General features: G+C 40.4%; 4 protein-coding genes across 6 annotated transcripts; 1 reads left to right on the top strand and 3 right to left on the bottom strand.

Annotated features, from left to right (window-relative positions):
* The first annotated feature begins 18,681 nt into the window (after positions 1-18,681).
* Positions 18,682-67,719, top strand: LOC146552382 (uncharacterized). Of its 2 annotated transcripts, none has more exons than XM_085257813.1 (6): positions 18,682-18,819; positions 65,250-65,297; positions 66,146-66,418; positions 66,857-66,997; positions 67,109-67,136; positions 67,229-67,719. In XM_085257813.1, exons 1-6 carry the CDS (start codon positions 18,813-18,815, stop codon positions 67,341-67,343), a joined length of 612 nt encoding a protein of 203 aa, XP_085113939.1. In that variant the 5' UTR covers positions 18,682-18,812; the 3' UTR covers positions 67,344-67,719. The 2 variants fall into 2 exon arrangements, with proteins under 2 accessions (XP_085113939.1, XP_085113938.1); XM_085257812.1 differs by lacking the exon at positions 18,682-18,819 and adding an exon at positions 64,557-65,145.
* Positions 67,574-71,405, bottom strand: LOC146552381 (platelet-activating factor receptor-like). The gene is made up of 2 exons (XM_085257811.1): positions 71,282-71,405; positions 67,574-69,550 (listed from the first exon to the last, which is right to left on the bottom strand). Exon 2 carries the CDS (start codon positions 69,542-69,544, stop codon positions 68,420-68,422), a length of 1,125 nt encoding a protein of 374 aa, XP_085113937.1. The 5' UTR covers positions 69,545-69,550; positions 71,282-71,405; the 3' UTR covers positions 67,574-68,419.
* A 6,903-nt stretch (positions 71,406-78,308) lies between these two features.
* LOC146552380 (platelet-activating factor receptor-like) lies at positions 78,309-82,005 on the bottom strand. The gene is made up of 2 exons (XM_085257108.1): positions 81,950-82,005; positions 78,309-80,627 (listed from the first exon to the last, which is right to left on the bottom strand). The coding sequence occupies exons 1-2, from the start codon at positions 82,001-82,003 to the stop codon at positions 79,395-79,397; spliced, it is 1,287 nt and encodes a 428-aa protein (XP_085113234.1). The 5' UTR covers positions 82,004-82,005; the 3' UTR covers positions 78,309-79,394.
* A 7,842-nt stretch (positions 82,006-89,847) lies between these two features.
* LOC146552379 (platelet-activating factor receptor-like) lies at positions 89,848-95,697 on the bottom strand. 2 transcript variants are annotated; one of them, XM_085257083.1, is made up of 2 exons: positions 95,635-95,697; positions 89,848-92,115 (listed from the first exon to the last, which is right to left on the bottom strand). In XM_085257083.1, exon 2 carries the CDS (start codon positions 92,107-92,109, stop codon positions 90,895-90,897), a length of 1,215 nt encoding a protein of 404 aa, XP_085113209.1. In that variant the 5' UTR covers positions 92,110-92,115; positions 95,635-95,697; the 3' UTR covers positions 89,848-90,894. The 2 variants fall into 2 exon arrangements, with proteins under 2 accessions (XP_085113209.1, XP_085113211.1); XM_085257085.1 differs by having other exon boundaries at positions 89,848-93,568; positions 95,635-95,653.
* Positions 95,698-103,921: the final 8,224 nt, after the last annotated feature.

Raw genomic sequence — 103,921 nt, 5'->3', positions numbered from 1 at the left:
TAATGGCATTTTGGAGAGGTGCTGCAGAATGAGGTTATGGGTTCCCATAAAGGTGAGGAGCAGAAGTTTGAAATCATCACAATAGTCAACTGGAAGCCAATGGAGCTGCTGAAGGACAGGCGTAATGTGAATAATGGAAAGAGATCTCGTGATGCAAGCACCAAAGTTCTGGACCTGTTGAAGTTTATGTATGGACTTGAGAGCAAGACCAAAAAGAAGAGAGTTAAAGTAATCAATCAATGTGTAATCAACGTAAGATGGACAGAGGTGATTAATGTTATGAAGATGGAAGTATGAGGACCCAGTGATGTTACTGATATGCTCTTGAAAAGAGTGCACGCTGTCAAAGATGACACCTAGACTCTTGACCTGAGGGGAAGGAGAAATTGAACAGTTGTCAACTGTTACATTAATACAAGGTGCCAATGAGGACGACCTTGGTTTGATCACTGTTTAATTTGAGAAGGTTACATGAGAACCACAATTTGATTTCTTGGAGGCAAACAAAGAGGGCAGTGGGTGGTAGAGCACAGGTAGGCTTGATACACAGGTAGAGATGGGTGCCATCAGCATAATAATGAAAACTGATATTGCATTTATGGAAGATATGACCAAGAGGAAGTACATAGATGAGAAATAAAAGAGGGCTCAGTACAGATCCCTGGGGGACTCCAGTAGTAACAGGAAAAGGATGTGGATTTTACTTTTCTTTAGTTAAATTAACTCTAAAGTCTAAATTTATGTAGAAGAGTGTGCTTCTTGATCGGTAAATGTGTGCAAAACATGAGAAAGTAACTCTCAGAAATACATAAGCTACAAGGTAAGGTGGTTACAAAGAGTCAGCTCTCGTACTGACAGTACGATGTTTTTTCCTGGTAATTTTAATCAGTTTTTTTTTCTTTAATTATAAGTTTGTGGCATTAATTCCAGTCTCCCGAATAACAGTCAAACATGCAGAATGCACACCCATCCTCCATCATGACTTACCATTTGCCTTCAGACATGAAGGCTAAACTATTAGGGCAAAGTCAATGAAATTTTACAAATGATGTAAAACATGAATCATCAGCTTTGGATGTAAACTGAGTAGCTAAGTCCCTGCAGTGTTATTATTATTATTATCGGTGAGCAGAAACTAGTTTTAATAAGTTGTATGAAATCAGAAATTACCATAAAATTAAAAGTAAAAAAAGAGAAAGTGAAGTAAATCAGAACCGTTCCACACTCCAGGAGTATGAAGGCTCCTCTCTTGTGTCAGCCTTTAATTAACTATTGACCGTGCCACCAACAGAAACCAAGAAGCAGCAGACAAAAACCCCAGAAGGCTAATGGCCTGAGAACGTGATACATCCCTTAAAGGCCTTCTCTGCGCCCTGCCCATCCTCTCTCCCAGATTTAAGCAGCGTTTCAAATCCTTGCTGAGATGAGCCTGCTGCAGGCAGCACACACCATCAACAAGTTCAGTCTTCCCAAAATCTATGAATTTGTTTGATCCAAGTCTGATGGCAATTACACACCCACACAGATACTGCCAACACACTCATAAAAGCATCTGCCGACGCTGCGTGCACAGAGACATTTTCTGTTTTTGTTCGCTTGTTTTTGTGTCAGCGGATACGCTGCTCGTGTATACCTGTTTGACTGAACTGGCAGCCAAGACAAAGAAAGTCAAACAGAAGAGAGCTGCAAATGTCTGCGAATATGGGGGGATTTGCAAAGACATAACTGCAGGCAGAATTAGCAGTCGCGGCATAAGGACACAAACATACACTCACGCAAACACAGTACATACAGCGAGCCACAGGGACCCTGTTTCTGCTGCCCACAGTATGACAGGGGGCCATATGCAAAACACATACACCCACACGCAAATTATATATGCACACAGGGAAAGAAATAAAACATCCCTCCAGTTATGTGCTGCAGCACGCCAGGGTCCAGCCCCTATGGACTGAGAGCCTGAACCACCAATCTTAATCTGGTAAATCAGGTTAATCTGAAAACCAAAATCTGATGTACTGATGTATTTTGTTATTGTAAAATGCATATATTATTTATAGTACACTGAAAATAGGAGGTAATTAACAAACACAAGCAGTCAATCATTATGCTCACTCATTAGACGTAGCCACCTGATAGAAAGTAAGAGTAATTGAGGTAGAGCTACTATATTTATCTCACATGTCCATTGTTGTCTGTCAATCACTTCCATTTATGTATGAGATTAATTACCACCTGCAGCACCGATAGTGTACAGATCTCCTCCATACCTATAATTACAGAGAGATAATGCCAAGCTGAATGTATTTCCACATATTTGACAGAAGTGCCTGTTGGTGTGAGCCATCCTCCCACTGCAGCGGTACAGTATGAGCAAGCACACAAATAGTGCACCGTATGTGCAGGCGAGGCTGGAGGATGAGGCAAGATAGATAATTCAAAGGTGCTCGGAGACGACATATACTTGGTCCGCTGTTTCTCCTTGATATTGTAATGAGTCTCCACGGTCTCCAAACATGCCCATAAATTTTCATAACTGGTGGGTGGACCGTAGTTGGCACAGAAAGTGAACAAATGGCTCAGTCTCAGGCATCATGAATATCAATGAACGATGGGAAATATGACTGTCCTGACAAAGCAGGCGCTGGGCAAGCAAATCTCGGGCACTTCCAAACCATAAACTGGATCACAAAATTTCCCAAGGCTCATGATGACTTTTCCCGTTTCATTCTGCAGTGTGTCTTAATTATATTTTTCACAGTCTTTACGACAGAGCCCTAATCAAATGTGAGTTTATGGTAAGCCTAGATATAGAGAAGTAATCAGCATCCTGCTGAGATTCAGTCAAATTTAATTGTGTTATATTATATTGATTTAAATGTTCAAATGTTAAATCACTTGACTGCAGCCTGATTGTAGTATATCCTCCTTCAGAAGACAAAACAAATAATTTAGCTTTAGTAGTCTCAGTCATTGCTTAGAAGTTTGACAATGTGATCGGGAACTTTTGTTAAGGTTTTTGCTGAAAATCTGCAAATTTATTTTAAAGCAATGTGGAAAAGTGGTTGCTGTTCTTTCTTCAAGGCGAGAGCAAACTCTCTGAGAGGTTATCCCACCGGCAAATGTAGGTTAAAGTTAAAGGCTGATATGGAAAAAGAAAAGAAAAAACATCCGCTTTCTTTCATTGTTTATCCTCTATGCACAATGGAAAACCTGTCACTGAAACCTACTGTTGAATTATAAAGTTAAGCAATGTCAAATGTGAGAATATTTCAATATTTAATGTGCAGTGATCTTAACACAGGATGAAACTTACCAGTCTAGCAGACTAGGAGTAAGGAGGTACAACCAAAACTGGCTTTACCTGTGTAAAATCAGATTATTTTCCAGTATATAATATAAATTTATATGAGTTAATGTTGATGATGAACAGCACAAAGCACAAGTTATGTACTAGTTTAGACAAATATCAAATATTACCTTATCATACTTCACTATTTAAAACTTCTATCTATCTATCTATCTATCTATCTATCTATAGGTGATGGCAAGCTACATTGTAGCCACAGCTGCCCTGGGGCGCACTGACAAAGGCGAGGCTGCCGGACACTGGCGCCACCGGGCCTTCTGACCACCACCAGTAGGCAATGGGTGAAGTGTCTTGCCCAACCGCGACTGTCGGAACCAGGGCTCGAATCGGCAACCTTCCGATTACAAGCCGAACTGCCAATTCTTGAGCCACGATCGCCCTGCGATCAAACTTACCTTAAATGCAAGGCTGTAAAAAACAGACTCAAAGACAAGCAAATAGAGAGCAAAACTTCCTCCCATACATGTTTTTACATCTGGCTGAAAATCTGTCCTTCTTTAGGGCAGCTGGACATTGTTGCACTATATTACACTTCGTTTCAGTTATACTTAAAGGGTTAATATCATAAAGTAGAAACAAAACAACCAATATATTTTCGCTGAAGGACTTGCTGGGACCTGATAATGTGTGTTGTGATTTTTTTCCAATTTACCTCAAGGTGACTACACAATTTAACTATTGATTATCATAAGCTTAATTTTGCCTTGAAGATACCCTGAGGATACCTGAGTGGTTGGTTCATTCCAGCTTGAACCAACCGCTACAAGGTGTGCCAAACACAAGCTAATGACCCACAATGCACCCGTACAAGCTCAACTGTCCCTGAATCCTGCTGTAACTCAGGACAAAAGCTTCTTGTTAAGGCTGTGGATGGATTTAGAGTAGGGCTGCCACAAACGATTATTTTGATAGTCGACTAGTCACCGATTATTTTTGCGATTAGTCGACTAATCAGATCATCATCCATTGGACGTAAAACTACAGCTTATTGCACCAGCAGCATCTGCTCTTATATAACTATCATTAGCTTACAGCTTTAAGTGTTTAAGGTCTGTGCTAACTAAAAATAAAGACAAGATAGTTTATTAAATTTTAATGAAATTTGCAGATTGTTTCGGTGAAGTTTAATAAACTCCTTGCTATCTAAAATATAACAGGACACTGGAGTATATTCTGGAGCATCTCACACTTCTGATAATCAGTTGTCTGCTTGACGTTTATTCAGCTGTGTAAAAACTATAACTTTAATCTCAGACAAACTGATTTACTCAGGAACAAATAAAATACAAAAAAAAAAGCCAAACAATAACATTTTAAGTTATCTAAGTGACTCATATATATTTAACCTGAGTAGCGAAAGACGGCGGTGGGTTTGAAAACGATTTGCGGGGAGTCCGGTGTTCTCACGGCGCTAGTGAGCCTAGCCCCCGGCTCGCTAACGAGCTAGTGGGTAACAGACGTCTCCGAAAACGTTGGAGCGCTTTTGAAAATATGTGGTGTCCTGATAAACTGAGCAGATATTTGAGGTTTACACAGCTACATTCTCGCCTGAAAATATGTTAAACGTTTATTTTGTGACCCAGAAAGAATAATAAGAGTAACATTAAAACTAACTAGCTGCCGCCATTGTTGGAAACTGCGCTGGGCCGCGCTATGAATTCTGGGACACAGCTGCTTCTTCTTCTTCTTCTTCGGGGTTTAACGGTAGCTGACATCCTTGTACATGCAATGCTGCCATCTTCTGTTTCAGTCCGTTATTACACTCTTAAATCCTGCCACTTATTCCTGCGTCTTTTGTGATCTTACAAAGCTTCAAACGACGCGTCGACTATTAAATCAGTCGTCGACGATTTTGATAGTCGACGTAATCGTGACTAGTCGACAAATCGTGGCAGCCCTAATTTAGAGGCAAGAAAACATCTCTGCATGGCTGCTGTGCTGCTAGGAAAACCCAGTGAGAAAAGGAAAGACATCTGCTATTAAAAAAAGAAGCTGTAACCACAGAGCACTGTTGTAAAAGAGCTCTGTAAACTCTCACCAATATTCTAAGTAATACTTGTTAAATTATTAACACATCAAAAAGGTTCCAAAAGAGCTGTTGATGTATGCTCGATGTCGTCTCACAGTAGAAGTCAATGAGTTTGGTGGGTGAAAGTGAACCGAGCCAGGAAGAGGGATTATAATGAGCATGTGCAGAGGACCAAACAGACAGAAGGAAGCGAGACATGAGCGAGACACAGTCAGTCCTCAAAAGATGCAAGTGTGCTTCTGTTGTTTGTCCAGGAGGTCAAACAACACATTTTCCAGCTTTCAGTGAATTAAAGTTAAACTTAGATAGTAAAAACTTTGCAGTCTCACATATCATATTTTGAGTCTGTTTACCTTGCAAATCTTCTCTTCAGCCATCTAACTCTCTGGTTGGAATAAGTGAGAAACAGGAAAGCGCTTGTTACCCATTTTGCTCTAAAAAGCAGGCGAGACGACAGTTAGAGACATCAATAGGCAGTTGGCTTTTCCACTAAAATAGAATAATGAGCAGGAGGGACAGTTGAGTCATGACATCGATACTTACTTATTCATGCATCCGTTCAGAAATCAGCCAAGAAAAGTGTGATTAAGCTTGTGTGCTTCATGGGTTCACTTTTATTGACGCTCCTGCATAAAAATTATTGGAATTTGCATGTTCATGACAGACACACAATGACGCTCGTAAAGCGTAACAAAATTGTTGCAATATAACAGCTTTTGCAGTTACTATGTGTTAGCATTACCTTTGGTTATTGTTTAGCATCATCCTTTGATATTTTCTAATTTACCCTTTTATATAGATGTCTATAAATATCAGAACAGAGGTGGTCAGACTGATATCATTTCGTCTTCCTCACAGTAACACACACTCACACACACAAACTAGCGTGATGCAGACTTTCATAGTTTGCCAGGCCAAACTAGACAGCTAGTTTGCTGTGAATTTAAAGCGATAAGCTGAGGAATGGCGAGCAGAAGCTATTCCTGGACATTAGGTGCACAAAAAGCGGGCACTGCCGGAAGATTTATCTCCTCCTCTGAAATTTCATTTGGGCAAGGAATAATAAGGCATAGGAAATGAAAGTTAATCATGAATTTTCTCTCAGTCCCTCACCTCTCCTTTCTCTCTCTGACATTGGCTGTGAGAGCTTGGCTCAGGCCTGCTTTATTTAGTTGGGAACCTTTTGTCTTTTTTCCCCCCTGCAACCTTTTAAATGCTTCATAAATCAGAGACAAGGCACGCACTCGTGACGGTTTGTTGTTCCACAGATATTAATTACAATGAGAGAGCCCTTATACCAGTGAAACAAACTGGAATGAAATAGCTTGCTATCCATTAGAAAGGTGGGCCAGTAAAACAAAGGCATGACTCAAGATGTAATATGATTTTTTTCTTATACAGATACATTTTTCTCTTATTTTCACTTACATTTTATGTTTTTCTTCAAGTTAGTGTACAAGCATATCTGTTAACATTTCACACTAAGAAAAATATTAACTAAAGTAGATACATGGAACATGGAGCTCAATTATTACTAAACACCTTATTCACATTTGAAAAAGAGTGGTGCCTTTGTCTGCTCTGTCCAACATCCTTCCACCTGTTCTTTGAAAGTGTTGTGTTTCTTCCTCCGTCCTTTATCAAACTTGCTGTTTACCTTTCTTGTGTGTCCACGTGTTTTTCATCCTTCCCCTTTTTCTTTTTGGATGGTTCTTTGTCGGGAACAAAGAAAACTCCCAGACACCTTTTGTTTGCCAGCTTTTATTCACAGAAAATTTTATTAAAGTTACTTTTGTTTGCTTGAACTGAATGTCTCTTTGTCTGCATTTGTACTTCAATACAGATACAGATTCTCTCTCTCACTTCATTGTGGAAGAATTTTGGCCTTTTTCTCTTTACAGCATTGCTTCAGTTTGTTGAGGTTTCCGGGCCTTCGTTCGTGCGCAGCTCTCTGAAGGTCCTGCCACAACATTTCAATCAGGTTGAGGTCTGGACTTTGACTAGGTCACTGCAACACCTTCATTCTTTTCTTTTTCAGCGAATCTGTTGTAGAGATGCTGCTGTGTTTGTGATCATTGTCCTGTTGTATGGGTCAACATATGCTCTCACATTTTACTCTATAATACTTTGGTATACAGAGGAGTTGATGGTTGACTCAGTGACTGCCCAAGTCCTGTAGCTGCAAAACAAGCCCTAATCATCACCCCTTCACCAGTGTACTTCGACGTTAGTATAGGTGTTTACTAGAGGCTTTTATGCTGATAGGTTGTGTCTGGTGCCACTTTGCATTATGGTCAGAGACGCCCACTTTGGTCTCATCTGTCCAAAACACATTGTTTCAGAAGTCGTGTGGTTTGTTCAGATGCAACTTTGCAAACCTGAGCCATGCTAGTAATCCTTCCAAAAGACCCCTGCAGTGGTTTATCTAATTATACTGTGATGACCTTTAACATTTGGCAACCTTCTGAGATCAGAGATGTGGCTCTTGGGTTTTCTGCAGTTTCTCAGAGCATTGCACAGTCTGACTTTGGGGTGAATTCACTGGGACATAAACTATCTTGGCTATTTTCCACTTGTGAATAATGTTTCTCATTTTAGAATGATGGAGTTCAAATTGCTTAGAAATGGCTGTATATCCGTTGATGGACAACAACAGTTGCTTCTTTAAAATCATTGCAGATATCTTTGCTCTTGTTGCATTTCGTTAACACATAGCTGAATACTCCAGACCAGCAAACAGACAAAACTTCTGCTTTTACAGAGACACTCACGATTGCTGATGATTAATTAATCAAGGACAATCAAGAACAGCACCCAGCTGCTACTTACACTCCTAATTCCCGTGGAAGCAATAAAGGTGTACTCAGTTTTTCCATACGGTGCTTCTGAAATTTGAATGAGTTTTTGTTGAATAAATAATGACACAGTGTAATATGTCACGTGTTGTTCATCTAAAGTTGTATTTATCTCATTTTAAAATGATCTTATTTTGTCACGTACTTTAAAGTGATGAATTTAGCATTTAAATCTTATAAATTATTATCCATTCATCCATCTTCTTCTTCTACAATCAGTTAAAGGGCCCAGTTTCTGCTTTCTAGGCCTAAATGATCTACATTTGCTGATTTAAAAAAATATATTTTTTCGTGTTTTTATCCATTATAAGAACATGTTCCTCAGAGTGTGGCAGTCCTTGTTGGTACAAGTAAACCATTTTGCAAAATAATCCTTTCAGCACAAAGTGTAAACATGTGCATCCTGCTTGTTTGAATAGGGAGTAGATCATTGTTGTACAAGTGGAAAACATCCTCCATGATAAACAGTCATTTTGTGCTAGAATAAGTAGCTGAAATGGGTGTAATAAACTAAAACAAAGGGTTCAAATAGCACATAAAGGAATTCGGAATTGCTTTTAACCTTCTCTTATTCTGTTCTGTTATAGCCTTATGTGCAACAGACAAATGTTGGTCTGTGTTAAAAGTGCACTTAACCTGCTCTTCTGTGGTGACCACAGGTCATTCTAAAGAAGTAATGGGGCATTTCACATGTAATTGAACAAGTGCCAAGGCAGATATAGTAGATTTGTCCTGAACGCAAACAAAACAGGGAGAGAGAGAGAAAGGAAGATATAAAACAAAGGGAATAAAAAAACAATGAATCAAGGAGAAAATCAGTGAAAGGTTTTTTTTTGTTGTTTTGTTTTTTGTGTGTGTGTGCTCATGCTACTGTAGAGCTGCTGAATCGAAATAACATTTCGAAATGACCTTGGGATCAGCTACTGTTCCCCGTGTTTCCCGGTAAAACACATTAGAAACACACTTCATGCAAATAGGCAGAAAGATGCAAAAAGCCTGCAAATTAGCATAGTGAATGTGAGGCTGTTTATTGCTGTCGTTTATGGCGGGGAAGCTGGAGAGTGATTTTTATAAGGCTCAGGGATGGAAAAGCTTTGGGCTTTATGGTTGTTGAACCGCTGATAGCAAAAACCAACAGCATATTTTTCTATCCCTTATTGAGATCATGAGGCTTGGACATTTATACAGGCATACATGTGAGCAAAAACACGGATAAATACGCCACAGACACCTACTAATGTGTCAGATGGAGTGTAGTCAAAAGCTTGAATGCAACCATTAAGCAGTGGCTGATGAATCCAATTTTCCTTGAATAAAGGAAAGCTGCTGTCTGTCATTGCTCTCAGAAAGTCACTTAACCTGAATCGCTTGCGTAAACACCCTGTGGGATAAATGGGTATTATCTTAGGGGAGGCTAAGAGCTGGCAAAGCCGAGGGGTGATGGAAATAACTAGGAAAAAGCTATCGCTTCCACTTCCTGGACAATGAGAATGACTGTAATGAGTATGGGTGTTGTGTGTGTGTGCTCAAGGGAGACCAGGGGAAAGACGGAGAGAGATGGCGACTGGCAGAGTGAGGTAGAGAAGAAGGGAAAAAAAGAGAGGGGGCAGAGGGAGATCGCTGAAATTAGGTGTCTGGGATGCTGATGTGTTTTCAGAGATCCACAACGCGTACAGCTAAACAGTTCCCTGAGCAGGGTGCTTTAACACACACGCACCCTGACTGAGTGGAGATGATCCAGATTGCTTCTCAGTGATGTGACTGCAGCGAGCAGGAGTGTGATTGGCTCCTGTGTTTACTTGCCAGTTAGGGCTTGAAAACAGAAAGGCTCTTTGTTTCTCTCCATCCTTCTTTCTTTTTACACACGAAGAGCAGTTTTCTTAGAAATTGCTGAGGCTTCTGATGTAGATGGTAAAAATGGATCGCAGATGATTTGTACAAATTACAAAATTACTGCAGAAACTGCTCGGTAACATTCAACAAAAATCCCATAGGATGATATTTTATACATACATATGACTACTTTCTCTTGGTTTTCTCTTACTGCTAATTGTCCCTTGCACTTTAATTGGATACTGTTCATTTCCCATTTGAGTAAGAGGAGCTTGACTCTGGCTATAAAAATTACACAAACAATGCATCTCAAAGAACATTAAGCTGCCAACTATAAGACCCTAAAGTCATTTGCAATGATTTAAGAGCCTGACATCCTTAAAAATGTCAAGTTAATTCCATCTCCCAAATTTCAAAATGGGTTGAAAATGCAAATAAAAAGAGAATGCAATGATTTGCAAACCTCATAAACTCATATTTAATCACAATAATCTGTACATACGATGATTTTTAATCCTACAACTGTTTACAACTTGCATAGTTCCCATTTCTGTATAGCTGTATATCTCAGATTCCTATAAAGTTATTTATTTCATATTCTGTATAGTTTTTCATATTTATATCCTGTCCATATCCTGTACATAGCTTGTACTCACTACAGCCTGTACATACTTATAGTTATAGAATATTCACAACATACTTCATACCGTGTACATTATAACATAATAGACCCATTTCTGTAATATACTTACATATCTATATTATTGCTAATATATATTGTAATATATCTATATCACTAAGCACTTCTGGATGGATGCAAACTGCATTTCGTTGCCCTGTACCTGTGCATGTGCAATGACAATAAAGTTGAATTCTATTCTATTCTAATTCTAAACCACATCAATTTTATTTTATTTTATCTAATATAAATCTGGGAACTTAATAGACAGGCTGCTGGACTTTTGGGAGAGGAATGTTGTCCTATTCTTGCTTGATGTAGGATCCTGGATGCATGGACTTCTTTGTCATATTTTTTGTGTGATAATGCACCAAACGCTTTCAGTGATGGAAAGGTCTGAGCTACAGACAGGCCAGTTCAGCGCCTGGACTTCTACTATGAAGCCATGCTGTTGTAATAGACGCAGTATGTGGTTTAGCATTGTCTTGCTGAAATATGCAAGGACTTCCCTGAAAATGATCTCACCTGTTTGGGAGCATATGTTGCTCCCAAACCTGTATAACACTTTCATCGCTGATGGAACTTTTTTAAGTGCACAAGGTGCCAACTCAATAGGCGTTAATGTACCCTTGTACTATCAGAGATGCAGGCCTTTTAGGTACACACTGATAACAAGGCAGATGGTTCTTTTCCTCTCGATGTCCATGTTTTGAAAACATATTTCAAATTTGAATTTGTCTGACCACAGAACAGTTTCCCACTTTGCATCAGGACATTTTAAATGAGCTTTGGTCCGGAGAAGACAGCAGTGTTTCAGGATCACGTTCACATATGTCTTCCTGAGCCCCTGCAGGGATTTCCATGACAGAATCAAGCCTGTTTTTAATGCAGTGCTGCCTGAGGAATTAAAGTTCACAGGGGTCAAATACTGATTTTCAGCCTTGTCCCATATTGTGTCCTGTAGATGAACTATTCAAGTCTTCATAATTTTATGTTAATGACCATTATTCTGAAATTGTGCAACAAATTGTAGATGCAGTTTGTTGCAGACTGGTGAACCTCTGTCCTTATTTATTCCTGAGAAATTCTGCCCCTCTAAGATGTCAACCTGTTGCCATTTAATCTAATTAGTTGCACAATATTCTTCCAGCTGTTTCTTTTTTATTACCGCATACTTTTTAATCTGTTTGTTGCCAATGTCCCAACATTTTTGAGTTGCCACATAAAATTTTAAAATGTCTCAGTTTGAACATTTTCTCTGTCTTCCGTGTTCTACTATATATAAAATATGGTTTTATGAGATTTGCAAATCATTAAAAAGAAGCTGCTTTCGGCTGCTTCCTTACTCACAAGGTGTTGCCGCAACGGGTAGCTCTGCATGTTAGATTTGGCAGTTTGTACGCTGGATATCCTTTTCTGATGCAACCCCAAAGGGATGTGAGTTATTTCCCGGGATCAAACCAGCAATTTTTCACTTGTTAGGCAAATGTGGAAACACTGCGGAGCTACTAAATCGTTGCATTCTGTTTATATTTACATTTTACACAGCGTTCCAACTTTGGAATGGGTGTTTTATTTGTAGTATCTATTAGGTATGTTTCAGTGACATTGCCTGTTGCTCGGTGATCGATACATCTCCCTCATCATGGGCCTATCCTGTCTGCTACTGGGCAAAAACACACAATATGCACGATGCGACTGCGCTAAAACAGTGTTCGTGTTCCTTAGTGGGTATACACATCATGTGCAAGTATAGATCTGTGTGTGGGTTAAGTAGGGACGAATCTGAGGCATGCATCATTTTCCAGGCAGACAAATAAAAAAATGCACAGCAGTCCTTGCGTGACACCTCCGTCATCATCCATCCATCAATCAAGTTTACAATATACTGTATGCACACAGAGAGCGCGCACACACACACACACACACACACACACACAAAAGCACATACCGCGGGGATGCAGAAATATGCTGATTGAATGTCATGCCATTTATTATCCAATATACTGCTGAGAGATAAATTGAGAGAAACAGGTTGAGCACTGAAGAAGTGAACATGACACCTCACCAACCCTGTCTTAAAATCAGGTGGCGCCGAATCTCGCCACGGAGTACAAAACCCATTTTGTCCCTCATTTGGTCGTCACTGCATGTTTGTAGGATGTCAGATCAAATATTTGTGGATTCTGGGGGACAGGATGGCTGAAGTGAGATGCGCAGGAGGATGTAAGTGTTGGAGGAACAGTTAAAGCTGGCAGATGGAGAAATTATACCTCTAAGGTGTGTCTGGTTGGTGGCAATCTCGCGCTTGAATGAGCTGTCATTTCATTTTTCAGTAATATTTCTAACACAATCTGCCAGCCAGCTAAATTTAATTTTACCAATACATCATTACAGTGTGGGAAATTTTAATTACTAACCATATATACTAATGTCTAAAGGCTTCCCTTTCCTCTCCGGTCCCCGTATCCAGAGTGTAAATCAGAGCCTTAAGCAGGCAATATCCTCAGCTAGTTCCCTCGGCTCTCTCTTATCTCTAATTCCATATATTGCCTTTTCCATGCAGCAATTTCCCCAAACTTAGCCCACCTCTCCCCTCAAGACTTATGAAGATCACGTTTTATTGGTTGGGGGTCTACTACAAGTGGATTCAGAAAGGTACGGTTGGGGGGGGGGGGGGGGGGGGGGGGGCAGGACGGTGGACGTACAGATTTATTTGCAGGAGAAACAGAGGAGTCGGCTGTCAGTTCAACCAGTATCTTTTTCAGTTGTACACAGTAGATATCAAACTCTAGGCGGGCTGTACTGTAGAACTGTTTGGGGAAAAGGTCACGGCGCTGCCTCGCTCACTGCATGCAGTCAATTTGTTCAGCTGAAGCTAAACCAGAGCGAGAGGACAAGTGTAGCATTTGAGATGTGTCATCATGCTTCACTTACCACTTTAAAGAACAGCCATCAGTATGATTAAATGCCATATGAGAAACACAGAACATGATGCATATTGATTACATCATTACACCACATCCAATTGATTCAACTCCCTGTTTGATATTTTTCGTAATAGTGCCGCAGCTGAGTGAAATCTGGACTCTGCAGGGCTGAGATTGGAAAGGTTGTTATAAGCCAAAGGCGTGGTCATACAGATAAAATATGGTGCCGGTCGTTTTTAATATTAAATGTATTACGCGTGAATGGATCTCATTCATTTTGTGCATGTTTGAGTTTGATAACTAAATGTAAATGAACTGTATTTTCAGCCACAGTAGGAGCCCGTTGTAAATGGAACATCAAACGAACACTGTCATCTTTCTGGGAATAATGACAAAAGCAGTGGGAGAAATTATTCAGAGACTCGTCTTTATAGCTGTTTTTCATCCTAAATTGCATTGCTTGAATTGCATCTTATTATGATTGCTATTTGTAAAATATGAAGCTTTACTTTCTCAAAGTTAGAGTGGCACAATTTGCATTTCCTTAACTTGGAGGGAAGAGGAATTGTCAGAGAAACTAACCAGATTAGTGATACCTGAGAATATTCTATTAAATTCCGACTCCTTTCCTCCCCCAAGTGCGGCGGAACAGCTCGGCAAAGCCCTGCGAGAGCAGAGCAGATTCACCGTAATCTGCTGTATGATGTCGGCGTGTTATTGTTCCCCTGGTTTGAGCCATGATTAGACAACAGATTGAAGACATTTGTTATGTGCAGTCCCGCAGATTACTGAGAGAAGCGATGACAAAAAAAACACAACCAGCACAGTCAGCCATACATTCAGGACTGAGTGGGAGGCGTTGCTGCTGTCATGACAAAGAAAAACGAAATGCCCGTGTGTCACGTCATATTACACAGTCAATAGAAAGTACACAATCAGCTGCACAGTAATGTATGCTATTACACTCACTAACATGAGTGTGAACATTAAACCGTGCATACAAAAAGCAATGAAAAGACAAACGTTGACACAAGAAAGACTAAGATTAATGGATTCTGACAACTGCATCGTGAATTTGGACACAGTTAATGTGTCAATACAATTCCAAAATAAAAAATCGGTGTGATTGATATTCAAATCTATGACTTCACTAATAACACAAAAATGCATATTTAGAAGGCATTAATGCACATACACGTGAAACAGTACACTTAAGCACAGTGTGGGTGTGTGTGGTAGGCAACGACGTGTGAGTTTTCCTCCTGTCTAGCACTCTAATAGTGTGTCCCGTGGATTAAGTGATATAAATGGATAGCTCTTCCCCTTCATTCACCACCTGCAGGAAAATAGAGGCCCCCAAGGGAGACGTTTTTGCACACAGCCAAGTCTCTCTTGTAACCCCTAACCCAGCCTCTCGGGGGGAACGTTATTTCGGTGGCCAGTGTTACAGTAACTGAGGATCAGCAACAAGAGGGAAGAGACAAATGGAGGAGAAGAGGCAATCAGCAATTAAGATGAGTCACCCTGGCATAAGACGTGGGTCACAATATACATCTGAGTGATGGGAAAAAGCAGGGAGGGAATACAGAATCGTCATAAAACTAAATCAGCCTTTTTTCGGGTTTCATTTCAAGTGGAGAAACAATGCATCCTGTATTTATTTATGCATGCAAGAGGTATCTGTGCAGTCACAGACATACAGTGACTGACTGCAGCGCTACAACAGGAGAAACACAGTCTACTAGAGCTCACTTTCCCTTTAAAGTGCTTAAAAAATGTCGTTTATGTGTAAAATGGTTTTAAAAAATGTTTTCAAAGACTTCTTTCAGAGATCCAGGCGCACTAGTGATGATAATCTATGCATTTTCCAGCTTGATGGAGCAGCATGTCACAGGGCAAAAGTGATAACTAACTGACTGAGAGACCATCACATTAACATTTTAGATCCATTGCCAGCAAACTCCCCAGATCTTTATCCAATCAAGAATTTATGATCAACTGAGCGAGTGGACGAGCAAAACTCCAAGCTGAAGCTGAGCTCAGTGATCAGCTTTGAGCACCAATAAGACAGAAATGGATTGCAATCAATCAGGATTTGGCTGCAGAAGTTATGAAGAAGAATAAAAATAATAATGATAATAATGGATTGGATTTATATAGCGCTTTTCAAGGCACCCAAAGCGCTTTACAATGCCACTATTCATTCACTCTCACATTCATACACTGGTGGAAGCAAGCTACAGTTGTAGCCACAGCTGCCCTGGGGCAGACTGACAGAAGCGAGGCTGCCATATTGCGCCATCGGCCCCTCTGGCCAACACCAGTAGGCAAGTAGGGTAAAGTGTCTTGCCCAGGGACACAACGACCAGGACAGAGAGCCCAGGGATCGAACCGGCGACCTTCCGGTTACAGATGCGATTCCCAACCCCCTGAGCCACGGTCGCCCGTGAAGGGTCAACACTGTAAATACTGCCTCTCTGCATGCATTTATTTTCCAACAAAAGCCTTTGAAACTTTAAAATGCTTACAACTGTTTATCATTATATCACAGAATCATTAAAAAATATAATCCGAGTTTACCTGCAAACTTGAGTCTCTAAGTTAAAGTCGCTGCTCTCTGTGTTATTTTAGCTTCACACCTGTTTTACAGGAATATGAAAGTTACCCAGAAGTCTATTTTCAGGACCCCAACCTACATTTGAAACATGCAAAAGTTTCTAATTTGCATCACAACATCTTCACGCCATTTGCCTCCCCTCGGCTCTTCTTTGTCTTCCTCCTGTCTCCCTCCATCACCTCCACACCTTCGCTCAACTCGCTACCACACATCAGTAACAATCTCATTTGCCGCCCCATTAACTGCCAGAATCCCAGACACTGGTGAGAGAGGTATGTGTGCATGTGTTTCTGAGTGTGTGCCTGAGAGTGTGAGCTCGTATTAGTCATGTTGTGGGGACATAAATCTCTTTAAATAGTCAAAATGTGGGAACCTAGCTATCCTTTGGAGACTAAAAGAACTAAATTCTCACATTTAGCACTAAAGTTTGGTTTGATGCTTGGAATAAGGTCGAGGCTAAGATAATATCTTTGTAATCATGAGTTGTATATAGGGGTTAGTCTGCATTAACCTAAATCAATGTGTAGGTCAGTGGAATGCAGGCAAAGTAAGGGAAACAAAAATGAATGCACTCATGTGGCCAAAAGTGACGAGCATCACAAGAATCCTCTGTTGTGCCAACAGCAAAGCATTCTGAAACTATTCGTATGTAGGGCTGCTACACACCCATGCCTTACTCACAGTTCTGCCCCAGAACCCTGCCGTGTACAAAGACTGGTATAAAAAACAACCATTCAGGGCCAATAGCGGTGACAATCCGTGCATTTTCCAGGGTGAGCACCGTGTCATAAGGCAAAACTGATAACTAACTTTCTTGGAGATCGTCAAACTCCCCGGCTCTTAATCCAATCAAGAATCAGAGGTCAATCTTTAAAAAGAGGGGCGCCCACAAACTATGATCAGCTTTGAGTACTGATAAGGCAGAAATGGATCACCATCAATCAGAATTTGGCCCAGAAACCGATATCCAGCATGTCACAGAGAACTGCCGGAGTTATAAAGAAGAAGGGTCAACACTGTAAAGGCTGACTCTTTGAGTAAATTTGATTTATTTGCCAATAAAAGTTTTTGAAACTAATGAAACGCTTACAATTTCTTTTCATTGTATCATAGAGGCAGAAAAAAACATCAAAAAAAGCAATCTGAATAAAAATTGAAGCAGCAAAGTGTATAAAATCCTTTGGCCATGACTGTTCTGTAAAATCAAACCTAGTCTCATTTCATCATGGTCATACAGTATAAAAGCCCTTTATTCACAACAGAAAGCTTTTTACACCTGATCCCCCCCCAAGACCTCGTGTCTCCTCACAGTACTGAACCAAGGATCTCCTGCTTGTTAGGTAAACTTAGCAGTCACACAAAAACTCTAAATCAGCAGTTGTGAGATGTTTTCATTATGACATGTAATTGTGGTAACCATGGACGCCCAAGCATGGCAACAAAGGAAATGCAAGATAACCTTGATAACATACCGTTAACTTTGCAAACAAATCTATTTTAACCCGTTATCTTTCCTCTAACCATAGCTACATCATTAACTCTCAAATTTAAAGTCAAAAACTAAAGGAAAATAAGGGCAGAAAACATGGCCTTGTACAGGACTTGAGCTCCTTTGTTCTTGGTTGTTTATCGAGAAGTAAAACAACCCTAAAGGGGTATCACTGTGTCTCTGAAAATGACCCAAAGATGATACACACCGTGTGTTAAAATATGACAAGAAGAGGGTTTTATGTGTTTCAGGATCTCATTGCTTCCTTGGAAGGTTTGGCGGTTTATTCCAGTCTTAACCCGGAGATGCTCTGGGATGCATGAATGTTAGATAGAAAGCACTTTGACAATAAAGGTGCTTGGGTGAATTGTAATGCTTTTGGTGCTAAAGTGCTATAAGAATATACTAAATATCAGTACTCCTGATTCTGTTGAGGTGAATCTACATGGAAGCCATTATTTTTTTTCATTGATTTCCCTTATTACATCCCAATGACTCACAAAGGAGGATATGTGGATGAGGACTACATAAGACAGAACAAATTGCGGACTGATCAATATCTGACAGCTTTGGAGTTTGCTTATTTAGTTAATACTGCAGAACCGCAGGCACACAGATGTCTGTTTCATCCTCCGTCATGCCTGCATTCAAACACCTGTACAGTGTGTTTGGAGCGCAGACGTGCACTTTTCCATCACACAACTTTTCTATCTCTCTCTTCACGTATCACAAGCCAGTGACACACACAGACTGGCGAATGCACACAAAAAGTACAAAAAAAGTAAAGTGGCACATTAGCAGGGGGCTGTTAATGAAGTGAGTCCCTGCCAGCAGTAATGAGAGCGCATATTTAACCACATTAACATCCCATTCTTCTTCAGCGGTGCATAAGGTAGGGCATGACAGCGCTCACAGTCAGACATATTAGAGTTATTTGTTGCAACATTGATCCAAGCATCAGGAACCGACTGCTTTACTAGCAGAGGGGACGCAGGGGGAATTCTACTCTGATGCAGGGTAAGTTCTGTGGATTCGCTCTGAGCTTTGTTTGTATTTGTAGTAATGCTTTGAGAGGGTTTGTTGTTTGCTCTGGTGTTTTCCTTTCATGAGCATCACAGGAGAGACTGTGCTCATCCAAAAATTTGATATTTACTCCCCAAAATGAAAAACGAGGGGAAAAAACTTGCCCTAAAAGTCATCAAAACAACCACTAGAACCGTCATTATTAGCAGAATAATACCAGCTATGTTTGCTCAAAAAAAAAAGAAAAAACTTGTTTGTATGCATGCAAATGTGAGAGCGTGCTCTTTATGTGCTCGCCGTTGTGCCGCACTGCACAGTTGTAACCCCTGCATCTTTTACTGGCGCTGCTTTCGAAGTCGCACCCTGACAGTGCATCTACTTTTTCTTGCTCTCAACAGGCAGATGCCAGTTATATTCCTGATGTGCCATAACCCTAATGAGTGTCTCTGCATGCAGGGCACATCATGCGGATACTTGGCCATGAAATGAAAGCATAATTACACCAGGGAAGTGCTTTTGTCTCTTCATTTTCTCTCATCTTCGCTATTCTGTGCTCGGTTGCTCTCAGGTGGCCCCCAGTTCTTACGCGAATGCACTCAGGGGCAACCTCTCTCTGTCTCTCCATCTTCCTCGATCTTTCTCGCCCTCGCTCGCACGGGCACACATGTAGACTCCCAGCACTCTTTGTAACAATCATTGTCAGGGCAGGCCAGGAGAGAGTGAAAGAAATAGAGAGGAAAAATTTGAGTGTAGACAGGCTTGAGTCCCGGATAAAGGTCAAACAGATTGATGCTTCTGAAACACTCGGCGCAAGGACACAGGGTTATGACATCTTATATCACCACTGTCTCCGCCGCCAATGCCATCAGCGTTGTCTCCATCAGCGTGAGTTTTATATTACCAGTAAGTGGCGAGAGGTATCTGACATTCCAAGGCTTTCGCAAATTGTTCTCTCGACAGTTTGAGTTGGTATTTCTCTCCCGCGCAGGTTTTACTTGGAGATGAATAGGGATGTTTAAGTGGTGGCTGGGGATGCCGTCAAATCGTCCTTGAGTGTCATACAATAGACACAAAGCGGAGCAGAGAGGGGCGAGAATAGGAGGCGGAAAGAGATAAGAGGGAGAGGGTTAACAAAGAGGCTGTCAGAGACTGAGGCGCTTTGTCATTGTCTGGAGCATTTAATGAGCAAGAATTAAATAATGACACCCTGTAATAACCTGAGAGCAGTTTGTGTGTGTGTGTGTGTGTGTGTGTGTGGGTGGGTGTGGGTCGAGGTTTGTGTGTTTGTTTGAGCAACACTTCACCTTGTCTTTTAAGTGTTTAACTGCTATTAACAACTAAAGCCAAAGTTATGATCTGTAATGAAAGCATACTATCAGTACGTAAGCATAGAAAACAGCTGCACCAACGTGATATTTTTGTGGTTGCCTGTCAGTCTCTGCTGTCATCTGTCCAATCCAGGGGTGTCAAACATGAGGCTCGGGGGCCAGAATTGGCCCTAGAAAGACTCCAAATGAAATTAAATGGAAAATAAAATGTGAAAAAGATTAGAAATCTAAGACTTTTTATTGTGTTTTAATAAATGTTATAGCCTCGGGGATTAAATATGTATTTAATTTCTCTACACTGGCAGAAAGAGCAGTTTCACTGGTCTGGCCCACATGAGCTCAAAGTGGGCCCAACGTGGACCACAAACTAAAATGAGTTTGACATGCCTAGTACATTGAATTAATTAACTTTATTCTATAGAAACCCACAATGGGCCGCTGAAACTCATTCACGCTAGCATTGGGCTAGAGGCAGGGTTCACCATAAACAAGTATGTCACAGGACCTGGTCTCTAATGATAAGCAGTGAAATAATCTGAACAGGATAAACATCGCTGCTGTTTCGCTGAAGATCTGTGAGGTTTCACTTATGCACAGCAGTGCTTTAGGCTCCCTAACACAACTCATAATGACAATTTACTGGTTAAGTCTAAGCTAATTGCTGTTTCTGGGTTCTAACACTCAGATCCCAAAAGCAGGCAGATACCAAGAGTAAAAATTGGTGCACGTGATTTCAACTCCAACAGAGTGATCAGTGTAGCTGTTTTGCCAGGTGTTGCACTCAAGCGCAGCATCAAGGCATCTGTGACCAAGAGGATTACAAGGTTCAACAGAGTTAGATGTTAGCAGTAAAGCTATATAGAGGAAGATGAAAATGCTATAATTTAAATGATGCAGCAAATATTTGGGGGGGTTTGGAGAGTTAGTAAACACACAGATCTGGCAATGGTTCCTAGAAGCTTTAGCGTGGAGGTGAAATTAATTTCAATAAAGGTCCCAGTTGGCATATGGCCAATTAAAAAATCAACAACTGTTTATGCCTTGCATTTAAGCAACGATTTTCAACTGTACAGAGGACTGTAGATTTCTGCAGAAATTCAGGTTAAGTAATATTCATAGAAAACTTCCAGGAAATCAAATCAAATCAAATCAAATCACTTTTATTGTCACATCACATGTGCAGGCACACTGGTACAGCACATGCGAGTGAAATTCTTGTGTGCGAGCCCCACAAGCAACAGAGATGTGCAAACACAACAACACAAACGAGCAAAATACAAGAATGGCCAACCTGAAACTAATAAATATATGTACAATATATAATAGTGTATGCATTTCTGGATGTGTATACTAAATATTTTCCTACGTGTGTGTGTGTGTGTGTGTGTGTGTGTGTGTGTGTGTACACATTTTTACAAATTAAATAGTAAAAATAATAATAATAATAATAATAATAATAATAATAATAATAATAATAATAATAATAATAATAATAATATATATAAAATATACAGAGTTGAATATGTGCAAATGAAATGATGGGTAGTGAAGTAGAATTTGAATTTCTGGCAGTTTTACAAGCCTGGCAGAAACTACAATACCTTTGTGTGACTCCAGTCACCCCAGCCATAAACTGTTCAGACTGCTTCCATCAGGAAGGAGGTTCTGCAGCATCCGGTCCCGTACCAGCAGACTGAGAGACAGCTTTTTCCATCAGGCCATCAGACTGCTGAACACGTCATAGACACCTCAGCTTCACTACTGGAACTTCAACATTATGCACTCCACACTGTATATAAATGCCACTTGTTTTGCACATATTCAACTCTGTATATTTTATATATTTTATTATTATTATTATTGTTATTATTATTATTATTATTATTATTACTATTTAATTTGTAAAAATGTGTATACACACACACACACACACACGTAGGAAAATATTTAGTATACACATCGAGAAATGCATACACTATTATATATTGTACATATATTTATTAGTTTTAGGTTGGCCATTCTTGTATTTTGCTCATTTGTGTTGTTGTGTTTGCACATCTCTGTTGCTTGTGGGGCTCGCACACAAGAATTTCACTCGCATGTGCTGTGCCAGTGTGCCTGCACATGTGATGTGACAATAAAAGTGATTTGATTTGATTTGATTTGCAGTTTGATTTTATGTTTTCTTTTTTTAAAAAAAGAGAGAAGCAACAAATACAAGCGCAACCAAACGAGTGTTTGAGATAATACCATCCACAACAGGGACAAGGCACTGCAGCGTGTTCAAAAACCTCAGCCAAGGCTTGGATCCAGAAGCTATTCTTGTAGGGTCAATATGTTTGTTACGTCTGCAGGTTGGTGTAGGGGTAAAGAGAATAACACAGTACTAGATGGGGAAAACCAGGAGACTGTTTGGGTCAGTTTGAAATAGTTTATTGCCAGGATATTGAAAAAGGAAGAATAAATTAGCTTCAGGGAGAGCTAAGGCCAACATTACAAAAAAAAACCCAGCTGCGACTTAAAACAAAAACCCTTCAGCTGACTAACTTACTCAAAAGAAAAGTTATAATTTTACACATCAACTCACAAACCACAGAAAACAAGGGGAGGAAAAAAATGGCAGCTCATCTACAAGCTTCCTCTCGAAATGTAATAGGTGATTAAAACTATGGTGTAGGCACGCAAACACCTACATCATAACCTGATACGCGCGTCCCTGCAGCTGTAACTGCACATAGCATCGACTGTTGTGATCGACCTGTTCAGTGCGGTCGATTTCTCCGGCGTATTTTAAGCTTCTTTTTCGCTGTAGTTTTTTCATTTATCGGTAAGAGAATAGTAACTATAGTAACCATTACAACAAAGTTAGGAATAATAATCTTAGTCTCAGTATAAAGACTCACAAATGTCAGGGAATTCTTGGAATTCTTGTGAGATTGCCGAAGCTACCGAGTGTTATTTTAATTATTCTAGTCATACCTGAGAAGATAATTTATTAAATAAATGTATTTTTGTGCCTCTTAGTTTATTTTTACATAAATTATCAGACTCTTTCTGGCTTCAAATGGTAGGTAGGTAGGGTAGGCCTTGAAAATGAAAATTTTTTTAACAAGATGACTGCTTCATTTCCATCTGAAAAATCCAGATTTTTTTCCAGAAATCTCCTGTTATTTATGTTTTTGTAGTGTTGTCAAATTAGCTCTATTCAGCATGAAAGCTAAACTTTTGCAACTAAGAGTTTTAGGTTAAAAGGATTCTACATGCTTTATTTTACAGTTTTACAGCAGTTCACCTACATGCTATCCAAAAATCATCACTAGTTGTCTTTGGCAGTTTGCCGTTTTGGTTAATATGCGCTCAAAATTTTCAGGAGCATTGGACTATTATTTATATTTTTTAACCAGCCAATACTTAATGAATGCGTCCCAAATTACAGACACTGAATCATTTTGATGGTAAAAAAGTTCAGTTTAACTTTCAAACTTTTATCTTTGATAGTTTCTGAGATACAGTATTGAAATATTGCCAGATTTAAAAAAAAAGAAAAAGACCTGAAAGTGGGTCACTGGTCCATTTTTCAAAAACATATCTTGAAAAGTATTTGATATGTGAAGTAGGGCTGCCACAAACGATTATTTTGATAGTCGACTAGTCACCGATTATTTTTGCGATTAGTCGACTAATCAGATCATCATCCATTGGAGGTACAGCGTACAGCTTATTGCACCAGCAGCATCTGCTCTTATATAACTATCATTAGCTTACAGCTTGAAGTGTTTGTGCTAACTAAAAATAAAGACAAGATGGTAGTTTATTAATTTTTAATGAAATTTGCAGATTGTTTCGGTGAAGTTTAATAAACTCCTTGCTTTCTAAAATATAACAGGACACCGGAGTATATTCTCCAGCGTCTCACACTTCTGATAATCAGCTGTCTGCTTGACAGTTTTAGCTGTGCAAAAACTATAACTTTAATCTCAGACAAACCGATTTACTCAGGAACAAATAAAATACTAAAGAAAGCCAAACAATAACATTTTAAGTTATCTAAGTGACTTATATATATGTTTAACCTGACTAGCGAAAGACGGCGGTGGGTTTGAAAACGATTTGCCGGGAGTCCGGTGTTCTCACGGCTCTAGTTAGCCTTGCCCCCGCCTAGCTAACGAGCTAGTGGGTAACAGACGTCTCCGAAAACGTCGGAGCGCTTTTGAAAATACGTGGTGTCCTGATAAACTGAGCAGATATTTGAGGCTTACACAGCTACATTCTCGCCTGAAAATATGTTAAATGTTTATTTTGTGACCCAGAAAGAATAATAAGAGTAAAGTTAAAACTAACTAGCTGCCGCCATTGTTGACAACTGCGCTGGGCTGCGCTATGAATTCTGGGACACAGCTTCTTCTTCTTCGGGGTTTAACGGCAGCTGGCATCCTTGTACATGCAGTGCTGCCATCTTCTGTTTGTCCGTTATTACACTCTTAAATCCTACTACTCATTCCTGCGTCCTTTGTGATCTTACAAAGCTTCAAACGATGCGTCGGCTATTAAATTAGTCGTCGACGATTTTAATAGTCGACATAATCGTGACTAGTCGACTAATCGTGGCAGCCCTAATGTGAAGCAAAAGTAATCATTTTGGATGTTCACATTTTTTGCGGTCGAGGAGAACGCTTGGTTGATTTGAGACTGCAAGGTGAATATTAACTCTTTATATACAGTTTACAGTCTTTTACAGGATTGTAAGTCTTATATTTTGACAAGCACATGATAACATAATCTTAGTTTTAGCATATTTGCATGTTGATTAGCACTACAAAGATGATTGGACAAGATGATTGGTCATAAGTCCGCTGAGCAAATTAAAAGTAGGCTTCTTGTAGAGAGTTAATAAACCACCAAAGACATTAGAATTCATCCTGCAAGGAAGAACAACAGTAAATGTTATGCCTATATGTCCAAAATTTGTGGAGACATTTCTCTATAAACCAAAAAAATGTCAGTGAAGGAAAATCCTGTGATAGCACAAATCAAATTTATTGTCCAGGGACAATGAATGTGTACAAAATGTCATGGCAATTCACCCAATAGTTGTATTCAGATTTTTTTGACCTGGACCAAAATAATGGACCAACCAGCCAATATTGCCTCTCAGTGGAGCCACTCTGCTAAACACAACATTAAATTGAAGAGATAAGATGTTCCAAAGCAGCTCATCTACTGGCACTGGTACGTGGAGTAGTTTAAGGCAAGCAAGGCAAGGCAAGTTTATTTATATAGCACAATTCAACAACAAGGTGATTCAAAGTGCTTTACAGAGACATTAAAAAACAAAAAACAAATAAAAAGCATGATTTAAAATTGATAAAAAATAAATAAATAAAAAACAGTAGATAAAATCAGTAGTTAAAATATAAGTTTGGAAATTTAAGCTTAAAAGTGTGGATTTGGTGTTTTATTCAAATGCAGCTGAAAACAGGTGAGTCTTCAACCTGGATTTTAAATAAATCAGAATCAGAATCAGAATCAGAATCAGAATGGGTTTATTGCCAGATGTTGAGGTTTACAACATTAGGAAATTGCTGCGGTGCTTCAGTGCAGACAATAAGAATTAAAGTGCTATGTAGAAAGAAAGATATGTGCATGAGATATACATGAGATATATACATGAGAATAAGAATTAAGAGTGCTACGTAGATAGATATATACATGAGTGCAGGTGGTGATCAGTGCCAAACATGAAATGATGCAGTGACACAGCGTAGGGTCATGTGTTAGTGGCGGAGACAGTCATGTGGTTATTGTTCATGTGTCCAACAGCAGAGGGGAAGAAACTGTTCTTGTGGCGAGAGGTTCTGGTGCGAATGGACCGGAGCCTCCTGCCTGAGGGGAGCAGGTCAAACAGACTGTGTCCAGGGTGAGAAGGGTCAGCTGAGATCCGGGCTGCACGCCGCAGTGTCCTGGAGGTGTACAGGTCCTGCAGAGATGGGAGTCTGCAGCCAATCACCTTCTCAGCAGAGCGCACAACACGCTGCAGTCTCTGTTTGTCCCTGATAGTGGCTCCAGCGTACCACACGGTGATGGAGGAGGTGAGGATGGACTCGATGATTGCAGTGTAGAATTGCATCATCGTCCGTGTTGGCAGGTTGAATTTCTTCAGCTGCCTCAGGAAGTACATCCTCTGCTGGGCTTTCTTAATGACGGAGGTGATGGTGGGCTCCCACTTCAGGTCCTGGGTGATGGTGGTACCCAGGAAGCGGAATGAGTCCACAGAGGTGATGGGGGTGTCAGTCAGGATGATGGGGGGGAGTGGGGCTGTGTGCTTCCTGAAGTCCACAATAATCTCCACTGTCTTCTGGGCATTCAGCACCAGGTTGTTGTGGCTGCACCAAGACACCAGACGTTCAACCTCCCTCCTGTAGGCAGACTCGTCCCCGTCCGAGATGAGCCCAATGACGGTGGTGTCATCTGCGAACTTGATTAGCTTGACAGACTGGTGGGTGGAGGTGCAGCAGTTGGTGTACAGGGAGAAGAGCAGAGGAGAAAGAACACAGCCCTGAGGGGAGCCGGTGCTGATGGTCCGGGAGTCCGAGACATTCTTTCCCAGCCTCACGTGCTGCTTCCTGTCCGTCAGGAAGTCAGTGATCCACCGGCAGATGGGATCAGGCACATTCATCTGGGAAAGCTTGCCTCGGAGATGGTCTGGAAGGATGGTGTTGAAGGCAGAGCTGAAGTCCACAAACAGGATCCTGGCGTAGGTTCCTGGGGAGTCCAGATGCTGCAGGATGAAGTGTAGGGCCATGTTGATGGCGTCGTCTACAGACCTGTTGGCTCTATATGCAAACTGCAGGGGGTCCAGGAGGGGGGCCGTGAGGGTCTTGAGATGGGAGAGAACTAGGCGCTCAAATGACTTCATGACCACAGATGTCAGAGCCACGGGTCTGTAGTCATTTAGTCCAGTGATCCTAGGTTTCTTGGGGACAGGGATTATGGTAGAGGACTTGAAGCAGGCAGGCACATGACATGCCTGCAGTGAGGAGTTGAAGATGCCAGAAAACACTGGGGCCAGCTCGTTTGCACAGTGTCTGAGGGTGGCAGGAGACACACCGTCTGGGCCGGGAGCTTTCTGAGCATTCAGACTCCTAAACTCCTAACTCCTAAACTGAGTGTTTCAGCTGATCTGAGGCTTTCTGGGAGTTTGTTCCAGATATAAGGAGCATAAAAGCTGAATGCAGCTTCTCCGTGTCTGGTTCTGACTCTGGGAACTGATAAAAGACCAGATCCAGATGACCTGAGGGATCTGGAAGGTTCATACTGGGTCAGGAGGTCACTGATGTATTTTGGTCCTAAACCATTCAGAGCTTTATAGATCAGCATCAGAACTTTAAAGTCTATCCTCTGACGGACAGGCAGCCAGTGTAAAGACCTCAGAGCTGGACTGATGTGGTCCACTTTTTTGGTCTTAGTGAGGACTCGAGCAGCAGAGTTCTGAATGAGCTGTAGTTGTCTGACTTAACCAAAAGAGTTCATGCTGGGGAGGAGACACACACACACACAGTATAAACAGTTGTTTGATTTATTGTTCTATTATATTGACATTAAAATCGAAGCTAATAGCATTTTGCACAAAGCAATGGTGAAAAGACTGCACGACCCTGTAAAAACAAAACCAGCTGACAATCATCTGTGACTTGGCCCATTTTTATTCGTTATTTTATTTATATTTAGTCGTTGCTGCTGTGTGTAGTAACGAAACAACTTACATGCTTTCTCTACATGTTTTATGAATCAGTGCTCTTTTTTAACACAAATACAATAGAAGGGAAAAAAAGAGGGTTTACGCTGTGATTTAGGCATTGCAACACCTACTGTAGGATTGCAATGCAACGTTCACACTGAACAGAACCAGAAAAGGCCGCCCACATCTGCTAAAAAAGCTTCCTTTGTAATTGTTTAAAGGAGCAGCAAACAAGGACTCGTGTATTTACTCATTTTGATTGCAGAGGGACCCACGCTGAAGCCAGTAAACTATACAGGAAGTTAGCTGGAACATTTTTAGAGGTACAAAATGCAACAAAGGCCCATAGAATGACAATCCACTGATAATTCAAATGTTTAATGCTGGAAAAATGTAGTTTTGGGAACAATTTTCAATTATTAGGTGAAATAATGAGGTCAAGTAACTTGTGCAACCATGAATGATGCACATGCAAATTCCCAGAAAACTCCCCACTTGCCTCATCTGTCTTGACAAACACACACACACTTTCACACAAAATAAATTGAGCACTAGAGTGTTTTAATGAGCATAATCCTCCATGTTTGAATCTAACAGCCTAGTAAAAGGTTTGGCCACCCAGTTTCTCTGCTTTCCAGCTGATTCCAATTAGATGCTCCCATTAAATAATATTGTAATGCAGTGGTTTACTGAAAAGAGACCAGGAGCGAGAGGAACAGAGCGCATTAAGAAAGCTTCTCATCTCCAGAGGTTAATCTTCCATTTTCAGCCTAATTTACAGAGCACCGGGAAACATGCATGCAGCGAGAATGCGAAAGAGGGGGAGAAAAACCTAGAGGTAGTGCGATCTCAGAGGGGAAAGCAACAATACAGCAAAAGAGAAGACGAAGAGCAAGAAACTATACAGATATTCGCTGTATTTACAGAGGAAAATAAGGGAAGGGCCTCTGTGCCTACTGGATCCTAACCATGCACAGCACTGCATGTAGCAGAGACATTTCATTTGCTCTCTATTTGAGTGGAAAATGATTGGTTGTGATCCAATCAGACTGCCTGTCACTGCAACGTCTGAGTGAGCGAGGGAATATGAGGAAACATACACGGACCAGCCTACCCTGCTGCAAGCATCAATCTCCACTCTCAGATTAAACACACTGAAATGAATCCAGACCAACTGGTCGATATGCAGATCACACTGCTGTATGTAAATGATGGAGCGGCTGCCTCAAAGGTGGATGGGAAATCTGGCATTTGCTTATGACCTAAACGGCTATCGATAACTGGTACCGTTTGGATATATATGCCTCGGTTGTTATGTCACGGGATCAGATGTTTATTTCTTGTAAGACAAAGAGGATTTGCAGGGTGAAGGCATCATAGAAATGTAAAACGAGTCAACAGTAACATTGTGAATATGCTGAAATGGGTCAAGCTGAATGCGGCTGATCTGAGGTCTTCACGCAGCGTGTTGAATCGCAGCCATGAGGAGACATCGTCTGCTTCAGACACACCAACCAGGATGAGGCTTTGTTTCTGGATACACAGCACCCCCTAGAGGATAATCCAACTAAGGCCCACCCCTTCCCAATCCTCCAACCCCCCTTTTGTGTATGCAAGCGTGTGTGAGACAGATTGAAAAAGGGAAAGCAAGAGTGAGGAGATTTGTGTGTCTGTGTGTGGACGCTAAGCGTTAGACTAGGCTGAGCTGAGAGGGAGACTCGGTGACTTTATACTCCTGATAATCTGGATTAAAACCCTCTGGGACAGCATTAAACACTGCCGGCTGGGCATTACATGCACACAGACACACAGTTACACACACATGCTATATCCCTGTGTGTGTTTTAAGTCCACACTATTTCTCTCCTGCATTTATGTGAATTAAAATGAAACATATTGTGACTCTACATATGCCGTTTGATCTGAGTCTTGTAGTATTGAACCTTCACTCCCATTTCATCCAAACACCTCAAATAAAAAGATGTTATTTTACAGAGCAAAACATTTCCTCAAAAGCTTTTTGACATGGGCGCTACACCCTCCAGTGCCAAATACGTAAATCCTTTCATACACTTACACCGCTTTGACGAGGAGATTCCACCTCTCAGAAGTGCCGAGCGATGTTGGTGTTTGATGAAGCTGATGGGGGGGATGGCGGGTGGGTGGCTCTTGCTTGGCCCAGTGGGAGTATTAGGTTTGATTGGATTGGGGTTGGGGATTTGTGTATTAGACTGAGATTACCATGTGATCCAGTATTTCGCAGGGAAATTCACACAACAGCGGGAGACAGAGCTTGCGGCGGGAGTCGGCTGACCTCCTCTAGGCCGCCTGATTCCATTTCTTCTGCCCTGCCCTGCCCTGCCGGGCTCTGGCTTTGTTTAGTGTTTACTTATTCTTAACATTTATTTATTCTGTCCTTGGCTTTCTGTTTTCTTCTGTGGCATCCCTGTTTGTATATTTCAGTCCATTTCGCTTTGCTCCGTTTTAATCCGCTGTATGGCGATCCGTTCTGCTCGACAACATACTGTTTTGGTCCTTCCCTTTTGATTCTGCTCTCCTGCCTCTATCCACTCCAGTCTGTTCCATTTCATTATGCTCAGTTTAGTTCAGTTCTGGTCACTTCTCTTCTGTTATATTACATTTTCATTCCATTAATCAGAAAACCAAACGCAATTCAGCCTGATCCAGTTGGTTCGGAAAGTCATGGCCTTTAAAGCCTTCAAAATGATTACAAATCAGCGCTGCAGAAAAAGAGGGAAATGCATTTATTTGCTTTGTGGCAGTGAGTTATTTGATAAGAATGATACCCTCCCGCTCACTTAACTTAGCACAAAGACTGGAAAGTGGCATGTAAGCCCTGCAAAGATGGCAAACAGCAGTCCAGACCTTTATGCTCAGATATGAAAGCGTATAATGAGTTTCTCATGTGACGCCTTACAAGAATGCCAAAATCCATGTTTTTTTTTTTGGTTTTTTTTTTTAAATAGCTCGGACATGTCCTTTGAGGTTTAGTGAGAGCATCATAGTTACAGGAAAAACTTCAGGGAGGAAAAATCCAACAAGCATCACAATCTCCGATGTCAGTGCGACATTTGTTCACCCGTCCGGCCACCATGAAGTGTTTCTCTGTGAACTGTCTTGGCTCTGCAACAAAGCCACTACTCTGCCTGTCCTTACTGCAGATAAGCCTTATCATTTCAGGCTTTGTGAACTGCATGTAAAAATGTGATAATTTTAAGAGGCCTTTCTTAAAACAAGTAACGATGTTTCGACCAGTTTCAAACACAGCAGGGAATTCTTATTACAGCTGAGATTCAGAGACATTTCATCTCACATATGCATACTGTATTCAGCACATATTAGCAATGCGATGTACACTCACTAGCCACTTCATTACCAGTACCTGGCTGGACTTCCTTTTGCCTTCTGAACTGCTTCAGCTGGGGAGAGTGCCACCTGCTATGGTCTTCTGCTGCTATAACCCATCTGCTTCAGAGTACTTGTATTAAGAGATGCACTTCTGCATACTTTATTTGTAATGATTGGTCAGCTGGGTTACCAATGCCTTCTTGAGCTCAAAGCAGTTTGGCTATTCTCCTCAGAAACTGTCATCAACACAGCTTTCTCACTCAGAGAACTGTCGTTTGGATCTGGATATTTTCTCTTTTTCAGTCCGTCCCCTAAAAGTGTAGAGATGGTTGTGTGAGAAAGCCACAGCAGGTTCTGAAGTACTCACACCAGCAGCAACAACCATGCCACATTCAAAGTCACATAACTCATCTTTCTTCCCCATGCTGATGCTCTGTTTGAGCTTGTTTTGTCTCCATACCTAAATGCATTGTGTTGCTGCTGTGATTGACTGATTAGATATTTAATAAAGTGTCCAGTGATTGTGAGTCAATACATGTACAGAGGCTCTCCCCACTCGGGTTAAGATATCCCCTATTGTGTGTTTTTTTTCCTTTTCCCCTTTGTTCTGTATAGCCAATTTTGCTGTCGAATCATATTACTTTTGCTGCTGTACCCAACTAATTCCCCCATAGGGATCATTAAAATTTCATTTTATCTTATCTTAAAATTCTAATTTAACTTTGAGTCCTCACACCTTCACTGCAGATTTTCACACAGCTCCCACGTGCCTTGTCTCAGACTCAGCAAGAACCACAGTTGACTGCCAGAATGCAGACAAGACAGTACACAATCTGCACTTTTACCGTTTAACTCCGTGGAACTCTTCTTTCCATTTTCTTTTATTGTTTCTCATCTGTTCTGTTGCCCAAGAAGCGTCTTTAATGACTAAAGTTGTGGGTAATCTGATTAACCTGACCCCAGTGGGGGAACGTTAGACTGCAAGTCTCTAGCTTAATGCTTTTTTAGTAGTGCAAATGGTGTTGTGCATCTGGTGTACTAATTTGTGTGCTCTCAAGGTTGCGTGCAAGCATGAAAGCCCAGGAAGATTAGAGTCCACAATGGAAATCAAGATTCAGAGACAGGAGATGTGTGACAACTCTGTCATAAGCCCTGCACATGAATCCATAGTGTTTACTGTGGGTCAACCTCGCTCTCTCCTCCTCTCTCTCTCACTACATAGAGGTGGAAGTATTGGGCCTACAGAGTGGGTCATTGATTTTCTGTCAGCAACGCGTGGGCTGAGCCCCTATTAGGCCAGGACCAGACAGACGGACAGATGTGCGCACACACGCTCGCACACATTTGATGTGCCACCGCATGCATCCCAATCACGTCTGGGATACAGTTTAAGATTTTCCACCATGCATTTCTCGTGTTGCAGACTTCTGAAGTTTAAAGACTGCCACACCAATTTATTGTAACAGCTTGAGTTCAGGTTGGGTACTTGAAAAGTAACTTCATATCAGACTATATTTCTCATTACGATCTCAAGCTGCAGTTGTTTTTCACCCGGTAAAACACAGATAATGTGCACCTGTAATCTCACCAAACAGTGACCTCACTGGCACTGACACTGTGAGGTGGGCTACTTTTACTCCACACTTCAGATTTGTAACATGGTTTGAGCTAAAATGAAGACTTTTATTGAGGACCAATCTAGGTCACCCATGGGTTGACCCTTAAATCATTTTCTTAGACCTGAAAAAGCACAATTCAGGATCACAAAAGACCTTTTTGATAGGATGTCTGCAACTAGTAATTTTATGTCACCGGTTGCTAAGTGATAGCATATGAACCCTGCTTATGGGTCCAAACTACTCTGCATTCATTAACTCTGTTGTCTTGTGTTAGTGTTTTAATGCTTTATATCTTGATATATTAAAGCTGAACAAGCCCCTACAAAATACTCAGTGATCACTGTTGGCTTCTCTGGGTTTTTAGTAGCACAATTCATCTGTAGCATGTTTTAAAGTTCAGTTTTTAAAACCTTACGATGTAACTACTGCCTAACAGCTCATGGTTTGATGGTTTGCCAGACACCAAATACTTGATCACATCAGGAAAGAATCACTCTGAGGCTAAAAGAGATTTCAGGAATTTTTCATAATGAGTAATCCAAACCATGCAGCAGTATAATAATGACTAACCTCATATTGTGGATAGATTATCTCAGTTGATCTCCTAACTGAAGTCTGGTCTGTTTAAAGCATCTTTTTCCTGTAATGCGATTGCATTTGTCTCTCTAACCATCGAGAACCCTCATGTTACCTTTTATTGAATGGAAAATAGTAAGCTAACCATGTATCATACGCTAGCTGCTGCAACTTCAGTAACCCTACAAACATCACTGATATTTCGTTTTCTGTCTTCATTTATGTCCGAAGTGATAGCAGAGCTGTACGTTTTTATTTTTTAGAAATCCCTCAGTCAGAACATGGTATAGCATCTTTGGATGGGAACTAGCGCGCTAACTCCCTGCTAACTTCTAACTCTGTTCATCTTCACAAGTCCTGTTTTCATGGATGCTTGGATGTTAAATATTATTGTTACACCTGGAAGAGCAGCCAGATCATTTTATTAAAGATGTAAGAATTTAGACAGTTTTTAACTCTCAGTGATGCCACACTGTTTGTTTGACATTGGGAACAGAGGAGTTTGGATCTGATAACAGCGGGCAGACTTAAAGAGCAGATTGATGGAGAGCCCTTTGAAAATGATTGTAAATATGAGCAAAACCCCCCAAAAAGTTGCATGTATTTCCATCCTCAAATGTTTGACACAGTAATGCCATTTGATACATTGAGTTTTTGCGATTTCTAAATCGCCACTGTGATTCAAATATAAATGCAAATTACATATATTATGATCTAATTTATTGTTAAAACATTTTCAGAATGTTAAAAAACACTTGTTTTTTTTAAATAGAATTTTGTGGCATTTATTTCATAGTTTAGGCTTTAAAAGGTTAAATTGATAGTCCTGCACTGCATCACGTCATTCTTAATCTCTAAACTTCAAACACTTTCAGTCTCTCTCTCTCTCTCTCTCTCTCTCTCTCTCACTCTCTCTCTCTCTGAAGGACATTTGGTTGATTGATGGTGGTCCAGGCGTTTGTTAAGAGGCTCCAGGTGGAAAGCTGTTATCAGCTGTAGGCCACAAGATTACCTCCAGCAGCTTTCTGCTCAAACTTCTCCCCTTTAAATCCTCCCATTCACAAGCTGCTCCCAAGATGGCACACAAACATGCGCACGCACACGGCCACAAGGCTCGGCGGACTTTCACTAACTCATACACATAGAGACGCAGATGGCGACATACACCCACAGAACAGATTTTGTCTTTGATATTTTTCCATTATATTTAATACTCTTTTTTTCCCATCATCTTTTTCTGTTCTCCTCCATTACTTTTCCATCCCTTAAGTCAACAGCTTTAAGTCAACACTGCAATGTCGAATGTTGACTTAAAAAAAAAGAAAAGAAAGAAATCCTGAGAGTAGACTACTTTGGCTCAGCTCTCTTCTATGTATTGACCATTGGATTCAATCTGCTTTACCTGTTCCTGTCACTCTGTCTGATCTCTAACCATTAGGGCCGTTAAAATATTAACAAAGGGTATTTTCTATCTTGCTCTTTGAGCACCGCTCTGTGACAGGTCTGACACTAGAATATGAGAAGAGGCTTACGCCTTTAAAGAATTTGGCAGCAGCCGCAGCGAGACCCAGCGTAGTCGCACCTTTCACCTCCAGCCTGCTTTTGGCAGGATTATTCAATGCAGTGGAGGAGAAGGGAAGACTGAATGGCATTTTATAATCTATCTATAAAAGCAAAACTGGCATCTTTTTGTCAATTAAGGTCAGATTTCTATTGTCAAATAAGAGCAAGGTTCATTTTTTAAATGTTGTCACTTTGCTTGGGTTGTTGGCGTCACTCAGATTCGTTATTGTCTTGTCTGTGTGCAGGCAGGCAGGGAAAAGGACCCAAAATGCGGACTCACGGAGGCAAGGGTGAAACTGAAAACAAACAGCTTTATTGCCAGTTGCAGATTAAACAGGAGACAACTATACTGGGAAAACATAAACTAACGGGCAGGCAAACAGGTTAACGGATCACATGATGAAGGTTGATTTTACGACGCGACAACGAGCAGGGAAAGACGCGAATACAAGAGGTGAACAGAGCTAAGAGGAAACAGCTGGGAGACACGGCTGACACTGATTACACTGACGAGACAGGGAGAGCACAAACAGAACACACTGACAAAAGACACAGACCTTCAAAATAAAACAGGAAATGCACAGACTGGACTCTGAGATGCGGTACAGACAGAACAGAGGGAACACATGAGCAGACACAAAACAGAGGGAGCGCAAAACCAAACCTCTTAAGAACCAAAGGGTGTAAACCCAAACACATAAACAAATCAACATAAACTAGAACAAAGGATCATAATAACAACAACAAAATAATTTAAAAAATAAATAAACACAAAACACTGGGTCAAATGACCCATGACCATGACAGTTATAAGTATGTCTTATTTGGGACTTATTCTAAGCTCTTCACATAATGTCACTTCCAGCATTGAGGAGTTTCTGTTAGTCAACGCAGTCTGCAAGAGCTGAGTCTGAGAAAGTGAGTCTGACAGCCTGGCAGCAAGATGGATACACGAGCTATTATGCAGGCAAGGGAGATAAAAGCAGCCAGGTTGAAAGACAAAAGTGCTATGAAGTCAGAGGTACAACTGTATGAAGGTGACTGGCACGTGTGAATAGCCAAAAAAAAAAAAAAAAAGAAAGAAAGAAAGAAAAGAAAGGGCTATTTGTTCAGTGTGAAATGGTATTTTTATGAGTATGGGGTTTGGGATTCAAAAAGATTAAAAAAAGATTAGGAACAAAGAGGGCAGAGGAGATGAGAAAGTGAGCATTAAATGGCTTCATGCACCTGTTTTGGAAAATGGAAAAAGTTTGACAGGCATGCATTGTATTTCATATTGAAAAGATGTCAATAGGTAAAGTGCAAAGATCTCAAGGACACAGCTAACCCATTCTTAGTCCACGGTCTGCCGATATCCTTTTAGATAATCACCAGTTTTCTTGTTGTTTTGCACCTCTAAACAGCAGCGCTTGGACAAAATAGTTCCAGGGGACTGTCTCAGAGTAAGTACCCACTAGCGAGGGTTCCTCTGGGAACAATATACTGTCTTTTTTTTCTCTTTCTTTTCCATTTCCATTTGCATTGCTAATAGGGACTCAGGAGTTATGTAATAGCCAGCCAGCAGCTGTTAATGCAAGATCACCCCTTGTTGTGGTCTTTTGCGTTCTTGTAATCCTGTTTCAGCATATAGTGTGCGCTGGATGCTTATAGTAGTATTTACATTTTGCTCTGAGAGAGTCAAAATCAAGGTCAGTCTCTGAAAGAGATGCACTTTTCCAGTATAAAACACAGTCGCTTCAGTGGTCAACCATAGAAGTCACAAGGACATTTTTCCCAACCAGTTTTCCCTAGCGACAAGTAGTTGCCAAGGGGGTCACTGGCCAGTCTGGGCCTCTGATTGATGCTTTAGAGATCATTTACCCAGCAATTGCCATAAACCTCTAACAACCACTCGCAACGAGTTTGGAGTACTGATTTTTCCCTCATGCCTGAAAGTTGTCTAAATTGTTGGAGACTGCTCTCTAGGCCTGTGTCACTGAGGCCTTATTCATTTGATCCTTCATCATCACCATGATTATCACTCGTTCCAAATAGCGGACGAGTCAGTGCTGTTAGGTGGTAAGTGGTCACTCGTCTGTGAAACGTCAGTAGTGCAAATTATCTTTGTACAGAGTTGACCTTTTTCTTTATCATGTGCTCATTGAATCAGCCTCAACCCCAGCTGTTAGCTATCCTAGTGGCGTGTCTGTAACAGGAAATGTAGGATGGACTGTCATCCTAAATAGGTATTTGTGGTCAGGTAGGCTACCAGCAAGAGTATTTCTAATAACTGCGACAAAACCTGCAAAAGTCTTTGCAGCAGAAACTCACAATGATTCTATTTTAAATCTTCTACAGCCAGACTTATTTTAGGACGCTAGACCTCAGTAGGCCACATCTCTCAAAGGAGGTGATCCCTAAAATTGGACACAGCATCTGCGTCCGTCCTGCTCTCTCTAATTTGCATGCTCTTCACTGCTCTAACCTTGATTCGGCTTCAGCAGTGACTCAAACCTGGAGGAAGGTTGAGCACGAGTAGGTAACAGACAGGAACAAGAGGGGGAAAAAAACAAAAGGCGAGAAAAGGGAGACAGAGAGAGGGGGAACTGATGACGAGAGGAGAGGAGACATACGGACAGACACAGTCCAACAGATGGAGAGCTATGGGGATATTTGGAGGATACATGAGGCAGTTATCAACCTATTTGGTTTCTTCTACAGGAGCGCCCAAGTGTCACTAATGGCAAAGTAGGGGCTGGTAAACACATTTCTGTGACAGCACGACACTGCCGAAAAACAAATCAAACTCTCTTCTCGCATTTCACACCCTCTCAACCCTTTTCTCTCTATCTCCCTCAATTACTCATTTCTTGCCGCTCTGCCTTTCTTCCTCTCTCTTTCTCTTTTTCTTCCAGTCTGTCTTTGTCTGGTCATCTCTATCTCCTTCTTCCTTTCTGTTGCTTTCTCCTCTTTACTAGCTTCACCATCTCCTCTCCGCTGTGTACACCCAAAAAAATGAAAAACAAGGCCATATGTGTGGGGACAGCAAGCAGAACTGCACTCCTGATGTTCCTGTGGAGGCAGTAAAGCGTCTCTCTGCAGGCCGCGCCCACTTCAGCCGTGCTCAGGACATGTGGACGGTTGGCAGGCTCGGCAGCGCCGACCGGCACGGTGGCTGCTTTCTGGCTGGGTGTACTGTGATGAGACTGGGAGTATAATGAAGCTGCTGGGTCCTTGTGTAGACTCGCTACCCCGTGTACAATGGCTGTCTGAGCTGCTGGTGCAGAACAGGATGGAAAGTTTGTACGGTTTCACTTGCAAGAGACTAGGATAATTTGAAATTCTAATTGTCAGAGAGTTTTTATGAAGGCCAAATTAAAATGGCCTGACTCGCGACTGATTATTACCTGCACAATATGTAGTAATAACATTGTGCTTTTAAGCAGCCCAAAGGTAGCTCTAACTTAGCCCTCAGTAGCCTCAAATATTTTTTAATACCCTATATGTCCGATGGCCTCAAAGTAGTATATCAACATCAGTTGGAAGCATCAAAGCCAGTGTTAGCCGCTCCTGAGACTTCTCCTTTCCTCAAAGCCTTAGCTTGGGTTAAAATCATTTAAAAACAGGGCTCACCTCTTTCTGACCTCTCCTTCAGGAGATCTTTACACACGTGTGCGTACGTGTCACTTCTTTTCACACTCATTCCCTGTTGTCCTTCAACTTATCGATCTAGGAGTTACATTTTCTTTCTTTTTTTTTCTTTGTGAGGGGTCAGAGCACAAGGGCTAACTTACTCGACGGTCTAAAGAGAGCACTGGTATTAGATTAGGAGGACTTTAGATTAGGTATTAGAGACTTATTAAGGGTGTCACATGACATTGCTTGCATTTTAGATTTCTGTTTTCACAGAGCAGACTGTTTTAGTAGACTGTGCCCTAGTGGCAACACATACAAACAATATTTTTCTATAAAGAAACCACTGGAGCAGCAGATTAATTGGATTCATTCATTAACTGGCCAGAGGTATGTGATATGACTGTATATACAAATTCTGGAACATTCTCAGAATAATGTTGGTTAACGTAAAATTATGAAGACTTCCCACATAATAAATAATATCATCAAAATGTTTAGAGAATCTGGAGAAATCTTCACGCTCAAGGGAGAAGGTAGAAAATCAGTAGTGGATGCCTGAGATCTTCAGGCCCTCAGATGGCACTGCATTAAAAACCGGTATTAATATCTCATGAAATCACTGCATCGGTTCAGGAATCAGTGGGAACACAGTTCACCATGCTATCCACAAATCCACATTAAAGTCCCATCGTGCAAAGAAGGAGTCATATGTGAACATGATCCAGAAACACTGCTATCCAAAGTTTTAAAATAGACTGATGGTGTGGGGCACATTAGTGCCTATGGACTGGCAGCTTCCACATTTGGAATCACTACATCAGTGCTGAAAGGTATAGGACAACATATGCTCCCATCCAGGCAGCGTCTTTTTCATCGAAGGCCTTGCATATTTCAGCAAGATAATGATATCGTGCATACTGCATCCAGTAGAAAAGCACGGCTCCATAGTGGAAGGTGCTGAACTGGCTTGCCCGCAGGTCAGACCTTTCACCAGATGAAAACATTTGGCACATTATTAAATAAAACATGACAAAGAAGACCCAGCTAGAATTTTATATCAGGCCAGAATGGGACAATATTCGTCTCCCAAAAGTTGAACAGCTGGTCTCCTCAGTTCCCAGATGTTTGCAGACTATTGTTAAAGAAGAGGGCTGCTACACATGGCCCTGTCCCAACTGTCAGACACATTGCTATTCAAAATGAGCAAATATTTTTCTTAAAATTGTGCACTGGAAATAATTGATGGGATTCTGAGATTTGAAAAGCGTTCTTTTCTGAACATTTTTTGGGAATTCAGGTTGCATGTGTAATCTATTTAGTTTTATTCACATGGTGCTGCAGACATGACTTTACTGTCAGTTCAAGGTTTTTACTTTTGAATGTAGTCACATTAATAGTATTAGTAGCAGTCCTGGTAATTTGTGCAATTATTACTGGGTTGCCAACAAGGCAAAGAAAGAAACTGCCCGTGGTTCCATCTGGGATCCATGCAGTTTATTCTGTCAGTTCAATATCTTCATATATATTGCACATTTGAAATCATGTTGTTCAGATCCATGAGGTGTGCTAGGGTGTCTCAGCATTCACTGCAGTCTGTGGGAATTTGTATGCGATAGGGCACATCCACATAGAACAAAGGTTGGGAGGTCACAGGTGTGTCAGGTATGGTTTCTCTTTATGATTGGGTGCCTCTAAGTAAGTTATTTTTGCTGTGAGCACCACAGGAGACAAAGTGGGCTCTATTTAGTTGAGTTCTGATGTTTAGTTATGACATTAAAAACATCTTAGAAATTCATCCGCTGTCTCCATCTTCTTTCTTTCTTCTTTAACAATTATCTTTATCTCATACAAACTTTGATGCTGAACTATATTTGTCAAACATCTTCAGTCAAACACACTTTGGGATTTAAGCCCAGAACTGAGCAGTGAACAGAAGGAAGACTCTCAGGCTGGACGTTTCACTAAATATTCAAATCTAATGTACAATTTTGATGCCGTGCTTACCAGAAGAGGCTTAAAAACAGTTGTGAGTTTCATAAAGTATTTAGTCACAGAAAATCTATATTATTGCAGTGGAAATGGAGTTCCAAAGCCACAAGAATGCCAATTTATGGCACACGTTAAAACACAGCTCAAATGCTCAGCTGAGGCCTTGTGCTGGCACTACTTTACTCTAATTCTGACGGCGAGGCACAGTTGCTATTAGCTCCAATCTCTCACATCACACCCTGCATGCATTCTGTTATCAGGAAAGGTGTCAGAGGAATGCGCTTAACACTTCCACCGAGCGGTGTGTATATATGTGCGTGCCCATATTTAGCGAGGTGACACTTTGGATCGACCGTGCGTTACTACTGGGACCGACACCGGTGTGTGAGGGGTTACATGGGTCACTAAGTCACTAAATACTGCCGAGGGAAAGTCGGTAGGTGGTTGCTGATGTTTACAGGGGCCCTCGGTAACACCTACTCAGCTGACAGCGCGATTGTGCGTATATGAGCTAGTGTGATTGTCCTAACCTCTTCCTGGACTTCCATTCTTCCGAGGAACATTAGTAACAGACCAAAACACTCCCATCTGCCACTGCGCAGTCCTCGGATCTGCCTCCCATCCTTTCTTCTCCCCTTGTTTAATCATCTCAGCTTCTCCTTCTTGTATCGCTTTCCAGTCATCGACTCTTGTTTTCATTTCGCTTTCAAGGTTTCTTTTCTGTCTTTTGAAAAAGGTCCAGTCATGCTTTTTGTTTCTTTTTAATGTCCCCTTTTTACATTTCCTGCTCTCCTCATTCTGTCACTCGCACCACCTGTTCTTGTTGAGTTGTCCCTTTGTAGGCTACTGCCATCCACTCTTGCCTCTCTCATGCACACACTGCTGGCGCTTTCATTTCCTCGCACATTTTAAACTTCCATATCGGATTATAAAACGCCGCCACTTGTGAGTGCTCCCCTCGCTTCTGCCTCTGTCTTCACGTCTGAACATCTGTCTCTCTCCCTGTTTCTTTCCCTCTCACCCTCTCGTTCGCATACACAGCAGCGCTGCCAGCGTGGGGAATGGCAAAACCGAAAACAATAAACGTTATCACAACAGCCACTGAATTCAGAGAGATAAGAAATTCATTAGGCGCCAGCTTGCTAATGACGTGCAAAGGGATGAAATTATGGCAAGGACAAAAAGGGTGTAAGGGATGGGGGCTGGAGGAGGAAGGAGGAGAGGAGGTGAAATGAGGAGGAGCGCGGGGTAGAAAATGTTCCTGAGGATGGTACACCATATCGTAATGCGCCAGCTCGATTGGCTTGTGACCTCTGTGAGTCAAACAATGAAACAAGGCTTCACTTGTATGACAACAAGCTTTCTCTTTGTGTTAGTCTCCGTCCATCTTCTTCCCTGCCTCACTGTGCTCATGCTCACATTTACTTACTCTGCTTATGCCTGCTACTCAAGGTCGAGCTAATTGAAGGCCTTCGTTTACCAATAAGAGAAGTTCACAACCCTTTGCCTTGGTTCAGCACGGACAGGGAGACAATGAAAGAGAATCTGGGTGTTTCATTTGAGCACTACTATCCACCTGCGTTTTGTGCTGAGGACAATAAAGTAGAGGTCCATCTGTGGCACATCAAACACAGAACACCATAATCCCAATGTCAGAACCTCAGCTTGCTTAACATTCCCTCTAAAATGCACACACACACACACACATCATGCACACACATCCACCATCTGGTGCCAGTCCTGCCCCATGTTCAGACCCCCCTCTGTCCTGTGCTGGATTACCCTCCCAGTATTTACATCTTCCAAATCCAGCCAGCAGCCTCTGATAGGGGCCATCTGTAATCTGAAGGTTGTATTTGCTGCATGTGTGTGTGTGTGTGCGCGTGCGTGTGTGTGTGTGTGTGTGTGTGTGTGTGTGTGTGTGTGTGTGTGTGTGTGTGTGTGTGTGTGTCGGCCTGTAATTTGTTCCTGCTCAGCATGGGGACAGTATCAGCGTCCGTGACATCTGTTCAACACAGGGCCTACACGGCAGAACTGAGCATATCATCTATACTGTGCAGCACAGGGATAATGCAGTCTCACACACACACACTTACCCAACATGTGCAGAACTCAACAAAAACTGGAGTGTTTCACAGGTGTTGCATGACCTTTTTAACGTTTTTCCCCCTCTTTGCTTTGCTCGATTCTCCTTGTGTGAATTAGTGTCTACTAGGATATTTACTGGAACTTGATCTGTCCTCTCTTTTCTTCCTTATTCCAATTAAGGATGAAAAAGAAAAGCCAAAATAGATAAAAAGGGATTATTATACTTGTGATTCTAGGAAACATCAAGAAGAAAACTGAATAAATGTGATTTGGTTATGGAAAGATAATTAGACTGCCATTTGCTCTCCTCTTTAAAAAATATATATACATATATATTTTTTGTTGGTTGGTTGGTTTTTGGGGGTTTTTAAAACTCAAGACCCTTCTGGCTAAATGAAGGTCAAATGACATTACACAGATTAGATTTGAGCATAAATTTAGTCATCCATCCGCTTATCCTTCTCAGGGTCGCGGGGAGCAATGGAGCCCGGAGGGAACCCACACGAACACAGGGAGAACATGAAAACCACACAGAAAGCCCCCGGCTTAATGGTGGAATTGAACTCAGGACCTTCTTGCTGTGCAGCAACATTTAATTTACTATTACACTTACAGATGTCTACAGACTAGAAGAGATTCAAAAGAGAATGTTGATGTGCAAAAGATACTTCAGTAAAAGGCTCAAAATAAAATCAGCAGAGGCCAGACTTTTATTTTTTAAACCTACTGAATCCTATATTTCCCAAAATACAGCTAAAAAACATCCTTCATCCTAACCTTTCTGCCTGCATGAAGCTACTTTCGGCTGCAGGTATCTTTCTGACTCAACCCCCAAAGGGATCTATATCTCCTCCCAGAATCAAACCGGGGATCTTTCACTTGTTTGGCAACCATTAAAGTCCCTAATCTTTAAAACTCCATGCCTAAACAAGATATTATACCTCTGCACCATTTTTAGCCTCTACCTATTTGGTAAATTATAATACAGTAGCTTCATATATGCATCTGCCTTGAAAGGCAGGGATTGCAAAAAGATAAGCAAAGGCAGGATAGTCAGGAGTTAAAACGGTGAGGACAAACATGCAAAAATTGTTTTTAAAAATGAATCAGATTTTCTAAATAAAGCTGAAAGAAAAAGCGTTTGAAGAAGTGATTTTTAAAAGAAATCACTTTTTGGACTTCTGCCTGATGGGGGCCCTTTAAAACAGCCAGAAGGGCCTTGTCTGAAGATCAAAGTTCATCATTTCATTTTTCATATTTAACCCCCCCAGAAGTACTTTAAAAGTAATCATCCATCTATCCATCCTGATGCTTGTCTAATTCAGGATCACAGGTGAGCTGGAGCCTATTTCACCTGTCACAGGGTAAGAGACGGGGTAAACCTTGGACAAAGCCAAAAACTGATCAGTAAATTATTCAAATCAATTCTTAAACAATCAGGAAGCCATGGAAAGTGGTCAGACTGAGGTGATGTTGCTGTCTGCTAAAACCAGCAAGAAGCCTGTCTGAAGCAGGGGGAGACGAGAGAGTGACTTCACCTGTTTTACATCTTTTATTTTCCTGTTAAAGCTCGAGCTGACAGTACTTGCTAACATAAAGAGCTCCTCTGCACCTGCAGAAAACATTTCTTTAGGCATAAAAATAGTGAACTGCTTAAATTACATGTTTACTTGAAATCGTTTTCTTTTTCCTTTTTTAAATATTATTATATTTGCAAGAATGTTTGCAGATCATTCATGTTGCATCCATGTGTATGCAGATGAGTGTGTTTGCATGATAGCCCTGCCACTGTGCACATCTGTGTGTGCTCTGACGGTAAACTCGTTCCCATTCCGTTCAGAGAGAAGCTGCAACAGGCAGGGGAAAGGTTCCGAGACTAAATATTCACGTTTGAAAGTCCGCCGCTCCTCGCTGATGTTGACAACAACTTGAGCAGAATCCATGCAGAGAAGGAGAACAAAAAACTGGAATAAATTTACAGCTCAGCCGTCTGATGTTTCGGAGATGAAGTGATGTTCTCTGCTGAGATGAAATATGACGGTGAGGGTGCCTAGTTGCATTTCCTGCCTGGCACAGGAAGAGCCCATCTGGAGTTGAGCGCTAGATGTACTCTGTTGTTGTGTTGCATGTTGCTGTAATGGCTCTTCTCACTTCTGCTGGTGTTTTTAATACTGTTTATTATTATTATTAATGAAGCAACATGCAGGCCAGCTTACAAAGACACGTGAGAGGATATCGTTCTCATGATTTAAGATGCTCTGCCAAAGATTAGATGGAGAAATGGAGAAAAGGTAGGGTGTTTATCATGTGTACCGGGGGGCTGAAGAGCAGTGAGACGCTGGCTGGCAGCTGCCCCATATGACTGTCACATCCCACCCACCACCCGCCAGAAAAGCAGAAGGAAGCAACTCGTCATCACTGTGACAACCAACGCGTGACAAGAGGAGGGAGGAAACTTATCCATCAAAGAATGATGCAGGGATGAGTGCACTGATCGAGCTTTCTGCGCGTACACGCACACATGAACACACACATAATGCTTTCATATTTCATTTGGGTCATCAAGAGCAACTGTCTCCGAGAGGAAATCTCTGACTGAATCTCGTGCTTTCTCCACTCAACAATACAGTAATGTATTTCCCTCCTAATAAAGTGACTGTAACCCCCCCATCGGGCAAATGTTCAGAACACAAAGACAAGTGGGGGGAAGCATTAATTCAAGTGCAAGCTAAAAACACCCAAAGCCAGAGACAATTTGAAGGCAAGCGCATGAATTCATCTGAAGAAAATTAACCTAGAAGCTTAAAAGCAGCTGTTTTATACATTTGGATTTTTTTTTACTGATAAAACTGCATGGTTACAATTTGATTACTGCCACACTGCCATACAAAAAGATTCTTGTGTTGTTGCAGTCTTCTTCATAGTTGGAAAACCTGCCTGCCAGTATGTAAAAGATAAAAAAAATCAAATGAGGAGGTTTTTTGCTGAGGCTTTAATACATGTAAAAACAAGGTGTATAAACCCTGAGCATTGAGCACCATCCAGTGGAAGCATGTGTGTTTAGCACTCACTGAGAGACTTGAGCTGCACAAGGAAACTGGAAAACATAATGCATGAAGGCACTTAATTATAAAAGGGTCTCAAGGGTTTAGTGTTTTGTAGCCGTAAACTCTGCTTTACTCTTAAAGCTGCTCTAATCCATTATTTTGTAGCACGCAAAACTGTATTTACATAGCACATTTCATTCCACAGAGTGCAGCATAACATATAATGCACGGCTAAATCCACTAACAGACAAGTCGGTGAATTAACAGAACAATTAAGAAACAGTAATCTCTCATAAAAAGCAAACAAAAAAACAAAATAAAGAAATAACACAATTTTTAATCCATCCAATACAAGTTTAACCCATAAAAGAAGTGCGAATTAAATAAGACTCATTAACCTCCTAGGACCTGGCGTCCACATATGTGGACATCACATTTTGGCTTATTTAGACCAAAATACTGAATTTTGCTCAACAAGGGCCTGATATCCACTTACGAGGATGTTATCCTGCTACTGTTCTATCAAAAGTTTAAACGAATATCCTCATATTTGGCTCTTATTTTTCTTAAAAACAAAAATAAGGTTAAAAAAAATCTGGTAATTCTTTGTTTTTACATTCATCGGGCCCCAATATGACCAAATATCAAAGAGAAATTAAAAATGCAGGCCGTGGAAGAGTTCGGGTTTTAGGAGGTTATAACCAACAAAATCTTTTACAAATAAAAATGAAGAAAATTATAATTTTATATCTCTCGGCTGGCCTGGGAACGCCTTGGTGTTTCCCCGGATAAGCTGGAGGAGGTGGCGGGGGAGAGGGAGGTCTGGGCTTCTCTGCTTGGGCTGCGGCCCCGGATAAGAAAATGGATGGATGGATAATTTAAACTAATTAAAAGACCTGTAACATAAACATAAATAAGGTGAAATAATAATAGGTGAGAAATTCATCACTTTAATTTTGTTACTACTCGACTCTGCCGCCGCCAAGTGGCCAAAGATTATTATACCCACATGTTACAGGTATAAGTTCAGACTGTGTGACGTCTGCCATTAATCTGAATATGAAAAAGTGAAAATCAGTTTACTTATATAGCGCCAAATCACAACAACAGTCTCCTCAAGGTGATTTATACTGTATGGTAAAAACTCCACAGTAATATTCTAGGAAATATTTAATCATGCTGTGAGTAAGCACTTTGCAATGGTTTGTTGGGGAAAAAAAACTCCCTTTTAATAAAAAGATATCTTCAACAGGTTCAGGGAGCGGCAGCCATCTGCTGTGAGCGGTTGGTGGGTGAAGGGAAAGAGAAAAGAAACAAGAGCACAGCAAGAAAGACAAAATTTAATGACATGCTATTGTAGAGTGATATATGAACAGAAAGTGCTAAGTGCATCACAGTGTATTACAATAAATCTCACAGCAGTTTGAGCCTATAGCAGTATAAGGGTTCGGGGTAACTTGATCCAGCCCTAAATGTAAGCTTTAGCAACAGGGAACATTTTAACCCAATTTCAAAAAAGTAGAGAGGGCGTTGCCTCCCAAGTCCAAAATTGGAGTTGGTTCCACAGTAGAGCGGCCTGAAAGCTGAAGGCTGTGCCTCCCATTTTACTTTTAGATACTCTAAAAGCATAAGTAAGTGCTCCTTTGAGGTGATGTGGTACTATGAGGTCTTTAAGATAAGATGGGGTCTTGTTATTCAAGATTTTGAATGTGTGGAGAAGAATTTTAAATTAAATTCTGGAGTTAACGGGGAGACAATCAAAAGAAGCCAATGTGGGAGCAATATGTTCTCTTTTTCTCTACCCTTTTGGCACTGTCGCTGCAGCGTTGTAGACTATCTAGAGACTTTTTAGGAACAATTTGGGACAACCTGAATAAATAATTACAATAGTTCTGCCGAGAGGTAGTGAACGGGTGAACTAGCTTTTCACCTACACTCTGAGACGGGATAAATAGAGCTCACTGGAGACTTTGGTTTGACTTCCAAAGTGCTTCATGTCCCGATCCCTGGGACTGGGCTGGTTCTGGCCATGGCACAGAGGTGTCAAACTGTTTTGTGTTTGTAGAATGATTAGCGGGGCTAAAACACCTTCTTTAAAGTAGAGTCTCAGGGTCTTCTATTATTCCAGTTTTAGTTTTGATGAGCTTGTGTAAATTGTAGCTTCAGTTTCGCGTTCTTCTGTTGCTTTAGTTCATCTATTGAAGGTTGACCTAGGTTGAACTTGAGCAGGTTGTCTTAATCTTGTCAACATGCCTAAATTACTTGCTGCCATGTGACTAACTGTACAGATGCAAGCAGGTGAATCAGTGTACCTAACAAAGTGGCCATAGTGTACATGGACTGGCTTTAAAATTCTGCTTTTCTTAATGGATCTCTCAATTTTTGTTTTCTGTACACCCAAAGTAGAGAGATGTAAATGCTTTTCCTATTCAGAGAAGATGACTCATTCAGTCTTCCAGAGATTCACGTGACACACAGCAACCAGCTTCGTCAACCACTGGGCAGATGCTGCCCTCTGCAGATCAGTGAAATCAGCATAATGAAGTGTTTAAATCTTAGTTTTTTTATGTCCACGAAGATAAAAGAAAACAAACTATGGTTTGCATTAGCGCAAATCACACATGCTTCACTACAATATTTTATCGCTATCCTGTGACAAGAAGACTACAATTATGGATGAAGTGAGAACCAAAAGGTAACGAATGCAGCCAGAATAATGAATGTGTGATGAATAATAGAAGAATAATGAAGATAATGGCTTTGAGGAAAAAAAACAAACACAAACTAATAGGCGCACACATGAGGACAGATCATTTCAGTATCACCATTTGCCTTTTTTCAGAGAGAGACAGCAGTTCAGCTTCATTAAGAGGAAGTTGTAGCTGGCCAAAGGGCACGAGTGGATCGCAATCACACATCCGGTCTTTTGTTACATTAGAAACAGAAAAATAGTGTTTAAGTCAGCAAGAACTTGGTTGAACTTCTATTAAAAATAGCACTGCATTGGACTCCTCCATTGGCATGGCATTTGAGCATGGGGGGCTGTTAAGTAATGCACAGTTTAAAAATCACTCAGAATTAAGTGAATGCATACTCACAGTTATAACAGTTTAAGCTATGAGTCTTCTCTTGAAACATGAAGCTTGACTCAAAGGAGTGGCATAACAATAAATTAGAAAGCACATCTAATCAGCATCGACTTCTATTTTCTTTGAGTCTGTACTTCTTCAGTAGAATTCAGGGGGAAGTATTGTGCACCGGATAATTTATGTGACAACTTGCAGCTTATCAAAGACTGCTTTTTTATCTGTTACCTAACATCTATCAATTATTTCTAGTAATCCGCTTTTCTTGAACCTTATAGAAAGGAATACTAACGCACCACAAAGTGAGTTTATTAAGTTTGGCTCCTGTTCCTGTTTGAGGTTTGTTTGTTTTTCTTGTGCTTTTAGTTCCCTCTTTATGTTCCCATTTAGCCTCCCTCTGTTCTGTCTACCCTTTAATGCTCCAGTCCCCTCGTGTTCCCTCCATGTTTAGTGTGGTCTCTGTGTCTTAATCTTATTTATATTATGGTTACTTCCTGTTTCACTAATGGATTGTTTTCCTCTTTCTAGTTTTACTTCTTGTTCTTTTTTCACTTTGTACCCTAATTGTCTCAATTCTTGTGCTATTCTTCTCATAATTAGTGTACTTGCATTACATTCACTCTGTCTATCCAGTGTTCCTCATATTGCTTAAGATTTGTGTATTTTTGCATTTTCTCCTATTCAGTTTGTAGACTCTTTGCCTGTTCTTGGAAGTTTCAGTTTCTAAATTGTTTCACTTTACTGAATGCCTTTCTGTGCCCAGGCCCCTGCCAGTATTAAAGATTTGATTTTGGATGTTACTTTTTTCACATTTTTTCTGATCCAAGTAGTGGACTCCATCCATAATTAATAGCCTTAAAAGGTTTGTTTACAGAAAGCTCAGTGACAGACAGTTAGGACAAGGGGCGGGTTTCAGTCACAACTCAAGTATTCTGCGCATTGGAGCAGAGCTTGGGAGGGGGTGTGGTTTAGGAGGTGGCGATTTAAGATGAGCAGTGTCATTACCCCACGGTCCTCCTGTGTGGTCCTTCCCCTGCTCTTGCTCTCTTTTTTTCTGTGTTCTTGTTTACCTGTTTTCCGCATGGTTCTCATTTGTGCCCTCTATCGACCCTTGCTCTGCCAGCTGACCACTCCTCACTCCCAGCTTCCCTCCAAGTTAAGTGGTTTTGTAAATAACTAGTGTCCTGCTCAAGTCAAGACTCTTGGTGGAACCATGACAAGTGGAAGAACGCTGATGGGGAGTTGGCAGGCAGGTGAGGAGCAGGTACGTCTGTGAATCCACAGAGAGTGACTGGCTGAGACTTGTGAGCTCCTGACTCTTTAAAGAAACATGGAGTGGTTTGGACAACCACTCCATGTCCCCCCCCCCCCCTTGAGGCTATCAACCCAAATTGCTGCTGCAATGTTTGAGTTTGGTTTCTACCCTGTCTCTGTCTGTCCTAATCCTCCTACTTTGAAATTGTTCCATTCTCCACATTTAAACCATGATAGGCTGTGTAGCAGGCAAGCAAGCAGGAGTGGTGGACCCAAAATGCAGGACTCAGACACAGAAGTGAAACTTAAAGCACACTAAACACTAGAAACATGGAGGCAGAACACACAGCTAGCTAGGAAAACACAGGGCTTATATACACAGGGAATGGAAAACACGAGGGAGACACAGCTGGGAGGGTTTGGGCTAACGAGACACAGGGAGCAAAGCTAGACACACTGAGATGAGCCACAACCTTTCACAATAAAACGGGAAACAAGAAACAGACAGACTTGACACTGAACTGAACTTATACTAAACGAGAGACACAACCTAAGAACTAATCCCTCACAAAAAATAACTGAAACATGGAATAATACTAATAAACAAAGCATGACAAAAGGATCAGAATACAAACCATAATACAAAGGAATATAAGAACTGAAAATGCTGGGTCAAAATGACCCAGGACCGTGACAGATACACTAATGTAATTTGTATATGCATCAGTCAAACTTTTGGACACACCTCCTAAGTTTATAGGTGTTTCTTTTAAAAATGTAACTGTGGGAAATTTCAAAATTTCAACAACTTCAAAAGTTTCTTCGTGTGCAAAATATTTGAATTCCATTATAAAACTTTAATAAGTCACTTTTACCACAGAGCATACATTTATTAAAGTTACCAGTAACTGGCATATTAAAGGTACTTAAAGGCATCAATGCTTGGGAGAGTTTAATAAGAAGACACATGTTAGCATTAGCAGTTCAGGGTAAATCGACCTTCAAAGTAATCTCTATTGACAGAGACTAATATGAAGAAGAGTTTAAAAGCAGCAACTACTTTGGCAAGAAACATCAAAGGAGTGGACTTTTTCTTTCCTGTGTCTGTCTGAGGTGCAGAGAAGAAGAACTGATAATCTACATGTGGTTTCCCCTCTGACGTTAGTGGGAGGTGGTGGGGTGGCGTGAGGTGAGAAAATATTTTAGTTAGCAGAAATGAAAATAAAACTTACACTTTTATAAAAACAAAAAATCAGTATCAAGGAAAATATCTGCGTTTCTACTGTAATGTAATGTAATTTCCTAGAGGACAGGTTTCAGTCTTTATCACTGCGCTTGCACAACCCACGTCAGTATACTTGATTAGTGAGAATTGAGTCAGCTGCTTTCAAAAGTGCTCGGTTTTATTGCAAAGCTCACTATGAACTTCTGAGAAATACACCTCTGATAAAATTCACAATTTAACCGCAAATGATTTCCATATTGTAATAATGAAGAACCCCCTCCACGTTCTTGCAACAATGCAACAATGCAGAGAACAAAACGCACTTGATCCATCAACATTCACAACATTTAGCAGTTACACACCACCCAAGCTGTTTTGTGCTTAGTGGGGCCATTATTTGTCTTACAGCAGATTAGGCACCCTAAACGCATCTCCAGATTAGGGCTGGGCCATATTATACCGTTCACGGTAATACCGGTATAATGTTAGGCAACGATAGGAAAATGAAATATCGCGATAGAATGGGAGTAAAACGCGCATGCGCAGTGCCTTTGTTTTCATACACACATGGCCGATTGTTGGTTTGTAAAAATGGTGCAACTTCCGTGATGTGGAACTGGTTTGGTGTTTGTCCGTCAGATACACAACAAAGCACATTTTTTTGCAGAACATGCAAGCGGCCGTTGTTATTGTCGTATTTGTCGGACTAAGATGCTCTTAAATCTGGGAGTAATCTGGGTCCCAAACTCCGTATATTTGACTTCAGGTCAAACAACACTGCAGCATCACTAAGAGTTGAAAACTGTCTAAATTCTTTGATCTTTAATAAAACGATCAGCATTGCTGCTTTACCAGGTGTAACTATAAAGTTTAACTTCCAGGCATCCATGAAAACAAAAGTTATTACATTTAACGGAGTTAGAAGTTAGCAGGAAGCTAGCGGAAGTTAGCTCGCTAGTTTCGCTAGTTACCTAAGCATGATATAGCATGTTCTGACTGAGAGATTTCTGAAAAAATTCAAACGTACAGCTCTGCTATCACTTCCAACATAAATGAAGACAGGAAACTAAACAGCAGTGACGTTTGTAGGGTTACTGAAGTTGGGCTAGCTGGTATATAATGATGTGCTACGTGATTGCTAGCGACACAGCTATGTTAGCATAACATAAACAGTGAAGCTGGAGGAGGAACACTAACACTTTTCCACTTATAAAAGTTAACGTGAAGGTTCCTCATGGTTAGAGACAAATGCAATCGCATGGCAGGATGCTGTAAACGGACCAAACTTCAGTCAGGAGAACAACTGAGATAATCCGTCCACAATACGAGGTTAGTCATTAATATACTGCAACAACATGGGAATAGAGCAGCTGCCAGAGAATTCAACATTAATGAATCAATGGTACAGAAGTGGAGGAAGCAAGAAGAATGAGTTTGATTTATCTGACTGCTTTGTTTCGCTTAATGTGCCTTATAATCCTGTGCACCTTATGGTCCGAAAAATGCGTACTGCACACTGCAGTTTAATGTTGCAAAGCACCTCTTTTTAACTTCAGTGGATATTATACATGGTTATGCTCAGGATATGTCAGCCCATTTCTACTGGAAATGCCTTTGGGTTAAACTTTCAGCAAGGAATTTGCATTTGCACTGTTACATTTTTATAAAGCTTTAATGTACATAAAAACCAGCTTCTTGTTTACGTGAAAATAAATGGAAGGTTGTCTTTTTGCGCTAGTAATGTTGTGGAGTTGTATTTTGTCTCGCATCAATTATATCGTCAGTTATATCGTTATCGCAAATTTTCAAATATATTGTGATAAATATTTTTGGCCATATCGCCCTGCTCTACTCCAGATGATCACATGGTTCTGGTCAGCTCATCAGATCACCCATCAGATTAACATGAGATGACTTGAACAAACTACAGCTGGGGGGTTTTTTTTGTTTTGTTTTAGCAACACTTTTAATTTGCAACTGAAGCCACTTCCTCCCACTTAAAACTGCAGGAAAACCTCTGACACCAGAGCTAACCAAAACAATGGCAACGATTACGCACACAAAAAAAAGTTTTAAGTAAAAGTTGTCTATTTTGAATAAAGTAACGTTTCAGGCACATTTCCTCTCTCTTTATTTACCACATACCTCCCAATATGTCCTATTCATGTATTTATTTTCATTTAAACTTTTTCATTCATTTTCTGGGTGACACGGTGGTTAGCACTGTTGCCTCACAGCAAGGCAGTCCCGAGTTCAATTCCACCATCAGGCCAGGTCTTTTGCATGCTTTTGCATCCTCCCAAAGTCCAAAGACATGCAGTTAGTGGGGTTAGGTTAATTGGAAACACTAAATTGCCCATAGGTGTGAATGTGAGTGCGAATGGTTGTCTCTAGCTGTGTCCCAATTCAGGTAAAGGTCTGCATCCTGTACGTGGGCCAGGGCCTCCGAAGACTGAGAAGGCCCGAAGTGCAAGGCTGTGAAATGGGACGGTCTAACCTTCAGATTTGCGTCACCAGCTGTCTCCCTTGCTATCTAAAATATAACAGGACACTGGGACAAATTCTAAATAATAATTTAATTAATAAAGTATTGAAAAAAGAGTAATAAGAGTAATATTACAACTAAGTAGCTGCTGCCACTTGTTGGAAACTGGAATTGGCTATGAATTCTGGGATAGGTTGAGGCACGAAGGATACACCCAACCCATGCTTTAAATTCAAGGAAATGAATTTGTTGGTCGCATTTGGTGCAGCCGAATTGGAACAGCCTTCATCACCTGGCTGTGCCTGGCTTCAAATGCAGCCCCTGAATTGGGACACAGCTTATGTATTAGCCCTGCGACAGACTGGCAACCTGTCCATGGTGTACCCAGGCTCTCACCCAAAGAAAGCTGGGGTAGCTTTATGAATTTAGAATTATTAAGTCATTCTTTCCACTGATGTGGATTTTAAAAATACTCCATCTGGCTCTTTCGATGTTTTTGTTGTGCAGAAATGATCTGAAGCTCTTGCTTTGTTTTAGCAACAGATAAGTTATGCAAGAGTAACCACTTCCTATTTCAGAAGCTTCACTTTGCAAAAACAATGCATATACATGAACCTGACAGTCAGCTAATTTCTATAGCACTTTGTGTGTAGAACTACACTACCAGTAGGGACAAAGATCAACAACCAGTGATGAGATAATGGATGTGGGCCATTGAAGGTACAAAAACAGCAGTACCCAGATTGAAACGCTTCAAAATACATTTAGAAAATAGCTCATGTGACTCATTATTATGGTATTATAAGTCATGGATTAAAATAAAAGCAACATTTTTGAAGGTGTAAGTCATAAGTAAGTACTATTGATGTCTTTGGTCATCTCTTGTTGTATTTTGCAAGGAACTAGGTGTGATTTATTGAAACAGGTGCAAGCATACAAATAAATACAGTATATGAGGCAAAAACAGCATTTGTTATGACCGCTTTTGCTCTTCATTTCTGTATTCTCTTTCTTCATATTCTATATTATTCTTCATTTCGTCTGAGGTCTCTTAGGCAAGCTTCTTGTAATATATTTCCTTCAGACTTCATGAACAAGCTCTTCTTCAAGAGAGTTAGAGTGGGGCCTCATCTTTCCTCAGCCCTCAGCCTTAACACCGGCTCTCCACAAGGCTGTGTACTGAGTCCCCTACTGTACACTCTGTACACACATGACTGTGTTAGTTCCCACCCAGACAACGCAGTCATCAAGTTTGCAGATGATACCACCGTGGTGGGGCTCATCCCTGGGGGAGATGAGACGGCGTACAGAGCTGAAGTTCCGAGGCTGTCAGATTGGTGTGTAGATAACAACCTGGACCTCAATACCACCAAGACAAAAGAACTGGTAGTTGATTTCAGAAGGAGGAAGTCTGAGCTGCAGCCTGTCAGCATCAACGGGGAGTGTGTGGAAAGAGTCTCCAGTTTCAAGTTTCTGGGTGTGTACATAGACACAGACCTCCAATGGAGCTCTAACACCTCTGTGGTTTTAAAGAAGGCCCAACAGCATCTCCACTTTCTGAGAATCCTCAGAAAACCTGAAGAACGAGCTGCTGACCGTCTTCTACACTGCAAAAACAGCTATACTTGAAACAAGCCAAATATTCTTAAATCTGACAAATTTTTCTTGTTTTGAGCAAAAAAATCTGCCAATGGGGTAAGCAAAAGTTGCTTGACTAGAATTCTTAAAACTAGCAAATTAATCTAACTGCCATATGCCTTTTAACTAGACAAAATTGTCTAAAATGTATGCTTATTTGAAGAAAATGTGACTTATTATAAGTAAAAGACACTTTGATATTTAGAAAATCTGCACCTAAAATGAGTATTATGCCCTCTTGAACAAGCTGTTTTCAAGAATTATTTGCTTACTTTAAGATTCTACACCTTAATTTAGATTTTTCACATTAAAAAAAACACCTTACTATAGGACAAATTTTCTTAAAACTGAATTGTTTCTTTCTTGATTGAGCTAACTATAAGAATTATGTTTCGACTCTGAGAACAATAATCAGCAAAAATTCCTGAGAATAAGACACCATCTCTTCAAAAAGCTACTAAAAATAAGGGAATTCATCTTAAATTAAGACAGCAAAAGCACTCTTAGATTTTGCGCTTTTATTGACACAGCAATGGGTCAGTAACTCACTGAGGTGGGCTGTACCAACTCAGGAGTATGGGGTTGTGTACGGAAATGGTTTAGTTCGCTCTTTTATACCTATAAAATGATATATATTTAAATATTTGACTATTTAGTTAGATTATGTTCTGTAAATACTGACGTGTGGGTGCTGTTACTTACTACAGCTGTTATAAGGCACTGAATTAGGATAGCCATTCCTACCCCATAATGGAATAATCCTGGTTATCTTGACTTTATGGGAAAAGTAGTTCACAGACCAGTAAAACAAAATGATTTGGCGCTGTGTTATCTACATCGTTTTTGTGGGTCTGACCCTCAAATCCCTACTGAGTCATATTAATTCTGCACATAGCCATAGTCCAGATTTCCGTGAAGATTGTGGCATAGATGGATGTGTCAAAGAATATCGTGTTTACAGCTAATTTTGGTATCACATTCTTCGAACACACTCCGACCACCTTGCCAATGGACGATGCAGCGGATCGATTAGGACACAAAAATCTGTAAGGTGAGACTGACTATATACTTTAATATCTTTGAAAATAATCATATAAAATATTCATGTTAGATGTCTACTTGTTTTTACAGCTTAACAGTAGATATGTTAATGCTTATTCCTTATAATCCACAACAATGCTATCTATTTATAAAGAATATTCTGATAGTGTTTAATTTCTTCTACTAGAGAAAACAACATTTTGTATTTTTTTAAACTTTTGTTTTAAATAAACCGATTGTCATGGTCCGCAGTCTCCTTGGTTGTTTGTGTTTATTAATATTCATTGTGTCAGTTAGTTTCCTAGTTATTTGTTAATTATTTCCAGTGTTTAGGTGTTCTCTGTACCTCCCTTGTCTTCAGTGTATTGTCCCTGGTTCGATATTCGTGTTTATTCCTGTTTTACTTTGATAGTCCCTGCCCTGCATCGGTGTATTCTGTTTTGCTTCCTCCTGGTCTCTTCTCATCTGATTAGTGTCAGCTGTGTTTCGTGCCTGTCTGCCAATTCCTCGTTTCCTTTTGTGTGTGTATATTTAGTGTGGTCTTTGTCGGATCGTCTGTATTCTCTCCTGTGTTATCATCTGTGTTCCCTCCCTGATGTTTTCATGTCTTATGTTCCTTGTTCAAGGTTGTAAGGTTTTTGCAACATTTTCCATGTTTCCTGTGTTCTTTAGTTTAGCTTTCCCATTTTAGGTTTTTGAGGATTTTTCAAGGCTTTTAAACTACAGTTAAGCTGCCAAATAGCAATGAGCATTAAATGAATATCCATTTATTAAACTCAGCTTGAAAACATGCATATTTTAGAGTAAATTATAAAATGCAGTATATTTCTGACATTAAAATTTTTTAGAAATTATCAGTGTACCTTGTATTTAATTTCCTTATCCGCAACTAGTCAATTAATCAACCAATCTCAATTGCAGTTCTAGGAGGGAACCCTCATCAGCAGTGAACAGAAATCTGAGTAACATGTGGGCATACAGGACTGATTCAGTGGTGGAAAGCCAGCCAACAATGATATGATATGAGATTCCATTCCATATTACAGTTTCACACACAAAGATATGACATGTGCGGTCATGAAATATTACCTGGGTGATGTAATTGGACTACACGTGAGCTCAACATATGTTTTATAAAAGGTACACTGCTTTACATGCATGAACTGTATTTTCAGGTTATTGTTTTGGACAGTTTTGTGACAATTTTTAAAATGAAGTTGTTGTTTTCCTATAAATTCTGACAGTTGAATGCGATTTTAGCATTGCCATAGTATAGATATACTGATGCTGATCTATTATTCTGTTTGACATGGCCTAAAGTGAATGAGTTGTGCTGTTTCTGTTTTTCAAATGGGCCTGTATTTTATGTTTACCATGTGCTTTTAGTTCCTGCCTTTGTTCATATACTGCATATTGTGTCAAACTTGACAGCAATTATATTAAACTTTAGTGTCAATAAATACATTTCTTAAACTGAGCAGCTGTTTAAATGCCCTTACTCTTGAAATGAGAAAAATAATCTTATTTTTATTCTGGAAATTCAACCAAACCATTGTCATGCCTTGTAACTGGTAAATAAAGCTCAAGATGAGCTGAAATATCCTTTTAAGGAAAAGTTAGACATATTTTCCTAGAATAAGCTTTATTTTCTTGTCCAAAACTTGCTTGTTAAGAATATATTTTCTTTTTAGGCAAAAAATAAGAAAAAATGTCCATAAACAAGGTTTTTTTTACTTTCTTGAAAATCGTTTTTTGCAGTGTACCGCTGCTCCATTGAAAGTGTGCTGACATATTGCATCGGTGTGTGGTTCTCCAGCTGCACCACAGCACACAGAAAGGCACTCCAGAGGGTCATCAATATGGCCCAAAAAATCATTGGACATCCTCTTCCCTCCCTGAAGGACCTGTACAGCACTCGCTGTCTCAAGAGGGCACGCAGCATCCTACGGGACTGCACACACCCAGGACACGGGGTGTTTAAGCTGCTGCCGTCTGGCAGGAGGTTCAGGCTGCTGAGGTCCCGAACATAATAGACTCAAGGACAGCTTTTACGACAGGGCAATAGCCCTGATCAATGCAAATAGCTGATCTGACTGGCTACGTACCTGGACTTTTTTTGGGGGGGTTAACAACGGTAAAAACAGTAATAATAATAATATTTATATTTATAACAAGGTGCAATAATAATTAATGTGCAATAATAATGGCGTGCAATACAAATACACTTATTAATCTTTTTTATTACTAAGTTATTATACTGTGTTGTGTTGTTTGTGTTGCGTTGTGATGTGTCGTATCGTGTCGTGTTATGTCGCAAAATCGATCAATGTAGAGCAGTGTCACAAACCACGGAGGCCCCAGAAAAGTGCAATCAAACGTTGAGTTTATTAACAGCCCGGAGATAACATCAAGATATGCCTTCTGACCAAAATACATGTTGTGGATACTTATAAAGCAGTGGGGTACACGCCCCCCCCCCCCCCCCCCCCCCCCCCCCCATGGCGTATTAAAATAGGTTCCAGGCATTAGTCACAGTTTATCGTACATCTTTACAGTTTTTACCGAATGCCTAAACACTAACTGTGAATCCTGTAGCACAATTTCCAAAACTAGTCAGACTTATAGCAAAACCACTCACTGAGTGTGCAAAACTAAAAGCACAAAAACTGCTTTGCACTCAGTTTGCAATTTTGTAACACACACTTTGCAAGACTGTAGGCACAATTCACTGCACAACACTCAATTTCCAAATTTCCAACACACTCCTAGCAAAAGTATACACATGTATGGCTATCATTAACACTAATTTGCCAACTGTCTGGCACACTTTCACATGTGAAAACTTTCTTAGATAATTAGTTCACTTTGCAATCAGCCTAAGCACTATAATACAGGTAAGCTGTGTGTGCGGAGTACAATGGTGGGAGCAGAAAGAGTGAGAAGTAGAGGAGGCCGAGGAAGAGGACGTGGAGGTGAAGAAGTAGGATGAAGAGGACGACAAGGACAAGGAGGAGCAAGAGGAAGACGAGGAGGGGGCAGAGGAAGCATGTTCACTGCAGACCAAGTAACCCATATAGTCATTATGGCGATTGCAAATAATCCTATACTTGGAAATAAACACTTGTGTTTGTTTTGATGTGTTTGACTAAACACCAGTACTTGAAGTTTGGATCCCTCTATGCTTATGGATCTATGACAGAAGTATGAGCTCAAACTGACATAGCCTACCTTGTGCACAGGGAAGGCAAACGCCAGATGTGTTTTGTATTCATACCATCGGTGTGCAGTTGGCGCATTGTGTGCTTAGTAGATGATAGCTTGTGTGTACTGTTTGATACGGAAACACCATTTTTACGAAGGTGTGAAGAGTTAATCTAGCTGTGTTTGCTTTTGCAAGAGAACTACAATGTTTTGATGATTGGGTGACAGGTTTTCTTATTTGTGTGAAGAGTTTTGCAAAATTAGCCAATAGTTACAAAAAATGTGCTTAAGCAATCAGAAAAAACTGTAATAGCTATAAACAGACATAGAACTTCTCTTTTCTATAACACCTTCCATACAAGGCAATAAACTTCAAGCCCTCAGGGTCTCTGAGGCTAATTATTGACTCTGATCATCTGTTACCAAGTAGAATAAAATATAGTAAGACACCAAATGAGTTAAGGCCTCAGGCCGGACACATTCCTAGATTATATGTATTATATGTACTGTAAGCATGCATTGCAGTTATCCTTCTATGTTCTAGTTTCCCTCAGCATGTATCACCTGGACAGTCACGCCAGTGAAGCTTAAGACCCTTAATGAACCGAACATCAACTCAAAATAAGCACAGATATGCAATGTGTATAAAATATTTCAAATTTTTACTTGTAATAAAAGTTAACATAATGGTAGGATCCTCAAATGGACATCTTCAATAAACAACTTTAATGCAGTATCAATACTGTGAGAAATATTATTAGATGAAATAATGCTGTAAAGAATGTTATTACAGTTTTTGCCCGTTGCTTGAACACTATAAACCCATGCTCAGACTAAAGTAACACAACGTGAAGCTTTTGTTACCATACCTCAAACACATGTACCCATTCCTTAAACAAAAGCGCTGCTTTGCACCCCAGTACCAATTATGCAACACTCCTACTCCTTTATGCAACACACATGGTCCTGCATGCTACACTCTATGTCATACATAAGACACTTCGCTCACAAAATGAAATGTCAGGGTGCCATTCGGAAAACACATGTATCCAAAATACAAAACACATCGGATAATTGCAACCACTCAAATACACACCTGAAGGCACTTACTTGCAAAACCGAACACCAATTAGCCAACTACAAAAAGCCCTCAGCGTAGCCATTTCAAGAACTTCGCAAGCATGGATGGAGGGAGAGCAAGAGGAAGAGGAAGAGGTAGAGGAGGAGGAGGAAGAGGAGGAGAAGGCCGAAGAGGCCATGAACGGACCCATATTTCTGATGAAATAAGAGCAACTTTGGTGGACCATGTCATCAACCACGGCCTGACTATGAGGGAAGCTGGGCAGAGAGTCCACCCACATCTAAGCCGCTTCACAGTGGCATCTGTAATACGAACATTCCGACTAGAAAACAGGTATGTCTTCACCTCCATACCTTCTGCTCTACTCAGATGGTTTTATAGCACTGTTCTACAGTATATCACATTACCATATCAAGTGTACGGGGTGCTAATGCTCCTTTTGCAGCCAAAGTGGTAGTTTCTGTGAAACATACCATGATTACTTATATTGAAGTACAGTGTTGTACAGTGGATGATACAGTATATACAGTGAAGTACTGTAAGAAAAATAAGCAAACCGATGACAATATGTGGTTGTATTTCTCTAGAATGACTCGAAGACCTTCTGGGGGAGGACGCCAACGCCTGTTCACACAACGGCAGGAACTTGCTGTTGTGGACCTAGTGAGGGCAGACAATGCCATCCGTCTCCACCAGCTACGACGGAAAATACTTGCAGACAGGCGAGTGTTCAGCAACATAGACCATGTGAGCATCACCACCATCAGACGCATCTTGGGTAAACACAGCATCACCATGAAGCAGCTCTACAGAGTCCCATTCGAGAGGAACAGTGACAGGGTCAAAGGACTTCGAGCTGAATATGTACGGGTACGTGTAACTGTCCCTTACATTTACAATAGAGTATTGGTGAAGTCCAGTAGCAGCTGAATATGTACCATATCAGTACCACATGGATCTATTCTGAGAGCTACACAGGTACCTGTGTGATGGGGTGAGGGTGCTGTATGTGTAGCACTGTAGTACAGTGACATGTTCCCCTTTTTTTCAGAGAATCTTGGCCATGGATGGAGCTGCACAGCCTCATGAATACATTTTCATTGATGAAGCTGGATTCGACCTGAGCAATGCGGCGACATTCAGGTGACAGCAATCCATGGATGGTTTTGACATGGAAGAGGATATTTTCCCCAGTGCCTAGCGGGAGAAGACATTGCTTGCGATGTTGATGAGGTCCTGTGGCCAGACCCCAACAGACGGCGGGATCCATGAGCCCACGTATGCACAATTGTCATGATTTTTTGTTTACAGTATAGTGTTTTTTCTATTACTGTATTATGGTTTTTTTTTTGTTTTTGGTTTTTTTGCTTTATCTGAATTCATGGTACTGCGATGTACACTATTGAGTAGGTCTATTTGCGTTTTTGGTTGTTTGGAAATGTGTCTCCTGTAAATGTGCCTTCTGAATACACAATGGAAATCAAGGACTGCAGTGTTTTATGTAAAGAAGACTAGTGTGTTCCCCCTGATCTGTAAGTGTTTGCATATGATGCAAGTATGTGTCATTTTGTCAACAGAGTTACATTTTGACAGAGGAATGTTAGGTTTTGACAGCAGAGTTTAGGTTTTGGGAGTAGAGTTTCATTTTGGCACAGATGTGTATGGTATATTTCCCAGTGTTGTGTCGTGTTTACTTGTGTTTAGAGTTTTGGCACAATGAGCGACGTTTTGCCAAATGTGTTCAAGCAACGGGCAAAAACTGTAATGCAATTATAATGATGCAGATTATATGGCAGTGTCACGTCTGACACTGTGGTCAGCAGCACAGGAGCACCACAGGGAACTGTGCTGTCCCCTCTTCTCTTCACCCTGTACACCTCTGACTTCTGCTACAACTCTGAATTATGCCATATTCAGAAGTTTGCAGATGACACGGCCATCATGGGGTGTATCTGGGATGATCAGGAAGAGGAGTACAGAAGTCTGGTGAGGAACTTTGTCGCATGGAGTCACTCAAACCACCTGCAACTCAACACCTCAAAGACTAAGGAACTGGTTGTGGACTTCGGGAGGTCCAGAGAAGGTCCACTGCCGGTTCAGATAGAGGGGGAGGAGGTGGAGGTGGTCAACAAGTACAAGTACCTCGGGCTGTGGGTGGACAATAAACTGGACTGGTCATGCAACACAGAGCACCTGTATAAAAAAGCCCAAAGCCGACTGTACTTCCTCAGGAGGCTGAGGTCTTTTAACATCTGCAGGAAGCTCCTGAGGATGTTTTACCAGTCGGTGATTGCTGGAGTACTTTTCTATGCTGTGGTGTGCTGGGGGAGCAGCACAGCAAAGAAGGACTCATCCAGGCTGGAGAAACTGATCAGGAAGGCTGGCTCTGTGGTCGGCATGAAGCTGGACACTCTGGTGACAGTGGCAGAGAAAAGGACATTAAGGAAACTGCTGGACATTATGAACAATGCTGGGCATCCTCTGCACACGGCCATAAACAATCAGAAGAGTCTGTTCAGTGACAGGTTGCTTCTCCCCAAGACAAGAACTAACAGACTTAAAAACTCCTTTGTTCCACACGCCATCAAACTGTTTAACTCCTCTCTGGAGGGGAGAGGGAGGGGAAACAGGAAACAGGAGGACAAAGGAGGGGGGAACAACTAAGCTGTAGTGCCTCTTCACCTCACTGTACAATACCTTTTGTGCAATACTTTTTGTAAATAGTCAACAGTGCAATAGACTCAATACTTGAAATGTGCAATTCACTTGTATTTTTATTTTTTATTCCTATTTATTCTATTTATCCCCTTTGTATATTTTATTTATATTTGTCTCTGTATTTATATATGTGTGTGTGTGTGTGTGTGTGTGTGTGTGTGTGTGTGTGTGTGTGTGTGTATATATATATATATATATATATATATATATATATATATATATATATATATATATATATATATATATATATATATATATATATATATAAAACAATTCTGTAACTGTAACTTCGGTCGTTGCTGTGCTTTTTTTTGGAAGTCGAATTTCCCAGAGGAACCCACCCGAGGGATTAATAAAGTTCTATCTTATCTCTCTTATCTTATCTTAAAAGAATTTCTGTATCTCCACAGTTACATGTAGTGCCGACGTAGGACAGTTTTCCAATTTCATTGTACTATTGTACTATGTATGACTGCGCAATGACAATAAAGAGTTATCTTATCTTATCTTCTTTCCACCGTGTGATTTTTCTGACACACTGTCACATTGTCAGTGTGTTCGGGATCGTTTTCATGCTGAAAGTGAAGATGTTGTGAATCACGCATTTTCCAGATCTTATTGCATGCTGGTTTCAAATCTTATTTACAGATATTTTGAAAATATCGCAAACACCACTGACACGGCCTACACCGTGTTTCACAGATGGCTGTAGACATTCACTGTTCAAACTCTCTTTCCTGATCTTCTCCGACAATTCGGGCCAGAAATTAAAAATTTGGATTGATCACTCCATTAGACCTCAGACTTTTCTCACTGTTTCCCTTCCTTAAGATCCTCAGCGACCCTTCCACTGAAAACATTTCACTTTCAGTTCCTGTATCAACTCTTTGCTGGATTTTTTGTTGTTTCTTAAGAACATGACTTCTAGAAAGTGTTCATCTTCTGTAAATAGGTTTTTAGGTCTGAAACTTTTTCTTTTGTCCTCCAATATTCCAGTCTCCAGGTTGACCAAGAAGTGCAATGTCTTAAAAATCATAAGTACTCAAAAAGCTGGATTAATGTAACTTGAGTTGAGATGTAACTTCACATTCAGTCAGGAAAAGATTGATGTTGCAGTCTCGGGCAGGGGGCTGCAGCTGCTCTTTATATGGATTTAAGGCTGTTGTGAGTGAGACCTGGGATTTTTTAATCAGTGGCTGCGGCTCAGGTGGTAGAGTGGGTCATCTGGCAGTCAGAAAAGCAGTGGATCAGTCCCTGAATTCTCCAGTCCACATTTCTGATTGGAAGCTCAAGCTTCAGTCCATTTTGTTTATCACTCTTCTCATTTGTGTTTATGTATATATATTTTTTTGTTTGCTTTTTGCTCGTATTGCCAGGCAGTGGAAACACTGCACACAGTTTCCCCTGTATGGAAGATTGAAGAGTCCAATTATTATTTCTCTCTTTTTGTTGATTATTTGTATAAAGGAACTTTAAACTTCCCTTCTCTCAGTTTGCCAGTCTTTTACTTCCCCCCCACTTTCACCTATATTTTAAAGTGCCACAGTGATTCATTTTTCTACCTGTTAGCCAGAGGTAACTGCAGTATTTGCTTCTTGTTTATCTCAAACAACATGCTGCCTGTCCTTTTTCTCCTTTTTATTTCCTTTGAGGGTACAGGTAAGCACATTTCTTCCATTTAATTTTAAAACAGAATCTAGAAAGTGGACTTCTAATGCTTTGTCATGAATAATTTTTGCCTCTTATTTTGTCTGCACTTATAGCCCAAAACCACACTCTGAGTTCCCCGACAGCTCCAGTGACTCACAAAGGTAATACAGACTCTGAACTTTTGGAAGGATAGATCGAATCAAATGATTGAAATTAAGCTGGTGGCTCTGTGAACCTAAACATTGCTGTGTACTGCAGTATTTTGAGCTGTTCAATAACATGTTACACCCTTCTTATGATTTAACATTTGATAATTAAAACTAAACATTAAGTGGAGCAGAGGATCTGAACTATCTTTGGCATTGAAGGTAATTAAACCTGACCCAAAATATTCGACAAGACAAACATTTTATGATGACAATGGAAAGTTATTAAAGATCATCCTGTTTTAGGCATGCATATCCAAACTAAATGAGCTGCTTAACAGTTTTTCACATATTCAAATATAAACAACAAAGGGAAAACCCAGGAGGATCACCTAAGTTACTGGAATAAATCCTATGTGATCGTGTGCAGTTGACTTGCCATTCATTTTACCAGATATTACTGACATATTTTACTGAGTTTGGTCAACAGCAATGCTTTACAAATGGCACCACATTAAAAGCTAGAAGATCACTAAAGCAGTTAGGACTTCGTCTTCATCACCATGGCTTGCTTTACCTCTTATGAAGAAGAAGAGTTTTTGAATATTTCACTGGGGGGGAAAAAACTGTACAGTGGCACAAAAAGGAAAAAAAACCATTCAAGTTCAATGACTTCATTCTCTGAATGAGTAAACCGAGTGACCAACAGACCAACACTGCTATTTCTAGAACTACATCGCTTTTGTGGTCAGCAAATAGTTTATATGTACGCATTCAGCATGCAACATCTATGTCCTGCTTAAAAATCTGATTGGTTACAGCTTTACCTCAACTTCCTGTTATTTCTGCACTCTCCTTCACAGAAACATTTCCTCCTCTATGGGTGGTGGCCACGCCGGACTACCCGGTTGCAGCAGGACAAAAAGTAAGCCTGTACTGCAGCAGTTCCATAATATCAGTGACTGGGACTTGGTCATGGGTACGCCTGCGAAATCAGACCTGGGAAAAAGAGGGAAACAGTAGGGAACTGATCCTGACCAAGCCAGAGCAAAGTGGGGAGTACCGCTGCTGTTCTTCAGTTGTCAACTGCGCAAACCAAACCCACACAGTTTACATCATTTCAACACAAACCACAGGTTGGTTATGTGTTTGTTCACACCCTAAACTTACTAAAATAAGGATGATCGAATCTGCTTATTTAAAAAATAAAAAATAAATATTAGAATTGCATAAATAGGACATAAATATATATTTATGTAGATAAATAAATGAAGAAAAAATAATAATTTGAATGGTACATTTAATTAAATACTCGACAATTTATTAATGTTAATAAATTTTAGGTGTATTTACTTGTGTTTTGAGCAATTTATATTTATTCCATAAAAACCTGGAAAAAATCTTTAAGGCTTTCACTTTTAAACTGAAATAGCGAACTGTAAAATGATTATCATACAATGGATAGCAATCATGACTGACTGGATTCATTAATCTTTTATTTATGCTGTGTGCATCATCTGGCTGTGAAGTTGCAAGTCTTAATGTCTCTTTTCTCTTTCCTCAACTCCCAACAGTGGGAGAGAATTTAGGAATAACAGCCTTCGTCTTTTCTCTTCTGATCTTGATCATCATCATCGCTGCTGTTATTTTTTTCTGGCTGGGCTTCCAAAGGACCAGTGGAACAGTGACCACCTCCAGCACTCCAGCAGTTAAAGGTATCTCTGAGCTCTTCTTGTATAGAGGGCTACAAGTATGGAGGGCAATGAGTGCCATAATCAGTATGAATTAAAATGTTTTGTGACTCTTTTTTTTCCTTTTTCTTTAAGATGTTCCTGGACCTGAAATCACACCAACGTAAGTCTGGAGAGAAGAATCATGCACACTTCAGTCATGCACTTTAACTCTTGCTACAAGCTATTCACAGATAATATTTCTGTTTACACTAGGGGAGATCTTCCACAGCCTGACACAGACGTGTACATAAACTACACTAGCCAAGGCTACGCCGATGTGGAACCTGCCAATGTGACCTGGGAGGGTGTGTACTCAAGTCTCTCGTGAAAGGAGATCGAGACATGCAGTGGAAAGTGGACTGATTAAAACAAGCCTGTTTTTTTTAACTCTATCTCTGGGTTAGTTATATGAAAATTGCCAGTGAGTTTACTTCCTGACTTATCAGATTTTATCTGTTGCGCAGAAGCTATCACACCATAAATGTGGTTAAAACCCAGAGAAGCTGAGTGCATCTACGCAGGCAATAGCGTTTGTACGTTTATATATTAACTGGAAGCTTCTTGTTTTTCTTCTCCTTTTAATCGTGACATTGCAAAACTGAAAAACATACAAAAGATTTTCAAATTTTAGGGAGTATTTTTGTTTTTGTTGTTTTCTACAATATATAATAACAAAAAGGTTCAAGTTAATAGAAAATACAAAATTTGCGACAACAAAAAGTCTCACATTAGAAACAATTCATTTCCACAGATACACATTAAATACACATACGTACGCTACTTCTGTCTGTTTCAGTGAATTATAAGATTTCAACACAAGACATAAATGAAGTGTCCCAACACTGAACACCAGAGAGGAAACGTACCCCAGGCATTACTGCTTTTGTTCCTTGGTGTCACAATACCTGATTTAACTTGCCTGATGAAAAAAAATTAAAGTTGTTCTCAGAGAGGACAGACAGTGCGATTACAACACATGTTGCTGACATAACATCAGACGTGTAGAGATAAGGTGTACCCACACATGTATGTTATTCTGTCATTTTCTCCTGCTTTTGTGTCCTAATGTTGTGTCAAACACCGCCACAGGATTTCTGTGAGAAGATGCCTTGTGTCATCATCGAGTGATGCTATTGTTCTTTAAAGATACATAAAGTTTTGGCTGCTTGCAAAACTTCTGCTTTTCGGTTTGTTCTTCACACAGGAAGTGCAGAAATTCTGGGGCAACTCAGAAGGCGACGTGTTCGAGATCACATGAAGTTAAACAGTTTATTGTCCCAGATGTGCATGCCTCAACGCCTTATTGTATGTAATCTTCGCCATCAGCATGAGAGAGTCACATGAGTTTGATAGTCAGATTTTAGACATGTATTGAACTTGTATGAATCACTCATCTCTGGTCAGCTAGTGCTCGCTTGGGAGTCTCTGACTTGGAATCCTGCTATCCATGGAAATCTGTGTGGTGGCCATTTGAGAGCATCCCTCTCCCTTTGCTAATTTTTTAATGTGGGCTGTGATGAACCTTCTAAACTTCCCTGTGGCAAAATAATAAACTACAGGATCCAAAATGCAGTTGAGGCCCATAAGAACCAGTGTGATCTGATGAGCGTCGTTCAGCAACTGACGAGTGGTCTTGCTGTACTTCACGTGGCCGAAGCCGTCTTCGATCTCCAGCACTGCCAGAGCCCAGGGGCCTTGAACTATATGGTGTGGCAGGAAACACAGGACAAACACTCCTACCACTGCCCACAACATCTGGATAGCCCTCCGTTTCACCCCTCTGGGCCTTTTTAAAGTCGAGGATGCAGTGGACTTTTTAGAAAGAGCTGCTGAGGACCGAATTTCTGATTCTGGAGGCCTTTGAGAAATTAACACTCGAGCAATAAGGATATTGCATATCACAACGAGCAAAAAGATACCAAAGAACAATCCAATTATTAAAAAATGAGTGACAGCCACTTTTTTCTTCTCATAATTAGTTTCACCCTGGTATCCCTCAAAGCAGCGAAGGATCTTCGTGTTGTTTTTAAAGTGCTCGTTGGTCCCTGGACTCACCAGATAAGGGACAGACATCGCCAGAACAAATGCCCAGATAAAAACACAGACGATGATTCCACGAATTCTGTGGTCCGAAGAGGCTGCGTCTAGAGGCCGAGTCACCGCCCAGTATCTGTTGATGCTGATGGCTGAAAGGAAGAGGATGGTGCCGTAAGTGTTGATGAAAAAGAAGGTGCCTGTCACCCGGCACATGACGTCTCCATAAACCCAGTCTCCCTCACGGATATAGTAATCAATCCAAAAGGGAAGAGCACACACAAACAGAAGATCAGCGATGGTCAAGTTGGTCATGTAGATACGGATTTCTCCCATGGCCTTGGCTTGACGAAGGCAGCGCAGGACAAACAGTACGTAGAGGTTAGAGATGAAGCCCAGGATGAAGAAGACGATGTAGAAAACCGGGATGAACACATAACGAAACTGAGAGTCCAGGAAAGTGGATTCATCGGTATTCCCTATAGTTTCATTCATCTTTGCCTGTGGGAGACAACATATATTATCATCAGTACAATGGTTTACTCAGACTTTTGATGCAGATGACAAAGGTAGGGTATATTAGAAAGTAGAATCTTTGAGAACAACTACTTTTTGTGATATTTCAATTTCAGTATAGAGAAAAAACAAAAAAAGTAAATGAGTAAGAAAGATTTAAAATAAAGAAAGAGGGCACTTTCCTTGCTGCAAGGACTAAGTTATCTATCACCTTTTATTGGCACAAATGTATTTACCAGATAAATTATTAGCCATTCCATACATTTATTGTATTAATTAATTTCTTGTTATCTGAGCACATCTTCTGAAATTGTCAGGTAATTTTAAACAGTCTGAGAAGTCTTAACATTTCTTTGTGCTATGAATCATATGTCCCAAATTGATGTAATGGCACAGAAGCATGATAAGTTTTAAACTGGAGACCATCTTGCCAGGAAACAACAGAAGCATGAAATCACTGAGTTGCTGGACCGCACCCATATTTGAACATACGCTTCATGTGAAGTTTTGTGGCCGTGTTTTGCACAGCTGTAGTTTTATCATAGTAATATAATCTGTGTCCAAACAAATACCTCAACACTCTGTATAAAAGGGCCTGTTGGGACTTTATCTGCCATAGACTTCTTATTACTCATCTAAGATCTAACTCTCAGTCAAAGTCTTTATAGGTAGAGTCATTAATCGGCATCTTGCAGTAACACTATACATCATGAAGCCTTTAAAAACTCAGTTGCAGACCACGAGGGAAAGATTGAGGTTGGATTTGTGACTGTTTTATGTTCATTTTATCTTTGGTTTTGCCACTAAGACTAAAATGGTTATAGAACTTGAAGCTGCTGATAGTGATCACTCTGGCATGACTTGAATTCATTCAAAGACAAGCATCAGAATTAAAACTGAAAGTAGTGCAAAAGGTCAAAGATTGAAAAAAGATGTGGTTCTCAGACTTTAATCTGCTGTAAAGGAGCTGACACTGATTGGAGGTGCAAACTCTAAACACCTAAAGATGTTCGAGGAGAATCTGTCACTGAACAATGGGATTTCACTCGGTGGGGCGAATGTGTGAACAACAAATTACAGACAACAAGCTTGACACCCACTTACAATAAAGAACAGTAGTCCAACAGTAAATGAGCTGTGACGCTGTTTGATAAACTGACATACCCTTGTTACTGGGAAATAACTGACACTGCTAAATACTATCAGCTTGTGAACAAGTTTAACTGAGTACCATTTTTACAGCACTTTTTTCTGAATAAGTGCCATAGGTGTTTATTTTATAACCTGTTTGGATCTGTCTTATGCAGATCTGTTCAGAGAAACCTGTTTAACGGTTTCCTCTGAACAACCAATAACCTCATAACCAGTCAAGGAGTGTGAAATACAAACATTTCCTTTTGTCAACTATTAATCATCAATTTAATATTGATTTAATTAATCACAGCATTGTAAAGACTGTGGACCCCCCCCCCCCCAAAAAAAATAAAAAAATAAATAAATAAATAAATCCATTTATAGATTTGAGTAGAGCAGCAGTTAATTCACAAACAAATTTTTTCCAAGCAAAATAAAAACTGAACGATTTGTGAAAATAAGGATGCTTTTACCTTTGCTGTCTTCTCTTCTTGACTAAAACATATTATTAGACCGATGATTAATATCCTCACTCACTTTGTCACGTAAAACGAGAAATAACAAGGAAAACTGTACACTTACACAACTGCTTCTTCTGTTTTCAGTCTCCTGATGCGCGTAAACACTTTGAATGGATTTACAGCTTCAGTTCAGCAACAGTGCGACTTCTCTGAGAGAGAGGGGGTTTGTGCGTCTTGTGAGCGTGTGAGTGGGAGTGTTCTCTCTGGGCAGAGCGGAGGAGGTGTCGTTTCAGTCTTCTTAGGAAAGACCCGAGTTGCGCAATACAAGGAACATTAAGCTATACGATTTCACGATTCCCGTGAAAAGGAATAGGAACCCCCGCTTTAATGCAACGCTGGAGTTTTAACATTTTTTTCCATAGAAACATCACGTGTGCGATATGAGTAAAGGAATCAGGAAACTATGTCCTAGGGGCTAATTAAAATCAGCAGAGAAAGAAAAGATTTTTCTGAGTTATAGAAATGAACTGCAGAGGAATTTCGTCATGACTGCGACATGCTGATGAGACATGAAGTGATATACAGTTATTATGTTATTATAAGTCTGCGTATGAAAACTTATATTTTACTCATGTATCCGTTCAAACAATGCAACAATTCCAATTTCAAGAATCACGAACTGGGAAGTCGCGTAGGCTGATGCTGCATTCAATGGATAGTTTATCTTGTTGTGGTTTTTAAATGCTTTAAATGTGCCCCCAATCTGATGTGAACAAGTGAGCAGACAAAAGAAGTTGCCTTTTTGTGTATTTATTTAGAATATTAAAAATGCAAAGTGAACTGATAATACTAGAATCTTGTTCCACATTTTCAACACACACTAGATTCCTCCATCTACATCCATCCATTTTGTCTTGAACATTTTGTACATAGCTACTAACGTTTTTCAATTAGTTTGGGTCGCAAAATGTGGTTGAAACATTATTTATTTTGTTAAAAAGGTTTTGCATTTGCTTTCATTTATCAAAATCACTGGAATCCCCAAACGTGGACATGAGATGTCCTTCAGCAGTGTTCAGTGTGAAAACCACAGCAAGACTAGACCTGTCCAGTAGTTTTGGTGTCTAAGCATGTCCCACCAGCTAGTGTGAAACAACGAAATACTGAGTGGAAGCCTGATTTCTCCATGTTTAGTTCAGCATCACTTTACTAAGAATAGTTATTCCCCTGCAAATCCTGTGAATGTCTTTTTTTGGTGGTGTTTGAGAAATTTGCAGCCTTCTCCTCTATTTGGCATTGTTTCTTTTACGAATTTCTTTAGAAAAGAGAATCTAATAGTTCTCACATTCACAGCCACAAGCCTCACTCTGCTGTACAAGGGCAAAGAATGTTATACACTGGTGATTGTGATTGTTTCGTACTCAGAGTGCTCAGAGCTGGAAATATCAAAGTTCAAATACTGTTAGTAGAATTTTAGTAGAATTTTCAGGTATCAATATTGTACTTGAGTATTTATTTTTCTGACAGTTTTTTATATTTATTCCCCACATTTTACCACAAATATCTGTATTTTCTACTCCTTACATCTTCAAAATAGGCTCATTACATAAGTTTAACACGTTTGAGGAAAGTTTTTATTTAACAGAATGATACAGACACAACAGTGCAATATAATGTGCAAAAGACTGAGTATTGTGCAAAAAGTAACTAGTTGTATGAATGTGTGTGTGTATAAGATTCTGCAGATGAGTGCTTGGTAGTGACGTGTATGAAGGTATGCGTGTGTTTTTGTCATTCCCGTCACTGAGTGTTCAGCAGTCTGACGGCCTGGGGGAAGAAGCTGTTTCACAGCCTGGCAGTGAGGGCCCGAATACTCCGGTACCTCTTGCCAGAAGCCAGCAGGGTGAAGAGTGTGTGAGAGGGGTGTGTGGGATCCTCCACAATGCTGATGGCTTTGCGGATGCAGCGAGTCTGATAGGTGTCTGTGATGGCTTCAATAATCTTCTCCGCTGATCTCACCATTTGTTGTGGGGTATTGTGGTTTGATACGCTGCAGTTACCATATCAGACAGTTATGCAGCTGCTTAGAATGCTCTCGATAGTCGCTTTGTAGAAGGGGGTGAGAATGGGTAGTGGGAGATGGGCTTTTCTCAGCTTCCGCAGGAAGTAGAGACGCTGTTGGGCCTTCATTTACCATTACCATTCTTAATTATGCAGCTGGTGCTGAGGGACCGGGAGAGGTTCTCCGCCAAGTGAACATCAAGGAATTTGGTGCTCTGTGGAAGTCGTCAAGAGCACCAAATTCCTTGATGTTCACTTGGCGGAGAACCTCTCCCGGTCCCTCAGCACCAGCTGCATAATTAAGAATGGTAATGGTAAATGAAGGCCCAACAGCGTCTCTACTTCCTGCGGAAGCTGAGAAAAGCCCATCTCCCACTACCCATTCTCACCCCCTTCTACAAAGCGACTATCGAGAGCATTCTAAGCAGCTGCATAACTGTCTGATATGGTAACTGCAGCGTATCAAACCACAATACCCCACAACAAATGGTGAGATCAGCGGAGAAGATTATTGAAGCCATCACAGACACCTATCAGACTCGCTGCATCCGCAAAGCCATCAGCATTGTGGAGGATCCCACACACCCCTCTCACACACTCTTCACCCTGCTGGCTTCTGGCAAGAGGTACCGGAGTATTCGGGCCCTCACTGCCAGACTGTGAAACAGCTTCTTCCCCCAGGCCGTCAGACTGCTGAACACTCAGTGACGGGAATGACAAAAACACACGCATACCTTCATACACGTCACTACCAAGCACTCATCTGCAGAATCTTATACACACACACATTCATACAACTAGTTACTTTTTGCACAATACTCAGTCTTTTGCACATTATATTGCACTGTTGTGTCTGTATCATTCTGTTAAATAAAAACTTTCCTCAAACGTGTTAAACTTATGTAATGAACCTATTTTGAAGATGTAAGGAGTAGAAAATACAGATATTTGTGGTAAAATGTGGGGAATAAATATAAAAAACTGTCAGAAAAATAAATACTCAAGTACAATATTGATACCTGAAAATTCTACTAAAATTCTACTAACAGTATTTGAACTTTGATATTTCCAGCTCTGAGCACTCTGAGTACGAAACAATCACAATCACCAGTGTATAACATTGTTTGCCCTTGTACAGCAGAGTGAGGCTTGTGGCTGTGAATGTGAGAACTATTAGATTCTCTTTTCTAAAGAAATTCGTAAAAGAAACAATGCCAAATAGAGGAGAAGGCTGCAAATTTCTCAAACACCACCAAAAAAAGACATTCACAGGATTTGCAGGGGAATAACTATTCTTAGTAAAGTGATGCTGAACTAAACATGGAGAAATCAGGCTTCCACTCAGTATTTCGTTGTTTCACACTAGCTGGTGGGACATGCTTAGGCACCAAAACTACTGGACAGGTCTAGTCTTGCTGTGGTTTTCACACTGAACACTGCTGAAGGACATCTCATGTCCACGTTTGGGGATGCCAGTGATTTTGATAAATGAAAGCAAATGCAAAACCTTTTTAACAAAATAAATAATGTTTCAACCACATTTTGCGACCCAAACTAATTGAAAAACGTTAGTAGCTATGTACAAAATGTTCAAGACAAAATGGATGGATGTAGATGGAGGAATCTAGTGTGTGTTGATTGATGTTAAGTGGACAGTGATCTCTCCATTCTCTCTGAAGCCAACAACCATCTATTTTGTTTTGTCCATGTTCAGAGACAGGTTGTTGACTCTACACAGGGGCGATCGTGGCTCAAGAGTTGGGAGTTCGCCTTGTAATCGGAAGGTTGCTGGTTCAAGCCCCAGCTTGGACAGTCTCGATCGTTGTGTCCTTGGGCAAGACACTTCACCCGTTGCCTACTGGTGGTGGTCAGAGGGCCCGGTGGCGCCAGTGTCCGGCAGCCTCGCCTCTGTCAGTGCGCCCCAGGGTGGCTACAATCTAGTTTGCCATCACCAGTGTGTGAATGTGTGTGTGAATGGGTGGATGACTGGATATGTAAAGCGCTTTGGGGTCCTTAGGGACTAGTAAAGCGCTATATAAATACAGGCCATTTACCATTTACAGGTCCGTTAGCTGTTGCACCTCCTCTCTGTATGCTGACTCATCGTCCTTACTGATGAGACCCACCACAGTCGTGTCATCGGCGAACTTGATAATGTGGTTTTAACTGTGCATTGCTGCGCAGTCGTGAGTCAGCAGAGTGAACAGCAGTAGGCTGAGCACACAGCCCTGAGGGGCTCCAGTGCTCAGTGTGGTGGTGTTGGAGATGCTGTTACCGATCTGGGCTCTCTGAGGTTTCTCTGTCAGAAAGTCCAGGATACAGTTTCACAGGGAGGTGTTCAAGCCCAGCAAGCTCAGTTTTCCAATCAGGTGCTGAGGAATGATTGTGCTGAATGCTGAACTGAAGTCTATGAATAGCATTCGTATATATGTGTCTTTATTGTCCAGGTGGGTGACAGCAAGATGTAGGGTGGTGGCGATGGCATCATCTGTTGACTGGTTTGGGCGATATGCAAACTGCTGTGGGTCCAGCGTGGGTGGCAACCTGGTCTTAATGTGAGTCATGACGACCCTCTCAAAGCACTACATCATGATGGGAATCAGAAAAATAAGACGGCAGTCATTGAGGCAGGACACTGGGGACTTCTTTGGCATAGGAAAGAGGGTGGTGGCCTTGAAGCAAGTTGGGACAGCAGCAGTGCTCAATGAAGCTCTCACCCAGGGATGTTATCTGGACCAGCAGCTTTCTGAGAGTTAACTCTGCAAAGAGACACAGAACCTGACACACCAACACGCCATTCTGAGTGTCAAACTGTTCATAGAAGTTGTTCAGCGCATCTGGTAGGGAGGCGTCACCCTCGTAGGCAGTTGTTGTCTTCCTGTAGTTGGTGATGGCCTTGATGCTGTGCCACATGATGGAGTTACAGTCATGTAAACAGCGCTGTAAAATGGGCCTGCCGGCGGGTCCATGGTAAATGAAGAGTTAAACGGACAATTAAAACACATTTGCATGTATATACATATTAGCCACCTAGCTTAATCGTTTCTGGCTATTAAGGACCCTGGAATGTACTTCATAAATTTATCCGTAAGTTTGATCGTGCTACTTCTATAGCTAGCTAGCTCTACAGAAGAGGAGCAGGAATAAAGGGAGTATAGATTTTTAAGTAGGAGCCCATTTTAGATGCAATGTTTCTTGAGATTAACAAATAAGAGCAAACACACAAACTGGTTCAATGCAGTTAATCTCCTAGTTTGTCTGATAGCTAAAAGTAGAGCTGCTGTAATTCAAAGTGAGAAAAGAGTGAGCAATAACCTCACTCAGAGATGGAGAGAGATGTAAGTCAGGAGAGGAAGAAGAGAGGTTATATTTAAAAGTAAGGACTGCTCAGTAGCATTTGATAAACTGGAAATTTAAAGCTGTGTTTTGTAAAACAAACTGAGGTATGCTAAATTTGTGTTGTTCAACAGTTGCATGAAAATACAAGGCAGTGTTGTGAAGGATAAACAGGTTAGTTTGCTGTTCTGTGGTGAATATGCAATGATGCATTGTGTTTTGTGACTGTTGCACAGCCATGGTCAGAGTTGATTAACAGATATCTCCCTGTTGATGTTGTACTTGTATCATCAAAATAATGTTGCTCCAGGATCAACACTGAAACTGACCAATCAAGTTGTTGTGATGTAATAGGGGGGAAAAAGGACAAAATGCTCTTGTTTCTGAAACAAATGGTAAGCATCTAAAGTGTTTTCTTTATATACTTACGCAATATAACAAACATATTGTGATTCTTTCCCCCATGCTGAGCCACTGCAACCAATCTTAGAGTTGCCAAACTTTGCGTAGATATAGATGTAACACTGTCTGTGAGGCCGGATTTAAGAAATAAGTGCTTAAAATTAACATTTTTAGAACGTGTTTAGCACCATCTTGTGCTAGTACAGAACATCACATCACCGAGTGAAGGTTGGTTGAGGTTACTGAACTTACATAAACTTTGCTAACTAGTGATAGAACCAATAACTCAGTGGAAAACAAGGGGACTAAAACGAACAAGCACTCTGTACCGGCCCTGACTCCATTAGTTTTACGTTAAGAAACTGAGGATATACTGTCTCTTACTAAGTCTCTTACTTTCTTTCAAGATAAAGCAGGTCTTTAATTTGCCCAAATTAAAACCAGAGTTGCTTTAAGTTTCTGGGATGGTTTTTTTTTTGGCTGTTTTTTTTTTAATCTTCTGCATCATACATTTCATTAATGTCTGTGATTAATTTACAAGCTGCCAGGCATCTAATTTCACACGTTTCTGTCTCATCAGTGAGTCATAATTGAAGCTATTAGTCATAATGATGACAGTTAATCAGCTAGTTTAAATAAAGATCCGATTGATGTTTTGTTTGATTTCATTAGCATATTTTCATCACTCCAAATATAACACATCAAAGATGTCCACAGGCATTTTGCGGGACAGTTTTTGTTTCTTTGCCTTCATTTAATGTTGACAAAACATAAAAATGATATAGCAACATATACAAATTCACCCTGTACCTGTACATCTTTTTTACTGAGAGAAGTTCAGGAGGCAATTTATCAGTTCACATTATTTTAGGTAACAATTTAGAGATTCAGGATGCACAACTGTGGAGCTCTCAGTGTCAGGACACAGAGAACTGGAGAACAATTCGTAATTCAAAGCACATATTAGACACATTGAAACAGAAAACATTTGTGGGGAGAGGCCCTGGTTTAGACTTAGCGCTCCCTGATTTGTTCTCCTCGTAGTCCTTCCTCATGGCAATGGTCTTTGACCTCCAGTCAGGGATCCTGTCCTGTGTGACTCCTCCCTACTCTACAGTTGTTATTGTTACTGTAGTTTCATTTCCATGCAGTTGTCAGCTTTACCAACAACTATCATCACTACTGGAACAAGATGTTATCATACACCCACACACGGCTTGTAAGCGTTTAACAGTTTCACTTTCAACACTTCACACTCCTGTGTCTTAGTCAACCCTTCACACTGTGAGGGTAATGCTTTATCCTTCTAACAAGGAGTGTTTCCACAGGTTACCACAAGCATTCAGTTCCATCAAGTAACTCTTTTACACGGGTTGGGAACTCCAGGCCTCAAGGTCCGGTGTCCTGCAGGTTTTAGATATCACCCTGGGTCAACACACCTGAATCAAATGATTAGTTCATTACCAGGCGTCTGCACAAGTTCTCCACCCCTCCTCTATTAAGTGAAGAAAAGGTTAACCCTCATTGTAGGCATTCAATCAGAATGGAAGAAATTAATAAAGGCCGAGGTCATCTGATCAAATTAGATTTCATGTTTTTATTTACAAAAACTTTCAGAGAGAACAACTTCCACAAGATGATGTGTCATAAATGACATATTTCTTGTATTTATATTAAAACCAGTTATTGGTACAGGTCCGTTAGAGGTATAGGTCAATATGTACAACACTGTGAAAAAGTCTTGAGCTACAGCTTGTTTCCTTATATTTTGAAAAAGAAGATGGACAAGGGCAGAGGTTAATTGAAGTATGTGCAAATATGCATGAAAATACAGTATAAAAGGCAAAACACGAGTGTCCATAATTCTAACAACAGCAAAAGTTAATATTTTACAATACCACAATTATTCTTTAATACACCTTAAATACTCTTTAAGTAATCTTCAGGAATAGTTTCCATGTTTCTTCAAAACTTTGGATGTTGACTCTCAGAATGATCCCACATCTTTACGGGATGTTAGTGCAGTTTGAAGATCACACTGCTTTCTTTACAGCCACTGAGATAAGTGAGCAATACTGCATTTAAACCATATGATGGAGGCAGAGGCTAATAAAAGCACAGTAGGGGAGTCTTTCAAGAAGGCTCTATACAGTGGATTGTGAACTGCGTGAACCACCGCTCTGACTCACTGTAGATTTAAGCAGCACCAGCCTCCCTCTGTGGTAAATGGTTAACTCCACGTGTACAAGCACACAACACCATATATCCTCCTCTCCCTGATTCCAGAGTATAATTCCTAGAATAAGGCTAACAAGCCTCTCCAACCTTTAATGTGGACATGCTCTCCATTTCATCTCTGTCATGAAATGGAGAGAATCTTATCTGAGATGTGGTTTGGTTCAAAATCCTGGATCAGTGAGATTTTTGAAAATACTTTATAAAATAACCAATGAGTTCCTCCTACCATGTTGACTTTGGTCCTCCACCCCAGCCGTTGTGGGTTTCCTATGAGGCCTCTGATTTGCTACCAGAGTGCAAACAGGTGATGCAGGCTGGTTTAAGTGGTAGCTCCGAGTTTGGGTGAATGTGATTAATTTTGTAATGTGGGCCTTGATTTGTCCTCTAAACTTCCCTGTGGCAAAATAATAAACTACAGGATCCAAAATGCAGTTGAGGCCCATAAGAACCAGGGTGATCTGATGAGCGTCGCTCAGCAACTGACGAGTGGTCTCGCTGTACTTCACGTGGCCGAAGCCGTCTTCGATCTCCAGCACTGCCAGAGCCCAGGGGCCTTGAACTATGTGGTGTGGCAGGAAACACAGAACAAACACTCCCACCACTGCCAGCAACATCTGGAGAGCCCTCCGTTTCACCCCTGTGGGCCATTTAAATATGCATGTCACAGTGAGCTTTTTAGACTGTGTTCCTGAAGACTGACTTTCTGACTGAGGAGAATTTTTACAAACTAAAATTCGAGCAATAAGGACATTGCATATCACAATGAGTAAAAAGAAAACAAAAAACAATCCAATTATTAGAAAATGAGTGACAGCCACTTTTTTCTTCTTGTCATTAGTTCCACCCTGGTATCCCTCAAAACAGCGACGTATGTCGGTGTTGTTTTTACGGTGCACGTTGATCCCTGGACTCACCAGAAAAGGAACAGAAATTGTCAGAACAAACACCCAGATACAAATACAAACAATAATTCCACGAATTCTGCGGTTTGACGAGGCTGCGTCTAGAGGCCGAGTCACCGCCCAGCATCTGTTGATGCTGATGGCTGAAAGGAAGAGGATGGTGCCGTAGGTGTTGATGAAAAAGAAGGTGCCTGTCACCCGGCACATGACGTCTCCATAAACCCAGTCTCCCTCACGGATATAATAGTCAATCCAAAAGGGAAGAGCACACACAAACAGAAGATCAGCGATGGTCAAGTTGGTCATATAGATGTGAATTTCTCCCATGGCCTTGAATTGACGAAGGCAGCGCAGGACAAACAGCACATAGAGGTTAGAGATGAAGCCCAGGATGAAGAAGATGATGTAGAAAACCGGGATGAACACATAACGAAACTGAGAGTCCAGGAACGGACTCTCAGTGGAATTAATGGTTGTGGACTCCACACTACTCATCGTTGTCATAGTAACTGATTGAGTCATCCTTGTCTGTGGGAAACAAAATACATTACCATAAATACAGTGTCCTGTGACAGATGAGCAGAGTTTTGATGCAGATGACAAAGGTAAAGCGTACAATGGAGGGAAAAGCCTTTGAGAATAACTTATTTTTGTTGTCCTTCCATTGAAGGCAGGTATAATAAATAAAAGCAACAAATAAATAAAAACAACAGTAAATGACTACAATAGGTTTAAAATAATGAAAGTAACAAGCAACAACATTTCTCCTGCTTCAAGGACTAAGTTGTGTATCAGTATTTATTTGTAAAAATGTATTTACCAGTCAAATATTGTGTCCCTTTCATCACCTTTTTAGCCATTAAATTAATTTAAGATGTATTAATGTATACACCAATCAGGCATAACATTATGCCACCTGCCTAATGTTGTGTTCCTCCCCCTTTTGCTTCTAAAACAGCCATGAACCATCCAGGCATGGAATCCACTAGACCCCCAGAGGTGTGTATCTGGCACCAAGACAGTAACAGATCTTTGAAGTCCTGGATGAAGTCATGGATCTGACTTGTTTGTCCTGGAGAACTCACAAGATGCATGACTGGATTGAGATCTGGTTAATTTTGAAGCCAAGCCAATACTTCAAACTTGTTGTTGTGCCTCTCAAACCACTGCTGAACCATTTTTGTGTTGTGGCAGGGCGCTTTATCCTGTGTTGGGATGGAATTATTTGAAGTGCCTCAGTTCTATGCTTTATATTAACTAAAATGCCATATAACCATATAGCGTGGTATTAAGTGGACACGGCCCTGAAAATAAAGGCAATAGACTATACATCATGAAGCCTCAGTTGTAGACCATGAGGGAAAGACTGGGGTTGGATTTCTGACTTGTTTATGTTCATTTTATTGCTTACGCTAAAGTGATTACAGAACTAGAGATCTCTCTCACGTGGCCTGAATTCAGTCAAAGATAAGCGTCAGAATTAAAACAGAAAGTAGTGCAAAAAGGGTCAAAGGTTGAACCAGGACGTGGTTCTCAGACTATGAACTGCTGTAAAACAGCTGACACTGAATCACAGTGCAAACTCTTACAACCTAAATACATACAAGGAGAATCTGTCACTGAACAAGCTTGAAACCCACTTACGATAAAGAACAACAGTCCAACAGTAAATAAGTAGATAATAATCTCTGTTTGTTGTTAGTTTTACTGTATTTTTTTCTGAATATGTGCCACACTGAAATTACTGTAATTGCTTTATCAATGGTTAGTTGATGTTACATGACCTGCTGTGATAATATATCCTCTGTGTCATTTTAAAAGAAAAATTACAGAAAGAACCGTACACTTACCGTCTGCTTCTTCTGTTGTTTAATGAATTTACAGCTGCAGTTCAGCAACAGCATGACTTCTCTGACAGAGAGGGAATTTATGCATCAGACTGTGTGAGTGGGAGTGTTCTCTCGGGGCAAGACGGAGGAGGTGTCGCTTCAGTCTTCTTAGGAAAGCCCCAAATGGTCCAAAATACGTAAAGTTCACCTCCACAGTTTCATACACCTGACAATAACAAGCACCAAGAAGAACAACAACAAAGAAATAATGTTACCAAGTAAAGAAATGAGCTGCTTACACAGGAAAACTGGCCCTTAAAAAGGAGAATGTCTGGCACATGCTGATACGAGACATAAAAATGTGGGGGTTATAGTTGTTAGTTTGTGTATGAAAAGTCACTGCCACTATTCACAGATCTTGGTTACATGTAATTTTCTTTAAAAAAAAAAATGCTGCAAAATGTGTTACCGATTATTTTAAATCACCCTAAAATAAAACAGGAACCAGAGTAGGAGCAGGCCCTGTGTCGCTGTGCCATCTTCTTCCATCATATACATAAGCATAAACTTACAGAAAGAAGGAGGAATATATTATTTAGAAATAGTGTAAAAACTTTACCGTGAACAGGTGTATCTGCCAAACACTGAGCTTCTCTTGTCTATCAGGCCGTCACCTGCCGAGGGAATTCCCGCAGATCAACGTCACCGTTAATTACGTCCATCCGAAAGCAAATTCGAAGATTGCGACTGACACCCCCGTGTACTCGCTCCAATCCCTCTGTCCCGAGGCCCCTAATGTTATTCTGTTGGACTTTAATTACTGTAATTTGAAGAAAACACTGGGCACTTTCTATAAATATGTCAATTCTCCTACACGCTTCTGGATCTTTGTTATGGTTCCATTAAAGGTGCGTATACATCTGTGGCAGGCTGTGCTATAGGACTGTGCTACGGAGAGAGAAGGCGAGGAAACACCCCACAAAAGTATGATAACGACGTCTCTTTAGACCTGCAGGGCTGCTTTGCCTGCACTGACTGGTCGGTGTTTACAGAGTCATCCGAAAACATTAATGAACTGATCAACGTTATCTGCAGCTTTTGTAGAGATATGATTATTCCTTTAAAAGTTGTGCATAGTTTTCCCAAATAACAAACCATGGTCTTTGAGGCTGATTCATGAAAGGAAGACAGCTTTTATTGAAGGGAATATCTCTAAGGTAAAAAAAAAAATTACAAAGGAGATATGAGTTTGTTTCTTGGTGTTATCAGTCGTTTTTAAATTTCAACACCTTGAAAACTAAGGACATGGTAATTGAATTCAGGAAGCCATCCCCTCATCGTGCAATGAATGGTGCAGCCATTGAACTGGTGGATAGCTATAAGTATTTGTGGGTTATTCTTGTTATTGCTCTGTCCTTTGAGTCACATTTTGCTGCTACATTGAAAAAAAATGTCCAACAACGACTGTATTTTTTTAAGGAGATTGAGAGTTTTTAATGTTTCATCTGCAATGATGACCCTTTTTTATGAAAGTTTTATTGATTTAATATTTTGTATCATTGCTTGGTACCGATATTTGTCTTTAGACCAGACTTGGTCTGGACTCCAGAGCACTGAGATTAAGCTAACTGGTAGCAAGAGCCACCTTTCAAACTGACTCAACAGTGGACATCTAGGCATGGTGTGAGTTGTGTGCGTCGCTAAAGAACTGTAAGATTGATTCCTGCCTGGAAAGGACAGTCTTGAGCCTTTTATGTCATTTAGGAAATCAGCTTATGTAGAAGACATCTGTACTTGTGAATAAGCGAGCAGTGAAAAGAAGTTCTCCATGTGTGCGTCTTAGAATATTAAAAATGAGAAGGAATCTGATAATACTAGAATATGAATCATGTCAGCATAAAAAATGTTAAAAGTGGGAAAGCACAAAGGATACAGAACATCTTCTCATTTGTCAACACCAACCACATTCCTCCATTCATTTTATCTTTCAGAATATTACTATACTTACTCAACTGGCCCTCAGTTATCATCATGTGCTTTCACTGTAGGCATTCAATCAGAATGCAAGGAATTAATAAAGGCAGAGATCCTCTGATCAAATTTGATTTCATGTTTTTATTTACAAAAACTCATATACATTTCAGAGGGAACCCTGCAAATGTTTAAAGGTAAGAAAAAGAAGTCCTTTCTTTAAAAAAAGGTTTCACCAGTGGGTGACCATGACAATAAGATCCTCAGTGATGAGGAAATATTACAAAAAAAACAACATGTGATGCAGGTGAAAGGGAAGAAATGGCAAAGAAGAATGACAGAAAAAGCATGTGCAAATATGCGTGAAAATACATTATAAAAGGCAAAAATAGAGTGCCATAATTCTAACAGTAAAAGTTAATATTTTACAATGCCACATTTATTCTTCAATACACCTTGAATTCCAGGTTTTTTGTAGGCCATTCAAAACATATTTGGATGTTGACTCTCAGAATGATCCCACATCTTTACAGGATGTTAGTGCAGTCTGAAGATCACACTGCTTTCTTTACAGCCACTGAGATAAGTGAGCAATACTGCATTTACAGTTTTTTTCTGAATGCTTAAACCCTAACTGTGATTCCTGTAGCACAATCTCTAAAACTATTCAGACTTATAGCAAAACCACTCACTGAGTTTGCAAAACTAAAAGCACAAAAACTGCTTTGCACTCAGTTTGCAATTTTGTAACACACACTTTGCAAAACTGTAGGCACAATTCACTGCACAACACTCAATTACCAAATTTCCAACACACTCCTAGCAAAAGTATACACATGTATGGCTATCATTAACACTAATTTGCCAACTGTCTGGCACACTTTCACATGTGAAAACTTTTTTAGATAATTAGTTCACTTTGCAATCAGCCTAAGCACTATAATACAGGTAAGCTGTGTGTGCGGAGTACAATGGAGGGAGCAGAAAGAGTGAGAAGTAGAGGAGGCCGAGGAAGAGGACGTGGAGGTGAAGAAGTAGGATGAAGAGGACGACAAGGACAAGGAGGAGCAAGAGGAAGACGAGGAGGGGGGAGAGGAAGATGAGGAGGGGGGAGAGGAAGGGTAGGAAGAGTAAGAAATAGAATTGCTGATGACATCAGAGCTACAATAGTGGACCATGTAATCAACCGTGGAATGACCCTGAGGGTAGCTGGCCAACGGGTCCAGCCTAACTCGAGCCGCTACACTGTAGCAAGCACCATGAGGACATCTTGAAATGAGAATCGGTTAGTACAGTCACTTCGCACAAAGATTTGTAGCACTGCCATATGCCAATGAGAAACACACCAATACCATTGATGTAAAAATACTGAAATTGTTACTTTACAGAATTGCTAGATGACCAGATGCTGGGGGCAGAGGAAGCATGTTCACTGCAGACCAAGTAACCCATATAGTCATTATGGCGATTGCAAATAATCCTATACTTGGAAATAAACACTTGTGTTTGTTTTGATGTGTTTTAATAAACACCAGTACTTGAAGTTTGGATCCCTCTATGCTTATGGATCTATGACAGAAGTATGAGCTCAAACTGACATAGCCTACCTTGTGCGCAGAGAAAGCAAAAGCCAGATGTGTTTTGTATTCATACCATCAGTGTGCAGTTGGCGCATTGTGTGCTTAGTAGATGATGGCTTGTGTGTACTGTTTGATACGGAAACACCATTTTTACGAAGGTGTGAAGAGTTAATCTAGCTGTGTTTGCTTTTGCAAGAGAACTACAATGTTTTGATTATTGGGTGACAGGTTTTCTTATTTGTGTGAAGAGTTTTGCAAAATTAGCCAATAGTTACAAAAAATGTGCTTAAGCAATCAGAAAAAACTGTAAATGGCATTCGCCATCAGAAAGGTTGCCTACCCCTGGTGTATTGTGATGCACACTCAAGATGCACTGTGTACAGCTCTCCACGGACACCCTTTATTGTGCTCAGAGTTGGAAGTATCAAGGTCCAAATTGTCACGGACCCAGCTCCGGGGACTCAGGGTCCGTGGGCAGTGTGGACTACTGTTATAATTATTGCTGTGATTATGTGATGTGTGTGTTGTCTGCACTGCTGCTGTTCTTGTGATTCCCCGTCCTGGTATGTATAGGCAAGTGGGTGTCTCTGTGAGTGTGGCTGAGTACTGGGTTTCAGGTAGGCCTGGTGGGTGTGTCCTATCTAGAGGATGGCCACACCTGAAGCAGATGATGACTCACACACCTGCAGCTAATGAAGCGTTGTCGGGGAGCTTCTTAAAACGGTGGCCGAGCGCTCCTCGGCGTGGGATCGTTGCGTGAGACTCCACGTTAGTGTTATTAATACCAAGTCCAGCGAGTGCATGCCCGCGGTAGTCGAGTGTCCTGACAAGTTGCTTCTTTGTTATTTTTCTCCAGGAAGAAGCAGGGAAGACAAGAGCAGCGAGCACGGGGTGCGGGGACACACAGGAGCGGAAGAGCACGGAGCACGGACTTGTGGGTGAAGACACGACACGGAAGTCAAGGGGAGAACACGGGATTGATTCTGTGAACTATTTCCAGTACTGTAAATAAACGCACTGCCTTCATCACAAAGTCCTGCATCTTGGGTCCTCATTCCCCTCATCCGCACGGTCTGCCACACAGACCGTGACACAAATACTTTGTTACAGTGTTTAAGTAGAAGTTTCAGATATCTATATTATACCTGAGTATTTATTTTTCTGACGATTTTTTATATTTACTCGTTACATTTAACCACAAATATCTGTATTTTCTACTCCTTACGTCTTCAAAATAGACTCATTACTTTAAGTTTAACACATTTAAAGGAAAGTTTTTATTTCCCAACACTGTGTTTGCGGCTAATTAAAATCAGCAGAGAAAGAAACGAATGTTATCAGTTATAGAAATGAACTGCAGAGGAATTTCGTTCAAAAAGGAGCGTGACTGCGACACGGAGATAAGACCTAAAGTGTTGTACAGTTATTATACACAGTTATTACATTTGACTTATATATCTCTTCAAACAATGCAAAAGATTCGAGCCTAAGCTGATGCTGCACTCTATGGATAGTTTATCTAGTTGTGGTTTTTAAAATGCTTTAAATTCCGATTCACAAAGAAGCGAGATACCAGAATCATGACAGACACAGTACATTTTGTTCCTTATTTTCAACACACACTAGATTCCTCCATCTACATCCATCCATTTTATCTTGAACATGTTAGATAAACTGAGCAAATTAACCTTTACTAAATAGCTACTACCGTTTTTCAATTAGTTTGGGTCACAAAATGTGGTTGGAACATTATTTATTTTGTTAAAAAGGTTTTGCAGTTGCTTTCATCTATCTCAAAATCACTGGCTTCCCCAGAGATGGACACGAGATGTCCTTCAGCATTGTTGTGTGTGAATACCACAGCACGACAAGAACTATCTAGTCGTTTTGATGCTAATGAAACAATGAAATATTGAGTGGAAGAAGAAGCCACAGCCTGAGTTCTCCAAATGTTTACTAATGTTTACTAACTGTAGTTATTCCACTGCAAACCCTGCTAATCTGCAGTTCTGCATGACTTTATTTGGTAGTGTTTGACAAATATGCAGCCCTCTTCTTTATTTGGCATTGTTTCTTTCATGAATTTCTTTAGAAAAGAGAATCTAATAGTTCTCACATTCACAGCATTACTTTGCTGTACAAGAGCAAAGAATGTTACACACTATTGATTGAGACTGTTTAGTATTGTGATGCACACTCAAGACGCACTGTGTACAGCTCTCCACGGACACCCTTTATTGTGCTCAGAGTTGGAAGTATCAAGGTCCAAATACTTTGTTACAGTGTTTAAGTAGAAGTTTCAGATATCTATATTGTACCTGAGTATTTATTTTTCTGACGATTTTTTATATATTTACTCGTTACATTTAACCACAAATATCTGTATTTTCTACTCCTTTCATCTTCAAAATAGACTCATTACTTTAAGTTTAACACATTTGAGGGAAGTTTGTATTTCCCAACACTGTGTGCCTTCAAACATCAAATCGATTTGGGCCTAAATTGAGGGAATAAGAATGCATAAATAGCAATGTTACTGATGTAGCCTCAATCACTGGGGTTTATCCAACCTAATATCATGTCAAATCGTGAAATCAAGCCAGTTCACTGTGTCTATTTCACGTTTCAGAGAGGCAAAGTTTTGATATTTTGTTTCAAGCCAACATGAAAATAATCACAGGAAAGTGTCAAGCATCATACCGCCTGAACTCATTTGGTAGTTTGGTACTCATTTTGGTAAGTGAATACCCTTGCCCTTTTTTCAGAATAACCTCAGCTTTCAATATCTGGCAATCATTTTAGATTATTATGATAAACTGGAAATTTAAAGCTTTGAAGCTGTGTTTTTCTATACTATATTTTGTATTGTGAAAGGTCCTGTAAAACAAATGGAGGTACGCTAAATTTGTGTTATTCATTGGTTGCATGAAAATACAAGGCAGTGTTGTGAAGGATAAACAGGTTAGCTTGCTGTTCTGTGTGGCCGTTACACATCCATGGTCAGAGGTGATTTATCAGATATCTCCGTGTTGATGTTTTAGTTGCATCATCAAAATACTGTTGCTCCATGATCAACACTGCAACTGACCAATCAGTTAGTTTAAATAAAGATCCGATTGATGTTTTGTTTGATTTCATTAGCATATTTTCATCACTCCTAATATAACACGTCAATGATGTCCAAAGGCATTTTGTGGGACAGTTTTTGTTTCTTTTCTTTCATTTAATGTTGACAAAACATAAAAATGTAAATGGGTAAAAATTCACCCTGTACCACCATCGTTCTGTAGTCTAAGGAGCTTGGAAAGAAAAGTGTCTGGACTTCTTCAAGTTGCTTGAAGATGTTTCACCTCTCATTCGAGAAGCTTCTTCAGTTCTAGTGAGCTCAGCTCACAGCTTCAGTTCAGTAGCAGAGTGACTTCTCTGACAGAGAGGGAATTTACGTGTCTGTGTGAGTGGGAGTGTTCTCCCAGGTCTAGACGGAGGAGGTGTTGCTTCAGTTTTGTTAGGAAAGCCCCGAATGGTCCAAAATATGTAATGTTGACCTCCACGATTTCATGCACCTGATAATAACATGAAACAACAAAGAAATGATGTTACGAAGTAAAGAAAGAACTGCTTACACAGGAAAACAGTTCCTTAAAGGAGAATGACTGGGACATGCTGATATGAGACATAAAATTTGGGGGTTAATTATCCTAAAATAAAACAGGAACCAGAGTAAATGCAAGTCCTGTATCACTGTGCCATCCTCTCTGCATCATGTACATAGCACAAACCGAAAGGAGTGCAACAGTCACTTGGTTTTCTTGTTGCAGTATATAACTGTCAGAAATGGTGTAAAAACTTTACCGTGAACAGGTGTGTCTGCCAAACATTGAGTTTCTCTCCGTCCAACAACATCTGTAGTTTTTCACGAGAATGAGAGTTTATAATGTTTCATCTGAAATGATGACCCATTTTTATAAATGTAACTGAGCACTGTCGAATAAAATGTGAAAGAAATACATTTAGAGAATCCACTTACGTAGAAGTGCAATGTTTATTAATCTGTTCACTATGTGGTTGGTTCATGCTGGTAAGGCTAGCTGTTATGTTATACACTTCTGAGATATAAGCTAAAATGATTTTGGTGTCCTCTGATGTAACATTATTGGGTTAACCCTTTCATTGCTCCTAATAAAACACATCAAAGATCTACACAGGCATGTGTGGCAGAGTTGCACATCTGTAACACTCCTGCACCTGATTTTTAGAAGAGTATCTTTGTATTGCTACTGCCACCACAGTTGACATCATCATATTTAAAATTGCTATACTTACTTAACTGGCCCTCAGTTATCATCATGTGCTATCATTGTAGGCATTCAATCAGAATGCAAGGAATTAATAAAGGCAGAGATCCTCTGATCAAATTTGATTTCATGTTTTTATTTACAAAAACGCATATACATTTCAGAGGGAACCCTGCAAATGTGGAAAGGTGAGAAAAAAGATGTCCTTTCATTTAAAAAAAAAAAGGTTTGACCAGTGGGTTCCCATAACAATGAGATCCTCACAGATGAGGAAATAAGAATAAAAACATGTGAGGTAGGTGAGAGGGGAAAAATGGTAAAGAAGAATGACAGATAAAGAGTTTTCAGTACATAAAAATTGGGTTTTGCATATTGTTTAACAATTTATCTTCCATGAATCAACTTCCATTAAACAATCCATCATGTCTATGAGAATGTTCTAATAATGTCACAAGATAACAAAAACAGAGATTAACTTCCACAAGGTGATGTGTCATAAATCACAAATCTCTTGTATTTATATTAAAACCAGTTATAGGTACAGGTCAGTTAGAGGTATAGGCCAAAGGTACAACACTGTGGAAGTCTTGAGCTACCCCTCATTTCCTTATATTTTGAAGAAAAAGATGACTTACTGCTAAATTGACAGAGTGAAAGTAGACAGTACCTCCTTGTTTTATTATCATCAGACTCACTGCTGCAGCCAGGGGCAGTACAAATGTGATTCCCTTAGACTGCTTTTTAATTTTAGTCTCTTTGTTTTCCTCTGAGTTGTTGGTTCTGTCACTAGTTAACTAACATAACCTAATGTAAGTCTATCAGCAGAAACCAACCAAACCATAGACTTGCTCTAAAAACTCTAACCTAAAACAATTATTTCCTAAATCCATATTACCTCAATTACAGTTTGTTTTTTTTGTTTTTTTTACAACAGGGCTCCACTGAGCTAATTAACCTTCAAATGTGTGGTGTTTCATGTCCTCTTTAATAATGTAATTGAAGATTCAGAATTATTCCACAGTTAGTCACTGAGATTCATCTAAGTCGTAAAATAGAGAGAATCTTATCTGAGATGTGGTTTGGTTCAAAATGCTGGATAAGTTAGATTTTTGAAAATACTTTATAAAATAACCACAGAGCTCCTTTCAGTGTAATAAGTTTCATCCTGCCCCCCGGGCTTTGTGGGTTTCCTATGAGGCCTCTGATTTCCTCCCAGAGTCCAAACAGGTGATGCAGGCTGGTTTAAGTGGTAGCTCCGAGTTTGCGTGCATGGGATTAATTTTTTAATGTGGGCCTTGATGAGTCCTCTAAACTTCCCTGTGGCAAAATAATAAACTACAGGATCCAAAATGCAGTTGAGGCCCATAAGAACCAGGGTGATCTGATGAGCGTCGTTCAGCAACTGACGAGTGGTCTCGCTGTACTTCACGTGGCCGAAGCCGTCTTCGATCTCCAGCACTGCCAGAGCCCAGGGGCCTTGAACTATGTGGTGTGGCAGGAAACACAGAACAAACACTCCCACCACTGCCAGCAACATCTGGAGAGCCCTCCGTTTCACCCCTGTGGGCCATTTAAATATGGATGTCACAGTGAGCTTTTTAGACTGTGTTCCTGAAGACTGACTTTCCGACTGAGGAGAATTTTTAGAAATTAAACTTTGAGCAATAAGGACATTGCATATCACAATGAGTAAAAAGACAACAAAAAACAATCCAATTATTAGAAAATGAGTGACAGCCACTTTTTTCTTCTTGTCATTAGTTCCACCCTGGTATCCCTCAAAACAGCGACGTATGTCGGTGTTGTTTTTACGGTGCACGTTGATCCCTGGACTCACCAGAAAAGGAACAGAAATCGTCAGAACAAACACCCAGATACAAATACAAACAATAATTCCACGAATTCTGCGGTTTGACGAGGCTGCGTCTAGAGGCCGAGTCACCGCCCAGCATCTGTTGATGCTGATGGCTGAAAGGAAGAGGATGGTGCCGTAGGTGTTGATGAAAAAGAAGGTGCCTGTCACCCGGCACATGATGTCTCCATAAACCCAGTCTCCCTCACGGATATAATAGTCAATCCAAAAGGGAAGAGCACACACAAACAGAAGATCAGCAATGGTCAAGTTGGTCATATAGATGTGAATTTCTCCCATGGCCTTGGCTTGATGGATGCAGCGCAGGACAAACAGCACGTAGAGGTTAGAGATGAAGCCCAGGATGAAGAAGACGATGTAGGAAACCGGGATGAGCACATAACGAAACTGAGAGTCCAGGAACGGATTAATGGTTGTGGACACCATACTACTCATTGTTGTCATAGTAACTGATTGAGTCATCTTTGTCTGTGGGAGACAAAATATATTATCATCAGTACAATGTCCTATGACAGAGTTTTACTCCGTTTTGATGCAGATGACAAAGGTAGTGTACAATGGAGGGAAAAGAAAGAAAGGGAAAGAATACATGTATGAATGACTAAATGTATATTTTTGAATGTTACTCTGACTGTATTATACAGGTCAGGGTGTTGTCAGGGTCAGGGTTCATTGATGATCCAGTCCAAAGATGGCGAGCGCTCCGTCCAGGAGTCCTTGATATGATTGTTCTGAGAAGAAAGTTAAATTCTTTGGACGAGCCTTGAACTGTTCAAATTCTACTTAAGTGGTAGAACAGAATTGCACCTCATAGCTCCTTTGCACATTCTGCAAAGAGAACCCTTATTGGACTCACACTTAAGGGTGTGGGCTGACACGAGAGAGACTGAGTCAAATTCCCACAGGGCGTGTTTTGTTTATTATTTTTCATGATTGAGCCCCATTTTTCTTTCATGTAAGTAAAAGTAAAGTTAAATTTTATTTATATAGCACATTTTAAGATGAAAATCACAAAGTGCTTCACAGAAGCTGAAACAAAGATAAAAATCAACCAAAAGCAAGTTTAAAAAGATCAGTTTTTAGCTGTTTTTTAAAAGTGACCACTGAGTCCACAGATCTCAGGCTCAAAGGGAGAGAGTTCTACAGTCTAGGGGCCACAGTTACAAAGCTCTGTCACCTTTTGTTTTCAGCCTCGTGTGTTGGACAACTAGCAAGCCCTTGATCAGATGACCTCAGGGACCTGCTGGGAATGTATGGATGTAAAAATTCACTGATATATGTTGGTGCTTGTCCTTGTAAAAACCAGTGGTATAATAGTGCTTAACATACAAAAGTGTCAGAAGTAAGTAATAGAGAAAGATGAAAGCCATGGCAAAGTACCAAACATGCTAGCAGGTTAATGGCATTAAAAACACAGAAACAAAAGAAATACATATAAAAGCATAATAGAACAATATGTGTAAAAGATAAAGGAGTCAAGAAAAATTTTAAAATAGTTAAGAATAGAACGATAATTGCAACAAGCATTAAACTAACTTAACAAACAAGCATTAACTGGTAGAAAAGGTGAGGCTAAATAAACAGGTTTTTAACTGCGATTTGAAGAATTGAATGGATCAGACTCACGGGTGCAGCCAAGGCAAACACACGGTCACCTCTAGTCTTCAGCCGGGATCTCGGTGGTACCAAAAGTGACTGGGAAGATGATCTTAGTACTCTATCAGGGGTGTATAATCTAAGTAGTTCAATGAGGTAACTTGGCTCTTAATTGTTAATAGTTCTAAAGGTGAGCAGCAGGATTTTGAATTGAATACGGTACTTAACGGGAAGCCAATGCAGGTCGGCAAGGACAGGGGTAATAGAGACACGCCGCCCGGTATCAGTAAGGAAATGAGCCGCCACATTCTGAACAATTTGCAGTCTATGGAGAAAAGTAGAGTTAAGACCAAAATAAAGGGAATTGCAGTAATCCAACCTAGATGTCATGAAGGCGTGGAGAAGCTTTTCCAGGTCCCTGTGCGGGTCATAGTGTCTGGCCTTGCAAATAAGACGCAATAGAAGCAAGATTTGACAACAGAAGACACTTGTTTGCCGAATTTAAAAGAGCTGTCCAAAAACACACCCTCAGTGCAGCAGGGCTGTGACATGGGAGTACTTGGAGGACTTGGTCAGAAGCTTTGCAGCAGCATTCTGAACAACTTGCAGATGCTCCAAAGAGGCATTATATAAACTAGTAAACAAAGAATAACAATAAACAATGAATGAAAGATGAAACAAATGCATGAATGACTATTTCTAATTCGGAGCGCGATACAGTGGGACTCAGCTTAGCAATGTTTCTCAAGTGATAAAAACAGGAGCGGACCAGATATTTAACATGACCAAAGTCAGAGCTGAGTCAAAAGTTACACCAAGGTTCCTGATAGAAGTTTTGGTAAAAGTAGCAAGTGGACCCAAGTTTTCCATAACCCAAACAAACGAGGAGTTCAGTCTTCAACTCATTTAGTAGAAGAAAGTTTAGAGCCAATCAACCTCTAACGGAGTCTATGCATCTATGCAAAATCTGTAGCTTGGAAACATCTTGAGGCTTAAAGGAGATATATCTGAATATCATCTGCATAGCAGTGATAAGAAATGCCCTTAAAAGTGCTCAATAAGTGCTGGAGAGGTAAATACAACTTCCGCTCTACAATGCTATTTTTTCATTGTATATATATGTGATTATTCATTTGTGAATACAAGTTTATCAAACCAAGTTCTCTGAGCGTTTCATTAGTCATCCACTTTGCTCTAGCAGTCGAACCTTAGCTATTGGCCCAGCACACAGGTAAACATTCAAATCTCTATTCCAAGGATTGAAAGGGGTGTTACAAAGGTCTTAGTAAAAGCAAGCAATACAATAAAGTGATTATAAATCACAATTTGCAACTGTGTTTCGCAGAACTGTAGTTCTAATGTGTTAACAGAAACTGTCTTCAAACAAACATTTCAATATTCTGTATAAAAGGCATATAAGCCTTCCTATTACCTATTCTCTAATCTAATTCTCAGAGGAAATTGCTTCTGATAAGAGGACACATGAGTCTGCATCTTACTGTAGCACTACACAACATAAGGGTATTAAAAAGAAGTCACAGTCAGTTACAGAGCAAAAGAGACTGACTGGGGTGGCCTTTGTGACTGTAAAGGTTGCCACTGAAGACAAAATGGTTACGTAAGAGACGTTATTGAAACTAAAGTTGGTTAAGTACTGATAGTGATCTTTAGCACATGACCTAAATTCATCAAAAAGATTGAACTACAAAAGTATGCAAGTGGTTTAACCAGCATGTGGTTCTTAGACTATAACCTGCTATAAACAACCTGCTACCGAATGTTGGTGCAAATTGACTTTTTTGAACGAGCAATGACCAAACAGCCTGCTGCAGTTTGCAAGAGGTTTGCAACATGTTTCCAGTTTTGAGCACGCAATGAATGGTTTTAATTAGATCAGCAGCTACACCACAAACAGTTCTAAGAAACCAAGTTAGCAATTTTACAATTTTGATTTCAACTACTGATAATATCAAATCTAATCGCTTTATTACAAGTTAGTCAAAATGTAATAATCCTGTTATGTTATAATTAATAATAATAATTTGGAGTTCAAATTTAGTTTAACATTATGAGAAAGACATTACCTTCCCCAAAATATTCATTTTATACAAATATCATACTAAGAAATTGATAAAGGAATTTTATTTGAAATAAAGGTTTTGTTGATTTTATTTATTTATTTTAAAAATATTTTTGAAGGGGGAGGGGGGAGATGTCCTCGTCTAATATCAGTCCTGACACTAAGTAATTATTCTAATTATTATTAGTGAGTGGAAGACACTGCAGCCACTACATACAGCTTCACACTTTACATTAGACTTAGTTTTATCTGCATCTCTTAATAACCTCTATTTGACATATAAAAAAACAAATGACAGAGTTACTGCTTACCCGACTGCTCCTTCTGTTGTTTAATCGTCTTCTGTATGTAATAACACTTTGAATGAATTCACAGCTTCAGTTCAGCAGCAGCACGACTTCTCTGACAGAGAGGACAGTCATGTGTTTGACTGTGTGAGTGGGAGTGCTCTCTCAGGTCTAGACGGAGGAGGTGTCGCTTCAGTCTTCATAGGAAAAACCTGAAAGGTCCAAGACACGGAAGATTCGCCTACACAATTTCATGCACCTGAGAATAACATGAAGAGAAACGTCTACTTTGCTGCAACATTTTACTAACTTTTTGGCGATTCATAGAATTGTTTTCAAAACACCACCACGAAAAATGATGTTACCAAGTAAAGAAATTAGCTGCTTACCTAGGAAAACTAGACAGACTGGCACATGCTAATATGAGACATAAAATTGGGGAGTTATAAATGTTAGTCTGTGTATGAAAACTCACTGCCACTATTCACAGATTTAGGTTGAATTTCATTTTCTAAAAATGCAGCAAAATGTGCTACCGATGATTTTAATCACCCTAAAATAAAACGGGAACCAGAGTAGGTGCAGGCCCTGTGTCGCTGTGCCATCCTTTCGGCATCATATGCATAAGCATAAACCTACAGAAGGAGTGCAACAGTTACTTGGTTTTCACTACTCATTGTTGTCATAGTAACTGATTGTGTCATCTTTGTCTGTGGGAAACAAAATACATTACCATCAATACAGTGTCCTATGACAGATGAGCAGAGTTTTGATGCAGATGACAAAGGTAGTGTACAATGGAGGGAAAAGCCTTTGAGAATAACTTTTTGTTGTCCTTCCATTGAAGGTAGGTAAGATAAATAAAAGTAATAAATAAAACTGTCTTCTGTGAAAGGTGTACATGGTCTGCAACAGGTGGTGCATGTCAAAGTAACATCCACATGGGCTCCTCAGACCAGGCCACCTTCTTCCATTGCTTTGTGGTCCAGCTCTGATGCATGAGCAATCAGCTGATACACAACAATCTGACACTTTTCTGCTAGAACCAGCACTAACTTTTTTTTGGTAATTCAAACTATCATAGCTCACCACTGTTTAATTTTGTATTTTCTAATTATTTTTTATTTTTATTTCATTTTGACTTTTTGTTTTTAATTCAGTTTAGTTTCTGTTAGTATCCAGAGTGGATTTTGTTGTTTCAGTTTAGTTTTAGTTCTTAGTATGTTCAGAAAACCTTTATTTGTCACACAAAGGTTACCCTCCGGTGAAATACTGGTAGTATTATGGAAAAACACAGAAAGTACAGTACAATGGGCAAGTGGAGGAGGGAAAAAAAGAGACCTCTACTCCTGCTGGACTCTGAGGAGAGCACAGAAATTATCACATTACAACACCATGAAGCACATGACAAGCAACAGGGGTGGGTAAGGGGCGAGAAGTAGGCCTATGTAGACACAGCTATCCGCATCTGCTGCCATCGGAGGGCGCTGAGCTGGACCCGCCGTCTAAACATCGGCCTTGGAAGTTAGCAGACCAGGTGTTGGAGATGGGAGATAAACACAGTCCTGTTATCAGGGAGAGAATTTGTTGTTGTTCAGCTCCAGCCTTGCAGCTTGCGGCGATGTGGTAGCCGCATGAGATGATGGTGGTGTTTTCCTTTAGTGCGAACAACTGCGTGTCAGTTTAACAGTTGATCTAAAATGTCCGTCACTGATCTTTCGATCTCGTTGTATTTTTGTAGTATTTTTTAGTGTTTAGTGTTTTTCTGTATAAAAGGCGTACTAGGACTCTGGTGTCTGCCACAGCCTTCCTATTACCAATTTTCTAATCTAATTCTCAGAAGCAAATACAAAAAAGAAGTCACAGTCAGTTACAGACCAAGAGAGACTGACTGGGGTGGGCTTTGTGACTGTTAAGGTTCCTACTGAAGATAAAATTGTTGTGAAAGATAAGTTGAAAAGTTGAAACCAAAGTTGTGTAGGTACTGATACTGATCTTTATCACTTAACCTGAATTCATTAAAACAATTGAACTAAAAAGTATGCAAGTGGTTTAAGCGACATGCGGTTCTTAGACTATAACCTGCTTTAAACAACCTGCTACCGAATGTTGGTGCAAATATTATTGTGCCATATATTTTTCTTTCATGTCCTTCAGGGTTTGTAGAAACATGTGTCTGTCTTACACAGATCTGTTTATATATTTCAGTGCTGACCTGACTGTGACAGCTAAGACACGTTTGAACCTGTTTAATGGTCTCTTCTGAACAAGCGATGACCAAATAGCCTGCTGCAGTTTGCAAGAGGTTTGCAACATATTTGCAATCTTGAGCAGGCAATGAATGTCTTTGATTAGATCAGCAATTGTACCACAAACAGTTATAAGGAAGCAAATTTTGGTCTTAGGAAAGACCTGTATGATACGGAACATTCGCCTACACGATTTCATGCACCTGAGAATAACATGAAGAGAAACGTCTACTTCGCTGCAACATTTTACTAACTTTTTGGCGATTCATAGAATTAGCAGTAAATTGGCCTGTTGTAATAGCCTCTCGATGTCATGTAATACAAGAGGGAACTGCTTCTGTTACATCCTGTGAGGCTGTGGGAGTGTGCGGGCGTGGTGTTGTCTTCTCCCTCTCCTCCTCCTTCTTTCTTGCCCCTCCCCTTGTCTCTCTCTGCCCCTGCCTTCTCCTTTAGGACACACCTGCCCTCGTTACCACCAATTACCCTCAGAGGTGATAAGCTGGAGAAGAGCAGTGTGGTGGTGGTGGTGTGGGAGAGGCTGCTGCTGCTGCTGCTGCTGCTGCTGCTGCTGCTGCTGCTGCTGCTGCTGCTGCTGCTGCTGCTGCTGCTGCTGCTGCTGCTGCTGCTGCTGCTGCTGCTGCTGCTGCTGCTGCTGCTGCTGCTGCTGCTGCTGCTGCTGCTGCTGCTGCTGCTGCTGCGGCGAAGAAGGGAGGAGCCAAAGTTAGTTTTCCTTGTGTGTACTTCTTTAGAATATTCAAATTGTCATGCAAATTGATAATTGTGCTGAATCATGTCAGAATCATGTTAAAAGTTGGAAAGCACAAAAGATAAACTTCTCAATTTTCCACACCAACCTCTCCATCCATGCCTTTAATCCTTAGCTTTAGAACAACTACAAGTAATAAATGGTCAAATGATAGTCAGTTAACCTTTGCAAAATAGCTAATGTTTTTTATGATGATCAACTAAAGTGTGGTCTTCTACTTCTTCGACTTCGACTTCTTCGAAAGTTTTCAGCTAACATCTCTGTGGGAATCACCTTGTTGGTGCATATATTCAACAAAAGAAATGGTAACAATTCATGTCTTTGCGACTGGCTGCTAAAATTGTTTTTTGCTAAGTTGTCTATTATGTGTAGAAACAACACTTGTTCTTCCCTTCAGCTAGCTGCCATTTTTATCCTTGAGATATTCATAGGTCAGTGGGGCTTAATGAACAAAACATTGTATATAAGATAAGTGAGCAATGCTACATTTAAACCACACGATGGCGGTAGAGGCTAACAAAAGGACTTTCCCTCCATTTCAAACAGTGCACAGTAGGTAAGAGTTTCAAGCAGGATCTATACGGCACTCTGTGAACTGCATGAACCACAACTCTCACTCGGTGTAGTTCAAAGCAGCACCAGCCCCCCTCTGTGGTAAATGTCTAATTCCAGGTCCTATGTACAAGCACACAACACAACACGTCCTCCTTTCCCTGGTGCCACAGTATAATTCCTAGATTAAGGTTAACGAGCCTCTCCAACCTTATTGCTGTAATTATGGCTTGGCAGTGGAACAAGACAGCAGAGCTTTTTGGTGGTTGTGCCCTTCATGACTGCCAGACATGCTGTGCCATTGCGGGGTATAAACTGTAAAAATCTTTTCACATGCAACTTGGTGCTCATGGTTTGGGTGTGGATTCAAAAAGATTCCACAGTAAGTCACTGAGATTTGTCTCGGTCATGAAACGGAGAGCAGCTTATATGAGATGTGGTTTGGTTCAAAGTGTGGATAAGTGATGTTCTTGAATATATTTTAAACAATAGCCAGTGAGGTCCTTTCAGTGTGTTGAATTTCAGCTTGTCCCCTTGCCTGTGTTGGTTTTTGCCATGAGTCCTCTGATTTCTTCCCAGAGTCCAAACACATGATGCAGGCTGGGTTAAGTGGCAGCTCTGAGTTGCATTTATGTGAATGTGATATTGAAGGCTTTGTCCTGCAGAGATCGACTCCACAGTCACAGCGCACTGGGACAATGGAGTCCAGTAAAATGCATAAAGGATGTCTCCATCATTTACAGTCCATGGCAGCGCATGGCTTGAAAACATGCTCAACAATAAGAAAATGGTGTCAGTTTGTTTTTCTTCCAGAGCTCAGTTCTCAAACTGAGTCAGATCTAAAGATTAATGGACAATGGATGGAACAGAATTCAGAGGTTTAATATCCATTTATTCTTTTAGATTCCCATCTTAAGATTTGAGAAACAAGTCGAAAAGGTGAGTAAGGTTGCAAAGGCAAACTAGATGATAATATGATTTCTCCATCCATCTATCCATCCAATTTAGGGTTGTGGTTAAGTTGGATCCCAGCTGTTATAGGGTGAGAGGCGGAGTACACCCTGGACAGGTCGCCAGGCTTTCATAGAGCTAACACAGAGAGGCAGCCATCCACTCTAGCATTCACACCTGTTGCCAATTTAGAGCCAAATATTGCTGAAATGTGGATGTCTTTGAACTAGCCCCCAAGCTTCTTGCTGTGAGACAATGGTGCTAACTGCATTTCTTCTCAGTTATTGTTTTATTTCTTGGTCGGAAGCAGCATCTGCAAAAATCGGGCCCCTTATAAAGATGGGCAATTAGAATTATGGACAATAAGTCAGTAAGGTCACACAACGACAGCGTTTAGTTTTGGTCATTTTATTATATTCAGTAGCATAAAAGTATAATATAAATGTTTGCACAATTTGGCTCCCCGGGTGTGCAGTGAGCTTCCTCTTAAAGCTTTTTGTATAAATCTCAGTAACATGTGCAGCATCTATGGGTGCCATTGTGGAAATCGTAATTTCTGTTTGGAGCGTCGACATGTGGAATTCCTTACTTACACAAATGAACCCAGAACTCCGTTTTGGATCATTTTAAACTCAAACTGTCATGAATAATCTGCTGCCTCTTGTTTTATGGCACTTCAGTACATAGTAGTTGCACTGTTCTGTGTTGCTTTTCTTTGTTTTTACTGTATTTGGCTTTTGTGTTTCCTAATTCATGAATATACTGTACACGTTACATGTGCACACTAGCTTAGGAGGTAAATGCTGGGTGTGGCATGGTTCATGCCCATGCCCTACAAAAGTTCACAAATTATTTCACAGACTTTACACTGTCCGTTACCTGCAGGCCCTGATTCCTTTTCTCATGTAGTGTTCTCTGCACGGCCTTTAAACAGCCAGGAAAAATCAAAAAGAGTCCAACACAGATTCATGCAGGTGACCCCTGATGTTCTGCACTACTGCACAGGTCAGTCTAAGGAATCCTTCATCCCAAGATCCAGGTGTGCAAAGACAAATTTTAGGAACGCTGCCAGCTACGGCTACTTTCCACCTGTAAGATCTATGCACTCAAAAGTCGGTTTTAAATAAAGGACGGCGCAGCCTGTGTGAGGCTCCTCCTGTCCCAATTAACACCTTTTTCACAGTGGCTCCGTCACCACAGCTCGACCTTGAGGTAGTTCTCCTCTGGCAGACAAGAAAGACTTCTATTTTACACAAGATATTTTATTCCTGATGGCTCTGTGCGCTTGTCAGGAGAACAAAAGGCAAACATGAGGTTGGGTTTTGATAAATAGCCGCACGTCTTTCCTAGCAGATTGTTTTTGGCAGGCTTGAGAGAGTAGGTCTCTCTCAGGCAGATTTACTGCATGCCAGAGGCTGAGGATTGAGGAATGTCCCCCTGCAGTGAGAAAGAGAGGGCCATGGGAGGGTGAACAGGACAGACTGAGGCATCTGTACTTCCAGATGATATAAGACCTGACAGTAGGACATGACTTTTTTTAAGTATCAAAGGATTTGGAGCGCTCGCCCTCTCGCTCCTCTCCCATGAGACATTCTGAGTATTTCCAAATTAAGACTTCAAATATCAGAACTTAATAAGAGCCGTTAGATGTTAACTCTTATTGCTTTAAGTGGAAAAGACTGTTTAAGCAACTGCAAGCCACACATTATTATTATTATTATTATTATTATTATTATTATTATTATTATTATTATTATTATTATTATTACAATGAGGGAATGCCGTCTTGAATATGGCCCCTTCAAACACAACGGTTGCTTGATGGCAGTCGATTAGTGTTTTTCTACATGACAAGCTGCCCCACATTTTGATCCATCAGGGTTACATCTGTTTATACTGGCTATAACCCACCCTGAGAGGACAGTGAATTAAGCACATTAATCCTTATCCTCACTATAAAAAGGATATAAAGCAGGAAAGCTCCACCATAAGCCATATTTGCTTAGGCAGGAGATTCCACTTTGCTCTCATTTAATTTCTTTCATGCTTGTTTTGTAGTCAAATGCATATCATGGGTTGACTATTGGCCTAACCCTCACACTCCTTGCTACTGGTTGCTTGTAATTTTTAGTGTGCTACATGGGATTATCAGAGATTATCTGCTGTTGCAACTGCTGCAAGCTACTCTAGTTAAGATAAAATGTCTAACATGGGAATCACAAACAGCAAAACAATGCCGGCGTCTGCTTGGGAACCTTTTTCTTTTGTTTTTTGTTTTCTTTACTTGACTCAATTTCAAATTTTGCTGTTCACCCATAACTTCTTACTGGAACAAAAAAGTTTCTGGCTGTTGAAGGGTGTTTGTGTTTAGGAAGGATGTTGGCTAGAAACCTGCTCTTCCTGAATCAGCTTGTGTCTGCGTGCTAGAGTCATGCGGTGTAGGGGATTACATTCCCCTGTAACCCTGTCCTTATGCATTAGATCGCAGTCTGTGCAATGCATTCACATTTATATCACTTGATATATTAAGGCAAATTCCCAAAATGACAGAAGCTTGTCTGTGCATGAGCCAACCCTCTCAAGATGGATGAAACATGACCGATACTCGTGCTTATAAAACAAGCCGTTTTCCATTTACTTACATGTCATCTCAGTTTCTATTGCCTTGATAGATTTTTTTTAAAGATCAATGGTTATTTTAATGCGCACAGCAGAGCAGTAGCTCTTGAAAGTCAGAAATAAAACCATATCCTACAGGTTTTTATCATACTGTGTTATTTGTCTTTGAAGAAGACAAGTATATTGATATATATATATGCAAACACCTATCAAGTGTATAAAAAATGCATAGGCGCTCATGCATATTCAGGTACACCTGTGTTTGGCTTCTCATGCAGTGGCATTCAGGCATGCCCAGCTATGCCTCTGGATTTCAGCATCATCTGAAAGGATTTAATTTCTCTTTGATTCCTTGGTATCTCTGGTATCTTTCCCCACCAGCCGAGAGTGAAAACATTATTTACATCTCTCTTAGCCCATTGTGTCAAGTTACACGACTAGAATGACTTCTGAGACAGAGGTATGTTAGTGGGAAACAGCACAACCAATGAAAGAAGCGTGGGTTTTGTTTTAATAGTGTTATCACGTGCTGTCAAATAAAGCTACGCTTCTTGGGAATTATGCAAAACTGTTTAAGGAACACAAAAACAATCTCCTTAATGTGAGTGAGTGTTTGTGTGGGCATGACGTCACCTAATTGGCTGGCTGCCTATCACATTTTATTCATATTTTATCATCTTGCAGCCTTCCAGTGTCATGCAACTAAAAGATAATAAACACCCAGTGGAGAATTCATGGCCGTGCTGCAGAAACAGAGCGAACAATACACCTCTGTTCCAAAACTTTCTGGGGAAAACCAGGACTAGTTTGTGTGTATTTGTCTAGACGGCTGTGACAAGTCATTACTATTGGCAAACAGTTACACATGGGGAAAAAAGAAAGCGCAACAAACAACAATGCTATAGTATTCATTCAAGTGGCACCAGCGTATTAAACAACCACATTCTGAGAGCTGAAAGAGAGGGAATAGAGAGGTGAACTCATACTAATTATTCCCGTAAGGGAAGACTGTGGTCTTGACTGGTTTTGTATAATGGTTAGTCCATACATATTTAGAGACATTTGATAGAACCCAACAAGCTTATACTGTTTGGACATTTCATCTATATTATAGCCCCAATATTTTTTGTGGTAATCAGTACTTTCTTGGGGGGATCCTAATTATATGGATATG

Source organism: Mchenga conophoros, linkage group LG19, assembly GCF_057382185.1.
Source record: "Mchenga conophoros isolate Kocher_MC1m ecotype Shallow Benthic linkage group LG19, M_conophoros_male_GT1.1, whole genome shotgun sequence".
NCBI classification, from domain to species: Eukaryota; Metazoa; Chordata; class Actinopteri; order Cichliformes; family Cichlidae; genus Mchenga; species Mchenga conophoros.
Note: the sequence above shows the minus strand (reverse complement) of the source record. Positions and strands in the feature narration are given on the sequence as shown.

What these genes read in the sequence shown, in the direction of transcription:
- LOC146552382 (XM_085257812.1), top strand. Translation starts at nt 65,100, where the DNA reads ATGCTGCCTGTCCTTTTTCTCCTTTTTATTTCCTTTGAGGGTACAG. An exon ending in TATTTCCTTTGAGGGTACAG is followed by an intron (nt 65,146 to 65,249) that starts GTAAGCACATTT and finishes CTGCACTTATAG; the next exon opens with CCCAAAACCACACTCTGAGT. An exon ending in GGACCTGAAATCACACCAAC is followed by an intron (nt 67,137 to 67,228) that starts GTAAGTCTGGAG and finishes TGTTTACACTAG; the next exon opens with GGGAGATCTTCCACAGCCTG.
- LOC146552379 (XM_085257083.1), bottom strand. Translation starts at nt 92,109, where the DNA reads ATGACTCAATCAGTTACTATGACAACAATGAGTAGTATGGTGTCCACA.
- LOC146552380 (XM_085257108.1), bottom strand. Translation starts at nt 82,003, where the DNA reads ATGCTGTTGCTGAACTGCAGCTGTAAATTCATTAAACAACAGAAGAAG. An exon ending in AACAACAGAAGAAGCAGACG is followed by an intron (nt 80,628 to 81,949) that starts GTAAGTGTACGG and finishes TGTTTCCCACAG; the next exon opens with ACAAGGATGACTCAATCAGT.
- LOC146552381 (XM_085257811.1), bottom strand. Translation starts at nt 69,544, where the DNA reads ATGAATGAAACTATAGGGAATACCGATGAATCCACTTTCCTGGACTCT.